At 38.1% G+C, this 144,179-nt stretch overlaps 7 protein-coding genes, 1 long non-coding RNA gene, 1 other non-coding gene and 1 pseudogene across 10 annotated transcripts; 7 read left to right on the top strand and 3 right to left on the bottom strand.

The window, feature by feature from the left end:
* The first annotated feature begins 46,456 nt into the window (after positions 1–46,456).
* Positions 46,457–60,161, top strand: LOC110913779 (annotated as a pseudogene).
* Positions 60,162–67,632: 7,471 nt separating this feature from the next.
* Positions 67,633–69,993, top strand: LOC118479342 (E3 ubiquitin-protein ligase KEG-like). The gene is made up of 3 exons (XM_035984606.1): positions 67,633–67,746; positions 67,876–68,209; positions 68,300–69,993. Exon 3 carries the CDS (start codon positions 68,978–68,980, stop codon positions 69,740–69,742), a length of 765 nt encoding a protein of 254 aa, XP_035840499.1. The 5' UTR covers positions 67,633–67,746; positions 67,876–68,209; positions 68,300–68,977; the 3' UTR covers positions 69,743–69,993.
* A 6,287-nt stretch (positions 69,994–76,280) lies between these two features.
* On the bottom strand, positions 76,281–87,476 carry LOC110911751 (stromal processing peptidase, chloroplastic). The gene is made up of 25 exons (XM_022156381.2): positions 87,208–87,476; positions 86,603–86,794; positions 85,996–86,246; positions 85,283–85,481; positions 85,113–85,160; positions 84,555–84,662; positions 84,275–84,463; positions 83,276–83,572; positions 83,086–83,187; positions 82,860–82,994; positions 82,540–82,764; positions 81,811–82,014; positions 81,547–81,717; positions 81,312–81,461; positions 81,042–81,179; positions 80,694–80,921; positions 79,966–80,118; positions 79,761–79,887; positions 79,524–79,653; positions 79,144–79,264; positions 78,971–79,051; positions 77,856–77,957; positions 77,572–77,722; positions 76,790–76,934; positions 76,281–76,694 (listed from the first exon to the last, which is right to left on the bottom strand). Exons 1-24 carry the CDS (start codon positions 87,388–87,390, stop codon positions 76,843–76,845), a joined length of 3,777 nt encoding a protein of 1,258 aa, XP_022012073.1. The 5' UTR covers positions 87,391–87,476; the 3' UTR covers positions 76,281–76,694; positions 76,790–76,842.
* A 12,456-nt stretch (positions 87,477–99,932) lies between these two features.
* On the bottom strand, positions 99,933–100,039 carry LOC118487803. The gene has a single exon (XR_004882746.1). It is a non-coding gene; the product is annotated as a small nucleolar RNA R71 (small nucleolar RNA).
* An 8,203-nt stretch (positions 100,040–108,242) lies between these two features.
* On the top strand, positions 108,243–112,625 carry LOC110911750 (dihydroceramide fatty acyl 2-hydroxylase FAH2). Its single transcript, XM_022156379.2, has 7 exons — positions 108,243–108,425; positions 109,853–109,911; positions 110,081–110,173; positions 110,854–111,050; positions 111,150–111,255; positions 111,709–111,855; positions 112,224–112,625. Exons 2-7 carry the CDS (start codon positions 109,861–109,863, stop codon positions 112,347–112,349), a joined length of 720 nt encoding a protein of 239 aa, XP_022012071.1. The 5' UTR covers positions 108,243–108,425; positions 109,853–109,860; the 3' UTR covers positions 112,350–112,625.
* A 5,331-nt stretch (positions 112,626–117,956) lies between these two features.
* Positions 117,957–123,087, top strand: LOC110911749. Its single transcript, XM_022156377.2, has 11 exons — positions 117,957–118,060; positions 118,146–118,277; positions 119,143–119,188; positions 119,263–119,311; positions 120,616–120,711; positions 120,919–120,972; positions 121,076–121,141; positions 121,291–121,369; positions 121,659–121,817; positions 122,304–122,450; positions 122,819–123,087. Exons 1-9 carry the CDS (start codon positions 117,998–118,000, stop codon positions 121,734–121,736), a joined length of 663 nt encoding a protein of 220 aa, XP_022012069.1. The 5' UTR covers positions 117,957–117,997; the 3' UTR covers positions 121,737–121,817; positions 122,304–122,450; positions 122,819–123,087.
* A 4,139-nt stretch (positions 123,088–127,226) lies between these two features.
* Positions 127,227–131,401, top strand: LOC110911748. Of its 2 annotated transcripts, XM_022156376.2 has the most exons (10): positions 127,227–127,360; positions 127,565–127,610; positions 127,696–127,827; positions 128,701–128,746; positions 128,821–128,869; positions 130,107–130,202; positions 130,410–130,463; positions 130,567–130,632; positions 130,756–130,834; positions 131,124–131,401. In XM_022156376.2, exons 1-10 carry the CDS (start codon positions 127,305–127,307, stop codon positions 131,199–131,201), a joined length of 702 nt encoding a protein of 233 aa, XP_022012068.2. In that variant the 5' UTR covers positions 127,227–127,304; the 3' UTR covers positions 131,202–131,401. The 2 variants fall into 2 exon arrangements, with proteins under 2 accessions (XP_022012068.2, XP_035840498.1); XM_035984605.1 differs by lacking the exon at positions 127,227–127,360 and having other exon boundaries at positions 127,515–127,610; positions 127,701–127,827.
* Positions 131,402–132,840: 1,439 nt separating this feature from the next.
* On the top strand, positions 132,841–138,363 carry LOC110909715 (calsequestrin-1-like). Its single transcript, XM_022154520.2, has 9 exons — positions 132,841–132,971; positions 135,058–135,172; positions 135,276–135,411; positions 135,615–135,683; positions 136,003–136,056; positions 136,763–136,809; positions 136,946–137,053; positions 137,693–137,750; positions 137,854–138,363. Exons 2-9 carry the CDS (start codon positions 135,095–135,097, stop codon positions 137,871–137,873), a joined length of 570 nt encoding a protein of 189 aa, XP_022010212.1. The 5' UTR covers positions 132,841–132,971; positions 135,058–135,094; the 3' UTR covers positions 137,874–138,363.
* Positions 138,364–138,845: 482 nt separating this feature from the next.
* LOC110913778 lies at positions 138,846–139,292 on the top strand. Its single transcript, XM_022158598.1, has one exon. The coding sequence runs from the start codon at positions 138,846–138,848 to the stop codon at positions 139,290–139,292; it is 447 nt and encodes a 148-aa protein (XP_022014290.1).
* Positions 139,293–140,414: 1,122 nt separating this feature from the next.
* LOC110909714 lies at positions 140,415–140,981 on the bottom strand. Its single transcript, XR_002575560.2, has 2 exons — positions 140,889–140,981; positions 140,415–140,672 (listed from the first exon to the last, which is right to left on the bottom strand). It is a non-coding gene; the product is annotated as an uncharacterized LOC110909714 (long non-coding RNA).
* Between the last annotated feature and the right edge of the window lie 3,198 nt (positions 140,982–144,179).

Here is a 144,179-nt window from a genome sequence, read left to right as displayed (position 1 = left end):
CTGCTGGTAACCCGGAGGGTAACTAAAAGTAGACTGCCCAGCAGTCCAAGTGTCTCCAAATGGACCACTAGGTGGGAGTGAGCTGTAGTTCACAACTTGCCAATAAGGGTCTCCTGTGTAATCATAACCCTGAGGGAAAACCTGCTCGAACGGGTTAAACTGAGCTGCGCTGGCATAAGCTGGAATCGGCTCTCCATAATTCTGCGGCGGCAGAGGCGGGATCGGTACTGAAGTGACCTCCGATACGGGATGCGGAGACTCTCCCGTCTCGGACTCCTTGGGAAGAGGCGTGTAGCGGCTGCTACCAACATGTGGAGGGGTGCCTATGCGAATCCCTCCGCGCGTAGACATGCGCGCATTCCTCCTTGGCCTCTGAGGCGGAGGAGGTAAAACTGGTGGCGGCGGTGGTGACGGAGTGATCACGTCACGCCATAGGGCCTCAGATAGGTCCTGCTGTAGAGGCGGCTGCTGCTGAAGCTGCTGCTGCTGAGAGTGGTGCTGCGAGTGCACCGGCGAACCATGGCGAGACTGGAGCATCGGAGAGTTGTGGCGGCTGGGGGTGTAATACCAATCGTGCTGCCGAAACCTCTCCTGAAAGCTGTCAACACCATTGTAGGGTGATCCCCTAAATGGTGACCCATCCGATATCTCGATAGGATGGTTGGGCGTACCTGACGGTGGCAGTGAAGGGTCCGTGTCTTCATCAACTTCCATCTCGTGATCACCAGGAAAGTGGTCCTCCGGTCCTAGTGGGTTATGACCCACTGGCTCATCCACAAAAGCATCAGGGTTATACAGACCCTGGTAAACTGGTGCTGGGTACTGGTGAGGTAACTGATGGAGCGGTATGTAAGATCCATGAGAACCATGGGGCCCATTCTCCGAGTGGGGCCCAAATGATTGGGGTAGTGATGGCGAAGTGCTCATAGACACCGAGTGTCTAGCCGGCTCGGCGAATGATCCCCAAAGATCATTGGCTGCAGTGTGGTGCGTAGCTGACAGAGCTCGTCTGTGTGAGGGTCCTGCCTCATGGTCGTGCGATGTAGCGAATCCTCCTCGACCTCTCATTCGTGGCGGCATAATGATCCTGTCAAAAATTAAACAAGTTGCACAACAAATATATAAGACAAAGCAAATAATGAGATTAAAATAAAATAAACGAAATGTTGAACATTTCCTAAGTTCTTTGTCTAGACTCGAAAATCGAGGAATGTGCAATTGTGTAACTGAGATTAAACACATTAGGATAGTGTTTAATTCACTCAGCGTTGGCTCTGATACCAACCTGTCACACCCCGATTTCCACGTGTCACCGGTGGGCCCAGTGTGGGGTACAGTGACGTAGTTGGCATCGTCATAGACAATCAACACAATATAATAATGCACAGCGGAAGCAGAATAGATACATTTCAACTTTTAAATAAATTGCAATAATAAATATCACAGTAGTTGAAACGGATCCACAGGCGGATCAAATATAAATAAGATAAAATATTGTTCAACAGATATTTGTCGTCCGAGCTTGCGAGACTATAGTGGACGCTCTTAGGAAACAGCCAGCCTATTTTCGTATAGTACCTGCACTTAACCTTTTGGGAAAAATACGTCAGTTTACACTGGTAAATACAAATCGACTGACTCATTTTGAAAATGATTGAAAATTGATTTAAATGCACAAGGCATAAATATTTTTATTAACTTGGGATAATTATATAATATAAACTTGTGAACGATTTACATGCACTCGTATCTTTGGTGGCCCGGGATCTGCTGTCCGGGCTAAGAATTAAATGACACACCACATTAAAGAGTTATACACGCCGAGTGTACGCCTACACCCCGTGCTCTGGTCGTGGCCATCTCGTAAGATAATGCCAAGGATATCCGGGACACGGTCAATAACCCCCCCAAAGCCTAAAGTAAGACAAGACTGTTTAAACGAAGTCGCACAAGCTATTCAAGACTGTACACCCATAAGGAGCAGGACTTGTGCGCCCGATCAAGCGGTATTTTAAATACCGTACCCCAAGCCCGTATAGGGAAAATAAGTCAAAATGTATTTACCTGAGCAAGTATAAGTCACAAATGATAAGTGTTGGTAGCTTTTACCGGGCCTCCTAATCTGGAACAAAGGTTTATAATTAACCTATTAGATTCCTAACGGCCTTTTATTTAAGCTTAAGCTTTGACCGGTTAGTTTAAGGATGATACGGTTTACGCACGATTAAGCGAAAGACCGGATAGAATGTGATTTAGACCCAACAAGTTTGAATACTTGTATAATATGGGTATACTAAATACATTCTGGATTTTGAAATAAAAATGATATCGTTTGACCCGTTTCGGTCAATTTACGCAAACTAGTTACGTAAACCGAACCGAACGCGAAAAGGGCGATACGGGTAGACAAATGATTCAAATGCAAGTTCCCTGATATAATATGCTTTAATTATGATATAATATCAGTAAGTTATGTTCTATATTGCCCGGAATAATTTTAAACTCAATTTATGCCTTAGAAGGGCATTTTGGTCTTTTTAAAGGATTATAAAAGAGTCAAATTAGAAATCTGAGTTTCGGGTCTGGTTCATACAGTAAATATACCTCATTTAACATATTATAATAGTAGGGTATGACCCATATATCAAATTTATCATTTAAAATCAAACTATGCACCGTAGGGGTATTTTAGTAAATTCACAAGGGCTAAAAATGCCAAAACTGGAAATCTGAGATCATATACTTATACTTACTGTTATTATATGAAAATATGCTAATTACATCAGTAGGTATAAGTCTTACATGTTTAAAACAAGTATAACGCTTACTATGCGCTTAAAACGCTAAATATGCGATTTAGAGCCGTTTCCGGGTTTATATATGAAAGCTGAGATTTTTATATTTCCAGAAGGCTCATAATAATTTATTTAACATTTGAAATCAGTAGAAAAAGGTTTCGGGTCAAAAGGATGTGTAAAACTCATTTTATGGCTTAAACGGTCAAAACCGACATAACCCGAAATAACTAGGCGATCTAGGATCCGTTCAGCCAAAAATTAATTAAAAATCATCAAAATTCCCAGAATATTATAATACATCAGTTGGTAAAAAGTTTTGCATCAAAACGTGGCCAGAAATAGGTTATACGCGAAAAGGGCCGTTTATGTAACTTAAGAACATAGTTTTACGCTAATGGCCATAACTCAAAATCTGGACCACCAACTGATCCGAAATTTTCGGTGCAAGTTTATATATTAGAAATAAAGATTTCTACTCTTTCACTTTTCCAAAAATCACGTTTTATATCAAAAAGGGCAAAATAGTCAACTTTATGCATAAATCGGAAACATGCATTCGAATCGGCTAAGCATAGACTTAATCAACAAAAATTCCAGAAAGTTTTACCAAAATAAAAATGGTCAAAAATACTCTCCAATACAGATCTCAAACATGCATGTACGAATCCGAATCGATAGTCTACGAATTAGTCGTTTTATAGGACTTTCGGCTCCGATTCGTATTTATACTATAGATTGTCGAGTTGATCGTGGTAAAATACATTCTTATATTCATAATAAAGCTATCTATGAAGATCAAACAGATTGCATGTCATTTATTTTACCATTTAAGCTATTTTTCTCAAAAATCACTTCTGTTGACTTTTTAGAATCACGTTTGACTCGACAATTAGCATGCATGTAGTGGGATTCAGATAATACCCTTTAGAGGGTTTGTTTCCCACATAAATACCAACATATATCAGGTTTCAATTCGAGAAATGACTGATTGAAACTTGTTTAATCAGAAAGTCAAAGCTTATGAACAAACAGTTTGACTTTTAGCAATAATCAAAGCAAGAACGGATTGGAGATCGAATTAGAAGCTTACCAAGGTCCTATTGATGTTAAGCTAACACTAGAAATCGGCCTTGATGTCCAGAAATGCTTCAGAGATGCTTGAGAGCTTTTGCAAGTTTGGAAGTTCTTGTTCACAACACAAGTGTTTAGTAAAATGAGCTTTGGATCAGATTTAAAGCTGAATTGTTGATGTTTGCAAGGGGTTACTGTGGCCTAGGCATGCATGCAATGTTATTGGAGCTTTTGGGAGGTGAAAACAGCTGTTACCCACTTAATTTCGGACCCAAATCGCTGCTGTTCGCGGATTCTGCACCTGGGTTTATTGGCAGCTCCAAAGTTTGCCCATTTGTTGCAGTTTTGGTCCCTGTACTTTGGTTGCGATGATTTGGCCATGAATCTTGACTCGTAAACCCCCGAATCTGGTTTTTAAGAACCCTTGGACATTTACCAACATGGTAATGTCCTCGTTTAACTTTGCGCTCGCCCGAAAAGCCATAAAATTTGACGTTGACGCTTTTAACCCCTCAAGTACGGTTTTGGCCATAACTTTCTCATATGATAACGAAACTTCATGAAATTTTTACCACATATTCTAGTGAGTATATTTTAGTTTTACAAACCTTCGGGTCTGCCAAAAGATCACTCAGAGGTATAAATTCAACATGTTGACACTTTTAGCCCCTATAGTTACGGTTTTGGCCATAACTTTCTCATATGATGACGAAACTTCATGAAATTTTTACCACATATTCTAGTGAGTATATTTTAGCTTTACGAAGCTTCGGGTCTGCCAAAAGTTCACTCAGAGGTATAAATTAAACATGTTGACACTTTTGGCCCCTATAGTTTGCAATACTTCACTTTTGTGCAATTTCCGCGTCGTATGATCCATGAACCATCCGTTTAAGGTTATAAACATTATGTAGGGTTATCATAGAGCCTATTTATCCATTGTTGACACTTTGGACCCTTATGTTCCATAGTTTTCACTGTTTGTCACTTTTAGTCCCTCTAAGGTATGTTTTCACATACCGGAACCTTATGACACGTGTCAAGACATTATTGGACGAAATTTTTCGAGGTGTTACAATATGATTGTCTTTTATGACAATTTGTCAACCATGGTACAGAGACCATATTTGGTTAACTTTTATTTCATTAAATATTAGGATTTGAATATATCCTATTTTAACTATATAAATAGTATTGGCGGCATAAAGCCTAATCATGATGATGTTTTATAATGTTAGCCGAGATTTCAGAGAATCCAAGGCATAGAGAATTGAACCGTAGTTCTTTTATCTCTTCTTGACAGAGAGTCATAGACTACCACTGCCTTTTGTCTTTATAAGACAATTATTATAGCCCATAGGCACTACACCTCTAATGGATGTTTATATATAGTTGGCCCGTAGGCACTACATCACTAAATGGATGTTTTATAGTACTGGCCCGTAGGCACTACACCACTAACGGATGTTTTAATAATATTGGCCCGTAGGCACTACATCACTAATGGATGTTTTAATAATACTGGCCCGTAGGCATTGCATCACTAATGGATGTTTTAATAGGTTGGCCCGTAGGCAATGCATCACTAATGGATGTCTTTATAATACTGGCCCGTAGGCACTGCATCACTAATGGATGTTTTAATATGTTGGCCCGTAGGCAATGCATCACTAATGGATGTCTTTATAATACTGGCCCGTAGGCACTGCATCACTAATGGATGTTTTAATATGTTGGCCCGTAGGCAATGCATCACTAATGGATGTCTTTATAATACTGGCCCGTAGGCACTGCATCACTAATGGATGTCTTTATAATTTTGGTCACCTTTATTGGTGATTTAACCCGCGATTTATAAATCATTTAGTTGGGTTTTGAAATCCTTAAAGGATTATTGTATAAGAATGACGTGCGTGATTATAACGAATCACATCTGCCATGAATGTTAACATGCGTACAGAGGTTAACAGGGAATCAGAATCTTTTCAGTTAGGTCGTACCATCTTGACCAGATCTTAAAAGACCCCAAGCTAGGTTTCACCTTTTAAGATTCTTTATTTAGGCAGATCAATATAAAAGGAATGGTTTTGATTTATTTTATATATATTAAAACAAAACTCTTAACATACATTCCAAAAATCACAAATACAGTTACATATTGCCCTAAACGGGTCTTTCAAATAGTACATACCTCCAGAGAGGTTTTAAAATAAGTGACAAGTCCACGCAGGGACTAATACAAGATAGATGTCCATGCAAGGACTAAAGATAAGTCCACGTAGGGACTGAAATATGATAAGTTGTCCACATAGGGACTTATTTTAAATTAGCAATTACTTTCGTACAACTATTAAGGGCTAATGGTCACGTTTCTTCTTTTTGCCCTTTAGTAGATTCGCCAAGCCTTTGAGAAATCCTCGGTGGCTTTTCTTTTCTTCCTCGAACTCTCTCTCCACACGATCTAGTCGATGGAGTATTTCTTCCTGTTCCGGAGGAGAGAATCGTGGTTGTGGCGCTTGATGCGGTACTGGAGGTCTGGGAGGTATTGGATACCCATGAGCTGAGTAATCCGGTGGCCCCATGTTTCCATGTGCTCCGTCAGGGTAGCGCGCATTATATCTTGCCGACACCACATATGGGTCGCGCTCATAGCCGTAGTTGTATTGTGCTTGTGACGGTTCGAACGGGTTGTAAGCCGTCGGACCCGTATAAGCAGGTATGGGTTGGTCATACCCAAATGGTGGCGAATTTCGTGCAGCTGGTGCGGAGTTCGCCTCCTGTATAGGACTTGAAGGTCCTTCTTCTTGTAGCGGCGGATAGTGGCTACTACTAGAATGTCGAGGAGTGCTGAAGTGGATACCCCCTCCTCCTCGTGTAGACATACGAGCATTTGTCCTCCTACGCCTCGGCGGATCAGGTATTACTGGTTGTGCCGGTGGCGGAGGTGGTGGCGTAACTGCCTCAAAGCGTGAATCCTCAGAGGGATCCTGCGGATGTCTCGGTTGTTGTGATGTCTGTTGAGGTGGTGTGTAGTACCACTCATGTCGGTCAAACATCGCTTGGAAACTGTCTGGTCCTTGATAGGGCGTTCCATAGAAGGATGACCCATCAGAAACTTCTATCGGATGCGTGGGCGTACCACGAGCTGGTTCAGTAGGATCCTCATCTTCCTCCATGGGATCTTCAGAAAAATGGTCTTGTGGCCCTAGTGGAACAAAGCCTGAAGGTTCCTGTATGTAGTCAGCCGGATTAAACTGACCTATGTAGTATGGAGTAGGGTCGTCATAATTCCGGTGCGAAACCGAACGTTGTAGAGGTATGAAGGAAGGTTGTGGGTTATTGGGATCATTTTCTGAATCTGGCCCAAAGGAGTGCCGGTAGGATGGCGTCGAGCTGTGCGAAGTGGAATGCCTCGCGGGTTCGTAAAGATCTCTTCGTCGTTGTGGCTCTTCGCTCCGTGTCATCGAAGGATGTCTTGTACCAGATGGTCCAGCTTCTTGATCGTGATGTGTCACGATTTCTCCTCGGCCTCTACGTCCCCTTCCTCTTCCTCGGAATATAACAGGTGGCATTTTCCTGCTCCAAAACTTATTAAAAATCAATCGAAAATAAAGACAAAAAGGAGTAATAATCCGAATTTGTCCTAAGTTATTGTCTAGACTCAAGTATGTGCAATTGTGTCACTGAGATTAAACACAATAGGATAGTGTTTAATTCACTCAATGTTGGCTCTGATACCAACCTGTCACACCCCGATTTCCACGTGTCTCACCGGTGGGCCCGGTGGGGGATTACCGTGACGATGTTGGCAACAATATAGTCAAACCACACAATTATATAATGCACAGCGGAAGCATAAGATAAATATATAAACTTCAACCTCTGATTGTAATATCAAAATGTATTACAGGGGTTGGATATATCCACAGTGGATCGTAAATAAACATAAAGTATTGTTCCATCAGATACTGCAATCAAGCTTGCGAGGCTTATCCCGACGCTAGGGAGCTAATACCAGCCAATTACGTTTAGGTACCTGCACTTAATCTTTTTGGGGAAAATACGTCAGTTTACACTGGTAAATACATTCAACTGACACATTTGAAAATGTTTATTAAAAATTGATTTGAATGCACAAGGCACAAACTCTTTTATAACTTGGGAAAATTCATAATGATCTTGTGAACGTTTTACATGTTCTTTTATGCGTTCAGTAGCCCGGGTCGTGCCGGGTTAAAGATTTATAGACACACCACGTTTGCGTAAAACCGTAGTATAAAAACCAACGGCTACGTCTTTTAATTTTAATGTCGACACTTTATACCGGGTGTACGCCTACACCGGGATGTCGATGGTCGTGGCCATTTCATAAAATGATGCCAAGGATATCCGGGACAACGGTCATTAAACCCCCCAAAGGCTTATAAGCAACAAAACTGTTTAAATGAGCCGATCATATTTAATCAATTAACCACCTAAGCGATGGAATTATATAATGCTCAATCAAGCGGTATTAATATACCGTAACCCAAGCCCATATAGGGGAAATAAGTTAAAGTATTTACCTTTGCAAGTATAAATCCTTAATTTAGATCAAGTCAACGATAGCTTTTACTGGGGCTCCTAATCTGGAACGAAGGTTTTAATTAACCTCTTAGAATCCTAACGGTCCTTGTATTAGCCGTAGCTTAAACCGGTTGATTCCGATATATAGATATGGTTAATTCGCACGAAAAGGCGAAAACCGAGAATGGAGTATGATTTGGACCCAACAAGTTCAGTGACTTGTTTTATATGGTTTTATAGTTCATACTCTGGATTTTGGGGTTCAAATAATATAATTTGATCCATATCGGCTATTGCACGAAAACTAGTTCCATGGGCCGTACCGTGTGCGCAAATAGGCGAAACGGTTAACCATAAGTGTCCTACGCTTATTTCCTAAGTCAATATGCCTTAAAAGTATTTTGGTATCCGTAGGATACCTTCCGTAATGCCCGTAACGAGTTTAAGTTAATATTATGCCCCGTAGGGGCTTTTCGGTCATTTTAAAGACTTTAAAAAGGGCTTTTCGAGTTCTACAGGAAATCTGAGTTTCCCGAACAGCTTATAAAGCTTAAAATACTTTATTTATTATTTAAAACCAGTAGCAACTGGAATCGGGTCAAAAGACCTTGTAGAACTCCCGTTTTGGCCAAAAAGGGCATATTCGGTATTTACCGAACCGTAGCCATAACCGCAGGTTATGAGCAAGGTAAAAATTATTAAAAATCTTTAAAATTCCCAAAATATTATTTTACCACAGTGGGTAAAAGTTTTGGTGACGAAAACTTGGGTTAGATGGGCGTTATGCTAATTGCGCCGTTAATTACAAAACTTTCTTAAAAGTGCGCCTTTTAGCATAACTCTCATTCTAGGCCTCGGATTGACGTGAAACTTTAAGGACATGCTTATAATTTAACAAGCAAGGTTTTGGTCCGTTCACGTGTCCGAAATACTCGTTTTAATTTTAAAAGGCCGTTACGGTCAACTTTTAGGCGAATGACGGAAATACGTAAAAGACTCGGATAACTCATGAACCGACCACAGAGGCGTATACCAACATGTGACCTGGTCCTAAGAGAGTCCTAAGGTATATTTATACCTCACTAAAACGGGTCAGAACTGAAGTCAAAGCAAAAGTCAAACTTTTGCGACTTTCGGCTCCGAACCGGTTCAATATAGCAAATGATCGATTCAAACGAGCGCAAACATGTTTATATACTTATTATCATGTTTTATGATTATCAAAACATGTTCCATAACATATACATTACAGATTATGCATAAATCGCTAAAATAGCTTTCTGTTGACTTTTTAACCGCACGTTTGACTCGACATTTGACATAGTTAGAGTGGTGATCTGGGGGAACCATTTTAGAGGTTTATTACCCACATAAATACCAACTCATAACCATTTTTTATTCGTCATAAGACTGAACCATTACTGATTTATTGTAAAGTCAAACCGTAGTTACGACGGTTTGGTTTTTAGCTAAAAACTAAGCATAAACTGAACTATGGATGATCAAGGTAACTTACAGATGTTAGTACTTGAATATGGAGCAGAGAAGAATGCTTGGAGCTTCTTAGAATGATCAGATAGTGTGTTTTTGTGTTGTGTGTATGTTATGAGCCAAGCATGCTATTTATAGTGGAACTAAGCCCTCTAGCTCACTAAATAACAACCCATACTGACCATGATGGTAAGTAGATGTCCCCTGAGTGATATGGGTCGAGTAGGGGGCTCCCATACCTCATTTATTGGGGTTGATCGTTCACTATGCTCAAAAGTCAAGAAAACATCAACTTTCTGCATCTGGGCGTCTAATGCGGCCCGCATGGGGATTCAGGCTTCCCTTTACGCGGGTCGCCTAAATCTAAATGTCAGAAACGAATTTACAGGAGGCTCGCGGCCCGCCTACACTTAACCGGTTATTCAACGCGGGTCGCGAGAGGCTTATTTTCCTGATTTTTTAATTCTTTTGAAATGATTACCAGAATCTTATAATTAATAACGAAATCTTTCGTAATGATTCGCCTGACCTTTCGGTTTTGAAGGGGTAACTTTGCGGTTTGGCCCTCGGTTATTTACCGATAGGGGCCTCGTGTTATTTACCCGCTTTATTAAGTCCCCGGTTTATTTATTAATTATATTGGAAAGCCTTAACTTTCACTGTTGACGCTTTTAACCCTTCTTCTACGAATTCGATCGTAACTTTCTCGTTTCATATCGAAACTTCGCGAAATTCATATATATTATTTTAGTGAGGGTATAATACCGTTACAAAGTCTTTGGAACGTTAAAGGGTCACTCAGAGGTATTATTAAACATGTTGACACAGTTAACCCCTGTAGTTTGTAATCTCTCACTTTCTTCCGCGTTTTGTTTTTGTACGATCTATAATTTATTCGTTTGAAGGTTTAAGCATTATTTAGGGATACTATACAGTATATTTACCCTTGTTGACATTTATAACCCTCGAATTTATATACTTTCAAGGTTTGTCAAAATTAGTCCTTTATTTATTATAGATGCCACGTGTAAACAAGTGACACGTGTTAACACATCATTGGACACAAAAATTCGAGGTGTTACAATTATTTAAATTGAATAGTAATGATAAATGTTATGGAAACTTCTGGACAATCTGTTTCGCTCAGTGCCATGCCCCGATGATTCCGTCATCGGTTGGGGTATGACAGATTGGTATCAGAGCCATAACTATAGGGAATTAGGCAAGACTCGACCTAGTCCAGGTCGATGTCTTAGAGACCTAGACTATAGTTAGGAACCAACAGACCGAGCATACATGCTATCTCCCGCTATTCTCGCTTGCACTACACTATCATCGCACTCGAATTTTCAATAATGAGAAAGCGATTTAGCCAAGATTAGGTGTGAAAACCGCAAACTCTCGACTAAATTGCTTGATCAATGTTGTTTTATCAACATATCAATGATTTCTTCATTCTTTTCAACAACGAACGTTTGTTCAACGGGAGAATTATACCAAATCAGGAGTGAAATCCATATTTTGATGAATAATCTCCTCTATTTTACTAAAATCAAGGGGAAGTTGTCAAGCCAGGGGTGAAACCCTAACCTTGACAGCTTGTCCATAGATTTTACCGAAACTCTCACCAAAGTCTCGACGGACTCCAACGACCTGAACTCACATACGACTAACGGGATGTGTGCCGAATGCCCAAGAATCGAGGCAGAGGCCCTATCCTGAAGGTCGAAGTGTGATGACAAGTCTTTGAGAATAGTCGAATTGCTTTGGGTAGTCAATGTCTAATAGCCGCAGACAATCTATTTCTCGATTTTTGCAAGTTTCGATTCTGAGCCCGCAACTGCTGACTCTGATGACTCTTTGATTTTATGATTATGTGATTAATTTTGATCTTTATTCGATTTTTGCTCTCACTTCGATCGACACACACAACCCGCATTGCTCTTCTATCTCAAAACACTAACAGGTCGCTGCAATCTGAACGACATTATGCTATACGCTATACTATACTATTCGATATACTATACGCAATCGACTCGCGAGCTTTAAATGATAGGTTTCTGTATTCTGACGGCCTCTGTGATTGAATGCGTATGTGCTTCTGTGTTTATGTGTTTCTGTGCCCTACGCGCCTACGTGCTTATGTGCTTCTGTGACTACGTGAATCTGTGATTATGTGCCTATGTGTTTATGTGATATGTGCTTCAACGTGTTCCTAAGCTTTAGTAAGTAGTAGACGTGTGAGGTGAGATTCGATTTTGATGTGTCTGAGACCTACGAAGATGTCTGTTGCAGACAATGTCGTCATCTGGACACCGAACCCCACTTACTCGTCAAGAAAAGAGAGACAAACGTCTTGCTGCTATCATCGCCAAGCAAGTAGCAAAGGCTGTGAGCGAAGTGTATGAGAACGTCAGCAAATCATCTGAGGAGTCGAGAATCGAAGCTCCCAAAGATGCTGCCAAGACTGTTTTCAGCTTCAAACAGTTCAAGGCATGCGGACCAAAGGAATTCACCGGAGAAGATGGCCCAACAGCTATGTTTCAATGGTTTGATTCCGTCGAAGTCACTCTGCGCCAAATCGGTTGTCTAGAAAATCTTCGTACCCTAAACGCAACCGGCGTCTTCCAGTCCCGAGCTCTAGACTGGTGGACGGCCGAACGAAACAAACGCGGGAATGATGCAGCTTATGAGCTGACTTGGGAAGAGCTGAAAGCCATTATGACGGATGAATTATGCCCTCCCCATGAATGCCAAAAGCTGGAGGACGAGTTTTGGAACATTGAGCAGAAGGATGGAGACAACGCTGCCCTGACTGCTCGCTTTAAGCAGCTCAGCATTATCTGTCCCGACCAAGTCAAGATGCCAGAGATAGCAATCAAGAAGTACATTCGAGCTCTACCCGATTGTGTTGCCGATTTTGTTCACGCCGCGAAGACCTCGTCAATTGAAGAGACTTACTTGCTTGCCGCCGAGATCAACAACAAGCGAGTAAAAGCTGGTTTCTGGGATAAGCCCTCCAAGTCTCTGCATCAAGGTACCACCGCACCAACCACCGACACTGCTACTGCTCAACCGTCCAAGTCATCACGCCGCAAGAAGAAACACAACAACAGCAGCTCTAGCAACAAGAACTGTACTGTCACTACCACTGCTGCTCCTCTGTAAGCCGTACCGGCTCAGCAGCAGTCTCACCATCTACCAGCACCGGTTACTCAAGCGCCGCCAGCAAAGCGTGCATACAAGAGTCCCCACCCGCTCTGCCCGACATGCTCATATCATCATCCGGTGGGTCTTGCCAGTCGTTTCTGCGCTCATTGTAATTTGTACGGTGATTTCACTGCCAACTGTCGCTATGGTCCCCGTAACACCGCAGCTCCTGCCACTGCTCATCAAGCTCTACTCCCAGCCCCGCAAGGCCAACACGCGGCTCAAGCACCCGCGATCAATGCTCGAGCCTGCTTTGCATGTGGTGATGCTAACCACTTTGCAAACATGTGCCCAAACAGGGTTGTGAAGCAAGAGCCCCAGCAGCAGCAGCAGCCTCAGCAGCAGCAACAAGCAGCACGCGCCAGAACCTCCAACTTCATTGCTCGTCAAGCCCAGGCTGACAATAACGTGGTTAATGGTACGTTCCTTGTGAATGATATTTATGCATCGTGTTTGTTTGATACTGGAGCCGATAACTGCTTTGTGTCGTTTGAATTCGAGAAGCTCCTTAGTCGTAAACGCTCTTATTTGCCCTCGTCATTCGAAGTTGAAGTCGCTACTGGAAGAATTGTCGCCGTTAATTCTGTTCTTCGTGATTGTACCCTCGAGCTCAACAATCACATCTTCCCAATCGACCTCATCCCGATGCAACTCGGAAGTTTTGACATCATAGTAGGCATGGACTTTCTTCGCGAAAACCATGCTGAAGTTGTGTGCTTCGACAAGATGATTCGATTCTCCCTTGCGAATGGTGATTTACTATGCGTCTATGGCGAAACTGCTTCAAAAGGTCTCAAGCTCATGTCGTGTGTCCAAGCTGGTAAGTATCTCCGCAAGGAATACAGAGCTTTCTTGGCCAACATTGTAGTAGCGGAGAAGGAAAAGAAAAGGAAGGCAGAAGTCAAAGATGTTCCCGTGATCCGTGAATTTCCTCAGGTGTTCCCTGATGATCTTCCTGGATTACCGCCAAGTCGTGATATCGACTTCCGTATCGACCTCATTCCTGGAGCTAACCCTGTTGCCAAAGCTCCTTACCGAGTCGCGCCGTCCGAAATGCGTGAACTCTCGAACCAACTCCAGGAATTACTTGAAAAAGGCTTTATTCGCCCGAGCACCTCTCCTTGGGGCGCGCCAGTCCTCTTCGTTAAAAAGAAGGATGGGTCGTTTAGGATGTGCATCGATTATCGGGAGTTGAATAAGTTAACCATCAAGAACCGTTATCCCCTACCTCGCATCGACGATTTGTTTGATCAACTGCAAGGTGCTACGTGTTTCTCGAAGATCGATCTACGTTCAGGCTATCACCAGCTACGCATTCAAGAAGAGGATATACCTAAAACTGCTTTTCACACTCGCTACGGCCACTACGAGTTTGTTGTTATGCCTTTTGGTTTAACCAACGCACCCGCGGTTTTCATGGACCTGATGAATCGCGTGTGTAAGCCATATCTTGACCGTTTCGTCATCGTGTTCATCGACAATGTCTTAATCTATTTCAAGTCGAAGACCGAACACGCGCAATATCTACGTTTGGTTCTTGAGTTACTCCAAGGGAATCAACTCTACGCCAAGTTCTCCAAGTGTGAATTCTGACTGGAGGAGGTTCAGTTTCTGGGTCACATCGTTAATAGTCAAGGTATTCATGTCGATCCCGCGAAGATTGAAGCAGTTAAGAGTTGGATTACGCCTAAGAACCCGTCTGAAGTCCGTTCCATTCTCAGATTAGCGGGCTATTATCGACGATTTATCGAAGGATTCTCAAAAATCGCTGTGCCGCTTACCGCTCTTACGCATAAAGACAGGTCTTTTGTTTGGGGAACTGAACAAGAGTTTGCTTTCCAAACCCTCAAGCATAAGCTTTGCAATGCTCCTACTCTCACATTGCCCGACGGAAACAACGACTTCATTGTCTACTGTGATGCTTCCAACCTCGGTCTCGGTTGTGTTCTCATGCAACGAGACAAGGTTATAGCTTACGCTTCTCGATAGCTCAAAATCTACGAGAAGAACTATACAACCCATGATCTCGAGCTAGGCGCGGTTGTTTTTGCGTTAAAGATTTGGCGACACTACCTATATGGTACCAAGTGTACGATCTTCACCGATCATAGGAGCCTGCAACATATCTTTGATCAGAAAGAACTTAATATGCGTCAACGCCGATGGGTAGAACTTCTTAACGATTACGACTGTGAGATTCGTTATCACCCAGGCAAAGCAAATGTCATTGCCGACGCGCTCAGCAGACGGAGTTATTTGCTCAGCATTCGTAATACCCAAGCCCAACACGATCTCGAAACCCTCATCCGCGAAGCCCAACATGCTTATTTCAATGAACGCACCTTGAAGAAGGAGAGAATCTATCACGATGGAGCTCAACTTGTCAGCAAATCGAATGGGATCTTCTATTTTCTGGACCGAATTTGGATCCCTAAGCGGACGAAATTGCGAAAGATTTTGATGGATGAAGCCCACAAATTCCGGTATTCTATTCATCCCGGTTGTAACACCTCGAAAATTCCTGTCCATTAGAATAAAGACACGTGTCAGAGAAACCGGATTAAATAAAAAGATGTGTGGTAGGATTTCCAATAAAAAAGGGCGTCATGTTATTTAAAATACCTCTGAACGACCCAAGGGCGACACGTTATTAAATCACCTCTGAGCGACCCAAATTTTTTTTTTATAAATCCCAAGATCCTTAAATCAATTAATGATCATCTCATATGATAACCGGTTGCACTCAAATAAATAAAGTTGCATCTTTATCAAGGACTTTGGAATTATAGGTTGTTACTACTTCTAATCTAAATGAAATTCTTGTAAATAAGAATTAATATAGTTAATTATTCCTTGGTCAACTTCTATGAGAATCCAAGACTCATTCTTGGAAATCTCCGTCAAATTTTCAAGGCCCTCATAAGTTGAATTGAATGGGGAACATGTAAGAGCAAGTTAGGCATGCAATGGCTGGTCAAGATGGCCAACAAACTGAAAAGAGAAGGCATGTTTCGGAGTTAGTTAAATGCATGGTCAAGACTTAAAAATTCACAAGTTTTTGTCCTCTGGCCATCGGTTACGGACCGCAAAGCCTTAGGCTTATGGTCCGTAAGGAGGGCACCTGAACCTGTTTCAGTAAGGTCGGTTACGAACCGTAACCCCTTTAGCTTACGGTCCGCAAGAGGTCCTTACGGACCGTAAGGCCTCAAGCTTACGGTCCGTAAGACCGTCGCTGGCAGCAGCTTTTGGACAGCTGCCTGTTTAACCTGTTTAACCGACTTAAAATGTAACATTTCGAATCTATGGGCTTGCTAGGCAGTTTTTAGGCCTTTAGGGACACCTGGGATCATCTCCTAACTACCCTAGACTATCTTGGCAAGATCCTAAGGCTCCTAGTTCACTATATAAGGGACTTGAGTGTGATCATTTGGCACTTGCTCACTTGGAACATTGGTTCAAGACTCTCTGGAGCTTCCCTGGTCAGCAACCCATTTTCTTAGGCTCCATAATCCTTCTTAGGACTCTTGTAAGTGTCCTTAACCTCCTTTAATCCATTCTAACTTAGTTAATTAAGTAAAAGTCAAACCGTCGTAATTAAGGTTTGACTTCGTGATTAATCATAATGTGCTCTGTCAAATCACGAATTAAAGGTACCTTTAGGAAGGTAATTAAGTGGGTAACAAATCCTTAAAAGGGTGTTTCCAGATTCCCAATCTAAGCATGTCAATTGTCGAGTCAAAGTTAATCATAAAAAGTCAACAGAATGCTTAATTTCAAATTAATGCATAATTAGCAATGTAGGTTGCATGTAACCTGTTTGAACATTAATATAACTTGGTAATAAGTATAAGAACATGTTCCAACATGTTCAACTCGACAATTTTCTGTTTAGACCCGGTTCGGAACCGAAAGTCGCATAGTTTGACTTTCGCTTTGACTTTCAGTTCTGACCCGTTCTAGTTAAGATTAAGATTGCCTTAGAGTTTCTTTTGGACCTAATAACATGTTAGTATATCCTCCTGTGATTATACAACGTGGTTCATTAGATATCTTGTTTGTATGCATATTTCCGTTAAATGCCCATATGTTGACCGTTATGCCCAAATGTCCAAAAATCATGATTTTTGAAAATGTATAAGGGTAGACACCTTAGTTACTGAATTATAAACTTGTCCCCAAAATTTGACATCAGTTTGAAGTCTAGAATAAGAGTTATGCTCATTAGCGTAATTAGAAGCTTTCTTAGTAAATAATTAGCGTAATTAACGCATAGCCTATTTAAACTTAGATTTTATACCAAAACCTTATACCCACTGTTATGTAATAATATTTTGGGAATTTTAAAGATTTTTAATTATTTTTAGGCTGAGCATAACTTGAGGTTTTAAGTATAATTCGGCTTATGCCGGTTTTGCACTTTTCGGCCATAGAATGAGTTTTACTAAACCTTTTGACCCCAAACTTTTTCCTACTGATTTATTATGCTAAATATAATATTTTGAGCCTTCTGGAATTATAAAAATATCAGCTTTTCTTTTAAAACCCGGAAATGGCCCCAAATCGCCTTTTTAGGCATTTTTACGACATAGTATATGTCAAAACTAGTTTTTATATAAAAGGTCTAATACCTACTGATATATTTAGAAGAATTTCATATTTTAACAGTAAACTAGAGATGAAAACTCAGATTGCCCGTTTTTATCTTTTTAGCTTATGTAAAATTACCAAAATGCCCTTATGAGGCGTAATTGGTGTTTAAAATCATTTGGGGCATAATTGGACATACCTTACTGATATTACAACATAATTGGTACATATAATCTCAGGAAACTTGCATATGACTTATATGATTACCCGTTACGCACTTTCACGTTCGGATCGGCTTATGTGACTAGTTCACGCATATTAGCCAAAACGGGTCAAATCGTATCATCTTAGTCTCTAAATTCAGAATGTGTTTGGTTTACCCATATTATACAAGTATCCAAGCTTGTAGGGTCCAAACCACATTCCTTCCCGGTTTTCGCATTCCTCGCGATTAAACCATATTTATTCTTCGAAACTAACCGGTCTAAGCTTAGGCTATGTTAAAAGACCCATTAGGATTCTAATAGGTTATTATAAACCTTCGTTCCAGAATAGGAGCCTAGTAAAAGACACTTGCATTGTTGCTTTTGTGGTTTATACTTGCTCAGGTAATTACTTTTAACTTATTTTCCCTTATATGGGCTTGGGGGTACGGTATATAAAATACCGCTTGGTCGGGCAATTGACCCCAACTCATTAGTAGTTGGGTATTATCAATGTGACCCGTTTGAAAACTTGGTTTTGTTTGTTTTTACGCCTTTGGGAGCTTATTGACCATGTCCCGGATATCCTTGGCATCATTTTTGGCCACGACCTTGACACCCGGGTGTAGGCGTACACCCGGTACTATGTCCATTATTAAGGTATAAACGTTGGCTTCCCGCCGCGGACTTATACTAAGTGGTGTGTCAATTAACCTTAAACCCGACACGACTCGGGCGACTGAACGCACAACAAACATGTAAATCTTTTACAAGTTTAACTTTGATTAATTATTTCCAAGTTATAAAATGTTTTGTGCCTTGAGCATTTAAATCAATTTTTTAAAAACCTTTTCAAAATGAGTCAGTTAAATTGTATTTACCAGTGTAAACTGACGTATTTTCCCCAAAAAGATTAAGTGCAGGTGCTATACGTAATAGGCTGGTCTCTCCTTAGCATCATAGAGTCTCGCAAGCTTTGGGATGCATTTATCTGTTGAGCAATTTTTCTCTTTTTATTCCGATCCGCCTGTGGATCTATTTCGATTACTTGTGATACTTTAATATTACATTTGATGGTTGAAATAAATCTATTTCTTTTGCTTCCGCTGTGCACTATAATTTGTGTTGTTTGACTATGATGATATCAACTACGTCATGATACTCCCCCACCGGGCCCACCGGTGACACGTGGAAATTCGGGGTGTGACACCGGTGCCGATAAAATGTAACAGGATCTTCGTTACAAGTACTGGTGGCCGGGAATGAAAAGGGACATCGCTCTCTATGTCGGAAGATGCCTGACTTGTGCAAGGGTCAAGGCTGAACATCAAAGACCCTCTGGCTTACTCGAGCAACCCCCAATCCCTATATGGAAGTGGGAGAGTATAGCTATGGACTTCATAACAAAGCTTCCGCCCACGTCATCAGGTCACTACAGCATTTGGATTGTTGTTGATCATTTAACCAAATCAGCCCACTTTTTGCCAATACGGGAAGACTACAAGGTAGAACGATTAGCCCGAATCTACACCGACGAGATCATTTGTAATAATGGTACGCCTCGTGACATCATCTCTGACCGTGATGCCCGGTTTACGTTGCGATTGTGGGAAACATTTCAAGCAGCTCTTGGTACGTCGCTTAACTTAAGTACCGCATTCCATCCTCAAACCGACGGACAGACTGAAAGAACGATCCGTACTCTTGAAGACATGCTCCGTGCGTGTGTCATAGACTTCGATGGCAATTGGAATAAATACCCGCCGCTAGTCGAATTCTCGTACAATAACAGTTATCATACCAGCATTCAAATGGCACCATTCGAGGCTTTATATGGAAGGAGATGTCGATCGCCTATTGTGTGGCACGAGATCGGTCACTCGCAATTAACCGATCCTGAGTTACTACAAGAAACGACTGACAAAGTCCTCCAAATTCGAGACAACTTGTTGAAAGCTCGAAGTAGACAGAAAAGTTACGCCAATAGAAGACGCAAGCCCCTGGAATTTGACGTTGGCGACTATGTACTCCTAAAGGTATCACCTTGGAAGGGTGTGGTCAGATTCGGCAAGAAAGGGAAACTAGCGCCTCGATATGTTGGACCTTTTAAGATTCTGGAGAGAATCAGAAAAGTCGCCTACAGACTCGAACTACCGAAGGAACTTAGTAACGTCCACCCGACTTTTCATGTGTCAAACCTCCAAAAGTGCCTGGCTGAGCATGATTTAATTGTACCTCTCGACGACCTTCAAATAAACGAAACGCTGCACTTCATGGAAAAGCCTGTTGAAGTCATGGACCGCCAAACCAAGCAACTCAGACGCTCGCGCATTCCTATTGTGAAGGTCCGATGGGAAGGCAAACGAAGCGCAGAGTTCACTTGGGAACTCGAAAGTGACATGAAGGCAAAGTACCCGCAGTTGTTTAAGTAAAAGCCTAGAGAGAGAAAGTTCTCAAAAATGATTCACGATGTTGTTTTTTACGGCTTCGGCATAATTTCGGGACGAAATTCCCTAAACAAGGGGAGGCTGTAACACCCCGTGTTTCCGAAAGTCAAAGTCGAAGTCAAGATTGAAGTCAAAGGAAGAAAAGATCGCTAATTGCGATCTGTCTTTCCTTGCTCAATCCCTGTTTGACTTCTTTGACGGTAGTTAGTCTATTTTATGTTTACGTTAGTTGTATTATGTGGAGTAATTAATTACAATCGAAGTAATCGAAGTATATTTATCGATGCGAACCGCTTTACGACTGTGAATAATAGGAAGTAACAATGCGATAAAGTCAATCAACCAGTAATCGAACTAATCTAATCATCATCGAACTCGAAACTCGAAGCACGCGAATTTTGGTTGTTATTATACGTGTGTGTGTGTGCTTTATGTGTTACCTGTGCATGTTTACTTTATGTTATGTGTGATAATCAATCGAAACTCTAATCGAAATCGAAACCCAATCGAACTCAATCGAATTGTGATAATTGGTGGAGAAGAGACAGTGCAAGATATAGATGCTTGTATGTTGATATAGTAGTTGGGATTAAAAGTAATGTGAATAGGAAACTCTATCATATTCGAAATATAAAAAATCGTCGCACCGAACACTCGAATCAGGCAGTTGATCGATCAGGCTACCAACCGATCGAACAGCCAGCCGATCGGACTGCTATCCGATCGGACAGGCTGTCCGATCGTGCTGATGACCGATCGGCCAGCCTTTACCTCTTTTGGTATCCTATAAATACCCCTTGTCACTCTCAAACTTTCTACTTTTGGAAACCTCTGTCCGACCAGCTCGTGCTCCCCTCTTTTTCTCAGATTTCTCCCGATTCCGGTAAGATTTCGTCCTAAATCTTGTACTTTCTTGATCTACACGCACTCCTACACCTTTCTATCTTTCAAATCTTAGCTTTTAACCGTGAAATCATCAAGATTCGAGTGTTCTAGGATGATGTCATCATGGGTTCATGAAGAACATGTTTTGGCCTCAATCCACCAAGAATAACTTGGATCTAGCCGATTTCCACATAAACAAACAAAGATCTTTCATAGATCTAAACATTTACACGGTGAAAAGGATTGAAAGATGGTTTTTCCAACTTTCTTTCAACTCTTTTACACTCAATGCCTTCAAAACCGATAGAAACGGAGCTTGTGCCGACTTGCTAATCATTCCGGTGGTTGCATGACTCAAGATCCGGATTCTATCAACGAGGTTCACCGATTTCGGGTTAAACGTTAAACTCCGTTCCGAACAGTTCACCGGTCGGATTTGGGTGATTGCTGTCCGAACAGGGGAAACAAGTAAGAACGAGGGTTCTATGGTTCGACTCGTTGTCAAAACACCTCGATATAATGACAAACAATCAGAACTACCAAGTGTTAGACGAACAGGCTAATCAGGTCAGGATGCTGAGCGATAGGACTGTTGTCCGAACGGACAGCCAGCCGATCAGACAGTCAACCGATCGACTGGCCAGCCGATCGGCTAACACATGGTCCCACACTTAATCAAATTATTTTGAAGACTAGTATTGAACGAATAGTTGTTCGATCGGACTATCGTCCGATCGGATTACCCAGAGGGGCCTTATGGTGGCTTATGGACTACTGGCTACCCGACTTTTGGGTACCAGCATCCGCCACCTCCTCCACCGGTGTACCAGCCGCCACAACCACAGATAATTCCTCCAGAACGCCAGCAAGAAGTCCTTGAGAGACTAGACCGTTGTGAACGGGAAATTCAGACTGAGCGCAGACACAACAGAGGATTCTTCAAAGGACTATCAGATCTGATCAAGGGAAAGTCCAAAAGGAGGGACTATTGAAGATCCTCGTTATTTTTAGTTAGTTGTAATTCACTCCCTGTGTGGACTTTTTGCTTCAGTATTCAGCTCCTGCGTGAGCTTGTTATTTTGTACTCTGCTCCTGCGTGAGCATGTTTGGTTAGTTAACCCCTGCGTAGGTTTGTTCTTGAATTCGCCCCTGCGTGGGCATTTGTTTTTGTAGAAGTCCCGTTTGGGCAAATGTTGTACTTGTTTAAGACAATTTATGGGATGGTTTAATTAAGTTCTCATTTTGATTAATTATCTGCATGAAATATGAAAAATTAATGAAAATTTAAAAAGATCTGCCATTATATTAAATTTAGTAAAATCTAAAGAGAACCAAGACCTAGCCTTTTGGTTACAAAACAAGGCCAAGATGGTAGTTCCATAATTAGGTTAAGATCCATAAATTAACATCTCAATTTAGGACTGTTCTGCGTTGATTATTAGAGAATCTTGGAGGTAAAACCTAGCCTTTGTGTTATTGCAAACCTGGCCAAGATGGTACAACCCACACAATAGATTCCAATTATTAACACCTGTTAGTATGTTAATGATTTTGGCAAACTGTGAATCAGTAAAGTCACACAGGCCATCTCTCATAAAGGGTTAATTTTAAATTCCCTTAATTATTTAACCACTTCTTTGAAGTGAAGTGCCTGTGGGCAATAATTAAATGTCCTTCGTGACTAAGGACAGTGGTAGCTTATGACTCCCTGTTATTAAATGGAAATGAACTATGATTCAACCTAACACACCTAGATACTATCAAATCTTAATTATTTATTTTAACTGTCCTTGTGACTAGGCCTTATGTGCCAATAATAAAGTATCATAGGATGATAGTAAAATCCTAATGTTTTAGCGAATTAACCTAAAATGGCAATTTAAAACCTTGGTTAATAAAACATAAAATACTATAAGAGCCTTTGAGTTAAAACCTTGACCATCATTTATATGTAGCAATTGAAGCTACATGGCTGGATCAGAGGAAGTCAATAGCCATCCGGTAGGAAACCGTGATGATGCAAAATTCTTAGTAACTGGTGCTGAGTTAAAAGCAATTGTGAATGATGCGGTTGCAAAAGCCTTAGAACGACAGTACAGTGAGTACAGTGAGACCCGTAGTAGAACCTTACCTACACCGCAGGCTAAACCAAAGAATCATTCTGAAGCTCACAACAAACCACCACCTACTCCACCCAAATCTAAGAAAGATGATGACCGACACTCCTCGAATGAAAACAGTGTTCACCCCAAGAAGATCGTGTTTGATGAAGCCCCACGTGCTAAGGTTGCACGTATAAATATTTTGTATCTTGTAAACCTCGAGAGTTTACTGGAGAAAAAGGGGCTGTAGACTGTATGACATGGCTTGACGAGATAGAGACAGTAGTAGACATCAGTGGTTGTGCTGAGAGGGATATGGTTAAGTTTGCATCCCAGTCTTTCAAGGGGGAGGCTCTAGCTTGGTGGGGAGCGTTGATCCAGGCTTCTGGAAAGGTTGCCTTGTACAATATGTCTTGGAAGCAATTTGTTGCTCTTGTCAAGGATAACTACTGCCCTCAGCATGAGGTTGAACGAATAGAATCTGAATTCCTATCTCTGGTTATGAAAAACCTAGACTGCCAGGCATACCTCACCAGTTTCAACACCTTGTCCAGAATGGTTCCTTACCTGGTAACCCCTGAACCCAAGAGAATCGCGCGTTTTATTGGGGGTTTAGCCCCAGAAATCAAGGCTAGTGTGAAGGCCTCTAGACCTATCACATTCAGATCTGTAACCGATTTATCTCTGTCCCTCACTCAAGATGCAGTGAGACTAAGAACCTTGAAGAATGCGGATTCTGACAAGAGGAAACGTGAAGATGATAATTCACGTCGATCAAGCAAGAAACATAGGGGAAACCGTGACAGTAAGAAGGGATCTGAGGCCAGGAGAAGCGAGCAACAGTCGGGCGATAGGCCCAAGTGCAAGATTTGTAGGAAGCACCATTTTGGGAGGTGCAGGTTCGAACAGAAATCCCAACCCAAGATGTGTGGGATATGTAAGTCTTCTGAGCACAGAACTCTTGAGTGCAAGAAGTTGAAAGATGCAACCTGTTACAGTTGCAATGAAAAGGGGCACATCAAGACCAACTGCCCAAAGAATGTCAAGAAGACTGAAGATGGGAAGAAGACCAATGCCAGGGTCTTCCAGATGAATGTGCAGGAGGCCATCCAAAACGATAACGTCATAACTGGTACGTTTCTCATTAATGACGTTTACGCAAGAGTATTGTTTGATTCTGGAGTAGATAAATCTTTTGTGGATAGTAAATTCTGTGAGCTATTAGGATTGCCTGTTAAAGCCTTAAGTGCAAATTATGAGGTAGAGTTGGCAGATGGAACTTTAGAGACCGTCTCAACTGTATTAGATGGATGTGCTATATCCATTAGGAACCACTCTTTTCCTCTTTCCCTGCTACCCTTTAAGTTAGCCGGTTTCGATGTAGTATTGGGCATGGATTGGTTATCACATAACCAAGCCCAGATTGTATGCAATAGGAAGCAAGTAGTAATCAAGACTCCAACCGGTGAGCCTCTCACCATTCAGGGAGATACACATCATGGATTGCCTGAGCAAGTGTCTATGCTCAAAGCATCCAAATGTTTGAAGAATGGTTGTGTTATCTATATGGCACAAGTGACCATTGATGAACAGAAGCCCAAGATTGAGGACATTCCCGTTATCTCGGAGTACCCTGAAGTTTTTCCAGAAGAACTGCCTGGTTTGCCGCCAGACAGGCAAGTGGAATTCAGGATCGATATCATTCCTGGAGCTGCACCTATCGCTAGAGCACCTTATAGACTAGCACCTACGGAGATGAAGGAATTAAGATCGCAGCTGGACGATTTGCTAGCCAAGGGTTTCATTAGACCTAGTTCGTCTCCTTGGGGGGCGCCGATCTTATTTGTCAAAAAGAAAGACAGTTCGATGCGATTATGTATCGATTACCGAGAACTTAACAAGGTTACTATCAAGAATAGGTATCCTTTGCCCAGGATCGACGATTTGTTTGATCAACTTCAAGGGGCAAGCTACTTCTCCAAGATCGACCTGAGGTCGGGATATCATCAGTTGAAGGTTAAGGATGAAGATGTGCACAAGACTGCGTTTAGGACTCGTTATGGTCACTACGAGTTCCTAGTGATGCCTTTCGGGCTCACTAACGCGCCTGCCGCATTCATGGATCTCATGAATCACGTCTGTAAGCCATATTTGGACAAATTTGTCATCGTCTTCATCGACGACATTCTCATTTATTCCAAGAATCAAGCTGACCACGAGAAGCACCTCCGTTGTATTCTGAAGCTGCTTCATCAAGAAAAGCTATATGCGAAGTTTTCCAAATGCGAGTTTTGGTTGAGAGAAGTCCAATTTCTTGGACATGTGGTCAGTGAGCGTGGTATTCAAGTGGATCCCGCTAAAGTTGAAGCTGTCATGAATTGGCAAGAGCCAAAGACACCTACGGAAATCCGCAGTTTCCTAGGTTTAGCAGGATACTACAGGAGATTCATCGAGAATTTCTCAAGAATTGCAGCACCCCTAACTTTGCTGACTCACAAGAATAGCAAGTTCAATTGGGGACCTAAGCAGCAAGAGTCATTCGACACTTTGAAGAAGAAATTGAGTAACGCTCCCGTATTGACCTTACCTGATGGGATTGATGAATTTGTAGTCTACTGTGATGCATCACACACCGGGATGGGTTGTGTGTTAATGCAGAAAGGCAAGGTCGTTGCCTACGCTTCACGACAATTAAAAGTGCACGAAAAGAATTACACCACCCATGATCTGGAGTTGGGTGCCGTTGTATTTGCACTAAAGTTGTGGAGACACTATTTATGTTGATGCATATTTTGTCTATCGCCTTCGTCAATCCGAGTCGTAGTGAAAAGCCGGAAGGAATCAAGTGCATAATGTCATATTTAGTTAGAAATGGCAAGGTGGCAAACTTGTAATTAGTGTGAACTTTCATTAAATAGCCTTGACCATATAAATAGGGGATTATGTCACTAGTTTAGTTAGATTTTGATAGAGTTCTTGATAGACTTTTGGAAGAGTTTAGTAGGAGACTTGGAGGAGAAGACTTTCTAGAGAGAGAAAGTAGAAAGAGAAAGTGATTGTAAACGAGATTCTTGTACCGTACACGTCAATTCTTGTAATGGATTCTCGTTAGTAGTACGTTATCGTGTGTTCGGTCACGTTCGTTCACGGATTCCGCACGTGAAACGTTCGTTACGCAATCGAACGGTGCCAAAACCGGTCCTACAAGTGGTATCAGAGCTAGGAGCTCGATTGCTTGATCAAACACATTGTTTTCGTACCAGATTTCAGAGCCAAATCAGATCCGAATTCATCGATTTCATCATTTTCTACTCATTTCTTACAGTTTTTACGGAAAACGTCAAATTGAACAGGTAAATACGGTCCAAAACGTCTGATTTTTGGATATGTTGTGCGTTTAGACCCGATCTACAATCCTACCAAATTTCAGCTCGAAACTCCAAGCCGTTTTGGAGAAATCTCGATTTTTCGGTCCGAATTCGCAGCTGTGGATCGCCTTTTTGAACATTTCTGAACCGCTTATTTGGTTTTCATCGTGGTTCGCTCATAATCAATGATCTTGAATCGCTCGAAATTTCATTAGGTGGATCGCTCGTAATGAAATGTGTTGAACCGCTTATTTGACACAAGGTGGATCGCTTTTAATGACACATGTTGGGTCGCTCATAATTACATATATTGAACCACGTGAACCGCTTTTGTGGACTAATATGGCTCGCTGTTAAGTCAAAGTGTGGAACCGCTCTTTTGTCATCATTGTCAGCAGGTTGTGCCGCCCACTTGCATGTGATCATAGACCCAATCCCAATCCACTACCTTTGTTAAGTCACTGCCCATTACCCATTTATTAAGTCACCGCCAAATTAGCCCTGTTCACTTTCACCGCCCAAATTACACCACTCATGCCCACAACCGATTTGAAGCCCAACCGCCCAAAGTAACCAATCCAGATGTTACTTCCACCGCCCAAACATCCATATTTGATTTTTGTTCTCGTCATTGATTGATTAAGCCCACGTGCGTTTAGATTTACTAAAGTGAAAGGCCAAATCCCTGAAGCCTCACAGTTTGGGTTGTTTGAAGAATTGGGGGTATTTGAGTTAACAGTGTACATTCATTGGAATGGGTTCACGAATCTTCGACAAACATAAGGTTGAAAAATGGCAATGGTGTTTGATGAACAGGAGAACTATTATTTCGAAAGATTTAATGATTGGCATCACGGATTTCAAGATGAGGGTTATAGAAAAGTGAGCAAAGATGGATGGGCAAAAAGGTTTAAATATTTTGTGTGTCTGAAAGACGAAACGTTGGATGATCTTAAAGACCGATATGGTGTTTTACTGAATTATCTAAAAGATCATGAGATATATCCGTCAAATGTTGAGAAATTGGAAAATTTTGCAGATGCATTACCGATTGAATGGAGTGAATGTTTGAAAAATTTAAGAGAGGACTCAAATTTTTCAAAACTTCCTTTAAATCAATTCATCAGCAAACTTAAAGCTCATGAACTTGAAATCAGAAAGAGAAAGAAAGATATAATCAAGGTTTTGGAGAGTAATGTGCTAGATTTGAGTTTAGATGTGTTTGAGGAGATGATCAAAAGGATTGGTAAATGTATCAGGGCAAAACATGTGCTGAAATACGATTTCAAACGAGGTTGTTATATTGATAATAATGGAAATCCTCTTGATTTCGTTAAAATGTTTTGTGCAGGTACATTCATAGCAAAGGAAGAAGAAAGTCCAAAAGCTGAAGAATCGGTGAAGAATGAATCAATGTGCTCAAAATGCGATGACGTCAAGACTGATAATGACAAACTCGTGAAAGACATGGCAAGTTTGACATCTGAAGTCAAAAGACTGAACGATGAGAAGCACGCTGCTGAAAACCAGATTCTTTGGTTACATGAAAACTGTGAGAAACTAAAAACAGAAAATGACAAATTGTTAAATGATTTTAACAGTTTAACTTTAAAAAATCAAGAATTTGAAGAGCAAATGAAAATTCTTGAAGATGGGAGAAATGTGTTTAGTAAAAACAACATTGAAAAACAGAAAATGATAAATTCCCATCTTCAGAAAATTATCATACTTGAAAAAGAAGGTGAATATGCTCAAATGAGAATTAAAGAGTTGGAAAAAGAGATTGAAAGTAAACAGAAATCATCAGAAGATGAAGATTTCTGGATCAAGTTGGAAAACAAGAACTTGAAAGCGAATGAATCAAAATTTCAAGAACAGATAAAAGTTCTGGAAGATAAAACATCTGTTCTTGAAAATTTGAAAATTGAGAATGAAAATTCTATCAAGTCTCATCTTGAGAGAATATCTCAGCTTGAGGAAGAAGCTAAGAATTCCAGGATCAAGATAGATGAACTTGAGAAGAAATTGATCAGTTTTGCGATGAAATCCGACAAGTTGAATATTCCTTGTCCAAAACCGATCAATTCAGTTCCAATAAGTGACAATGTCACAAACTTTGACACTGTCAAAGTTGAAGATTGTGATGAGACACCTGATGATGAAAATGTTAAAAAAGAAAAACAAAAATTGTTTTTAAATTTGAAAGAAAAATTTCAGAAAACTGTTTTGCAATCGACCGAAAAAGGTGAATGTTCTAAACAAAAGCCTTTAAAGAAGAAAGTGGAACAGAAACAAAAAGAGAATAAAAGTTCATCAGATCAATCATCCAATCAAAAGAAAAAATTACAAAAAAAAAAAAACGAAAACTCAAAAATTGTTGGTAATAAGTGGTGCAGGTTTGACCACAGTGCTCAAAAGACAAATCCAACAATCAAGAGGAGAAAGGAATATCACCAAGCCAAACAGTGCTTTGATCTGAGCGTTTGGTATGAAGATGGTGATTGGTACGATAACAGAATGTGTTACAAATGTGGTTATCAAGGACACATTGCTGTTAACTGCCAGAGACAGAGATTTGAGACAAGAAGGTGCTATAATTGCAATATCAAAGGTCACATTGCCCGAGATTGCCCAAGGAGATCGCATGAAAGATTGAGGGCCAATTCTCAGAAAATGGCAAAGAAAATACTAGTCGTTGTCAAGCCCAAAGAATTGAAAGCTTCGGGTCAAAACGTCAAAGAACAGAAAGTCAAAGAATCTAAAGTTCAAGAAACAAAAGTGAAGCTTTCTCAGGGGCAGAAAGACCGACTGAGGAAAAAGAGAAAGAAAGCGAGAGAATATCTCGAAAAGATTTTGTCCTCGGGTTCATCTGACAGATCGAAGAAGAGTGCTGATGAATCAACTCCCTCAACTGCGAAGTCAAGCAAGTTGAGTTCATCAGATGCAAATCTGAGGACAAAAGAGGAGAAAAAGAAGAAAGTGAAATTTTTACTTCCTGGCGATGAATCTGTTTCTTCGAAAACAAAGGAGCCACATGTCGGCGATGAATCTGACTTATTAAAGTCAGACAAGCCACATTCAGGCAATGATTCTGGAATGGTAAAGCCAGAGGAGCCATGTGTTGAGGTAAAGGTCGAGAATTCTAGTTTAACAATAGATGAGAAAAACTTTCCACCATTGTTGAACAAGAATTCAAAATCACCCAAGACTGGTCAGGCTTGGGTGAAACTATTCAAATAGAAAAACCTGACTTGCCGGAGCTCCCAGGTTTGTAAGAGTGGAGCATGAATCGGCATCTTTTTAAATCTGTGTTTGAAGATTTTGCTGGAATTGGCGGAGATCCCAAGATGGTATCGTGGATCATGAATCGGCATCTTTCTTTAATTTTATTCGGTAACGTCAATCATGCAAACGGTAAAGAGGTTTGGTTGTGTTTGTGAATGTTTTACAAGTGGTACAGAGGATTCTGGACTGCATATGGTAAATCAAGGACATTAACTTGTACTTGGATTTTCCTATTTTTGTGTAGAAAACAAGATGATGAAGTAACCCCGTACCTAAACTGTTTGGTAAACAAACTAAGTTTTCCGGAAAAGCCATTTTGATTAAAACAAACTTAAGTGTTTTGAATCACAATGGGAAAATAGTTTGTTGTGAGGGGGAGTTCTGATTGTTTATGCCAGGTGGATAGAGAATTGAAGTGATTCTCATCAGGTTGTCAAGTTTGTACAGTTTGTTTCAAATTTTCCCAGAAAATCAAAATTGAAACATATTTTGATTTTAGGGGGAGAAAAATTTTAAAAAAAAAAATTAGAAAATTTGAAAATGTCAAAAACATTAAAAATTTAAAAATGAGTTTTGTTGTGAAAAAGAGGAAATGATTGTAAATCAGTGGACTATCACAGCATGCTAAAGAAATGTAATGTAAAATGTGATAAACGGTCTCACTGATGATGTGACGATAGGTTTTTGTACATTTAGTAGATTTATTCGGGATATAAACCTAAAATTTCAAACTTGTGAAATTCATGGGGAACACTACTTGGATATATAGGTAACCCCTGAAATCTCGTTTGAAAGGTCTCGTATTCTGATATACTAGGTGTTAATACTCTATGATGTCTGGGGTATTATTCCGGGACTTCTGCTGAACGGTAGTTCTGACCTAGTCCTTGGCTAATACTTTCCACAAAATGCTTGAAATATAGCATAAAGCCCTCAGCTGATTAGACAATAAAATTGATAATCATCTGTTGTAGCTGAAAAGATCCTCTAAAGGGGACACACTGCTAAGTCGAAGCTGATATCTCTCTGCTGAACGGAAGTTCTGACCTGAGATCCCTCAGTTCTCGCATCTTTCCCCTAATTTATGTACAAACATCATTGTAGTGTTCATACCTGTAAGACTGAATATTGGGATTCTGGATACGGGAGTATATTCAAGAGGTGGGACACATGAATTGAACTAAGTTCATAAAATACCTAAATAGTATCCTGAATAGATTGAAAATTGTATGAAAATTTAAGAGGACAATTATATCGTCAATCTACGTGAATCGTTTAGAACTTAAAACGATTAAAAGCTTAACGGTGCTTGTGTTATGTCTCAAAAACTGATATGATCCTCTTGCACAAACTCACAAAAATATGTTTGTTTTGCATTTAAATTTCTGTCTTTGCATTTATGTTTCATATTTTCAAAAATCCAAAAAGATTTTCGACAACTGATGGTGAAGAGCTGATTTTCAAAATCTCAAAGGCCAAACTTGATGAACATACAGGTTGGTTAAGACATTTGAAATGTTTAAAATGATTCATTAATTTTTTTTTTAATTTGAATTAGAAATTGAAATGTTTCAAATTTGTAATCAGTGTTTAAATTGTAAAAATTCTCAAATGTTTAGTTGATTCATTAAATTGAATCACTATATTATTTGTTTGTGATAGAGTGTTTGAGATGTATGCAGATGATGCAGATGATGAGCTGAACAGAGAGAAGCCAGGAGATAATTTCTTTGGTGGTAACAAATCCCAGACGACTATCCTAGCTGGATGATAGGGGAAGTCTGATGAAAGTTATAGCCAAAGAAAGAAAGATCCAGGCAGAATTTCTGAAGAAGACCAAGCTATATCCGAGAATGTCATGTTGAAGACTCTCACTGAAGATTCCGTCAAGATTCAATCTGTTGATACGCAAAGCCAGGTGTCGATCCCAAAAGCACGGAAGCTTGACGAAAGGGGGAGCCTGAAGATTCTGAAGAAAGAGAGCAACGGAAGCTGAAGACAGATCCACCGGGATTCTGTTCAAGCAAGAGGAACTCAAGAGAGAGAGAAAGTCAAGTCGCTACGAGTTTCACTACGAGATTGACTACGGCAATATCCAAGGGGGAGATTGTTGATGCATATTTTGTCTATCGCCTTCGTCAATCCGAGTCGTAGTGAAAAGCCGGAAGGAATCAAGTGCATAATGTCATATTTAGTTAGAAATGGCAAGGTGGCAAACTTGTAATTAGTGTGAACTTTCATTAAATAGCCTTGACCATATAAATAGGGGATTATGTCACTAGTTTAGTTAGATTTTGATAGAGTTCTTGATAGACTTTTGGAAGAGTTTAGTAGGAGACTTGGAGGAGAAGACTTTCTAGAGAGAGAAAGTAGAAAGAGAAAGTGATTGTAAACGAGATTCTTGTACCGTACACGTCAATTCTTGTAATGGATTCTCGTTAGTAGTACGTTATCGTGTATTCGGTCACGTTCGTTCACGGATTCCGCACGTGAAACGTTCGTTACGCAATCGAACGGTGCCAAAACCGGTCCTACAATTTATATGGTACCAAATGTGTGATCTATTCCGATCACAAAAGCCTCCAACACCTGTTCAACCAGAAAGAATTGAACATGAGACAACGACGTTGGATGGAAACTCTGAACGATTATGATTGTGAAATCAGATACCATCCAGGCAAGGCTAATGTAGTCGCAGATGCCTTGAGCAGAAAAGAGAGGGTAAAACCAATCAGGATCAATGCCAAAAGCATTGAGGTCAGGAACAGTCTAAATGAAAGGTTGTTAGCCGCACAAAAAGAGGCAGTATTAGAAGCTAACTACCCCAATGAAAAGCTAGGAGTAACTGAAGAGCAGTTATCCTATGGTAAAGACGGAATCCTGAGACTAAATGGAAGAATATGGGTTCCTGTTTATGGAGGACTTCGAGACGTCATCCTTAAGGAAGCCCACAGTTCCAGATATTCCGTCCATCCTGGAGCAGATAAGATGTACCAGGATGTAAAGGCAAATTATTGGTGGATAGGCTTGAAAAAGTCTATAGCCACCCATGTGGCTAAATGTCTGATGTGCGCTCAAGTTAAGGCCGAGCATCAGAAACCGTCAGGTTTACTACAACAGCCTGAGATTCCCACTTGGAAATGGGAAATGGTAACAATGGATTTCATCACCAAGTTGCCCAAGACGCAGAAAGGAAATGACACTATTTGGGTGATAGTTGATCGACTGACCAAGTCAGCACATTTCCTACCTATTAGAGAAACTTTCAGTTCCGACATGCTAGCCCAACTATACGTGGATAAGATTGTATCCCTGCATGGCGTACCGGTATCTATTATCTCAGATAGGGATACCAGATACACATCTCATTTCTGGGAGAGTTTCCAAAAGTCCCTGGGTACGCAATTGAATTTTAGTACAGCTTATCATCCTCAGACGGATGGGCAAAGTGAGCATACTATTCAAACCTTGGAGGACATGCTTCGGGCATGCGTGATTGACCTAGGAGGAAGTTGGGATAGGCACCTACCTCTGATCGAATTTTCCTACAATAATAGCTACCACACCAGCATTAAGGTTGCGCCTTTTGAGGCATTATATGGTAGAAAGTGCAGAACACCCATTTGTTGGGCAGAGGTAGGAGACGTCCAGTTATCAGGACCAGAATTAGTCTTGGAGACAACGGACAAGATTACCCAGATTACTGAACACCTAAAAGTTGCCCGTGATAGGCAAAAGAGCTATGCTGATGGTAAGCGAAAATCCCTCAAGTTTGAGGTTGGCGATAAAGTTTTGCTCAAAGTATCACCATGGAAAGGGGTAATGAGATTTGGCAAGAAAGGTAAGTTAAGCCCGAGGTATATCGGACCATTCGAGATCATCGAATGTGTAGGATCGGTGGCTTACAAGTTGAACTTACCAGAGGAGCTTAGTGGTATTCATAACGTGTTCCACATCTGCAATCTGAAGAAATGTCTAGCTGATGAATCGCTAGTCATACCGCATATAGATGTGCATATAGACGAAAGCTTAAAGTTTATAGAAAAACCTGTGTCGATTGAGGACCGACAGGTAAAGAAGCTTCGAAGGAAGTATGTACCCATTGTCAAGGTCAAATGGGAGGACCGCAGAGGTCCTGATTATACGTGGGAGTTAGAATCCACGATGCAAGAAAAATACCCTCAATTGTTTCAGTAAATCTCAAGGTCGAGATTTCTTTTAAGGGGGTGAGGATCTAACACCTCGAAAATTCCTGTCCATTAGAATAAAGACACGTGTCATGTGTGACAGACGTGTCAGAGAAACCGGATTAAATAAAAAGATGTGTGGTAGGATTTCCAATAAAAAAGGGCGTCATGTTATTTAAAATACCTCTGAACGACCCAAGGGCGACACGTTATTAAATCACCTCTGAGCGACCCAAATTTTTTTTTTATAAATCCCAAGATCCTTAAATCAATTAATGATCATCTCATATGATAACCGGTTGCACTCAAATAAATAAAGTTGCATCTTTATCAAGGACTTTGGAATTATAGGTTGTTACTACTTCTAATCTAAATGAAATTCTTGTAAATAAGAATTAATATAGTTAATTATTCCTTGGTCAACTTCTATGAGAATCCAAGACTCATTCTTGGAAATCTCCGTCAAATTTTCAAGGCCCTCATAAGTTGAATTGAATGGGGAACATGTAAGAGCAAGTTAGGCATGCAATGGCTGGTCAAGATGGCCCACAAACTGAAAAGAGAAGGCATGTTTCGGTGTTCGTTAAATGCATGGTCAAGACTTAAAAATTCACAAGTTTTTGTCCTCTGGCCATCGGTTACGGACCGCAAAGCCTTAGGCTTACGGTCCGTAAGGAGGGCACCTGAACCTGTTTCAGTAAGGTCGGTTACGAACCGTAACCCCTTTAGCTTACGGTCCGCAAGAGGTCCCTACGGACCGTAAGGCCTCAAGCTTACGGTCCGTAAGACCGTCGCTGGCAGCAGCTTTTGGACAGCTGCCTGTTTAACCTGTTTAACCGACTTAAAATGTAACATTTCGAACTATGGGCTTGCTAGGCAGTTTTTAGGCCTTTAGGGACACCTGGGATCATCTCCTAACTACCCTAGACTATCTTGGCAAGATCCTAAGGCTCCTAGTTCACTATATAAGGGACTTGAGTGTGATCATTTGGCACTTGCTCACTTGGAACATTGGTTCAAGACTCTCTGGAGCTTCCCTGGTCATCAACCCATTTTCTTAGGCTCCATAATCCTTCTTAGGACTCTTGTAAGTGTCCTTAACCTCCTTTAATCCATTCTAACTTAGTTAATTAAGTAAAAGTCAAACCGTCGTAATTAAGGTTTGACTTCGTGATTAATCATAATGTGCTCTGTCAAATCACGAATTAAAGGTATCTTTAGGAAGGTAATTAAGTGGGTAACAAATCCTTAAAAGGGTGTTTCCAGATTCCCACTCTAAGCATGTCAATTGTCGAGTCAAAGTTAATCATAAAAAGTCAACAGAATGCTTAATTTCAAATTAATGCATAATTAGCAATGTAGGTTGCATGTAACCTGTTTGAACATTAATATAACTTGGTAATAAGTATAAGAACATGTTCCAACATGTTCAACTCGACAATTTTCTGTTTAGACCCGGTTCGGAACCGAAAGTCGCATAGTTTGACTTTCGCTTTGACTTTCAGTTCTGACCCGTTTTAGTTAAGATTAAGATTGCCTTAGAATTTCTTTTGGACCTAATAACATGTTAGTATATCCTCCTGTGATTATACAACGTGGTTCATTAGATATCTTGTTCGTATGCATATTTCCGTTAAATGCCCATATGTTGACCGTTATGCCCAAATGTCCAAAAATCATGATTTTTGAAAATGTATAAGGCTAGACACCTTAGTTACTGAATTATAAATTTGTCCCCAAAATTTGACATCAGTTTGAAGTCTAGAATAAGAGTTATGCTCATTAGCGTAATTAGAAGCTTTCTTAGTAAATAATTAGCGTAATTAACGCAGAGCCTATTTAAACATAGATTTTATACCAAAACCTTATACCCACTGTTATATAATAATATTTTGGGAATTTTAAAGATTTTTATTTATTTTTAGGCTGAGCATAACTTGAGGTTTTAAGTATAATTCGGCTTATGCCGGTTTTGCCCTTTTCGACCATAGAATGAGTTTTACTAAACCTTTTGACCCCAAACTTTTTCCTACTGATTTATTATGCTAAATATAATATTTTGAGCCTTCTGGAATTATAAAAATATCAGCGTTTTTTTAAAACCCGGAAATGGCCCCAAATCGCCTTTTTAGGCATTTTTACGACATAGTATATGTCAAAACTAGTTTTTATATAAAAGGTCTAATACCTACTGATATATTTAGAAGAATTTCATATTTTAACAGTAAACTAGAGATGAAAACTCAGATTGCCCGTTTTTATCTTTTTAGCTTATGTAAAATTACCAAAATGCCCTTATGAGGCGTAATTGGTGTTTAAAATCATTTGGGGCATAATTGGACATACCTTACTGATATTACAACATAATTGGTACATATAATCTCAGGAAACTTGCATATGACTTATATGATTACCCGTTACGCACTTTCGCGTTCGGATCGGCTTATGTGACTAGTTCACGCATATTAGCCAAAACGGGTCAAATCGTATCATCTTAGTCTCTAAATTCAGAATGTGTTTGGTTTACCCATATTATACAAGTATCCAAGCTTGTAGGGTCCAAACCACATTCCTTCCCGGTTTTCGCATTCCTCGTGATTAAACCATATTTATTCTTCGAAACTAACCGGTCTAAGCTTAGGCTATGTTAAAAGACCCGTTAGGATTCTAATAGGTCATTATAAACCTTCGTTCCAGAATAGACACTTGCATTGTTGCTTTTGTGGTTTATACTTGCTCAGGTAAATACTTTTAACTTATTTTCCCTTATACGGGCTTGGGGGTACGGTATATAAAATACCGCTTGGTCGGGCAATTGACCCCAACTCATTAGTAGTTGGGTATTATCAATGTGACCCGTTTGAAAACTTGGTTTTGTTTGTTTTTACGCCTTTGGGAGCTTATTGACCATGTCCCGGATATCATTGGCATCATTTTTGGCCACGACCTTGACACCCGGGTGTAGGCGTACACCCGGTACTATGTCCATTATTAAGGTATAAACGTTGGCTTCCCGCCGCGGACTTATACTAAGTGGTGTGTCAATTAACCTTAAACCCGACACGACTCGGTCGACTGAACGCACAACAAACATGTAAATCTTTTACAAGTTTAACTTTGATTAATTATTCCCAAGTTATAAAATGTTTTGTGCCTTGAGCATTTAAATCAATTTTTTAAAAACCTTTTCAAAATGAGTCAGTTAAATTGTATTTACCAGTGTAAACTGACGTATTTTCCCCAAAAAGATTAAGTGCAGGTGCTATACGTAATAGGCTGGTCTCTCCTTAGCATCATAGAGTCTCGCAAGCTTTGGGATGCATTTATCTGTTGAACAATTTTTCTCTTTTTATTCCGATCCGCCTGTGGATCTATTTCGACTACTTGTGATACTTTAATATTACATTTGATGGTTGAAATAAATCTATTTCTTTTGCTTCCGCTGTGCACTATAATTTGTGTTGTTTGACTATGATGATATCAACTACGTCACGATACTCCCCCACCGGGCCCACCGGTGACACGTGGAAATTCGGGGTGTGACACCGGTGCCGATAAATGTAACAGGATCTTCGTTACAAGTACTGGTGGCCGGGAATGAAAAGGGACATCGCTCTCTATGTCGGAAGATGCCTGACTTGTGCAAGGGTCAAGGCTGAACATCAAAGACCCTCTGGCTTACTCGAGCAACCCCCAATCCCTATATGGAAGTGGGAGAGTATATCTATGAACTTCATAACAAAGCTTCCGCCCACGTCATCAGGTCACGACAACATTTGGGTTGTTGTTGATCATTTAACCAAATCAGCCCACTTTTTGCCAATATGGGAAGACTACAAGGTAGAACGATTAGCCCGAATCTACACGGACGAGATCATTTGTAATCATGGTACGCCTCGTGACATCATCTCTGACCGTGATGCCCAGTTTACGTCGCGATTGTGGGAAACATTTCAAGCAGCTCTTGGTACGTCGTTTAACTTAAGTACCGCATTCCATCCTCAAACCGACGGACAGGCTGAAAGAACGATCCGTACTCTTGAAGACATGCTCCGTGCGTGTGTCATAGACTTCGGTGGCAATTGGAATAAATACCCGCCGCTAGTCGAATTCTCGTACAATAACAGTTATCATACCAGCATTCAAATGGCACCATTCGAGGCTTTATATGGAAGGAGATGTCGATCGCCTATTGTGTGGCACGAGATCGGTCACTCGCAATTAACCGATCCTGAGTTACTACAAGAAACGACTGACAAAGTCCTCCAAATTCGAGACAACTTGTTGAAAGCTCGAAGTAGACAGAAAAGTTACGCCAATAGAAGACGCAAGCCCCTGGAATTTGACGTTGGCGACTATGTACTCCTAAAGGTATCACCTTGGAAGGGTGTGGTCAGATTCGGCAAGAAAGGGAAACTAGCGCCTCGATATGTTGGACCTTTTAAGATTCTGGAGAGAATTAGAAAAGTCGCCTACAGACTCGAACTACCGGAGGAACTTAGTAACGTCCACCCGACTTTTCATGTGTCAAACCTCCGAAAGTGCCTGGCTGAGCATGATTTAATTGTACCTCTCGACGACCTTCAAATAAACGAAACGCTGCACTTCATGGAAAAGCCTGTTGAAGTCATGGACCGCCAAACCAAGCAACTCAGACGCTCGCGCATTCCTATTGTGAAGGTCCGATGGGAAGGCAAACGAAGCGCAGAGTTCACTTGGGAACTCGAAAGTGACATGAAGGCAAAGTACTCGCAGTTGTTTAAGTAAAAGCCTAGAGAGAGAAAGTTCTCAAAAATGATTCACGGTGTTGTTTTTTACGGCTTCGGCCTAATTTCGGGACGAAATTCCCTAAACAAGGGGAGGCTGTAACACCCCGTGTTTCCGAAAGTCAAAGTCGAAGTCAAGATTGAAGTCAAAGGAAGAAAAGATCGCTAATTGCGATCTGTCTTTCCTTGCTCAATCCCTGTTTGACTTCTTTGACGGTAGTTAGTCTATTTTATGTTTACGTTAGTTGTATTATGTGGAGTAATTAATTACAATCGAAGTAATCGAAGTATATTTATCGATGCGAACCGCTTTACGACTGTGAATAATAGGAAGTAACAATGCGATAAAGTCAATCAACCAGTAATCGAACTAATCTAATCATCATCGAACTCGAAACTCGAATCACGCGAATTTTGGTTGTTATTATACGTGTGTGTGTGTGCTTTATGTGTTACTTGTGCATGTTTACTTTATGTTATGTGTGGTAATCAATCGAAACTCTAATCGAAATCGAAACCCAATCGAACTCAATCGAATTATGATAATTGGTGGAGAAGAGACAGTGCAAGATATAGATGCTTGTATGTTGATATAGTAGTTGGGATTAAAAGTAATGTGAATAGGAAACTCTATCATATTCGAAATATAAAAAATCGTCGCACCGAACACTCGAATCAGGCAGTTGATCGATCAGGCTACCAACCGATCGAACAGCCAGCCGATCGGACTGCTATCCGATCGGACAGGCTGTCCGATCGTGCTGATGACCGATCGGCCAGCCTTTACCTCTTTTGGTATCCTATAAATACCCCTTGTCACTCTCAAACTTTCTACTTTTGGAAACCTCTGTCCGACCAGCTCGTGCTCCCCTCTTTTTCTCAGATTTCTCCCGATTCCGGTAAGATTTCGTCCTAAATCTTGTACTTTCTTGATCTACACGCACTCCTACACCTTTCTATCTTTCAAATCTTAGCTTTTAACCGTGAAATCATCAAGATTCGAGTGTTCTAGGATGATGTCATCATGGGTTCATGAAGAACATGTTTTGGCCTCAATCCACCAAGAATAACTTGGATCTAGCCGATTTCCACATAAACAAACAAAGATCTTTCATAGATCTAAACATTTACACGGTGAAAAGGATTGAAAGATGGTTTTTCCAACTTTCTTTCAACTCTTTTACACTCAATGCCTTCAAAACCGATAGAAACGGAGCTTGTGCCGACTTGCTAATCATTCCGGTGGTTGCATGACTCAAGATCCGGATTCTATCAACGAGGTTCACCGATTTCGGGTTAAACGTTAAACTCCGTTCCGAACAGTTCACCGGTCGGATTTGGGTGATTGCTGTCCGAACAGGGGAAACAAGTAAGAACGAGGGTTCTATGGTTCGACTCGTTGTCAAAACACCTCGATATAATGACAAACAATCAGAACTACCAAGTGTTAGACGAACAGGCTAATCAGGTCAGGATGCTGAGCGATCGGACTGTTGTCCGAACGGACAGCCAGCCGATCAGACAGTCAACCGATCGACTGGCCAGCCGATCGGCTAACACATGGTCCCACACTTAATCAAATTATTTTGAAGACTAGTATTGAACGAATAGTTGTTCGATCGGACTATCGTCCGATCGGATTACTCTTCGGATCATGAGATACTATACTTCAACACTTAGTCGATTTTCAACATGTTCAATGCCTTAGGAGTGCCACCCGATCGAACAGCCGTCCGATCAGGTGACACCCTGCTAAGAACTTGTCTTGCTAAAAGTACCTAACCGAACGGGTTGCCGGCCAATCGAACAACCGTCCGATCGACCGACCTGAAGGGTAAAGATACTTCAATGTTTTCAAATGCTACAACGAAAACTTCAAAAGTCAAGCCATCATACACAACCACATCCTAGGAAGAAATAATCCACTCGAACAGCCATCCGATCGGCCTACCGACCGACCAGATAACTTTCCGAACGGACTGTCAACCGAACGGTCAGCCGTCTGATCGGACTACCGTCCGATCGACCAGCTGTCCGACCCTCCAACACTTGATTTCTGTTTTACACATTGCTTATCGTTATGTAATCAAACTATTCAGGCTAACCCTACTCTCAAGCGCTCCCTTCAATCCATCAACCGCTGTGAGTATACTCGATCCCTTTTTGCTTTCAGCACTTTTGGGTGTTACATACGTTACTTATACGAAATCACATCGAACACACTACGCAACATTTTAAACGCTAACCGTTACCGCATGTATTACGTGACTAAATGAATGCTTGTTGTTATGTTTACTCGTGGAATGATGTCTACCTGCCTTAACGACGATAGTACTATAGTTTGGACTCAGCACCCGTTCACACGGGGGTTGTTAAGGACAATTACTTGCATGGATTACGGTGGTAATCATGTATTGTGAACTGCCTCGGGCAGTCAACCCGCAGTCATTGGTATCAATAGATCCATGTCGATAATTAACATGCTTCGTTTTCCTCTGTGTATGTGCTGGTTATACGTAAACTATTTCGAACCTTATTATGCTATTATCAAACTTGTATGCTCACCTTTACATTTTATGTATTGACTTTTATTTTAACGTATGTGACATGTGTTTAAGATGCTTATCTGCTTGGAAAGCGAGGCTAGAATAAAGCTCTAGAGCCCAACAAATAGTTGTCTGTAGTGGTCAAATTATGGGTCTCTAGAAGCAGATAAACAATTGCTGTCTATTTAAATCTGAGTTGTCGGAACAGAATATTTGCCTGGATTTATGTCTGTAATAATTTATTTTACTGTTTGAGATACGGTATGGGACGTATTATTTAAATTTAATAGTAATGATAATGTTATGGAAACTTCTGGACAATCTGTTTCGCTCTGTGCCATGCCCCGATGATTCCGCCATCGGTTGGGGTGTGACATTGATGCCATTGTAAAGCCTTCCCCTCCATATGAATTACTTCAATCCTCATCTTCGCATCCTCTGGTGTTTCATCCACCATAAAGAAGTGCTCAGCCCTATATATCCACCCATCCACATCCGACCCATCAAGTTTGGGAAATTCCAGCTTACAGAATCGAGTATTCATATGTGGTCGATCAGATTTCACATTTATAATGACCATGTCATCATCCAATCCTTCCTTGTTTAACAACTTATTTGTTAAAGTTGTCAATGTTGACTGGATTGCTGAATTCGATACCCTAAGATCATCAATTGTTGTGGTGAACTGTTGAATCATCTTTTCGTGTTCTTTAACAAGTTCTTCGAGTTCTTGATTTTGTGTTTTTGTTGCCATTTTGTTTGAATCGAACGAATTGACCGAACAATGATCTAATTTGATTGAATTGAAATGAACGAATGAAATTGATCGAACAAATGATCAACCTCGTGGAACTGAAACGAATTTGTGTTGAATTGATACAAGAACACCAAGATCGATGCTCTGATACCAATGTTGGAGCTCAATTTTAGAGAGAGAAACACAAGAGAGAGAGAAGACCCAAAAACCAAGCTAACTTCCATTAACAGACTTCAACCTTCCACTAACACTAAGGTCCCTGAACTATTGTGACACCCCAGGAAAACCAGGAAACCAACGCAACATAACTAGCTTCCTCAGTAACCACGTGCTAAATTTCGGGATGAAATTTTCTTAACATGGGGAAAATGTGACAACCCTCAAAAATTTCATGTAACCGTACAATTTATTTATGTTAATTAAAGTGCTTGATGACTGTGCTGAATCACTTAATTGCTTTCTAGTTACTGTGTTATACTTACATGTGTTTGTTAACATACTAGTAGTGTACAGAAAAGTTACTAAATAGTCCGGTATGCTTTCCTGAGTGTTGAAAATTAAAAATGTTACAAATATATATATATATATAGGACACTTTACGGATTAATTAAGCACTTTAACAGGACATTATCAAACCGAACAACCGGACATTACCCGGAACACCAAAATAATGCTGAAAGCATTGTCGTTATTTTTCTAAGCTAGTTAGGGTCCCCGAACACCCTAACACACTATATATTTCATAACATACCATAATACACTAACTAATCACTTGATTTCCAACTAAATCACTAACTAATAGTTGAAACCCAACCAAGCACCCCCCCCCCTCTTCTTACGGTTTCAAGGGTGTACCCCACCCTTGATTTTCCTTCATTTGTTTATTATATATGCTAAGTACTTGGGAAGCATGTTAACCAATGTGTAAAGAAGTGTTGGAGGATTTCTTATTTAAACCACTAGTCCACCATCATTCTCACCATTCACTAACTCAACAACACAACACTCTCCTCCTCTCTTCTTGGTCTCGACCGAGAGCTCCACCACCACCATCATCACCTTCAAGTTTCATTCAACGAATCTCTAGTGATCCAAAGGTGTTAAAGTGCATACAACTAAGCTCGGTGTGTTCGGAAGTTGAAGGACCACTCTCATCTTCTTTTATCCACCACATTTCATCAATTGAACTCCCCTAGCCTTGAGCTAGTGGTAAGAACTTAGATCCTTGCATTTTTCATCTTGTTTAAGTGGTTAATGATGTATCTTGATCAAAATGTTAAGAACCCTAATGAATCTTATGAAGAAGACATGAACATAAACTTGTTAGATGAAGAAATCATGATAAATACAAGTTGTTATGCATGTTTATCATTGTTTGCTAGTAGAAATGATGTGAATCATCATGTAGTCTTGCTAGAACATGATTAAAAACATGATCTAGCAAGATGAGAAAAGTAAGAATGTTAAAGGATGATGGATTATCCACACATAAACTATGAACTTGAATGAATGAATGTTTTTCTTGAAAAATAAGGATCAAAGTGGGTGATAGTCATATAGATCTAAACATCCATGAGTGGTTTTTCAAAAGACCAAGTGAAAAATATAAGTTTCATTAAATATTGGACCTTACAAAAACTAATCACATTTTTGGTGGATAAACAAGTGTAGAAACACTTGTATAAAAAGAAAAGTTTACAAAGAAATATTTTTAGAAAATATGGTTGGAAGTTGTAAACACTTAAAACTCTTTAAAAAAAAAGTTTTTAAAGAACTAATCACATTTTAAAAGGTAACAAGACTTACTAAGTATGCTAGTAAGTTACTACATGATTTTATAAATCTTCAAGTTCATGAGTTTATAGTTTATGCTTGTTTTTGGCAAGATCGGTAAGTAGAGGTTGTATATTGTTGATTGAGAATTGTTTGAATGAATTTTTTTAAAAGAAAATGATATGCTAGTAAGCATGGACACCTCCATTTACAAAGGAAACTCTGGCGAAATTTTCTAAAAATTCCAACACTTAGAAAATATTTTTCTAAACAAGCGTTACAAGTATATTTTATAACTTGTGTTTCGAATATAAACTTCGCCATAATTTTTAGTAACAAACTACAAAGTGTCGGAAGTTGGTTTTTGTAAATAAAAATGGGTAAATATATATTTAGAATATATACCTTATATTAGAACACTTGTGTGGATACTTGTTTATTTTGTGAGATGGTTATATTATTTTAGGGTAAAATAATGTAACTTAACAATATAACTTGACATTTGAATAGTGTGGTATGTGGTAGAAAGCAATGAGTAAATAAACCGTACGTAGGATACGTGTTGTGCATGAGAAACTGATTGTTATCTGTACCTTATTAGGGTGTGCTTGATTTCCTGATTAATAGAGTAATTAATCTAACCGAGCAAACCAAGGTGAGTTCACACACTTTCTAAGGCATGGGATTCCCGGTGGTTGGGAATGGGTTAAAGAATTAAGACGGAACCTACATATCCTCCTTGGGTAGGATATGTACGGCCATCCTCCATAGGTAGGATGCCAATATTAATCCTGCGTATTCTCCTTGGGTAGAATACGTACGTTCGTCCTCCTTGGGTAGGACAACAACCTTAAAACTTACTAAACAAAGCTTTATCATTAAGTCCCTCATTTCATATCGACTTAGTCGCCGAGGCCGATGGCGAGCGGGTCATTAGTTAATAGCGCTATTAGGTTTAACAAACCTCACACCGCGCCGTTCGGACGGGCGTGTACTAATGGACTATGGCAAACTGTCAGTGATGATAGACACTGATGTAGGGCACAACTATTGTTCGTCAGTTGTCGATATCTTAACGGTCTAGTAGTTCACATGGGGAAGCCCCCACTGATTATGGATATGGTTTGGGTAATAAAGAAGGAACTGATTAATCATACTTTCAACTATGGGGTAACCCCCACGGCAAATAAGCCAACGAAAGACAAACCACGTTTTCGGAAACAACTTAAAACTAAACAACCAAACGTGAACTCACTCAACTTTGTTGTTGACTCGTTGTTACATGCCTTACAGGTCGCTAGATGCTTTTGGAGCTTGCACGAGGAGGAGGTTGTTGTGGAATAAGGGTTGTTATGTCCCGTGTTAAACATTTAATCCTTATGAACTTATTGAACCTACGTTTTGTACTTTAAACTTATGAACTATGAACTTATGTTTTGGACTTACGTTTTATGCTTCCGCTGTTTAAGTTGAACTTGGTTACTTTCTTTTGGTCACCAATTGTATTGCGGTTGGTCTTAATTACTTAATTACGTTGTTCAATATGATTGGTGGTTCGATACTGTTCATGTCACGCCTCCAAGCGGTGATACTCCGCATGGTGGATTTTGGGGGGTGTGACAACTATTACAGAATTGACATATTAGTCCCTGAACTTATTACAAAACAACTCAAAGTATTTTCTAATCTAACAGCTATGTTTTATGGGCATGCTTTATCCGGGCTCTATTGGGAAGAAAAGTGGAGCCATGTAGATGCTACCAAAGCAACCATCAATCACATTCTTCCAACAATAATGACCTTTCTGTGGTTTCACGCCCCTAGCCCCTTTTCGTCAACGACGCCCCCATTTTCTCGTTTCTCATGTCTGTGATTTGCCCCAAGCACCAACGATGCCCTACTTGTAATGGTGTTCGTGCCATAATCAGTGGTCATGTGAGTCACGGCAAAAAATGGAGTCAAGGCGAAAATAATAATACATATTGTATGACTTCTTCATCAGGTTCTGACCTTCATACAGCCGTATGATTCTATCGTATGACTTTTTCGTCAGGTAGGTTCTGACCTTTATACAACCCGTATAACCTTTTTTTTCCTATTTATCTGGTGTTTGAATATCATGTTAATTAAGACTTTGACGCTGACTTTTCTATGGTAAAACACTCTGAAAGACACCTTCGTCTTCCCAAATCCAAATAACGATCACCTGCTGCGTCAATAGATGTTCTATTTCTGATTCTATCACTTTAACATCTTCAATCAACTAGTGAATTCAATTCAATCATCTGATTTCAAGTAATCAAAGTATGAAAATACCTTGTTGCACAGTATGTGAAACAAAATACAACGAAGGCGACAGGTGTCCATTATTACTCGACTGCGGCCATGGCATCTGCAAACACTGTTTATCTCGCATGCTCTCATCATCTTCTTCCGATCATTCTCTTTCATGTCGACGCTGCAGCCATGTATCCCTTGTAGGTAACTCCCTTCACTCCTTACGTAAGAATTACACTGTTTTAGCCCTCATTTCTTCGTCCGTTAATCGATATTCCACCGATAACGATACCGATGATGATGATGATCAATTCACGGATAGAGAAAGCCGGAGCTGTAATGGATTGGTTGAGTTAGGGTTAGGGTTTCATAGTTTGAAATTGGTGAAGCGGTTGCTGTTTTCGGAGGAATTAGGGCGGAACAGGGGGGTTGGGATGTGGTTGGGGATGGTTAGTGGGAAGACCGGGAGGTGTCGGCACCGTGTGGCGGTGAAGAAGGTTGGTGGAATTGGGGAAGGGGAGAATGTGGTGCGAGTGGAGAGTGGGCTTGAGGAGTTGAGGCGGAAAGCGATGTGGTGTAGGAATGTGTGTAGGTTTCATGGAGTTGTGAAGGTGGATGGGTGTCTTGGTTTGGTTATGGATAAGTGTAGTGGTTCGGTTGAGACGGAAATGCGAAGCAATGAAGGGAGGCTTACGCTTGAGCAAATCTTGAGGTGTGTTTTTGTTGCGCTTTTAATCATGTGCTTGTTAGAATTCTTGATTTTGAGCTTTATGTTTAAGAAATGTACTTTTTCCCTTAGGATTGATATTAGGGTTTATAAAAGTTATCCAATATAGTTGAATGATCATAAGTTCGTACCCCACTGAGAATCGGTTTTAGTTGGAGTTAACGAATCATGGTTAAGTGTACTAGATAGGATATATAGGGTAGGGTTTATCTGAATTATCTTTAGCATGGTTAGGAGATATGATTTGATTAAGTTTCCTTTGTAACCATCCCGATTGTATTCGGGTATATAGTTAACTAATAATACAAAATACATGAAGAAGTATTCATCATTCTAATGTTCTATGAAGTGGTGGATGTTCGATTATTGTATAAAGTGTGTCAAATGTGTACAAAAATTGTATTATTTCGATATAGTCTAATTTCTTAAATACAATGATTTAGAAGGTTTTATGCATTAAAATACACTAAGCAATTTTGGCCTGTTTGCTGTTATGCTAATTTTTTTGTTATTATTTTGACATGTTAAAGATAAAACATGACAATATGTTTTGGATCGACCCATTCATAAGTAAATGAGTTGAAATTGGCACTTTTGCTTCCTACTAATCACTATGCACTAATAAAGGAGAACATAGAAGAAATGCGGAAATAAAAACGTTTTAACAATTTTACAAGGCCATATGTGGCAAATTAAGAACACATAACGCTACACACCTATAAAAAATAATTTATGTTGGAATAGTTCTTTTTATTAACGTATGAAGCATGCTAGGCAACTTACTCTTATCAATAATTTTAACATCTTTGAAACCCTCCTCCGTCTTTTTAGATGAAAATGGTCATGCAGTGGTTTCGGATTATGGGCTTCCAGCAATTCTAAAGAATCCTGCTTGTGAAAGAGCCCGTTTAGAGTCTGATTCTTCAATAACTCATTTATGCATGGATTGCACGATGCTGAGCCAGCTCCAGAAGTATGGGAGCCAGTAAAGAAACCGTTAAATATATTTTGGGATGATGCGCTCGGTATATCTCCAGAGTCAGATGCTTGGAGCTTTGGCTGTACTTTGGTGGAAATGTGCACTGGTTCTGTTCCGTATGGATGCTCTCTTATTGTAACATACTTTTTAGCAATGTTTTGAAAACCGGACCGGACCGGTTGGACCGGGAACCGGAGGTCTGACCGGTCCGGTTCGGTTTAGGATATTGGACCGGATTTACATTGAACCGGGGTTGGACCGGGAAACCGGCCGGTTGAACCGGGTTATGAAGGGAATAAACCAGATTTTGGCATATTTTTTTCGAAATTCACCATATTAATTTTACGACACCTACCGTTTCTTACATCCGGTCGGACCGATTGTTGGTGCATGCATCTGTCGACTTCGTCTTGTATCGAGTCTTAGTCTTAGATTGTTAGATCAGGGCACGTTTTACAAGAAAACAGGAGATTGTATGTGTCTTAGCTAATAGTTTCGCTTATAGTGACATAGGTAGTTCCGCTTGTATGTCATTGTAGTTCCGCTTGAATGACAGCAGAAGGTTTCGCTTATGTGAGCATGTACATTCAAGCGAAACCTCAGCATATATAAATAGTCTTATAAGCGAAACAGTTGGGATAGTCTTGTAACTCGTACCAAAGTGCTGCCGGATCGAGATTTGGATGTAATCTGTCGACTTCGTCTTGTATCGAGTCTTACTCTTAGATTGTTAGATCAGGGCACGTTTTACGAGAAAAAAGGAGATTGTATGTGTCTTAGCTAATAGTTTCGCTTATAGTGACATAGGATAGGTTCGCTTGAATGTCATTGTAGTTCCGCTTGTATGTCACTTTGAAGGTTTCGCTTATTCGGACTTGACCTTTGAAGCGAAACCCCAAACCCTATATAAGGGTGTCATTCAAGCGAAACATGTAATAGTCTTCAAAACTGTACCGAAGTGCTGCCGGTCCAGGATTTGAATGTACACTGTCAGAAATCAATGCAAATAGAAGTTTAAAGTGATTTGCTAGCTGTTCCTAAGTCAAATACTTATTTTTCGCATCTGTATTTGATAGAATATCCTCTGAACGACTTGTTCGGGTCGAGACACGATCCTACAATTGGTATCAGAGCTTCAGGAGGAGGAGTTCTGCAGATAATAGCTGGAATTCATCAAGATTTCTCATTTCTACACCTTCTTTCTTCAGTTCAAAAGGTTTCACTGGTCAAAATAAGCTCAAAATTTCAAGGATTGTACGTAACAGTATATAGACAAACCCTAGAAAGTTTGGTGTTAAAATTCACATTAAAAATGGGTCAAATTAGCTTCCGAGTTGGTTTCGCTTATACAGATACTTGATAGTTTCGCTTGAAAGGTTCCGCTTCAGGTGACAGTTTGAAGTTTCGCTTGAGTAGTTCCGCTCCAAACTGCTTCATAGTTCCGCTTGAGTGTACGTGGTAGTTCCGCTTATTGATACACTTAGCAGAGGTTCCGCTCAAAAGTTCAGGAGGTTTCGCTTCAAATACAAAGTTACTTTCGCTTCAGTGAACAGCATCAGTCTCGTTCATAAGGTTCCGCTTCAAAGATCAAGTAGTTCCGCTCGTGTGTACTCAGTGGTTTCGCTTCAAAGAACAATCTAGGAGTTTTCGCTTGAGTGAATAGTTTCGCTTTTGTGAACAGTCTGGTCCGCTTATAAGGGCTGTTGTGAAAATTGTTAAAAATTTGAAAATGGACGAGGAATTTTTCAATGCATTTGCTACACCAGTTACCCCAATGAGTATTGTTCAAAACACGATGTTGGAAAACGAAACGGGAACAATGCAAAAACCTCCCAAACTATTGAATATCGAGGAATATAAAGGATGGCAAGAACGGTTTGAAAATTGGGTACAAGCAAACTACTTGGATGCTTGGGAATGTGTGGAAACGAAGTATGTTAGACCAAAGAACGACGATGATGAAGAGGTTGCGATTAAAGATTTGATTGGAGATGATAGGAAGAAATACAAAAACGAGAAAATGATACTAAGTTTGCTACACCAAGCCATAAAGGAAGATATTTTAGTGTTATTGCAGCATAATGGGAGTTCATATTCGATCTGGAAAGCATTAAAATCAAAATTTAAAGGAAGTGAATAGATGGTTAAAAACAAGAAATCACTTCTAAAGAAAGAGTTTGATTTATTTCGTGGATTGAAGAATGAAACTACAAAAGAACTCATTGAACGATATTGTAATTTGGTAATGTGCATGAAAAGATTGAGCATCACAAAAACAAATGATGAACTGATTGAAAAATTGGTTGATGCATTACCCTATGAAACTTGGGGAATGTTTTTGATGATGTTGAGAAACAAAAAGGGGTTTAAAGACTTGACATTGAGCAAATTCATTGAAAAGTTAGAAGCTCGGGAAATGGAGCAGAGAAAGATTGTTAGAATGAAAGATTTTGATGGTGAACAAGACATTGGATTGTATTACAAAGCAGGGGTAAACGCGAAATCTACCAATCCATCTCCAAAAATAGAGACTGTTTTCAATGCCAAGAATTCTCCTGGAGGTTCATCATCAGGATCAAACAGCAAAACAAGTTTCACATCATTTCCGTCTTTTGATCCAAATATTTCAGCAACGAAAAATGGGAAGAAACTTTAGTGCAATATTGTATTAAATCTTGAAAATGATCAAGATTATTCTGAGGAAGTTGCTAAAAACCAAATGTCTTTATTAGGAATGGTTTTGGAATCTTACAGTTGTTTTGTTGCAGGTCGTATCGGGAATCCAATGTTAACCAAGGAAGATTACGACCAGATAGATGCTGAAGAGATGGAGCTGATGGACATAAAATGGTGTTTGGCTAGTGTGTTACGGAGAGTTGAGAAATTCAAGCAGATCACGGGGAGAGATGATCTTCGTGAGGCTAATGTTTCTACTTTAGGTTTTGACAAATCTAAAGTCACTTGTTTTCGGTGCAGGGAGAAAGGTCACTTCAAGAGGGAGTGCACTAACCGTGAAGCAAGTGGAGCTCAGAATCCTTTCAACAACAACAATGATTACTATCGGAAAGCCATCTATCACCAAGTTGGTCAACAATCATCTCAACAACATAAACATCAAGCTCAAACTGCACACGGAAGAGATGTGATTGAAGATACTGGAAAAAGAGCATGTGTGGTTAATCAAGATGAAAAGAAGTCATTCAACTGGGATAAATATATTCCAGATAATGCAAAAGCTTGTTTGATTGATCAAGAAGATGAAAAGCTACCCGAGGGATTTAGCTGGGAGAATTTCTCCTGGGATATTTATATTCCTGATCAAGCTACAGTTCATACAGCTTTTGTTGCCAGAATCGAAGAAGACAGTGATAGCGATGATGGCACTAAGTATTATGCAAAAAGAATGGCTGAACATTTGAAGCAAATGGCAGAAACTGATAGTGAAGATGAGAAAGTCAAGAAGAAAAAGAAGAAGGTGAAAACACCGGTGAGTAGTGATGATGAAACAACTCCGGTGATTCGAAAGAAAGTGAAAGTTCCAGAGTTCAAGATTGATGAAGACGCTGTTGCTAAGAAGAGTCCAATAATTTGTGAAAATTGTGAAGTTGTAAAGAAACAAAATAGTTCTTTGATTCACAATATGAACAGATTAAAGGAATCTTATGATGTGCTCAACAAAGCGATGAACATGTACAATAACACAAGTGAAGAGCAAGCAACTGCGATGAAGACACTTCAAGGAGCATTCATGGTTAAGCAAAAAGTTGTAAACAACTATATTGAGAAGTGTGCTGAACTCGAACAGAAACTTGAACTTCAAAGAATTGAAACTGAGCGAGTTAATCGTTTATTGAAAAGTTACTCATGTTCATCTTATGTCATTGACAGGATTTATCCGATGGCTGAGAGTTTGAAGGCATTTGAAGACGATGAAGTAACTGAAGAAAAGAAAGTTTCAGAAGTAAAGGTTGAAGAAAAGACTCCGGTGAAGAAGATTAAAAAGAAGAAAGACACTGAAAAGATGCCATCTGGTAAGAAACAAGGTGTCAGTTACAACAAATGTCCACCCCCGCTGGAAAACGGATATTTGGCTAGAAACCCAAATGATGAAAGAGTCAAAAAGGCAACGAATTTACAGTGGGAGTCGGAGTCGTCAGTAAACTTACCAGATAGTATTGATGCCGTGTTTACATCGTCCGACACTGATCAACAGTCTCAATTGATGAAGAAAGTTGTGGATCATGTGTTAGAAAACGATGAGATAGAGGAGTCAAAGTCGGAATTCGCGTCAGAGTCAAAGTCTGAGTCAAGCACTTCATGTCTAACAGAAAAACAGGACAAAATAGTTTATGATAGAAAATTTTTGTTATCAAAATCTAATTTGGATGATGGATTGTTCAAAGTTGCATACACTTTGAATGATTCTGACAAATTATATTCTGATGAGGAATTTCCAATAAGAGGTGTCAAAACTGAATTGATAAACAAGGTTTTCAAACTCACAGAAATTAATATTTCTGAAATAAAAGACTTATGTCTTAATGAAAAACCTAAAATATACACCTCAAGAGTACAACAAAGATTAAACAAGAAAAAGAATTACAGTTCTGGTTTAGGTTTTCAAAAGAAATCAAACCATAACGGTAATTTCAAAAAGAAAGGTCTTGGTTTTATTCCTACAGAAAAATGAAAAATATGTTCGTGATTGCCTGAGATTGTTCTAAGGCAATACAATCAAAACAGGGAGTATTTTGTAAACTCAAAGAGAGAGTAGTTGAGTTCGAACCACCAATTGATAGAACAAAATTGTTTCAAGATTCTACATTTGAAATTGATGAGAGTTCGAACAAGTTTTACAAGAAGAGAGCTAAATCTGACAACCAGAAATGGGTTGTTAAGAAGGTTGATGAAAGCTCTAGCGATGATTCTGATAGGTCAAAATCAGAGGAGCTATCTTCAGGCGATGAAACTGATTCTATAAAATCAGTTGAGCCACAAGTTGTTTCAAAATGTGAAGCTGATGTAAAAGATGAAAAATCAGTTCCGATTGTGAATGATGAGGAGTTTCCATCACTCCGGGCTGAGAATTATAAAAAGAAAATTGGTAAAACTGAAATTTCTAATCAATTTTATAATGATCATCAGGAATTTGATGCTGAGAAGGTTTTTAACCCCAAAGTTCAACATATCTTTGGTAAGATGATTGATCGAAAAGTCAAAGGGGTTAAAGAATTTTATGAGAAGAAAACAAAGATAGAAAAGGTTGAACCATCCCTAGTTTGTGACTGGGATGGTACATATTATGAACAATGAGTCTCAGGACTTGCCGGAGCTCCCAGGTTGGTAAATGTGGAGCATGAATCGGCATCTTTCTTGAGATTTATTCGGTAATGTCAATCATTCGAATGGTAAAGAGGTTTGTTTATGTTTGTTGTACAAGTAATTAGATGATTTGATTGCACATGGTAAATCAAGGACATTAAGTTGTACTTGTATTTTCCTACAATTTGTTGAGAGACAAGATGATGATGAACCACCTCCCCGTTCCTACAAGTGGTAAAATCAATCAAACTTATTTTCCGGAAAAACCATTTTGATTAAAACAAACTTAAGTGTTTTGAAATCTAAATGGGAAAATAGTTTGTTGATAGAGGGAGTTCTGATTGTTTATGCCAAGTGAATGGCGATCTGAAGTGATTTGATATCAGTTGTCATATTTCTATACAGTTTGTTTTGAATTTACTTCAAGTGGGTCAAGAGCTTAGTTTGTTTTCATATTTTCTTTAATGTGTTTGCATTTTAGGGGGAGTAGAAAATTTTAGAAAATCCAAAAACATTAGAAAATTTGAAAAAGCCAAAAACATGATAAAACTGAAAAATGAGTTTTGTTGCATAAAAGAGGAAATGATAGTACATCAGTGGACTATCACAACACGCTAAAGAAATGCAATGTTTAAAAGTTATAAACAATCTTACTGCGGATGTGTCAGTAGGTTTTCGCACACTTAGTAAATTGAAACGAGATATAAACCTAAATTCAAACTTGCTTGATTCGTGGGTAACTATTCTTGGATATATGGGTAACCCCCGAAATCTTGTTTGAAAGGTCCCTTATTCTGAGATACTAGGTCTTTATACTCAGTGATATCTGGGGTATTATTCCGGGACTTCTGCTGTATGGAAGTACTGACCTAGTCCCCGAATAATACTTAAAGCTTTGAAATATAAGCTCGCCCTCAGCAAGCTGATGAAACAATAAAATTGATAGTCGCTGCTGTTGTAACAAAAGATCCTCTAAAGGGGACCCACCAAAAGTCGAAGCCGTCATCTCTCTGCGTATACGGAAGTATCGACCTGAGCTCTCACGGCCCTCGCACATAGCTCCTTTACAGATATCATTTGTGGTATATTCACCTGTAAGACTGAATATTGGGATCTGGATACAGGAGTATATTCAAGTGGAGTGATACACAATTAAGTTTAAGTTCCTAAAACATTAATATCGTATCTCGAATCGATTGAAATTTGTGTGAAAATTTAAAGTGGATCAATATATTGACAATCTAGGTAAATTGTTTAGAACTGAGAATGCTTAAAACTTAACGGTGTTGATGATATGTCTCAAAAACTGATATGATCCTCTTGCACGAACTCACAAAATATTTTTGTCATAAAACTTATGTATGTGGTAGAGTTTTGTTCAGGAAAAGTCATTATTTGAGGGGGAGTGAATGTTGGAGCTGAGAAATTCAAAAGATGTCAACATCAAAGTGAGAGAGTCTGTTGGTGATAAAAGAGAGAAAAATGAAGATAGAGAGAGAGAAGCTCAGAGACTGATCAAGACTGAAGACGTGAAGACACAGCATTGTCATGACTCGATAGTCGACTCGTCAACATCTGAGGGGGAGTCTGTTGGTGCATGCATCTGTCGACTTCGTCTTGTATCGAGTCTTAGTCTTAGATTGTTAGATCAGGGCACGTTTTACGAGAAAACAGGAGATTGTATGTGTCTTAGCTAATAGTTTCGCTTATAGTGACATAGGATAGGTTCTCTTGAATGTCATTGTAGTTCCGCTTGTATGTCACTTTGAAGGTTTCGCTTATTCGGACTTGACCTTTGAAGTGAAACCCCAAACCCTATATAAGGGTGTCATTCAAGCGAAACATGTAATAGTCTTGAAAACTGTACCGAAGTGCTGCCGGTCCAGGATTTGAATGTACACTGTCAGAAATCAATGCAAATAGAAGTTTAAAGTGATTTGCTAGCTGTTCCTAAGTCAAATACTTATTTTTCGCATCTGTATTTGATAGAATATCCTCTGAACGACTCGTTCGGGTCGAGACACGATCCTACACCGGTACCGGTCGAACCAATGGACCAGTGACCAGACCGGTTCGACGTCCGGTCCGGTTTTGAAAACACTACTTTTCAGATTTTGTTTTTTTGCTATGAAGGTGTGATTACCTGAAATTAAAAGTTGGCGTTCCTTTGGTAGGTGGGCTGGTTTAAATACCGATGAAATATATCGGGCAGTTGTCAAGGCCAAGCGGCAGCCTCCGCAATATGCAAGTGTTGTAGGTGTTGGAATACCGAGGGACCTGTGGAAAATGATTGGCGATTGCTTGCAGTTCAAGGCAATCTAAAAGACCGTCTTTTAGTTCTATGCTAGCAATATTTCTCCAGCAACTGCAAGAGATACCTCGTGAGCCTCTTGCAAGCCCAGATATGTAAGGCATAATTATTAGAAGTCACAAATTACAATAAATAAAGTTATTAATGTTTTCATAAACAGTAAGGGTAAAGTAAACTTGCCTATTTACGCCTTCCTTTAACCTAAGTGATTTTTACTTCCAAACTCTACTCTTTATTTTTGCAAAAATGTTTTTATAATATTAAAATTCATCAATGTTCCAATGTCCGGACTGATTATCGGATTGTTACCGCTTCAAACAACAAAAGCACATCCAACTATTATTCTTCATGATCTGTATTTATTACAGATAATTGCAACTTACACACACATGCATGTTGCATATGATTCATTAGACACATTTATATTTTTCTCTCAAAATGTACTGATGTAACTATACTCCCAAAAGCAAATGGGATGTCATCTTCTCCTTCAACTAACTTAGAAGCCATGCACAATTACCAAAGTATTCTACATAAAATGATTTGGGAAGGCAATGTTAATGGTGTGAGGTCAGTACTTAGTAGTCCCTTTGTATGTGCTTTATAATGCTTACTTTTGATGTTTTTTTCCGTTTAATGATATGTAATACGGTTCCTCTTATGTCTTAAAGTGAGTTGTTAGCAAGGGCCTCATCAAAAAACAATGGCAACTCATTTCGTTCTCTGCTTGAAGCACAAAATGCTGATGGTCAAACTGCTCTTCATCTGGCATGCAGACGGGGCAGTGCTGAACTTGTTGAGGCTATTTTGAGTTATCCAGAGGTCAACGTTGATGTTCTTGATAAAGATGGGGACCCACCACTTGTCTTCGCGCTTGCAACTGGATCCCCAGAATGCGTTCGGGCCCTTCTTAGTAGATATGCTAATGTCAGATCTGGGCTGAGGGACGGGTTTGGCCCGTCTGTTGCTCATGTCTGTGCATATCATGGCCACCCCGATTGCATGCGCGTAAGTGTTTTAACAAACTTTACTTATCAATATATTGGTTTTGATTGTGTTTTGACTCAAACGGGTCAAATTGGTCGAACGTATTGAAAGCCACCCTAAATCTATATATATTGTATACAACCCTCTTAATCTATTGATCATAATAATATTGTTAATAAATAATAACAGGAATTGCTATTGGCTGGTGCCGATCCAAATGCAATTGATGATGAAGGTGAATCTGTACTGCATAGAGCCGTGACAAAAAAGTATACAGAATGTGCTCTTGTTATATTAGAACATGGGGGCTGTAAATCTATGGGTATTTTAAACTCGAAGAATCTAACGTAAGTACACAATCAAATTTCCTTTTTTCTTATAGATGTATGTGTCCTAATAAATTGGTTTTACAACGGCATAGGCCTCTACACTTATGTGTCACAACATGGAATGTAGCCGTTGTGAAAAGATGGATTGAAGCTGCATCTTCTGAAGAAATTGCTGAAACGATAGATGTACCTAGTCCTGTAGGCACTGCATTGAGTATGGCAGCTGCTTTAAAGAAAGGCCATGAAGCCAGTACGTTTAATCTTATTACTTGTTTAATTTTCTTTGAAAAGATTATTCTTGATGTATTCAATTTTGTTGCACAGATGGTAGAGAACTGGTGCAGATACTGCTTGCTGCTGGAGCTGATGCTACAGCACAAGACACGTAGCATGGGCGGACAGCTTTGCATGCTGCCGCTATGATTAATGATATCAAGTTGGTTAAGGTAGGCCAGGTGGCAATTCTGAACCATTTGTTTATGAATGGGTTGATTTGGGTATTATCTATCTAAACGGATCAAAAATGCCAGATTTAAATAATTAGCTGAAAAGGAAACGGGTCAAGTACGTCAAACGTGTTGAAAGTCCTCTGAAGTGTAAATTGTTTTATTCAAAATTTACTAGTTCCATTGTTATTGTGATTGCATGGTTTTTGCCATCATTTTCTATATACAACATATCCAAACACCAAATCACTGTAGCGAAGGTCACATCAGCTACAGTGATTTGGATTTTTTTTTCTTTTTTGGTTTTGTTTTTTTCTTTTCTTTTTTGGTTTTCCCCTTTTTCTCCGAGTGAATTGCAAGAACTGTCATTTATCTTTATGGCTCTTTGCAGGCGGTGTCCTTTATGTTTAAAATTGACGAGTTTTGTCCTTTATGTTTAAAAATCAAGCACGTTTTACCCTTTGGGCCTAACCCAGTTAGTTTTTTTCGTTAAATCTTGTCATGTGCCTTGCACATGAGGGCAGTTTTGTCATTTTAACGAAGCAGGGACTAACTGTGTAAATAACTTAAAAAAAGGTTTAGAAAAAAAAATTATATACACACACAAAAAAAACTTTACTCTCTCAATCTCCAAACTCCCCTCTCTCTAAACTCTTCAGAACTGTGAGTGTTGAAAACCGACTATCACAATCATCTTCATCATCTCATCATTTCACCATCCAAATATTGAAGAAACACGACAGAGGAACGAATAAAGAGCCGGACGGCGATTGTTTGAGTGGCGCCGGAGGTGAGCCCGGTGGCGATTGTCTGAGTGGAGGTTCGAATCAGGTGGTTTTGTCGAAGACAGAGAGGGTTTTGGGTGTTAAATCTAGAGGGAAAATTCATAAATGATGTTTTGAATTTCTGTGATTGAATTTTACATCTAAAATGTTGTAAAGTTGATGTGTTAGGGTTGCATCGGTGGTGAGTGGGGTTGCAGCAGTTGTGGGAGATGATGGTGGGGTTGCAACGGTGGTGGTGACGGCAGGTGGTGGGGCGGTAGCGGGTGGAGATGTGTGTGTGGTGGCTGGGATAGAAAGAGGGGAGAGGAGTGATGGTGGTGGCGCTGCGACGGTAGAGGAGTGGCGGGTTGTGGCGCTACTCCGGTAACCGGAGTAGCGATCTGTTGTTTGTTGTAGGTGATGAAAAGGGGATGAAATTAAAAAGAAGCCATTGAAATGAGGATTGAAGAAAATTTCTTCTTATTTGTAGATCTTGTTGTTGCTACTGCTTGCAATATTCAGAGAGATGTTATTATATGTGGTTGAAGGCTAAGTTTCGAGAATGAGAATGAAGGGGTGGGTGGTAGTGGAGTGGTGCGTCGGATGGTGGTGGTTTGGCAGGTGGTAGAGTGGATGGTGGTAGTGTGGGGTTGAGAGAGATAGAGCTGTGAGAAATAGAGAGAGTAGAACCTGCAAATGGTTTAATATTTCTTGAAAACCTTTTTTAAGTATTTTTTTAATAAATGGTTAGATATTTATGTTATTTACATAACCAGTCCCTGCATTGGTGAATTGACAAAAAAGCCCTCATGTGCAAGGCACATGACTAGATTTAACAGAAAAAATTAGCTGGGTTAGGCCCAAAGGACAAAACGTGCAAGATTTTTAAACATAAAGGACAAAACTCGTCAATTTTAAACATAAAGGACACCGCCTGCAAAGAGGCATAAAGATAAAGGACAATTCTTGTAATTCACTCCTTTTTCTCCTCTTAACTTTCAGCATTGTCACTTACACCCCTTGCCTTTATAAAAACTTTGTAAAATGTCATTTTGACCCCCTCGAGCTTTATGTGTTTATTTTTATGTACGTGGGTCAAATATAAAATGTTTTTGTTCTTATTTTTATATATGTTTTCGGTTGGTCTACGTTTTAGCAATACGTTTTCGTGCTTATTATTATGTATGTTTTCGGTTGGTCTACGTTTTGTCATATATAATACGTTTTCACTACACGGTATAAATTCGATTTACTTTACGTTTCAACGTTGTCGCAATGTGTGATACCATTTTTTAACTTAAAAAATACTATTTTCTTACGCGCTTTATTTAAGTACATTTCAGTATAAATCCAAGTTGGTTCACGTTTTGATGTAATTTTTTCTTGGTAATGAGTGAGGTGAAATATAATATGTTTTCGTGCTTATTTTATGCATGTTTTCAGTTGGTCTACGTTTTGACGTACGTTTTGCTCGGAAACGAGTTGGGTCAGATATTTGACAGTACAAATTTGAGTTACTTTAAGTTTCAGTGCCGCCGCAAAGCGCAGCGGGTCAAAATACTAGTTTAACAATTAACACATTATTTATTTATAAAAAAAAAAACTTTAATTTTTGTTGGAACAGATTATTCTTGATGCTGGTGTTGATGTAAATATAAGGGACATGCAAAACACTATTCCTTTACATGTGGCATTGGCAAGAGGAGCAAAATCATGTGTCGGGTTGCTTCTTTCTGCAGGAGCAAATTGTAACTTACAGGTAGGTACTCATCCCCCACTAAACCTACAAAAACTAGCAATTCAGAACTAAATTAAGTTACAGAATAATGTTATGCTTAACATCTTTTTCAGGATGATGAAAGTAACAATGCTTTTCATATAGCCGCCGATACGACGATGATACGTGAAAATCTTGAGTGGATAATTGTTATGCTTAAATATCCAGGGGCTGTGGTAGAAGTTAGGAATCACAGGTAGTATCCAGCTTACATAATTTCCATTCCAATTGATTAATTTTAACTTTAAACAATATGTTTTATTGTCTAAGAAATACTACATTCGTGATAAAAACCAAAGAGGAAAAGAGATAAAAACTGAATTCTTCACATTCATTCTATTCAACATTACAATATATAGGTAAACACAAGTGTAAACCCTAAAACCCATAAGTATTGGGTTGGGCCTAAAATGTCTGGTTTATAACACTCCCCCTCAGACATTTAGAATTATACACAGTTTAACAACATACTTCAGGATGATGTTAAATAGGTACTTCAGGACCGGAATAAATAAACTGATGCTACTGGATCAGCTATGCTGCCTCATTAAAAACCTTACTAAGAAAACCCAGTGGGACAAAACTTAGTTAAGGGAAAAAGAGTAAAGCGTGTATAATTCTCCCCCTGAATTCAACAAACATCTTTCAATCTACGACGACCGATCTTGTGTGTAGCTGCTCAAAACTGCTTCTAGGTAAAGATTTCGTGAACAGCTCAGCTAGATTTTCACTTGACTTAATCTGGCGAACATCAATTTCCCCTTCCTTTTGCAAGTCATATGTTGAGAAAAATTTTGGTGAGATGTGCTTTGTTCGATCACCCTTGATATAACCTTCTCTGATCTGAGCTATGCAAGCAGTGTTGTCTTCATAAATAATTGTCGGCTCCTTCTTGATCTGTTCTAATCCGCATGCTTCTTGTATGTGATTAATCATTGATCTCAACCACACGCATTCTCGACCAGCATCATATAGTTCTATCAATTCGGCATGATTTGATGATGTTGTTGTAAGTGTTTGCTTAGTTGACTTCCAAGAAATTGATGTGCCGCCATATGTGAATACATAACCTGTCTGAGATTTTGCTTTGTGAGGATCTGATAGATATCCGGCATCCGCATACCTAACAAGCTAGGACTTTTGATCTTTCTGATAGAAAAGACCTAAATCTTGTGTCCCGCAAATATACCGGAATATATGTTTTACGCCATTCCAGTGTCTACGTGTTGGATTCGAACTGTATCTCGCTAGTACATGTACCGCAAATGCAATGTCAGGTCTTGTGTTATTTGCGAGATACATAAGTGCACCGATCGCGCTTAAGTACGGTACTTCTGGACCAAGTACTTCTTCGCCTTCTTCTTGAGGGCGATAAGGATCCTTGTGTGGATCTAGTGGTCGGGCAACCATAGGTACGCTAAACGGATGTGCTTTATCCATATTGAGACGTACTAACATCTTCTAGATGTAGTTTGATTGATGGACAAATGTGCCATTGCACAAATACTCAAATTGTAGTCCGATGCATACTTTTGTCATACCAAGATCTTTCATCTCAAATTCCTTCTTTAATAACTGAGCAGCTTTCTCTATCTCTTCAGGAGATCCGATGATGTTGATATCGTCAACATAGACTGCTATTATAGTGAAATTTGAGAGTGATCGTTTTATAAAGACACATGGACTGATTACATCAGACTTGTATCCTTCCTTTTCGAGATATTCACTAAGTCGATTGTACCACATACGACCAGATTGTTTGAGACCATATAAAGATCTCTGGAGCTTTATAGAACACATATCTCGAGGTGTTGATTTTAATGCTTCAGGCAATTTTAATCCTTTAGGGATTTTCATGTAGATGTCATTTTCAAGTGTCCCGTATAAGTATGCGGTGACGACATCCATTAGTCTCATATGAAGTCCTTCAGAGATTGTGAGGCCGAGTAGGAACCTAAGGGTTATCGCATCCACTACAGGGGAATACGTTTCCTCATAATCAACTCCTGGGATTTGGGAAAACCCTTGTGCTACAAGTCGAGCCTTATATCGTACAATCTCATTCTTTTCATTTCTCTTTATTGCAAACACCCATTTATAACCTACTGGTTTGACGTCTATGGGCGTTCGGACTACAGGTCCGAAAACATGTCGCTTTTCGAGCGAATTTAGTTCGGCATTTATGGCTTCTTGCCATCTTGGCCAATCATTTCTGTGCATGCACTCTTCTAAAGTTTTAGATACGTAATCATTTTCATTGATTACATCCGTTGCTATAGCATATGCGAATATATCATCAACACGTGTTTTATTCCGGTTCCACATTGTACTATCTTGTACATAATTAATAGAGATCTCAATTTCGTTCGGTACCGGTTTTTCTTCTGAAACTTCATTTTCCTCTGGATTCATAGTTGTCTCTTCTGGGACATTTACCTCTACCGAGGTTTCACTTATAATCTTTTGTGAGTTTTCACCAACTGCGTTACTTTGCTCTTTTCGTTTTCGTGGGTTTTTTTTTCTTTGGAACCGATTGGTCTCCCACGCTTTCGTTGTATAGCAATCGCTTCTGGGATTACTTCGTTTATTTTTTATGGATAATAGTGGCATGACACTGCGTGACTTGTTGGAGGGCCTTCCCCGCGAGTGGATTTCAGAAGATCTGATGGAAGCACTTGCAAACAAAGGGGTCCATTTGTTTCCTACAGTGTTAGTTCATTTGTTTACTTTAATTTTCTTGCATCTTTTTGTATGTCGACTTAATTTTTTGTTATAAAATGTCATCTTTAGATATCAAGTAGGTGACTGGGTGAAATTCAAAAGCACAGTCGCCACCCCGATATACGGATGGCAAGGTGCAACACAGACGAGTGTTGGTTTCGTTCAGAGTGTCCCAGATACGGATAATCTGTTTGTATCGTTCTATTCTGTTCTGGTGAAGAACGTGAAGCTCGTGTTCTTGTATTAGAATATATCGATAGAATAATTGTTTAATATGTTTAATATTTTCCCTTCCTTTTTTATCTCCTATTTTATCTAGGTTACCTTGGCCTATATATTGTATTGCTTTCTCTTCTTTTTATCATTCAATAAAATCAATCATCTTATTCACGTTGATTTGGTATCAGAGCCAAATCAGCTCCAATTTTTTTTTCCTCTCAACCCTAAAACTGCCCAAATCAGCTCTAATTTTTTTTCCTCTCAACCCTAAAACTGCTGTAACCTACTGCCGCTGCTTCTTTTCTGCCGACGTAACCTCCGGCCACAACCAAACTCAATTCCTTTTCAATGGCGGCGATTATCATGTTCTCCAGTCAAGAAAAGACGACCCACAACTCTCACAAATTCCCCTTCACCCTCAAACCTACGAACTACGGCTATTGGCGCTCCATGATCGAGTCCTTTTTAACATCACATAACCTTTTCGGTTATGTTGACGGAACTATTCCCTGCCCAGAAAAGACTGTAACTGTTGCCACGACAACCACTGATAACCCTAGTTATCTTCCTTGGATCTCCAATGACGCTCATATTCGAACGCTTCTTATTTCTACTGTTTCTGAAGAGTCTTATCAGCACGTTCAGGGCAAAACTTCCCGTGAAGTTTGGTTATCTTTGGAACAGGCTTATGCTCCTGTCACGGCATCTCATGAATTCACGTTAAAAAGTCAACTTCTTTGGATTACCATGAAGGGCGATGAGAAGCCCATTGATTACCTATGTCGCGCAAAAGAATATGCTAACGCGCTTGCCAATATTGGAGAACCGGTCACCGACAAAGACCTTGTTATGTTAACTCTTGCATGATTACGAGACGAGTACAATGGTCTCAAAGGAAGTCTTCTGGGTCGCAAACCGCCTGTTACGTTTCATGAAATTTATGGCTTACTATGTGATCATGACTTTTTGGTCACCAAACTGATGAATCCTAACCCACAGGCCATGCTCGCTGCTGCTGCCTCTTCATCCGCTCCACAATTTGCAGCTCCACAGCCCTACATGGCTGCTGCCCCCTCTTTTTCACTACAACCGAATGTGGAATAGCTCCAGCAACAACTCCAAAGCCTTCAATTGATGGTTGCTCAATTGGGACAGCAGCTAAATCCATCTTTTTCCAACCGTCCCCAAGCTTATTTTGGCTCTCGCGCCTCCAACAACAGCCGTGGTGGAGACAACAATCGTGGTTATTCTCGAGGCAACTCCCGTGGCTCCTACACTCCCCGGTCTGCAACTAATGGTGGCACTCGACAATTTTCATGGGCTTCAACTCAGAATACCGTCTACGGTCACTACAACCGTTGCGAGATCGGTCATCTGCCGTCTCAGTGTCCAACTCAGCAAAATCAGCAATCTCGGCCCTCACCTCAGGCCAATTTTTCAGCCTTTTCGGATGCCGCATCATCCTCTGGGAGTGCTTGGAAGCCTGACACTAGAGCCACTCATCACGCCACTCCGGATTTATCAAGCTTGGACAACTCCGAGGCATATTATGGTAACGATTCCTTACTTGTTGGCAATGGTAATTCTATACCTATTTTTCACATTGGCTCATCCAAAATTTATTCCCCAAACAAAACCTTTAAACTTTCAGATATTCTTCATGTTCCTGAACTCAAACAAAACCTGTTATCTGTTCAAAAATTTTGTCTTGACAATGATGTTTTCTTTGAATTTCACTCTGCTTATTTTGTTGTGAAGGACGAGTCTACACGCACTTCCCTCCTAACGGGCCCCAGTGACCAGGGATTATACTCTATCCGCCTTCCACAACTCAAGTCTCTACCCAAGGTTGCCTTCACTGCTGTCAAAGCTCCTTCGGACATTTGGCATCAACGTCTAGGACATCCTCATGCTCAAGTCTTTAATTTCATTGTTTCTCATTCTTCTTTACCTATTTCGAATAAACTTTCTAGTAATTTATGTTCCTCTTGTCAAATGGGAAAGTCCTCTAAATTGCATTTACCTGGTTCTACTTTTAAAAGTCATAATATTTTGGATCTTGTGTATTGTGATGTTTGGGGTCTTTCTCCTTCACCGTTTCTTGACGGTCACCGTTATTTTTTGTTATGTGTTGATCACCACACTCGTTATATGTGGATTTATCCGCTAACCCAAAAATCTGATGTTTGCACTATCTTAACCAATTTCATCACTATGACTGAACGTCAATTCAACACAAAATTAAAATGCATTCAATCCGATTGGGGGGTGAATTTCGAACTCTCACCAATCTGTGTCGCAACCTTGGCATCATCCATCGTCGTTCTTGCCCTCACACCAGTGAGCAAAATGGATTCGTTGAACGACGCCATCGGCACGTTGTTGAAACGGGCCTCTCCTTAATGGCTTAATCGAGCCTTCCTCAACGCTTCTGGAACTTCGCTTTCGAAACAGCCGTTTATCTTATAAATCGGCTTCCGTCACGTGTCTCTTCTCATAAGTCCCCTTTTGAACATATTTTTCATCGAAAACCCGACTACTCCTTCCTCCGAGTCTTTGGCTCTCAATGCTTTCCTTACCTTCGTTCTTACAATCGACATAAAATCGATTTCCGTTCAACCCCTTGTGTCTTTCTTGGCTATAGCCTCTCCCACCATGGCTATCAGTGCTTTGACCCTCTCACCGAACGCATTTATATTGCACGCCATGTTCGCTTTAATGAACATGTGTTTCCTTACCAACCCTCACCAACACCCAATCCCTCTCCACCATCTACTTCACCATATACTTCCATCTTCCCTAACCCGCCACCCGACTTTGCCACCGAGCCCCCTATCCCTCCTACCCAACCGGCTCCACCTACTCCACCTCCACCAACCTCACCCACTCCACCTACGGCCCCGCCTACCTCCGCCCCAATTCAAACCGAGCCCCACCATCAATCCACTGCCCCACAAAACACATCCCAAAACACGACTCAAAACCCATCCACTACTCGATCTCGCCCCTCAAATCTTCGGCCACACCCCAAACAACCTGACCGGTATAACCCAGCCGCCTACACGGCTACCACCTCATCCACCCTACCTGTTGAACCCACCAGTTTTACCATTGCTAATAAGTATGCTGAATGGCGTCATGCTATGTCCGAGGAATTGGACGCGCTTCATAAGAATGGAACGTGGACACTTGTGCCCGTTGTGCCCAATTCTAACATTGTTGATTGTAAATGGGTCCACAGATTAAAAACTGATGAAAACGGTAAGATTAGCAGGTATAAAGCTCGCCTTGTTGCAAAAGGCTTCCATCAACAGCATGGTGTGGACTATCATGAGACGTTTAGTCCTGTTATCAAACCTGCTACCATCCGAACCATCTTGTCCTTGGCTGTAACTAACCAGTGGCCCTTGCGACAGTTGGATATTCAGACCGCTTTTCTGCACGGTGATCTTGAGGAAACTGTCTATATGCGCCAACCGCCGGGTTTTGTTGATCCCACCAGACCTGATCATGTTTGTCTTCTCAACAAATCCTTATATGGTCTTAAGCAAGCTCCTCGTGCTTGGTTCAACAAGTTGTCTAGTGCTCTTCATCAACTGGGGTTTTATGGGTCCAAAACAGATCCATCACTGTTTATTCTCAACTCATCGGGCTCCTTGGTCTATCTTCTTGTGTATGTTGATGATATTATCATCACGGGTAATAATCCGGCCACGATAACTCAGCTTATTACTCGTCTTGATTCTCTTTTTGCACTAAAAGATTTGGGGCAATTACACTATTTTCTCGGGGTAGAAGTTGTTCATAAGAACTCAGATTTAATTTTATCCCAACGGAAGTATATTGGTGATATCCTACATCGGGCAGGTCTAGCTGATTGCAAACCTATTTCCACTCCCATGAGCCCTTCCACTGTTTTACTTCCTGATGACAGTCTACCTTTGGATGATCCGTCTCGATACAGGCAAACTGTTGGAGCACTCCAGTATGCTACCCTTTCTCGTCCTGATATTGCTTTTGCAGTAAATTGGGTTTGCCAATTCATGCACGCCCCTACTGAAAATCACCGGGCTGTCGTTCCGTCATGATACAGGTTATCAACTCCAAGCTTTTGCCGACTCTCACTGGACTCATGATTTGCAGGCCTTCTCCGATTCTGACTGGGTTGGTTGTCCAGTTGACCGTCGCTCCACAGGGGGATTTGCCATCTACTTAGGCTCAAACCTCATCTCTTGGTCTGCTCGCAAACAGCGAACCGTCTCTCGCTCTTCAACAGAATCAGAATATAAGGCTATTGCAGACACAGTTGCAGAATTACTTTGGCTGAAGTCTCTCCTTCGTGAGCTCGGGTTGAACAGTGAAGCACCAACACTTTGGTGTGACAATCTTGGTGCAACATATCTTACAGCCAACCCTGTGTTTCATGCTCGTACTAAACATGTCGAGGTTGATTATCATTTTGTTCGTGAACAGGTCACACAGGGTCATCTCAAAGTCAACTTCATTTCAACAGAGGACCAAATTGCTGATATCTTTACAAAGCCCTTGGCGTCACAAAAGTTTGAGTTTCTCAGATCCAAGTTGCAGATTGCTAACCGCCCTGAACTTGCGGGGGAATATTAGAATATATCGATAGAATAATTGTTTAATATGTTTAATATTTTTCCTTCCTTTTTTATCTCCTATATTATCTAGGTTACCTTGGCCTATATATTGTATTGCTTTCTCTTCTTTTTATCATTCAATAAAATCAATCATCTTATTCACGTTGATTTCTTGCAAATGAAGTTATGAAAGTCATACCGGTCAACACGTGCAACTCAAACCAGATGTCAGAGAGCCAAGGTATGATTAAATTCTTACTTAGTGGTGATTTTGACCCATTTACTTGTGGATGGGTCAATAATAAGTTGACCGAATCAAGCAGGTTGAAAGCGTTCCAAAATCTTAATATTAATGCAATCACAATAACAGGTTTGGTTGGCGGGGTCAGTCACGAGAGAGTATCAGAACCGTACTCTGTTTTGATGATGATGGGATTTTGCGGGTCGGGTTTCCTGGAGCATCCAGAGGATGGAAGGCGGATCCTGCAGAAATGGAACGTGTTGAAGAATTCAAAGTTGGCGACTGGGTTCGGGTCCGGCCCACTCTTACTACAGCTGTACATGGATTAGGATCAGTTACACCAGGAAGCATTGATATTGTTTATTGTATTAGACCCGATAACGGTTTATTATTGGAACTCAGCTATCTTCCAAATCCATGGCATTGTGAACCAGAGGAAGTTGAACACGTTGAGCCGTTTAGGGTAAAGAAAACATATGCTCATTGCTATTGCTATATTACGTTTCGTTTCTATTGAATCTTGATTTTAAACATATATTAATAATGTCTACAGATTGGTGATCGGGTTTGTGTGAAGCGGTCGGTCGCAGAGCCCAGGTATGCTTGGGGTGGTGAGACACATCACAGTGTTGGAAGAATTATTGAAATAGAAAGTGACGGTCTTTTAATAATTGAAATTCCAAATCGGCCCGTACCATGGCAAGCCGATCCTTCTGACATTGAAAAGGTGGAAGACTTTAAGGTATGTTACAGATCTTGTATTAAGTCCGATACTGAGCATTAGAGGTGGAAAGTATCTCCTGGAGATGCGGAAGTGCTTTCCGGGTTCGAAGTAGGCGATTGGGCTCGTTCAAAACCGAGTGTCGGCACTAGACCTAGTTACGATTGGTTAAGTATCGGAAAAGAAAGTTTAGCAGTTGTCCATAGTGTTCAAGATTCAGGTTATTTAGAATTAGCTTGTTGTTTCCGTAAAGGTAAGTTGAAGACTCACCACACAGATATCGAGAAAGTTTCACGCCTTAAAATCGGTCAGCACGTGAGATTCCGGGCAGGTCTACAAGAGCCCAGATGGGGTTGGAGAGGTGCACAACGTGATTCCCAAGGTGTAATAATCAGTGTGGACTCTGATGGTGAATTACGGGTCACGTTTTTTGGAGTATCAGGCTTATGGAGAGGGGACCCTTCGGATTTTGAGATAGAACCGACATTTGAAGTGGGAGAATGGGTCCGGATGACAGATAATTCAAGTGTTTGGAAATCTATCGGGCCCGGTAGCATTGGAGTTGTACAAGGTATAGTGTATGAAGAAGATATATGGGCCGGAAATATTTCTGTTTGTTTCTGTGGAGAACAAGAGCGATGGGTCGGGCCAAGCGCCCATCTTGAAAAGGTCAACAAGCTAACAAATGGTCAACGTGTGCGTGTCAAGGCTTCAGTGACTCACCCTAGATTTGGGTGGTCAGGACACATTCATTCAAGTATCGGTGTAATTTCCGCCATTGATGCTGACGGGAAGCTTAGAATATTCACACCATCGGGTTCAAAATCATGGATGCTTGACCCGTTTGAAGTTGAAGTCGTGGAACAAGAAGAACTTCGTATTGGAGATTGGGTCCGGGTCAAACCATCCGTTTCAAACCCGACCCACCATTGGGGAGACGTGACGAATTCAAGCATGGGGGTAGTGCACCGTATTGTAGATGATGGTCTTTGGGTAGCTTTTTGTTTCTTGGAAAGATTATGGCTTTGCAAGAACTGGGAAATGGAACGGGTCAGACCATTTGTAGTAGGCGATAAAGTGAAAATAAAAACGGGTTTGGTAAGCCCGAGATGGGGTTGGGGCATGGAAACACACACGAGCAAAGGTCAAGTAGTCGGGGTGGATGCAAACGGGAAATTGAGGATCAAGTTTCAATGGAGGGAAGGAAAGCCGTGGATTGGTGATCCTGCTGATATTGTTCATGACGAAACAGAAAACCCGAAGCCCGAATCATGAAAAGCAAGCATCTGGGCCGGATTTTGTAGGCGTCGGGTGTTTGGATACAGCTAATGTGGATAGAAAGCATGAATAGTGAAAAGATTGCAGGCAGATAACAAAGCTATTTATGTAAATAGTCTATACATTATTTGGTGTATAGTTTTGTATTATACAGTGGAATAACACCATCTGATTATCTGTGGTGTTGTGTTGATGGACTTTTAGTTGTGATCTCATTTTTCTGTAAATTATAACTCGTGTCTTGTTCATATTTATTGCTATTTTAGTTGTGATCTTTAGTTTTTCTGTTTCTTCTAACAGATGCTTATATAATCACAAAGCGGGCTACATGTCTATTTAGATTTTAGCCACAAGGAGCATTTAATAAAAAACTAAATATATTTAAAGAACTGGGTAGAATTCTAAAATATAGATAAGTTAGATTTTAATAATCTAAACTATTAGTCTTGTCAAACAATAATTCATTCTTACATTTTAAATCTCACTTATATAATGATCAAAGATTTCTACTCACAACGTAAGACCACGGGTATGGTGGGGTTTGGGTTGGGGCATTTGTTGCCACGTGGAATGGGAGCCCCCCACCCCCTGGTTACGTGTCTGCGGGTATGGCGGGGCGTGGGTTGGGCTTGGGTTGGGTGCACCGATGGCAGAATATTAAAACCTATATAAAGAATCAACTTATACATGCATCATAAGTTGTAACTTGTGCATAGGGAGTGTTTCAAAAAAAAATCTTGATTTTTCACTTCTAACCCAAACATTTCATATTTTACATTTTAACCACTTTTCATTTTTTTACTTTTAACCCAAAGTTTTCCATCTTTTATACTTTAACACAACACTTTATAATCTACAACTTTTGTACCCCATACTTTTTATCGTTCGCAAGTTTTTCATTTTACATTTCGTTCTAAATTTTGCAAGTTAACATGTCGTAGCGTGCATGCCAGGTTCAACGTTTTTGCTCTATTTTTTCATATTTGACAGACCCGTCGCAACGCGTCCATTTTTCCCCTTTTAAAAAGTTCGCCGCAACGGGCAGGTCGTAGATCGACTAAGTTATCATTTTCTATGTTTTACGTTTCTGGTTAATTTCTTCGTATTAAGACACTGTAACGGGTGTGTGTGGTTCAACGATTTTAGTCTGCTTTTCGTTCAGTGTAATTTTTACCATTTTATCTATTTTATTTTTACGATGTTGAGAGTCGATGTGGTTGTGGCATTGGTGCTACTTGGCACGGTTTTACGAACGTTTTTAACCTATTAAAATTTTTACTAATTTTTTTGTTTCGGATTACCCCTATACTTCCTTTACTTAAAAACTAATTTTTACGTGCATATTTTATGTACGGGTATGTGTAAATATGATTTCTTTTACATTCCGACGTAAACTTTTTTTTATAGATGAGTCAGGTCAAATATAATACGTTTTCGTTTAAAGAAACCATTTTTACGTGCATATTTCTATGTACGTTTTCGTATAAATTCAAGTTGTTCTACGTTTCGACGTAAACTGTTTTGAGAAACAATTCAGGTCAAATATAATATGTTTTCGTGTTTATTTTATGTACGTTTCGTAAAGTTTGTTTCGAACCGAGTGGAGTCAAATTATGGTTTCTTTTTCTCCCCTTTTTTCGAAAGCTCTAATTAATCCCTTTCAATTACATATGCATATTTTCCTTCATACCCGTTACATTTTCTATGTATAAGTTGGGTCACATATAATATGTTATGATTGTTCGATATGAATTCTATTTACTTTACGTTTAATCCAATCACAATGATTATACATGTTACACTGAGTTCAACTGAATACGTAGAAATGTGTGTTTTCATATGGTTAATGCATCATATAACGTTTGGACTAATCCATTCAATGTTTACGATGTACCCGCGCCGCAACGCGGGCGGGTCTTAACCCTAGTTAAAAAAAAAATTACAAAAAATTTATAAAAAATCACACAACATTTATAAAAAAAACCTACAACTTCATTAAAATTTAAAATTACATAATTTCTAAAAATTACAAAATAACAAACCTAGAGCGTTAAATAAATTTCAAAAAGGTCGATCTTGTCGAACGTCTTTCGCTCCTTGCCTCGAAACTCTATGTTCGTCACCGCCACCCGGTCCTCGCGGCTCAACTCGCCGCTCGGAACGGCTTCGTAGTAAGCCTTGAAACGCTCGAGCTTGGGCCGTAGCTCGCGCCATTTATGTTGGGATGGGGGGACCAGTGGTGGGTAGCCGGTGGGGTTGGGTTCGTGGGATGGGGGGACCAGTGGGTTGGGGGGTTACAATATATAGGGGTTGTTGGGTGACCGGGTGGCGGTTTGCTTTTCCCCCAACCGTTTGAATTTTAAATTCAAAATTTGAAACCCCGCTATGACGTGGCGGGTGAGCGAATGGGAGGCAGCCACCTAGCATGGCCATACCGCCCCACGCCCGGCTTCAAAGCCAAGCCCCAACCCAAGCCCACCCGAGGTGATGACTTAGGCGTTTTTCCTCAACCCAAGCCCTATACCCCATGACCTAAGTGAGAATTTAAGATGTCATTGGTTATATCGACACAAAAATCATACCTTAGATTATTAAATTCAATTTACCTAAATACATTGATAAATTTAAAGTCACTAGAGGTTTACATGAAAAATATTATCAACTACTACAATCACAAGTGTCGGCGCTGATATGGTAATAATTCTGGCCCTTTATTGGGCTAAATGGGCGGCAAAAGAATAGTGCCAGGCAACAATCACAAGTGTCGGCGCCGATACGGGAATAGTTCTGGCCCTTTATTGGGCTAAATGAGCGGTAAAAGAATAGTGTCAGGCAGCTGCCTGACACTCTCCTATTGGCTCAACAAAATTACGATTTTACCCCCGTTTTAAAATTATGATTTCGCCATCAGTGTAAAATTATTTTTTCCCCACTTAAAAATAAAATTACGCTTTTGCTCCCAACTAAAAATTTCAATTCTGCCCTACGTTCAAAATTAGGACCTCGCCCCGTTTAAATTTACAGTTTTGCCATTAATTTTTCCCCCTTATAATTACGACTATGTCATCAGTTCAAAGTTATGTTTCTACCCCGACTTAAAAATAAATTTACGCTTTTGCTCCCACCAAAAAATTTCACTTTTGCCCTCGGTTCAAAAATACGATTTTGCCCCGTTTAAATTTACAGTTTTCCCATTTGTTTTTTTTTTCTCTCATAGCCACGTTACGATTTTGCCCTCAAATTAAATTTACATGGTTAGATTACAATTTTTCCTCCGGTGTCAAATTACAGTCATGCCGGCAGCTGCCTTACACTCCTCCATTGGTCCATTTAATTTACGATTTTATCCCTGAAAAAAATTATGATTTCGCCCTCAGTTCAAAATTACGTTTTCCCATCGTTTTAGTTTTTTTCGCAAAAGTAGAAAACTTTTTTTTTAATTGGTTGACTCGATTTAATTTATTTTCCGTGTCAAGGAGCTGCCTAACGCTCGTTCATTAGTCCTGAAAAATTGCAGTTTTGCACTGAGCCGAACAAACAATTTTATCATCGTTTTAGTTTATTTACTGACAAAAGTATAGTAGTGTCTTTTTAATTGATTGAGAATTATTCGGCCATCGTCCCGCAACGCGGGCGGAGCATCACCTAGTGTATATACAAAATACATGTGAATATGAACAGTACATGTCTTTGATTGGTTGAGGGGGACAGTGAACCAATCAGTGGATGCCACATGGCATGCACTAACTTCTTTTTATCGTGTTTATTTTTATCATATATATTATATACATGTACCAAACGGTTATTAAACCAAAGAGGTAAGTGGTCTTGTGGAAAAAAGTGGAGTGTGAGTAGAAGGCTACGGTCTACGGATCAATCAATCTGGTGGTCACTCTTCCCCTATTTGTGAATTGTGAGTATTGTGTATTTAAACATCCGTTTTCTTCTTTACGTTTTTTTTAATATAAAACTTAATTCTCTTTTTTTCGGTTTTAACTGACCAAGTGTTCGTCCGCCACAACATGCGAGTTTGCTACCACTAATTGGAAGACAAAATAGAGAAAGTATCAAGTACAAATTTACCACAAGAGTTAAATGTCTGGTTGGTCCCTATGATTTGCAGATATTATAGACTTTGTCCCAATACTTCAATAATTACAGAGTTGGTCCCAATTGTTGTAACTAATGCACTCGTGTGATCCTTATCAGTAACCTATGTTATATTTCTTAGTTAAGTTTATGTGAAATGACTAGATTACCCTTAAACTATTAAAAAAATAAAGAGTAAACTGCCATTTTGGTCTCTGTGGTTTGGTCAGTTTTGTCATTTTAGTCTAAATCTCAAACTTTTTAAATCTGGGTCCCTGTGGTTTGCATTTTGTTGCCATTTAGTCCAAAATTTAAAAACCCTATTTTTTTACTGTTGCAACCTTCTATTTTGTCTTTTAGTGCAGGGGCATTTTGATCATTTTGCTTTTTATTTAACATTTTCTTAATTCAAAAATTAATATATATATATATATATATACACACACACATACATCAGATCAACCGCCACCACTTTCTCTCCATTTGCACTCTCTCTCTCTCTCTCTCTCTAAACACGCATCTGTCTCTTTCTTCTCTCTCTCCTCTCTCTCTCTATCACACACACCTGTAACTCCACCATTATTATCACCATCATCTCCATTTTTATGTTTATGTTCACAGTTTATGATCTTTTTATGTCTTTAAGCTTTTTTCCCAAATAAATGAACTGGAAAGAGGTCTAGTCATGGAGGCATATAGTTAACTCTAGGCGGTGATAAAGTGAGGGTTAAATTTTTACATTTGTTTTTTCCTCAAAAAAAGTTGAAAAATCAAGAAACTAAACCCCATCAAACCTGATTAAATGGTTTGTGCGAACAAGAAAATTTAGGAACTGATCTTTACCGGTGGTTCATTGGAAATGCAAACCCACAAAGTGCCATGGTGGAAATGTTGGATTTGAAAATTTGGGAATGTGGGTGGTGATCAGAGGTGGGGTTGTTGTGGATTTGAGCGGTGGTTTACAGTGGTGGTGAATTTGGTGAAAGTTGTAGGGGAGAAGATGAAGAAGATGAATTAGGGATTAGGGTTTGGTTGTTTTGGATCTGAATACGGTTCCTGATGAGGGGGAGTAGGTGGTTATACGGCGGCGCGTGATGTTTGTTTTGGATCTGAATACGGATCTGAATTGTTCTAACAGGTCTGTAGATACAGTGAGAGAGAAGAGAGAGAGGTCAGGTCGCCGGAGCCGAAGGAGCTCAGGTCGCCGGAGCCGAAGGAGCTCAGGTCGTCGGAGCCGGAGGAGAGACAGGTGAGGGTGAGTTTTTGTCGTCAAGAATCACAACGGTAACAACAATCCTCTGTTTTTTTAGCAATTCATCATCTAGGTATTTGTTTTTAATCATAAAGTTTGTATCTTTAGAGTTAAAGAATGAAGAATCCAACAATGGTGTTTGTAATGGTTGTGTGTAGATGCTTGATGAGGTAATTGTTGCACCGAATCAAGAAGACAAGGGTGAAAATGTTGAAAAGAATGTGTGAACGAGGTCGTTGTGTGTAGATGCTGCGGTGCGGATGGTGGTCGTGCAGTGGGGGTTGAAGTAGATGATGGTGTACCAGAGGTGGGTGAGTGAAGAAGATGATGGTCTGCATCTTTTGTTTAATTTAATTTAGTTAATATGTTATACTAAAATTAAATGACCAAAATACCCCTGAATAAAAAGACAAAATAGGCATTTTGCAACAGTAAAAAAAGAGGGTTTTTGAGTTTTGGACCAAAATGGCAAAAAAAACGAAACCACAGGGACCCAGATTTAAAAAGTTTGAGATTTGGACTAAAATGACAAAACTGACCAAACCACAGGGACCAAAATGGTAGTTTACTCAAAAATAAATAAACAAAAAGAGATGGGCCACCTCCTAATCTTCTTCCTCCCCTCTCTCTCTCACACACACACACCACCACCACCACCATCACCTCCACCTTCAACCATCACCACCTCCATCTTGACAAAGCATCACCACACCACTACAAACCACCACATTCACAAATCATAACCACCACCGTCAACCCTACCATCACCACCTCTGAAGTTGTGAAGGGTGGTGGGTCTTGACCGGGTTGGGTGGTGGTGGTTTGGGGGTAGAAGAAGAAGAAGAAATGGGGTGGACCTTCAAGTAATGTTTTAATTAAACTATTTTTTATTTTTTTATTTTTTGTATTTTTTTATAATTAAGGGTATTTTAGTCATTTCACATAAACTTAGCTAAGAAACATAACATAGGTTACTGATAAGGAGTGCAAAAATTACAACTACCAGAATCAACTCTGTAATTATTAAAAGCATTGGGACCAAGTCTGCAAATTACAGACATTTAACTCTTACCACAATTTAGCAGGATATGTAAAGGAAGTTACTTCTTGAACACAATCGACGCTTACCACCAATTGCGCGTACTACAATCATTAGAGTTTTGATTTCTTTAACCTTCAAAAATAAACTCGTGATTCACCAAATGAACGTTAAGACAACATTTTGGGAATTCAATATGTAAACTTGTGAAGTTGGTGTACATCCTTCGATCAATTAGACTTTCGGATCCAGGTTGATGATAGTCGCTAAAGTACGCAAAAATTTGTAAGATCAACTAAATATCTACACATTATCAGGAATTCAAATACCTAAACAAAAAAAAAAAAAAAAAAAAAAACTCGAATGAATTGGCCGGGTGTGTTAACTTGTACATCGCTCATTTATGGCTCGACTAGAAGACAAATGCATTGCATACACAAGAGCCAGTGGTTTCCTGCAATTAGACTGTTTGGGATTTATTGTTCATGAATTCCCTTATACTTCTTCAATGTTTTACCTGGTGTTTTAGCTGCTGATAAAATAGGTCGTTTTAAACATCGCTGAGGTACCTGCATAACATATGTTTAATTAAAAAACATTAACATGTTGACATATATAGACTATTATTAGCCTATATTGTGAAAACCGAGCTCTAAAGAAATACCGTGAGGTTAGTCTTCATCTGGGCACTAGATAAATATCACGAATCTAGAATGATTAAGTTGTCGGCATGGTCACGGCGTGGGACCCACGACCCACAGGAAGAACACCATGCAGACCTCCAACGTATTCTTCCTCTTGTAAAGAGCCTGCATGACACAAGATTATAAATAAAGTCACGTGTTTGAAACATCATAGCTTTGTGAAAAAAAAAACAAGCAATAAATCTTTGGATGTCAAGCAGTTAGGGGTGTTAAATAGACTGTGTACTCGTGTTTGCAGGTCGAACCCGACACGGACCCAAATTTTGACACCAACACGACACAAACCTCAACATGATACAAATTCTTGCGAGTTTACACCAACACGACGTGTTTAACCCAAAATTTTATTTATCTTTTTTGCATACCGATGCTCTAAAACTACAAACTTACAACAAAAAAAATACAAATGTACATAAAATAATTGTTTAAACTATAAAAGCTGAATCTCGTTTTTTTTTTTTTTTTTTTTGTTAAAAAAGCTCTTTTCTCTTATATATCTGGCGTAAAATACCCAATCTATATAATGACCTAAAGCACATTTTTTAAATAAATTTAAGATCAAATGGGTTAACTTGTGAACCCGCCAAGCCAGCCCGAAATTGATCCTTTTAGCTAAACGTGTTCGTGGGTTCGACCCGAACCTGTTTAGACTAAGCTCAAACGTGTGAATTGTGTGCCATGTCACAAATTCACACCGCTAATTAAGCTGCACTATTTTCTGATATTATTTTTTGGCTTTCACCTGAAACTTCATCATCAGCCTTAGCACCAGCAATGCCGATGCAACAGTATAGCGATTGATCATCGATTTTCAACTGTTCATATGCCAGGTATACATCCTCAATAGTGGCAGCTTCATATAGCATTGTCATATCTTTGATGCATGAAATATCCTGAAAATAAATGCCAAAAACAGTAAGAAAACAAAAAACAGAATTATTTCACATGTTTCGACTCTAAAGGGGTAAAATGGTCTATTCACTTATTCAGCAACTTTATAAAATTGTCTATTTAGTCTAATATTACCTTCCTATGGACAGAAGCAGCCTGCAAATGGGATATCAACCCAAGCCAGTAAGCATTTGATTTGGTTTCCGTTTCGTGTTTCATCAGCAGGGTCCGTTTGGCCTGTCAACATACAAAATAATACCTAAATAATCAGATCAATAATTTATTTTTAATATATAACTAGAATTGCGACTCGTCGCAATGCGGCAGGGATTCTTTAGTTATAACTAAGTCGATCTAGGACCCGCACGTTATGTTAAACCTGTCAAACGGGAAAAAATAGACGATGTAAAAACGTTCACCCACACACGCACGTTGCGTCGTGTTAACTCGCAAAATTTAGAACGAAACATAAAAACGTTAAACCAAAGACGCACGTTGCGATGTGTTAAGTCACAAAATTTAGGACCAAACATAAAGCGAAAAATTTGTGGAAAATGAAAACTATAAATGACCAAAGTTGAAAGTAAAAAAAGTTGTGAGGATAGATTGCAAAAGCTAAAAAGTTTTGGGTTAAAAGTAAAAAAACAAATAATTTTGGGTTAAAAGTAATTTATGAAATACTTTTGGGTGAAATGTAAAAAAAATCAAATTTTTTTTTTGGAAAACCCCCAAAGCCAAGGTTACAACAACCATATGCATAACCATTTTTTCTTTGAGAAACCCCCAAAGCACACCCGCGTTGCGGCGGGACGTAAAACGGTATCAAATAGTACTAATGCCACACAACCGTCGTCGACCACCAACACTGACTCGACATAGGATCTGCGTGTTGCGACGAAGCTGTCAAACATGGAAGGTAAAAACGTTGAACCACACATGCACGTTGCGCCGTGTTAACTTGCATAATTTGAAACAAAACATAAAAAAGTTGAACCACAGTCGTACAATGCGTCATATTAACTCGAAAAATTTAGAAATATACGTAAAATTAAAATTTGCGAAAGATGAAAAGTATAAGTGACAAAAGTTGTGAAGTTAAATTGCAAATAATGAAAACTTTGGATTAAAAGAAAAAAATCAAGTTTTTTTTTTTTTTGAAAAAGTCCCAAAGCACAAGGTACAAGTTGTATTGCATATTTTTGTTGCTTATTTATAGTAATAAAATAAAATTAGTGTGTAAAATAACGAACCCGGTCGAGTTCATGGTCGGCTATCTTTTTACTATGCAAGCCTCTTAAGACGTTCTTGCAAGCATCAACAGCCCTATGTATCTGGATTAGAATCCAACTGGTTAGAAAACAATAATAATAATGATAATGGTCTTCAATATGAGATATTACTTTTAAAAACCGAATTAACGCACCTTGCTCGGTGTAGATGTTACAGAAATAACATACCACCCAAGATTTAACCTGTCGAATAGGTTTAACTCACAAGATACATCGTATGTTAATCCTTGGGCGTCTCTGACTTCAGTGAAAAGCCTGTGAAATAATACATTAGTTTAACCTTTTCAACCGATGAGAAAACTGTTAGTTTGACATAGGACCTTTCTGTAACATGCAGACATTCGATTTATATTATGTGATCGAAAGATTAATACTCATTATTAGAGACAGGATTTCAAGGCCATTATGCTAAGTGTGTGTATACACACACACATATATGTGTGTGTATGAATGTGTGTGTGTGTGTGTTATATAAAAATTATTTCAAATATTATGTGCAAACATATAAAAGTACCTCGAATTAATTATCTCTGCCAACAATCCCGCTGCAATTGCAAAGAAAAGTGGGTGATTCCTAGATCTTTGCATGTGAAAGTTGATGTTATCGGACTTCACAAGCTGTCCTTCAGTTTCCGGTTGTACACCTGCCCAATAGAATTATATTATTATTACTATAATAATATATAGACACACACACTTGGTAGATAATATACAAATTCTACAAGCTAAATTATATATTAGGATTGTTTACCATTACTAACTGAAACTTTACTTATGGACTCAAGAAAGTCTGTTCCATCAACTGCATATCCCCAGCGGTTCGGTGCAGGGCCCGCAATGTAAGCACATGCTCTCTCATCAGTGTCCTTCAAGAACACCTGCAAATAGGAAACAAATCATGAGACAAGATTTAATTTATACGAAACATTAAATGTAATCACATTATATTCGCTCACTTGCTGAAAATGCAAATCATGAGGTGACGGTCTAAAGATGATTGGATCGTAACTCAGTGCCATGTCAGCACCTCTCGATGCTCTAACCGTGCCTAGGTAATCCATTACACAAGACTCGATATCCTCTTCTGAAAAATCCCCAACGATGCTCACCTATTAAATGGTTAACATTTTATATATATGAATAGTAGCATCAGTTTTTTATATTATTATATTTATTTTCTTAAGTTTCAATTTCATCCCTTATACATTAAATAATATACGCTTTTACCCCATTTAATTTTTTATTTAATTTGATTTTCCTTCGATAACTCGCATTCATTATCTTTTTTTATAAAGTTGAATATGCATTTGTGTTTAATAATTTTTTTTCTTGACGTTGATGTATGAACTTTGTTGAAAAAAGAGTTTATTCAAAATGGTAACGTGACGAACCGAAACCGATACTACTAACATCGGTACGGTACCGGTAACAGTAACGGTCCTTTTTATTGTTTTCTATCGGCATTGGTACCGGTATTGTTATTATCGGACCGGTACCGGTATTCATTTATATGGTTTTCGGTGTAAAACACATTCTTTTGTGCATATCATGACTTTAAACAGAGTGACGATACCATACTGACACCGTCACGAACCGAATTGATACCAATCGAACCGCCGCATCGTGTAGGGAAATCCCGCTAGTTTGGAATCAATACAAAAAAAAAATCATAAAAAATACATACCTCCATGTTATCACTGGCAAACTGATTCATCACTGCATCTTTTACCGTTTGCAAAGTCAAATTTTGTAATGAATATGGTGTGGGCTCCACAAACCGTTCGTCTTCATCCAACATAGCTATCATGAGTTTGTGAGCAGTTGATCGTTCCAAGCTTTTTGGAATAGAGCGATAATACGATAAATACAGTTGTCTCGCTCTATCAAATGCATCTTCTAGCCACACACTACGCTGTATAACGGCAACAAAAGTGAAACTTTACTTGACCATGGAATAAAAAAAAATAAATAACAATAAAATGTAAAATTGGCATTTGGCTGAGACATGAATAATATATTATTTAACATTTACCTCAAGTACCATATGAAGCAATTGGAAAGCAGCACGCATTCCATTGTCGCGTGTAGTAAAACGAAACTCCATACAAATAAATTCTTCTGTGGACTCCAGTGAACAATTAACTAAATTATTCACGCAGAAAAGCTCAACCTGAAAAAAGAATTAAGAACATTGAACATAAATACGTGTATGACTGACTGTATGTACACACGTAATGCATGTATATCTATAATAAATCAAATTATTAAGTACCAAAATGTTGGTAGATAAGTGATATATTACCTGTTCCCTTGTAAAGTTACCAACACGTCCCCCTTCACTCAATGTTCTAACACCCAAAACAACCGCTCCTTTTGTTTCCGGTGTTTCTGCCACCCGTCCACCGCCTACTATTAGCCGCATCACCCCGCCGCATTTTTCGGTTTTGGATATCTTACGATATAAAAAACAAATTACTCATGTCACGTAGACAAAATAAATGTACAAATTAAAAAACATAACGAAAAACAATATATACCTTGTAGTTAATAGAAATTCCATTTGAGAGACGACATTGGGTGATGCCGGTTTCGTTGTCATGAACTTTAGCAGCGTTTGAATCTAAACCGGTAGATATGAAAGACGGTTTAAGTTGTAACTTCAAATCATCCAGCTCTGTTGAGGTTATCAATTCCTTTGGTACCTCAAACTGCGTATAAAAGATGATAAAAAGTTCGGTAAAAATCTAGAGTTATAATCGTCCCAAAGGGAATCTTTAAAAGAGAAGAATGTATATATATACCTCTGCCTCGGGCTCTATGGGTTCCTTTAAACCTTCTTCGATTGCAGCAGTTATCTCACTCGGGGATATCTTGAAATCGATTTCACCTACTCCATCAACGTGTACTTTTTTTGGAACACATACGACAATGGCTGCGGGTACAGGCGCCGATGGTTTTCCAAAATCCGATATGTACTCCAATACTTGTGCGCCAATGAAATTCACCTGCATACAATAAATGTTAAAAATAATACCGATAAAGTTTCTAGATTTATTTGATACAGGTAACGATATGATAGTTCGTATAATCTTGTTTAATGGATGCATGAGGTAAGTGCATTAATAAAATTTATAGTAAAATGCGATTTTCGTCCTTGAGGTTTGGCCAGTTTTGCGACTTCCGTCCAAAGGTTTGTTTTCCCGCATCTGGATCCAAAAGGTTTGAAATCTTGCCATTTTCATCCAGCTCGTTAACTCCGTCTATTTTTCTCCATTAAGTCAGAGGTATTTCCGTCTTTTTTGTTAACTTAAAGGGCAATTGGGTCAACTAACAAAAAGGACGGAAATACCCCTGACTTAATGGAGAAAAATGGATGAAGTTAACGAGCCAGATGAAAATGGCAAGATTTCAAATCTTTTGGATCCAGATGTGGAAAAAACAAACCTTTGGATGAAAGTCACAAAACTGGCCAAACCTCAGGGACGAAAATGGCATTTCACTCTAAAATTTATTTATAAAATGAGCTTTACTTCTTCGAGGGTGATTGTTCCAGCAACATTGATCAAGCTTTCATAACTCTGTTTATGATCCATAACCATATGCCCAAGAGCATCACTCTCCATAACGAAATCCAAATTATCGACTGACGAAATATTATCACACATAGCAGCCATCTGTTCACTATCTTTAAGTAATGCATCAAGATAACGAGCCAATTCTCCTTTTGTAACACCAAATTCCTTAAGCCTGCGAACCTGAACCCAATCCAAGTCGTAACATAAGAACCACGTCATATGAAGAAGAAAAAAAACGTGGGCCCGGCCCGCTGCCATAATTGCACGTATGTTACCTCTTGTGTAGCCACTTTAATTGCACCTTGCCAGCTCTGAGGTTCGGCAGTTACAGTAAGAGTAGTGACTGTGCATCCCTCTCGTCCAGAATCACTGTGATCTAACTCAATGGATGTAAATGGAGGACTAGAACTCTGCAAATTTACATATAGTTAGCAAAATATTTGCCAATAAAAAAAAATAAAAAAAAAAAACAAAAACGCTTGAGATACGCATGTACACCACCTTATATCTCGAGTTAATGCGAAAATGCAAAGCCGAAAGGAATATTCTTTTCATAAGAACATTACGCAAATCACCATACGTCTGGACCTTGTTCACAGGAATCTACAAATAGATAATCATGTTTAAACACTTAGTTACGTGAATACGTGTGTATATAAACATGATTATAAGTTTCTACAATACTTCCCACCTTGCAGAACATGTTGATTGAAAAATTTTGAAGCAGTTCATGCTGAAATATTTGAGGCGACTTTAGATCCTCGTGTCTCCCGGGAAGGGACCAATTATGTTCAACAGGAGGGCGAACCGCATGTCTTTCTTTTTTAGGAAGTTTTGATTGGTTCGCAGGAAGAGATGTTTTGTCGCTTGATGAGTCAACAGATATCCCGCCTGTGAATTTAGGAACAAGGAAATTGGCCATTGCACCAAATGCACTAGTTTTAGGTGCTACGGGGGTCTCGGCCACGTGTTTCGGTCCAAAAACAGCCTGCACAAAAATTCTTTGAATTAATGCAACTAGTAAGCTTCTCCCACGCATCGTGGCGGCGTCGAAACGTAAAGTAACGTGAACTTATACTGTCTAATGAAAACGTATTATATTTGACCGACTCGTTTCCGAACAAAATTTACGTCAAAACGTAAACCAACTGAAAACGTACATTACAATAAGCACGAAAATGTTTTATATTTGACCCGACTTATTTCCTAAAAATTTACATCCAAACGTAAGAAAATAGTGTATTTTTAAGTGGATGGTACCGCGTTGCAGCGGCGTCGAAACGTAAAGTAATTCGAATTTATACCGTCGAATGATAATGTATTATATTTGGCCTGGCTCGTTTCCAAACAGCATTTACGCCAAAACGTAGACCAACTGAAAACGTACATAAATATATGCACGAAAACGTAGTATAATTGACCCACGAAAACGTACATATATAAAAATAAGCACTTAAAACTTAGATTTGAGGGGTCAAAATGACATCTTAGAAAGTTAAGGGAATGGTAGTGTAAAAACTAGAAGTTAAGCGGTTAAAGTTAAAAAAAAGACAAAAAGGAAAAAGAAAAAGTTACCGTAGCGCCGATGTGACGGACGCTACAGTAACCCAACCTGTGCTTTAATAATATATGTATAATTCTTTAAAATTTATGTCAAATACTATTCATAAGCTTTAATAAAGTAGCATACTTTGATGTGGTTGACTGTCTTTGCAATGTTATCTATATCTCCCACAATATACAAAGTTGCGTTTGCTGGGAAGTACCACCGTTCATGGAACTTTCTGATCTTTTCTGCATCCCACTTCTTAATTTGGTCTTCGAGACCTATCGGGAATCTTTTGCTCAACTTATTCTCAGAATGTAAATGTTGCAACAGCTGTAAGTAGAAAAGATTACAAAGACTAACAGCCGTAAAATGATATGTACCTTATAGGGAAAATAAATAACATTATTTATAATTAAAATACCTGGCAGTCAACACGGTACTCAATAGTGTTCATCATTTGTAGCTCTGATAGTATGGCACGCCTTTCTTTTTCAACCCGAGAAGTAACGAACTTTGGGTAAAAAGCAATCTACGAAATTAAAAAATATAAAAATAAAAAAAAATAGGCATTCTATATATTAAATTAACCAAGTGAAGAAAATTGCACTGTTAGGATACAAGAGACAAAAGGACTACGTAGTACGATAGATACGAAAATGGTGAAATATATAATATATATGAGTTAATTACTGTTTTCGTCCCTGTGGTTTGTCAAAAATCACTATTTCAGTCCATTAGTTTAAAAATTGTGATTTCAGTCCCTGTGGTTTCACTTTCGTAACCATTTCAGTCCCTATGGTTTCACTTTCGTAACCATTTCAATCCATTATTCTGTTAAGTACAGGGACTAAAATGGTTACAAAAGTAAAACCACGGGGACTGAAATCGCAATTTTTAAACTAATGGACTGAAATAGTGATTTTTGACAAACCACAGGGACGAAAACAGTAATTAACTCAATTTTTAAAATGGCTCTTACCTCATCCAAAGCATCCAAAACAGACGGAAGTAGATCCTCGTCGGAATCCTATTAAAAAGAAGCAAAACTGATAACGATAAAGCTCTGAAGTTCATTAACTACAATAATAACTAGCTATTAACATTTGAATATAGTAATTAGAGAGTATAAATGAATCTGTAGTTACAAACCTGCATAGAAGTTAGTGAATGGATATGAAAAACCGTATGATGAAAATCGGTGTAAGCATTTGAGCGTGCACCAGTTCTTAGAAGTTTTTCACGCTTCTTACTTCCGAGAAATGCAACATGCTCGATCATATGTGCAATACCTTGCTCATCATCTTCCTCGTCAATTGATCCCGCATGTATCTCCATGTGGGCTTCAAACCTTCACAAGAAAAAAAATGTCAAGAAATTTTATATACAAGAAACAGTTAAAATAACTATAGAGTAAAATGTTGTTTTTGTCCCTGAGGTTTGGCCAGTTTCGCAACTTACATCCAAAGGTTTGTCTTTCCGCATCTGGATCCAAAAGGTTTGAAATCTGGCCATTTTCATCCGGCTCGTTAACTCCCTCCATTTTTCTCCGCTAAGTCAGAGGTATTTCCATCTTTTTTGTTAACTTAAAGGGCAATTTGGTCTTTTTCACTTTATGTACAAGTATGTAAAATACCCTTACTAAATAAAAAAGACGAAAATACCATCGACTTAAACGGAAAAAAATGGATGGAGTTAACCAGCCGGATGAAATGGCAAGATTTCAAACTTTTTGGATCCAGATGCGGAAAAACAAATCTTTGGACGAAAGTCGGAAAAATGGCCAAACCTCACGGACAAAAATGACATTTTACTCGTAACTAAATAAGTACGCAAACGAAAATAACTAAAATAAAAAGTTAAACCTGTTTTGTGGAACTTTGTTGGGCAAGATGAGGTAACGGAGACCGTTTTCTAGTTGTCCCCTAACTAACTTCGGGTGGGATGGAAGTTGAGCACCTAAAAACCGTTCTAGTTCCCGCCATTCACTGCTTTCTGAGTTAACCGTAAAACTATCAGAAGATTGCTGCTCCAAAACACCCTCTGGCCAGGCTGTACTTGCTGCATGTGGCTCGTCGGGACCCACAGCTGCACAGGGAACCCTAACCCGCTTTCCCTAACAGTTGACAAGTACAAGTCAAATACTTACATTACTAGGTGCAATGGAAATTTACGGTTAATCTTATTAACATTATGCCATCAAAGTTTGATCTAAGGTTATTCGAAATAAATATACACACACACACTATATTCCTTATAAAGGCATTTCGAGAAAAATGGTCATAAAATCTCAAACCAAGGTGTTCATTATTATGCATAGTTGCATACAAACAATTCTATAGCATAATCAAAGGTTTGGTAAGAAGATAAGAAGTGATATAAAATAAAGAAAAAAATGCACGCATTGGATGGAAACGAATATACCAAAAGGTTTCATGAACCCATGTAAATGACCAAAATTAATGAACTTACAAAAACATTGTCTACTCCATGCTTTGACAGATGAAACACAGATTTGTCAGAAAATGCTCCTGGGCTTGATTTGCATATAGGAAACCGTTTTCTCCGCCCATGATGAAAGCAAGAAAATCGCGTACATTGATCTAGCAATGGCCTTTGACCCGACGATTTGTCCAAAGGAAAAACACATCTATCCCCAGCAATCTGTAATGTAGAACATAGGAGTATAGGATATAGTCAGATAAAGAAAGTAGACAAACCTCTCCAAACAATCAATTCCCAAAGAAAAAACAACTATTTAATTCAAATAAAAACAGAAATACATATAGACCCCCCCCCCCCGGCTCAACCTTCGTTGACATGTAGTGTATAATATCCAGAAATCATAAAATGTGAGTGACACAAGTAATCAAATTTTGACCCACCCATATTTGGTCAAAAAAGATTCTATATATATAAGCAAATGAACTGTGTGTGCTAGTGCTACAATCACCTAACTTGTAATCATGATCTTGTTCCAGTAGACAGACAATTTGAACAAAATAACAAGCACCAAACAAGATTCCAATAATTTGTTAATTTAGAAAAATACCCAGTTGAAAAGGATGAATACCCACCTTACTGGTGAAGTAACTGGGCGGAGCAACGGCGGTCCGGCGGGTGTGTGGATGAAAACGGCGAAAAGTAACAGTCTTGTTGACACCCGGTAAGAATCGAAGAGTTTTGGGTTTGTTAAAGGAAGATGAGGGCTTGTGGTTGAGGTTTAATGGGTGTGTGATGATTGATGAAGAAGCTTCCATTGATTTGTAGAATGAAGGGGAAATCCAGAGGGAGTCTGTGAATATCTTCACCGCCACCAAACAAAGTATGGAATGCAAAGTTTGATTTTTTGTGTGGTAATAAAGCCCAATATAATGTTTCTGGCCTTACTTTGATTTTAAATATAAAATTTCTTAGAGTTAATTACTATTTTCATGCCTATGGTTTGTCAATAATCACTATTTCAGTTCATTAGTTTAAAAATTATGATTTCAGTCCCTGTGATTTCACTTTCCTAACCATTTCAGTCCACCTCCGTTAACCCCATCCATTTATTCTATTAAGTACACGTGAATTGACCATAATGCTCTTATCAATAAAAAACAAAAAGATATCTAAATGAGTTAATTACTGTTTTCGTCCCTGTGGTTTGTCAAAAATCACTATTTCAGTCCATTAGTTTAAAAATTGCGATTTCAGTCCTTGTGGTTTCATTTTCGTAACCATTTCAGTCCACCTCCGTTAACCCTATCCATTTATTCTGTTAAGTACACGTGAATTGTATTCTAGGACCCACTTGTTAAAACACAACCCCACGCTACCCCACCCCACTCCATCCCTACTCTCATTTCCGACAAAAGTTTCCGGTCATCTTCTTCGGCATCACAACCTCACCCTCTTAATGTCCGGCGACCCAGTACCCCACCCCAATTCATATCTTCCTAACAGCATCAATTAACATAATAACTTTGAAAAATAATGCTTACCTGCACATTTTCTCATTCTAAAATTCAAAATTAAAATTTTGGAACCATATATGTAAAAATAGTGCCAGACTTCTACTTCTACTGAAGCCATGGTGGGTCGAACCCTACAATCCAATTTAAGTCCATATGTCATACAACAATAAAATCATATAAATCCAATAATAAAATCATATAAGTCCAGATTTAACACAAGGGTAATTTAGGTATTTCATTAAAAACATAACGGTAAAATAGACGGTGTTAGGAGACTGGACTGAAATGGTTACGAAAGTGAAACCACAGGGACCGAAATCGCAGTTTTGAAACTAGTGGACTGAAATAGTGATTTTTGACAAACCACAAGGACGAAAACAATAATTAACTCATTTAGATATCTTTTTGTTTTTTATTAATAATGGCATTATGGTCAATTCACATGTACTTAACATAATAAATGGATGGGGTTAACGGAGGTGGACTGAAATGGTTACGAAAGTGAAACCACAAGGACTGAAATCGCAATTTTTAAACTAATGGACTGAAATAGTGATTTTTGACAAACCATAGGGACGAAAACAGTAATTAACTCAATTTCTTATTTTAATATAGTAATGTTTAGGGTAATTACTTTTTGAGTCCTTGTGTTTTATTAATTTTAACCAGTTGAGTCCAAAAGCAAAATTTTTAACGACCTGAGTCCCTATAAGCATTTTCTTTAACCATTTGAGTCCTTTTGAGTCCAAATTTTAACATTTTGAGTCCAAAATTTTGGACTCAAATTGTTATAAAATGAACAAAATTGGACTCAAAACGTTATAAAATAAATGGCTAGGGACTCAGGGCGTTAAACTTTTGATTTTGGACTCAAGTGGTTAAAACCACTAAAACACAGGGACTCAAAAAGTAATTTACTCTATTGTTTATTTATAAGTAAACTAGAATTACGACCCGCCGCAATGCAGCGGGGATTCTTTAGTTATAACTAAGTCGACTTAGGACTCGCACGTTATGCTGAACCTGTCAAACGGGAAAAAATAGACGATGTAAAAACGTTCACCCACACACGCACGTTGCGTCGTGTTAACTCGGAAAAATTAGAACGAAACATAAAAACGTTAAACTAAAGACGCACGTTGCGATGTGTTAAGTCACAAAATTTAGAACGAAGCATAAAGCGTAAAATTTGCGGAAAATGAAAACAATAAAGGAACAAAGTTGAAAGTAAAAAAAGTTGTGAGGATAAATCACAAAAGATAAAAAGTTTTGGGTTAAAAGTAAAAAACAAATAGTTTTAGGTTAAAAGTAAGAGTTAAATGCTTGGTTGGTCCATGTGGTTTACAAAAATTGCAGACTTGGTCCTAATGGTTCACTAATTACAGAGTTGATCCTAATAGTTGTAGTTTTTGCACTCGGGTGGTCCTTATCACTAACCTCTGTTAAATTTCTCAGTTAAATTAATGTTAAATGACCAAATTACCCTCAACAATTAAAAAAAAGTTAAAATGAAAAATAAAGTGAGATGGCCCACCATCTTCTTCAACACCCCCCCCCCCTTCTCACAGAAACACCTGTAACCATCGTCAGCCATCATTCCACCACAGCCCCCACATCCGAACACCACTGTGAAGCACCGCGAACACGTACCTCCACCGGCTCCCCTCCACTGCCACTGAACACCCACCTCCGCCACCTCCACCGGAGCTCTGTCTCTCTAATCTCCGACCCGTCACCATCTCCCTTATCTCCCATGTTTTGGTTCTCTGCCAATTATTATTATACACAAATCTATCTAATCACACCCGTCAATCAGATCCCTCAACATCTGAGGTTTCTAAATCACCGATGTTTTGGGGGGAAACGAATACTGGGGAGATGTAGTGGTGTGCCGTCAGGGGTAAAAACTCTTGGAAGTTTAACGCGTTTCAAGAGAAAGGAAGAAGAGTGGTTGGTAGTGCAGAATAGTGACATGTGGAAATTGGATGTATGCAACCAAAATGGAATAAGGGCAGCACTGATGTTCAGTTATTTACACCTGCCATCACATCTTTAGTACTGCTTCACATTTACATTTTGTTCTGTATTCCCAAAGCATTATATAATCGAAAGAAAGGAACCGATTCTCATATGGATGGAACAAGGGTTAATTCAATCACAAGAAGGAGAGATGGTGAGGGTGGGTGGCTCATAAAGGGTGTGGTGGGGAAGAAGAAGGGTGGGATGGGGTGAGCCCACTTATTTTTTAATTGTTTTTTTTTTTAATTTTTAGTCTTATGGGTATTATAGTCATTTAACATCAATTTAACCGAGAAATTTAACAGAGGTTAGTGATAAGGACCACCCGAGTGTAAAAATTACAACTATTAGGACCAACTCTGTAATTAGTGAACCATTGGGACTAAGTCTGCAATTTTCGTAAACCACAGGGACCAACCAAGCATTTAACTCTAAAAGTAATTTATGAAATACTTTTGAGTGAAAAGTAAAAAAAGTCATTTTTTTTTTGAAAAACCGCCAAAGCTAAGGTTAAAACAACCATATGCATAACCATTTTTTCTTTGAAAACCCCCAAAGCCAAGATTACAACACTTCGCGAAAGATGAAAAGTATAAGAGACCAAAGTTGCAAAAGATGAAAAGCTTTGGGTTAAAAGTAAAAAAAAAAAATTAAAGTGGTTAAATCGCAAATGATGAAAACTTTTGAATTAGAAGTGAAAAATCAAATGAATCAAAGGGGTTAAATTGTATAAGATGAAAACTTATGAATTATAAATGAAAAATCAAACTAATCAAAGGGGTTAAATTACCAAAGATTAAAACTTTAAACTTAAATTATCAAAAATTAAAACTTTAGGGTTAAAAATGAAAATTCTAATTTTTTTTGAAAAACTCCCAAAGCTAAAAGTACAACAACCTTAAGCATAGTTATGCTTTTAATTTATAGGTTTTTAATTAATAAGTGAGTATTTAACAGAGTATTGTTTTTTATAAGTAAATAAGTGGGTACATAAAATTTCATGTTAAATTTAAATATATGTATCTATAATTAATTATATGATGAAAAAGGGTTTTTTTCTAATGATAATGATAAGTTATTTAGTTTTTAATAAAATATTTCTGAGTTATTAATTAAGGCGAATAATTTATGTCATGAACACAATATGAAAAACAATAAGCTTCGGTTAGGATGCACAAAACTGATACCGCTCAATATGTGGGTACCGGAGTGTATAGAATGTTTATTCTTCGGGTCTCATCCAACTCGGTAAAATATTGTTGATGTTTCATCTTTTGCCGGTACCATACCGCATGGGGTGGTGTTCCTGCCAAGGCACCACACCATCTTCCATTCTTCCCTTCTCGCTTCTTGTCGTGTTCGTATCGTACACCATTATAGTCTAACATATTTAACTAGGAGCGGAAATTCTTGACACGGTCCGCCAACTCGACCCAAACCCAACACGAAAAAACAGGTTTGGGTTGACCAACATGTCCTGTTTAAAAAAACGTGTTGGGTTAGGGTTGACCTACAACAGGTTGGGTTCGAGTTGACCCATTAACCTGTTTAACTATTTAGAAAAAAAAAAAAAAAAAAAAACCTTTTATATTTTTGTTTTTCCCATTCCTATTTTACACGGTTACTCATAATAATATTAATTTTGACATGTTGTATTATTTATGTGTCGCACTCATACTCACAACATTAAACATGTTATCAATAACTCGCTTAAAACCGAACAACTCGCTTATAAATTGTTAACTTGTATGACTCATTTAAAAATACGGGTTAAACGAATCGGGTTCGTGTTGACCCGCATTTATATGTGTGCGGGTTAGGGTTGAAATCTTTGACCCGGATAATAAAATGGTTCGGGTTGAACATTTCAACCCACCAACCAGTCAACTCGCTAACCCGTTGACACCCCTATGTTTAACATGGGAGGTGGTCACCGGAGAAAGGTGGGTTAGGTTATTTTTATTCATGGTTGTAAGAATCGCTAGGCGCTGGTTGGCCGATGGGGAACCGACTAGCTATTAACCGGGATTAGTCGTGATTAATTGGATTGTGATTTTTATATGTGATTTTTAGTTTTCTACATATATAAATACACACACATTTTTATATGTATTTTTTAAGTACAAAGGTTTTAACCTATCCTCTACTCATTTTTAAAGTATACATATTAATCGCCGGAATTTACAGGTTACGGTTAAAATTTAGTCGGAATATGATAGAAATCTCGCCAGAATTGCCTATTTTCGGCCTACTACAGCTGATTTTTGACCGACTAGAGCCGATTTCTGGCTGACTAAGGCCGTTTTCCCGCTGACTAGAGCCGATTAGGACCGACTAACGATTAATTCACCGATCACCTAAAAATAAATCAATGGTCTCCCGACTAACGATTAATCGCCGACTAGTCGCCAATTAATCCCGATTTTTCCAACACGGTTTTTATTAAATAAAAAAGGCAGGGCCCACATAAGCAGTCGACGCCATTAAAAAATTAACGGGGTTACCTTACAGATAACATGGGACCTGTCACACCCCCAAAATACCACATACGGAAACACCGCGGGACGTGTGAAGTACCAGGATCCAAGCCACCAATCACATTGAACTATAATAAATATTTAAGCAAAACATTCCATTTATTTCATACATTAATCCCAAGTCATAAGTTAAAACCAAAGTAATCGTTCAGCTGAAGCATAATGTAAAATGTGAATCAACTGTTTCAAAACAAGTGTTCAAAACCACGAAACATGTATCCAAGAGTCTCGACCCATGACCACTCCAGCACTCCCAGATAGCAAGTCCATATTCAAGAATCTAACGACCTGCAAGCATGCAGACAAGTGTGTCAGACGACGCTGGTGAGTTGAAAGTTTGTTAACACGTTTTAGTTACCAGATATAAGTATAAAACATTTCAATGATTTGATGTTGTTATTAACTCGATTACCGCAGATGGTTCCAGATTATTTGCCCAAACCCCAATGCTCTATCACACATTGGTCAAGTGGTTAAGGTAATTAGTTCACGACCGTCCTCCCTGGTACGGTGTGAGGGTGCCAAACCTAATAGCGCTATCAACTAATAACCTCGTTGCCTCCCCGCCAACCAATCGGTACATGGTGGGACTTAATGATAGAAATGAGTGTAATAACCAACATCCCAATAACCCGACGTTCCTCCCCGGAACGATTACCAGATGTCCCTCCCCGAGACGCATGTTTGGAGAAAGAGCAGTGAACTCACCTTGGTTTGCTCGGATTGTTAAGTTACCCGTTTCCAAGTAAATCAACGAACCCTACCGTGGTTACCAATGAATATCAGTTTCATAATTAAACAAGTCATTATTTTCACACATATTGCATCTCTCACAAGATCACAGTATATCAGGTAGCCAATACACCTTTCTAGTACAAGTTCACATCTCATGTGATTGTCATAAGTAACACATAACATAACAGGTGGATTTGTTATACCAACTAATCAAAGTTTCTTATTACCATTGACATGTGACATGGATAGTGTACAAACACAAGTATCTATCATCATTAATCATTCACAGACACCTATTGTTCAATTCAGTGACTTACACGGCGAAACACCCCTTGTGGCGAAAGATCATCTTTCGTCGGGATGCTTGTCAACGAAGGACCCTATGTTTCGTCGGAATGCTTGTCGACGAACAACCCATGTTTCGTCGATAAGTGATGTGACGAAAAACTATATGTTTCGTCGAGCAACAGTTACAGATCCAATGGTTACAATTCGACATGTTCTAGAACCCTAGTCATCATCAACAGTTACATCATGATCATCGATCAATCATCCAGTTCCCAATTATCATCAACATTCAACAAGGGCATTAACAATTCAAATATACATATCATCATTTTAACATTCTAATTTCTTATGCAGCATCAACACCTTGACAACTCGTTTAAATCCAAAAGTTATTAAAGATTCTCATATAAACAACACTAAATCATCACAAAACCTATCAGAACACATACACATACATGTTTATGTCCAATCTAGTTTGTACATAAAATCATGAACCAACTATCAAACCTTTATCATGCAAGTATCAGATTTACACTATTGTTAATAACCCTAATCCATACGACATCACAGCAACAGAACCATACTCATCAACAATTCATCCAGTAACAAAGTTTATCCACTAACCTTGACGTGGTATAGATCGGTGGTGCCTAGGGTTTGAGAGTCTCGAATGGGAGATAAGGGAACTGTTGTCGCTAAGTTTAGGGGAAGTCTAAGGTTGCAACTGATCAGTTGTGCGACATATATACACACACGTTCTAAAAGGGAGTGGGTTGGGCCCCTACTGGGATTCGATGACAACTGGGCCGACGAAAAACCCAGCGGCGACGAACTATATTTTTCGTCGAACAATCCTATGACGAAATTCATCTTTCGTCGAGCAGTTATTCGTCGAGCAATGTTGTGAAAGGGGTTTTTGTCATTAAAGGTTTTTATTGAATAATCAACCATTAAACCACCAACTTATACTAAAATAATTCCACAATAATACACATGATCCAATGTACAAGGTATAAAACATGAATATGAAATAGGTAACGCTTAAAGGAAAGATCTTGAAATTTCGGGTTGTCACATCATCCCCAACTTGAAAGAAATTTCGTCTCGAAATTTGATAAGCAAACCAAAACCAGGATGACTGTGGATTTTCTCCAGGTGCCACATCATCCCCAACTTGAATGGGAATTTCGTCCCGAAAGTCACTAGTTGCATCAGATTTGGATTTGTCAGTTGGGAATAAGTGAGGGTACTTGAGCTTCATCTGATCCTCGCGTTCCCATGTGAACTCCGGTCCACGTCTTGAGTTCCAACGAACTCTTACAATCGGAATTCGGCTATGCTTGCGGACTTTGACTTCCCGGTCCATGATTTTGATAGGTTCCTCGACAAACTGCAAATTGTCGTCGATTTTCAGCTCTTGAAACGGTACCACAAGTGTCTCATCAGACAAACACTTCTTTAGCTGCGACACGTGGAAAACATCATGAACGTTACCCAACTCCGTAGGTAACTCTAGCTTGTAGGCAACTTTACCGATTCGTTCCAGAATTTTGAATGGCCCTACATAACGAGGGTTAAGCTTGCCAAGTTTTCCAAAACGCACCACACCCTTCCAGGGTGAGACCTTCAACATAACACGATCACCAACTACGAACTCCAAAGGTTTTCTACGCTTATCGGCGTATCTTTTCTGACGATCACGCGCTGCTGCCATACGATTCCTGATCTGAACAATTTTCTTGGAGGTTTCAAGTACAAGTTCCGGGCCTGTAATCTGACTGTCACCCACCTCAGCCCAACAAAGAGGTGAACGACATTTCCGTCCATACAATGCTTCAAATAGAGCTGCTTGGATACTGGTGTGGTAGCTATGCAAAAGTCGCTAGGCGCTCCCTAGTCGGTCGACCGGGGAGTTGAGAGTACTCGGTCTACGTGAAGAGTACTCGGGGAGTACTCGGACATGTTAAATTATAAAGAAATTACTTTTTGGAGATTAAATATATGTCAAATAACACAAATTTACTAATATTTATAGCAAAATACGTGAAAATGATATGCATTCTTTGATATAATAGGCATAGAAATTATGTTATAGTATTATTTAAGTCAAACTAGGCCCGAGTTGACCTAATAGATACAACTCTGGCCGAGATTGACCGCGTTTGACCGACTCCGAGTAATTAGGCGGAGTCAAAGAAAGTCGCCTCGGCAGCCTGCCTTGTAGCGACTTGTCACACCCTGACTTTTGCAGAAGCGTGATTATGGTGTGACTTTCTTAATATCATTGCATTCAATCATATCAACAACTATATGATAAAACCACAGATTCGTCATCCACTAAATAAGTTTGAAACATAACAACATTGTTTTGAAACGTAGATTTCAAATTCAAGTTTTACAAACCGTATAAATTGTTTATGAGTTCATTAAGGACTTATCAAAAGATTTTGAATAACACCAAGGTTTGGAAGACGTGTCTCGTCCAGGAATAAGACACACTGACCAAACGCAAAAACCATGGATGACATCTTTATTCTTAACGCAGCATAAAATCTCCCAACGCCTGCCAGATCCACTTACTAATTCCCTGAAATACATGTAGTTTGAAAACATCAACAAAAGTTGAGCGAGTTCAGGTGTTTGTTTGTGTGTATGAGTAAACCTTTGAAATCATTGTAAGTATGTCTGTAAGTTTATAAGTCCCGGTATGAAAGCAACAATGAAAAAAATCACCAATGGTTTGCAAGGCCACTGATATGTGTGAAGTGATGCAGGGAGACTCAAACCTAGCAAATTTTGTCAGTAAGACATAGTCACCACATGGTCCACTCAATGGACTCAGGGGTGGGGCTCGCTACACCCAAATAGATCTATCACTCATGTCCCTCGGTCCTACGACGAGGATTAATGGCCTTAAGTATCCGCCTACCCACTCACATGATCTATGGTTCTTTCCTAGACTAACCATACCAATTGTATTTGTATGTAATCCTTTTGTAACATGTATTTCACCCCCGAAGTAAATAAACAAAACAGTTTAAAGAAAAGGGGGACATGAACTCACCGTTTTGCGTTCCTTGTATCCGATGTAACTCAAAGCTTCCTCTAGAACGCACGACTACCTACATGCGTACTACGGTCCGTTAGACGAGCGGTCGTGCCTTGACTTGGTATTAATTAGTGCCTTTGAGTTACGTTTCTGATATTATTCCAAGTTATAAATAGTTGTTAAAATAGTAATGACACCATGATTAGCACAAGCTACAAATTTGTAATGAAACCACAAGGTGTCGTAATGACATAATTCAATAATAGTGGTGATTGAACAAGTTCACCGTGTTTGAAATCAAATGAAAGCGTACTGAGACAATCTAAAGATTTGATTTACACAATGTCATAGAGTTTTCAGTTGAATATGGAATATCAAAGGGCCACTGTTTTTGATTGAAGATGAAGAAGTGTTAAGTGCCGCAAGGCATTCGATCGACAATGAAAGAATCGTTAGGAGGTACATTGGGATATGAAATGAATCTATGTACCATTGCCTTAACGCACAACTGAATGAGACCGCTTTAATCGTGATAAACAAGACGGATTTTGAGCAAGTTAATAAATAAACAATTAAATCCATGAACGAAGTGATTAACCAAATTGGCGCAAGCTTCAATTTTGTGAAAGTATCACCGTAAGGTATCGAAATCAACAAACGATTTAGTGGGGTCGTAGACCAATCAAGTCTACTACGACTCGAAACAAAGAACCTTTGCAAAGATGTTTGAATATGATGCTCCCAACACATCATATGGCGTCTTAAATTGAATATGTGAAATGGATAAGTTCAAGCAATTGAACTTGGTTTCAGCGTAATCTGACAATAAACATATGTACCAACAAAGGAATCTCAGCATGGTTACGAAGACAAGCCATGAATACAACTTGAAATAAAAGGCGTTTCAAGAAAGTGTGTTGATTTGATAACAAAGGATCCAACAATTACAATAATGTAAACCAGTCGAATCACAAATCAATAATTAGATTTAGCAACATAATGTTTGAACTTCAATGAAGCGTTTATTCGAAATGAAACCGCATGCGTAGCAAATGGTGCATGCGTAACATATAAGTTTTCAAGTAATGAAATAATGAGTAACTGTTAAAATGGAGAAATGACCACGAATTCGAAGCAAATGTGTGTTCGCTCTCAGCGAAGAAAATCAACGCGATGCAACTACCATTAAGGGGAGTAGAGATGCAAACATTTACTTGCTAGAAGCAGAAATGAAGATTTCAACAAAAGAAATTTAGGTACCTTCCGTTTGGTTAACTAAAATAGCATATATGTCAGGATAATGGTGTTTGCTTGAGTTAACCGATATGGTTCCTAAGTAACAACCTTTACGAGTTTGGACCTGGGTTCCCAAAGATCCTAAGTACATGTTTTCTAGATTCTCAAAGTTTCGTATTTTGTGTAAAACTATTTTGTGCATCGTGTAGGAAACACTATTTTTTTATGTAAGTTTAAAACAAGTTATTGTCCCACAATTTCCCGGTATACATTCTTCTTGAATTCATAGCTAATGACATTCGATCATCGATCAGTCGTGAAATAGTAGTTAGATCCTCACAGTTAGTTAAATAAGTAATTCGTTAATCCTTAGCAAGAGTCACCGACTCTTGTTGGTTAGCTCGTTCGGCTCCTGGTAGTTGATGTTCGTACGAAAGCTATCATCCTTTCTCTTGACGAGCGGAACCGGGGTTACTCAATACGGGAAACTGATAATCCTTGCATCTCCAAAGGTGTAAATCGCTAAGGTGTATTGACTACAGGGGCGGCGCATGGAATCAAATCGATGCGAGATTCGACTTGTCGTTGAGGAGATAATCCGACCCTTTAGGATTGTATCCTTGCCGACTCAAACTACTGGGTTGAGGGTAACATCACCTTCAAAAGAGGGGCCTACTACAATAACTAAGATAATCTCTTAAACAAGTCCAAAAGTGCGAAAATAATTAAAGGTTACACTACACACGAGTCGGATCCAAGTGATTCATCTTGTCTATCTGTTTTTAGTATTATTTTATTTTTCAGCATTTTAGTTAGTTTTATTTTCTTAGTTTAAAAACTTGTTTCTAACATTTTGATTTGATTAGACGTTCAGGATAAACCGGTACTAAAAGCCCTTGTGTCCTTGGACGACCTCGGTATCTTACAACACTATACTACGTCCACGATGGGTGCACTTGCCCATATGTGTGTTTAGTGTTAGTAAATATCGTGTTTTATAAATTTAAAACTTGGCTAAAAAAGTGTAAAAAGGGCTTAAAATATATACCTAAAACATATATACACTTACGCACATCAAGTTTTTGGCGCCGTTGTCAGGGACACAAGGATTTTAAGAAAGTTAAGAATCAACGGCCTAATCAATTTTTCTATTTTCTTTTTTATTTTTTTAGATTTTTCTTAATTTTTCAGCTTCTGCAGATCTTAGCACGGGCCGTGCCTGGTCAGACACAGGCCGTGCGCAGCAATATCACTGGCAGTTTTTATTTTCTGAGTTACAGAAGGCTGAGCACGGGGCCATGTAGGTGCAACACGGGGCCGTGTCCAACTTTCCAGTAACAGGGATCCGGAAAACAATCGCTGTATCTCCGACCACGGGCCGTGTTCACTGAGCACGGGGCCGTGGTGAACTTTCTGACCAACATTCTTTTCTGTTTTTATTTCAGGACTTGGAACCAAACGCCACATCTGAACCTTCTGCATAGTGCATGAGCTCCAGTTCTAATAGAGACATAAAAGAACCTCTAGAAGAACCCGAACGCTTTCTCAGAAAAAGACTTAAAGCTAAAAACCAAGAGAAGGTTTCGGGGGACCCACTTCCAATGGCGGACCAACGTACCCTTATGGATTACCTGCGACCCACCGTGGGTAATCTCGGCGCCGCTATCAATGCACCGAATGTTGAAGCCAACAACTTCGAACTTCGGCCACATTTGATACAAATGCTTCAAAACTCCGCAACCTTCCATGGGCTTGCGGACGAGGATCCCCATCTACATATTACTAATTTCTTAGAAATATGTGATACCTTTCGGATCAATGGAGCATCAAATGACGCCATACGCCTTAGAATGTTTCCATTTTCACTAAAAGACCGAGCAAAAGCTTGGCTCAACGCCCTCCCAGTTGGTTCGGTAAACACCTGGGATGAACTAGCCCAAAAATTTCTATATAAGTATTTCCCTCCCACTAAAACGGCTAAATTAATGACTGAAATTAATACATATTCACAAGAGGACGGGGAATCCTTATATGAAACTTGGGAAAGGTTCAAGGAGCTATTGCGAAAGTGTCCCCATCACGGTCTTGCGGTATGGCAACAAGTATCCACTTTCTATAATGGGTTGTTGCCACACACGAGACAAACACTTGACTCTAGCTCCGGAGGACTTTTAGGTAATCGCCGCCCACATGAAATATGCAATCAAATCGAGGAAATTGCTCAAACCAATTTTCAGTGGCACACTCCCCGAGGCAATAAATCTATTGCCTCGGGCGCCCATAAGGTCGATGAAAGCACTTCTTTACAAGCCCAAATCGAGGCCCTTTCTTCAAAAATTAAAAAGTTAGAAATGACAAAAACGGTCTCGGTTATGGCTTGCGAAGGGTGTGGTGGGCCACATGAAAATTGGAGTTGTATGAAAGAAACAGATGATCAATCAGAGTCGGTAAACTACATTGATAATAGACCTAGGCCGTCGGGTCCTCCAACGGGTACCTACAACCAAGGATGGCGTAACCACCCTAACCTTGGTTGGAGAGAACCCGGCAATAGTAGTAACCAACAAAGTCTAAACCAACGAACAAACTTTCAACAACCAAGAAATGAGTCACAAACATTCCCTCAACAACAAGGTGGACGAGAAAGGCTTGAAGATACTATATCTCGCCTCATCTCCGACACTGAAAAGAAAAACTCGGATTGATTTCAACAATTGGAATCGAATTTTAGAAATCAACAAGCTAGTATACAAAACATTGAAAAACAAATAAATCAATTAGCTCAAAATTTCTCCGAGAGACCACAAGGCGCGTTACCAAGTAATACCGAAACAAACCCAAAAGCACAAGTTCATCTCATAACATTAAGAAACCGTACCGTGGGTCCCGCGGAAGCTCCGCCACCACCAAATGAGGAAAGCACAACACCGCCCCAACAAGATAAGGTTTCTCCTCTACTTCAAGAGCCCACCAAGGCTCCTCCGGTTCCGTACCCCGGTAGGTTAATTCGTCAAAAGACTAATGAGCAATTCTCAAAATTCGAAAGTCTACTAAAACAATTGCATGTTAATATTCCTTTCATCGAAGTCCTAACTCAAATGCCTAAATACTCAAAATTAATGAGGGATTTCCTCACTCATAAAAGGAAAATTGAATCATTGCAATTAGTTAAGCTAGGCGAATAATGCTCCGCCCTCGTACTCAACAAACTCCCCTAAAAGAAGATTGATCCCGGAAGCTTCACAATTCCTTGCTCGATCGGGGAATCCCCCATTCGTAATGCACTAGCCGACCTTGGGGCTAGCATTTACCTCATGCCCACATCAATGTTCAAATGACTCGGCCTAGGAAAAACGAGCCCTACCAAGATGAGTATACAACTTGCCGATAGGTCCGTCAAATACCCGCAAGGTGTCGCTAAAAATCTATTGGTCTAAGTCGACAATTTCGTCTACCCGACCGACTTTGTCATACTAGATATGGAAGAAGACACCGAAGTCCCCCTCATACTAGGGAGGCCATTTCTAGCCACCGCACAAGCAGTGGTAGACATGAATGACGGAACACTCACTTTGAAGTATGGGGATAAGGAAGTGAAGTTTGGGGTTGGAAAGATAGTAGAGGACGATGACCCGGTAAATTACATGAAGGTTATTGATTCGAGTTTGGATGAGGCTCTCCGACGGTGCAACATGGGATGCAAAACATCCCGCTCGGAAAACATATAACCTCACTTTGGGTCTAGCCAAGGACCCTTATAAACGTGGCGCACCACGGAGGCATTCCGCGGAACTATCCTTAGTTTAGTTTAGTCTTTTAGTTTAATTTTAATTCGCAGGAATAAAACACACTCGTGATGGTGAAGGATAACAAGGGAAATGAGAAACATCGCCCCATGCACGAAAACAGGGCCATCCGACAACAATTTCTTCATTACAGCAAGCTCATCACGGGCCGTGTCCGACCAACACGGCCCCGTGCTGCACACTCTGCAGAAAATTGCCCAGTTCAGGTAATTGGACACGGACCGTAGGCTTCTGTTTCTTTTCTTTAAATTTTGTCACTAGCACCTAAACATGGGGCCGTGCCCGGTCACCACGAGGCCGTGTCCAGGATGCCAGTAACATAAAATTTTGCTTTTAACACCGTTTTACACATTTAATCAACCTAAAAACTTATGTTTGGGATACATTGAGGACAATGTGTAATTTAAGTGTGGGGGGAATGCTAAAACCTTGAATCTTGCAAGTCCTAATAACAAGCCTTACACAAAACTCTATTGGAACCGCTAATCACCCCAAATTTTTTTTTCAAAAATTTTCATTTTTCTTTTTACTTGTCTAAGTTTAAGTTGGGAATTCAAGTTCTAACAAGGTTATATTTTTACAAATTTACAACCGATAGCGTCGTGATAAAAAGAACCAACATAAGAAAATTATGAAACGGCATGACAAACTTAGTTAAAATTTGATTATCTATACTTGATCACATAAAAACCCTTTCCCACAAAAGTGAGTTTTGAGCCTTTATCGAGCATACAAATACATATCTTTACACTAAATGCTCATTTTTCGTTTCTTGTGTGAATAGCCGCTTGGTTCATACGACCTAGAACTTGCCACGACGATACATTCCCGGTCCTTACCAACTTAAACCTGAGTAAATAAATGATGGAGGCATTAGGACTAACCCTTTTTCTTTCTACACCATTATTTTTCATTTTTTTACCACCTACCCAAAATGCCCCTAGTTAACCCCTTTTGAGCCTAAACCTTTTCATTTCTTAACCCAAAACAATCACCCTTTTTACCCACCTAAACCTTTTTATTTTACCCTTTTCTTTTAGTAACAACGTTCGGTTTTCTTATGACTTGATATATATATATATATATATATATATATATATAAATATTTTGATGAAACCAAACAAACAAACAAGTTCATCAAAAATAACTTTGTTTGAAACAAATGGTTCATCAAAATAAAATAAAAATGTGAAAAATAAAAAGTCTTTCAAAAACCGACGTTTGTTACGCTTTTCGCCCTTTTACTAACCACTAACCCAACCACCCACCTTTAGCCCAAGTCTAACCCTTCACCCAAAAAGTCCTCTTGATATTTACAAAGGCATATAGTTAAAAATGAGGAGGATTGATTGCTTGGCAAGTTTATGGTAGGAATAAGATCCATGCCGCTCTCGAGTGATTCACTAAAAATACACATTCGGCCGAGTGTTGAGTGATTCCCCGTGAGGTATGTGAACTTGTATATAAATGGAATTTTAAAAAGGTATGTTATGCCCTAATAAGTAATTTATCTTATGAAACGTTTTTAATAAATCATGACGAATAGGATTGTAAATAAATAAAAATAAAACCTAAATAAAGAATCTTGGAAATCCCGACACTCTATGACAAGCCCAAAAACCTTCTCTTCTACCCATTCCATTTGGGAGTGAAAAAAGCCACATTATAAAGAGTTTTGCTTGAGGACAAGCAAAGATTCAAGTGTGGGGGTATTTGATGTGCACAAAATGCAACATATAAATTACATCAACTGTGGCATAAAACTAACCCTTTTTTAGTACTAATGTTGGAAAAAGTGTGCTTTTGTCTTCCTTTTGTATTTTCAGGATTAAATGAGCTCAAATGAACAAAAGAAGCAAAAGGACAGCAAAATCTAACATAAATACAAGAAAAGGAACAAAAATGGCATGCCCGACCTCCCGACAGCATCTTCCCAAGCAAAACAAAGAAGACAGAAGCCTGAACACGCCCCGTGCTCAGGGAGGACGGGGCCGTGCCCAAGAGTCAGCAGAAAAGACAAACTCATAGAAGCTTTTGTTGCCCACCACGGGGTCGTGCCCAGCGGACACGGGGGTGTGGTCAGCTTCCTGCAGACGCATTTATTGGAATTGCGAATTGCAATTAATGAAGAGAGAGTCAGATGGACACGGGGCCATGCCCAGCGGACACGGGGCCGTGCCCGAGCTTCTGTTCAGCCTATAAATAGGAGTGTTTGGAGCTCTTGCAACTCATCCCTTTGCACACCACCTCTCTCACACTTCACCCACCACCCACCACCACCATAACACCATCATCCACCACCATCATCCATTGTCCATCATAGAGTGTGTGAGTCGTCTCGGGATCCAAGATTGATCGTAAGAGTTCTTGACAATCAAAGGCCATGTTTGCCTAAGTCTCTTACATCACTTGGTGAAGACAAGTGTTTAGTGTAATACTTTTTATTTTTAATACTTTGCACTTTTTAATTGGTTTTGTATTAATGACTTTAATTACTAGTTTCTTATGTTGAAGGTGATTCTTCCTTATCGTTTGTCCGTGGTGTCTTGGCATTATTTTACTGTCTATATAAAATAAAAGATTTTCACCATTCATATCTCTACGGTCTATATGGAGGTATGTTGGCTACCTGGTCGGGGGTTAAGGGAACGGTTTGGTAAGAGTCTTGTCATTGTTCAGTGTATAGATCCTGCAAAGGACCTGGGTCAAATTTAGTAGGATCTCCTTCAATACCCAAAGGTATTGGATGGCGGGGTCCAAACTCTTTGACCCCCTCATAAGTTAAACTACTATTAAAACTTTAACCCGGCTACTTAGGACTGTATCCCTGCTGACTCAGACTACTTAGCCAAGGGTAACGTCGCCTTCAAAAAAGGGGCCTACCACATTATGCATTAATAACTTAATTAATTATCTTTCAATAATTCGACCCTTTAGGATTGTATCCTTGCTGACTCAAACTACTGGGTTGAGGGTAATGTCACATTCAAAAGAAGGGCCTACTACAATAGCTAAGATAATCTCTTAAACAAGTGCAAAAGTGCGAAAATAATCAAAGGTTACACTACACACGAGTCAGATCCAAGTGATTCATCTTGACTATCTGTTTTTATTTTTATTTTATTTTTCAGCATTTTAGTTAGTTTTATTTTCTTAGTTTAAAAACCTTTTTCTAACATTTTGATTTGATTAGACGTTGAGGATAAACCGGTACTAAAAGCTCTTGTGTCCTTGGACGACCTCGGTATCTTACCAACACTATACTACGTCCACGATGGGTGCACTTGCCCATATGTGTGTTTAGTGTTAGTAAATATCGTGTTTTATAAATTTAAAACTTGGCTAAAAAGTGTAAAAAGGGCTTATAATATATACCTAAAACATATATACACTTACGCACATCAATGCTTGTCGACGAAGGACCCTATGTTTCGTCGGAATGCTTGTCGACGAACAACCCATGTTTCGTCGATAAGTGATGTGACGAAAAACTATATGTTTCGTCGAGCAACAGTTACAGATCCAATGGTTACAATTCGACATGTTCTAGAACCCTAGTCATCATCAACAATTACATCATGATCATAGATCAATCATCCAGTTCCCAATTATCATCAACATGCAACAAGGGCATTAACAATTCAAATATACATATCATCCTTTTAACATTCTATTTCTTATGCAACATCAACACCATGACAACTCGTTTAAATCCAAAAGTTATTAAAGATTCTCATATAAACAACACTAGATCATCACAAAACATAGCAGAACACATACACATACATGTTCATGTCCAATCTAGTTTGTACATAAAATCATGAATCAACTATCAAACCTTTATCATGCAAGTATCAGATTTACACTATTGTTAATAACCCTAATCCATACGACATCACAACAACAAAACCATACGCATCAACAATTCATCCAGTAACAATGTTTATACAGTAACCTCGATGTGGTATAGATCGGTGGTGCCTAGGGTTTGAGAGTCTCAAATGGGAGATGAGGGAACTGGCGTCGCTAAGTTTAGGGGAAGTCTAGGGTTGCAACTGATCAGTTGTGCAACATATATACACACACGTTCTAAAAGGGAGTGGGTTGGGCCCTACTGGGCTTCGATGACAACTGGGCCGACGAAAAACCCATCGGCGACGAACTATATTTTTCGTCGAACAATCCTATGACGAAATTCATCTTTCGTCGAGCAATGTTGTGAAAAGGGTTTTTCTCATTAAAGGTTTTTATTGAATAATCAATCATTAAACCACCAACTTATACTAAAATCATTCCACAATAATACACATGATCCAATGTACAAGGTATAAAACATGAATATGAAATAGGTAACGCTTAAATGAAAGGTCTTGAAATCTCGGGTTGTCACAGGACCGCTGTAGGAAAATATATTTAAAGTTGAGACTGTCTGTAAATAAGGATAAGCAATTGTCTCAAACCGTACCGAATCGGGAGTTACCCGACCCGACTCGAGACCGGACAACCATTAAAAACTATACCCGAGAACCTGACTTATACATTAAATTGATGTAGCACTTTGTTTCGGGTTTGAAAACATCGGGTATGAGTATAAGACCGAAAGCAAAAAATACATCCAAAATCCACTTCAGGGCCGGCTTTGGGCCCGGCAAACCCGTGCCGACGCCCAAGGCCCAAAATTTCAAAGGGCCCGAAAAGTCTATATAAGCTTGTATATATTTATTAAATTATATATTTAGTATATCCATCCATTTATTATGCAAAAAAATATTGGTGATGCAGTGGCAAAAACCTTCTCGAAATAATGTAAAGGTCTTAAGTTCGAGTCTTTGGTCCATCGCTAAATTTTTATTTTTGTAATTCAGTTACCCTTAACCATAATTTTGGGCCCAATTCTTTTCGTCGCCCGAGGCCTAAATTTTTTTAAGAGTTTTCGGGGACGGCTCTGATCCACTTATGTTGAGTTGGCTAAGCTTTCATGCCCATAATAACAATAGTGATTTGACATGCAATTTATTGTCTTAGGAAACTTGGTCAAGAGTACGGTGCTCTTTTTCTTTTCCAAACATTCTAACCAAATCTAGAAATCAATCATACTTTTAACTAAGGGTGATTTTCCAAACATTCAAACCAAATCTAGAAATCAATCATACTTTTCACTAACGGTGAGATTAAACGTTTCTTTCTGATATACTGATACATTAACGTACTCTCAGTAAGATAAAGTAAAGAGGTGTGTCATTACTAAGTTAACATGTGAAAAGATAAGTGTACTCAATAAAAACATTAAGAAAGGTGATACATTTAACACACAATTTTTTCATTAAGGGTGAAAGGGGTGCAACCCTCATGAGATTAGGGGGAATTTTCACTCACCTAATTATGATGTGTCATGTCAATTCCCCTCTCATACATCACTCTTGTCCAAAAACACAAGGGGTGAGTGGTTTCACCCAAACCATTTTCTAAAATAAAATAAAAAATAAAATACATGATTGGTTGAATACTAGTGGACCTCACCTTTACCCCCTCTCCCTCACATTTACCGCATGCGGCAACAATACCCCGCAAATCACATCCCTACGCAGCAATATTGGTGATGGCGATGGTTCTCCTATACGGCAAACGGATTCCCCGCATGCACCCCGCTCCCCCTAAAACCAATAAAAAACCAATAACACAACCGATTAATTAATCCACTCATCCAACAACATAGATACCTTTTCAATTTTGCATGTTGGCACCTACAACTCCACATGACATGTGAGGATCTCACAATTATCATGATTTTTTTAATCATTATTCTATTCGATTCTATTATTATTATTATTATTATTATCATTATTATTATTATTATTATTATTATTATTATAACAACAAAAAAAAACATGGTAGGGAATCGTGTTTCCTTGCCATTGGTTAAAATGGGTGACGGCCAATAGTGTCTGATAAGTCCAGCAAAAATACAATTTTAACCCGTTTAAATTTACAGTTTTGTTATTAGTTTTGTTTTTTTTCCTCCCAGCTAAATTACAATTCTGCCCTCAGTTTAAATTTACAGTTTTGTCATGCGATCGTTTTAGTTTTTCTTTTTTTACAAAACTATGGTAGTGTTTTGTTTTTTTAATTGGTTGACTTAATGCAATTTTTATTCGTGCCAGACGGCTGCCTGATACACGCTCATTTGTCCTGAAAAAATATAATTTTTCCCTCAGTAAAATTATAGTATTTCCATCATTTTAGTTTTTTTTATAACAAAAGTATGATAGTGTTTTGTTTTAATTGTTTTACTCAATGTAATTCTATAAGATCATATTATAAGTAGTATGTACAAGTAATCAAAACATAAACGTACATATTACGAGAGAGAAATATTCGATGGAGATTTCTAAAAGTCTTATTTTTAAAATCAAACTCAAAATAAAAATAAAAAAGTAGAGTGATCGAGTAGTATTCTTTGTGCCAGGCTGGCTACCGTTATGCAACGGAGCATCTACTGCCTACATATAATCCACACCTTTGATTCATCGCCTCCACCTTCATTTTCATTTTTTTTCAAATAATAATAATTATATCATCAGCACTCTCAACTCACACACATACACACACACATATCTTATCAACACCAAAATTCACAGATCTGTTACTGAAATCGTCATCTTCAAGGTGCGTACGTGTTTCCTCGTTAGATCCGCTCTAATTTTCGCTTCAGTTAGGGCTTTTTTTAGGTCTACATTGCGCCGATTCGAGTTTATCGGTTCGCGTGTTCAATTGCTCATCTGTAGATGTATAATTGTGGTTTATCTATGTTGAATTGTTGACGGATCTCAGTTTTTTTACTGTCTAATTGTGTGAAATATCGGCGTTGTTAATGTATTGATTTGTGTATTTTGATGTGTTAGGTTTTTTTTTTTTGAATTCCAACTGTCGGATGCTGTATGTTGATCTGTATGTTTGTTTGTTTCTGTGTGTTCTAGTTTCATGAGTGTTAAATTGATATAATTATATATATGTTCTTACAATTTTGAGATCAGATTTTGAATCTGTAAAGCTTGTTTGAGGTCATATTTTATTTAGTACTGTGATTATATAACCAGAAAGTATTAATGTATTGATTAAAAGTGTGTTTTTCTTTAACAAAAGGAGCTATAAAGGACACTTATGGGTATGATGTGTATTATAATTTGAGAAAGTAGCCATTATTATATTTTCATGGTGTTAGCGAGTAATAATATATACACGAATCTATATGTGAATAATAATACAGGGTAAGGATAGTGTAAAAAAGGCCTAAAGTGTGAGAAGTGTATTATAACACTATATATAATACTATATAACACCATATAAACACCGTATAACAATATGTAACACCATATAATACCATATAACACTATGTAACACTATATATCATTATATAACAAATATAACACTATACATCTATCATAGATATGCTATCAGACAACCTATAGTGTTATATTTGTTATATAATGATATATAGTGTTACATAGTGTTATATGGTATTATATGGTGTTACATATTGTTATACGGTGTTTATATGGTGTTATATAGTATTATATATAGTGTTATAATACACTTCTCACACTTTGAGCACTTTTTACAGGATCCTCTACCTAATAATACATAAGTGAATCTATATGCGGCATGGTGTCGTGTATCACATTAGTTTAAGTCATTATTGGTTAGAAAAAGTTAAAATACACGAGTAAGAGTGTTTGGTAAACACACGACTCTCAGTTAATTTTTGTGACATGCCTAAGAAAATGATTAATTTTGTTATTTTTCATATAGTTTTACCATCCTAAACAACAGATACTGAGAGATAAACATGATACAAGTATATAAAGCATGAACTTGTGTATGAACTAATTTTGTCGTGCACAAATCATCTTCCTTATCAATTCTGTCAAACTAGTTTACTAGACCTGATTTATACCCTTTTTTTTTCTTTGGTTAAATGCATGACTACTTTCTGTGTTGTTTTTTTGCTTCCCTTTAAATTAATTAGCTTTTGGACCTTGTTTGGCTTGTGAACGAGTCGTCTAATAAGTTTCGTTGTTGATTGAAATCTGTAGGTTTCGAGATGGTTGCACAAGAATTTACAGTGGATTTAGATAAGCCTCTTGTCTTCCAGGTGAGTTTTGCTAGTTGTGCATGTATTCCATTGTTGTAATTGCCATAAAAACTGTAGTTGGGTCTTGGGTGTCTTAAATATTTGACAAACAGTCAAACCTAACATTTTAGTTTCCTTTTTTTCTTTTACTTCTGTTGTTTCTTGATTGTGGAAATTTTTGAATCTACAGGTTGGCCATCTTGGAGAAGCTTATCAAGAATGGGTTCACCAACCTATCGTTAGCAAGGAAGGCCCTCGGTTTTTTAAAAGTGACTTCTGGGAGGTACTTGTTCCTTTTTTTCTGTGTTAAGCTTGTCAATTTTACCCTATCACGTTTGTATCTATAAACGTCATTGCTATATACTTGTTGCATTCCAAATAAATGCAATAAAAGTTTACCCCATTAGGTCAACCCGGTAAGATTAGCCCCCACATAGAGTTTTTAAGGTTCCAGTTTGAATTTGCCCCCACATAGAGTTTTTTCTGGCTCTGCCCCTTGTATATGCTAAATATCTTCCAAACTCAGTGGTATCTATATTTTGTAATTATTACCCATGTGTAAACAGCAGATGTGACATGATGGACCGAAGTGCACCTCAAGCCCGGTTGGGCCGTTCTACACCTTTTGTTCTTTTGTTGATATCCATTAGAAATAATTGATTTTTCAAATATGATTACAAAACTACTTTATTGCAATAGCGATCTAACTATTGAATAAATTAATATGAGAGCTGGTATGCAGTATGCACTAAAAATACACTTTTGGTGACGTCTAAGTTCCAACCCATTTGACCCATTCATCTCTTTGTTTTTTATTATACCTGTTTGACTTGCTATAAATTTAACATTCAAAACGTCCACAAAAAAATTGTTGCATTTATTTTGTAGTAGGGGATTAATTTTACTTTAGGAAGACTGCTAAAAGCATGGTGGGTGATACTGATTTATTGTTATATGTTACAGTTTCTTACCCTCAACCGTTGGTATTCAATTCCAATCATTTGGCTGCCCGTGGTATGTTGGTACACCTCCAAGGCATTCAAGATGGGCCGGTCACCTCCTCAGATAGCAGTTATACTTGTTTTCGGTATTTTTATTTGGTCACTAATGGAGTACACTCTGCATCGCTTCCTTTTCCACATTAAAACCAAGAGCTACTGGTGTGTTATTTTTTTTTTAATTTCTCTCGTACACAGAATCAGCATCGCTACAATTTATACGGTTTTTATTTATGTAATATAATTATTAATATATTTCAGGGGCAACACCGCTCATTATCTTCTTCATGGCTGTCATCACAAACATCCTCAGGATGGATTACGCCTTGTTTTCCCACCTACTGCAACAGCAATTCTCTTGGTTCCGGTACGTCATAACTCTGGAATGTCATTATTTTTTTATCTTTATATATATGTATTTCGGGCGTTGTCCTTAATCCAAAAAAAATGTCATATGTGTTCGTTTGAATAATCGTAATTCGTCTCTTGGTGCTGGTATGTTATAATTCAAGAATGTCATATTTTTATCTTCATTTATAAAAAAAATTCGGGCACTGTCCTTTATCAAGAAAAAAAAAGTATCTTTTTTGGTCGTAGTTAATTAAGTCTTGAAATAGTTGGAATTTGTCATCTAATTGTTACAACTTGAAATAGCAAAAACACATCTAAACACGATCTTTTATAGTCCAGTTTATTACAATTGATTATCTGAATTTGCTTATTTAAAATCACATAATCATTTTTTAAATGTGAATATTATCATTTATCACATGCACTTGATCATGATGTTTATTTTAATGATACATGTCATGATTGGCAGTTATGGAAGATTTTAAACCTGATATCGACCCCTACTGTCGCTCCTGCTTTATTTGCTGGTATTTTGCTGGGTTATGTGATGTATGATTGCACCCATTACTACCTGCATAATGGTCAGCCAAGAAATGAAATCTCCAAAAGTCTCAAGGTTAATCTAATTACTAACTCTTGTTAAAAAATTGCAATAATTTCTATTTGAAATGTTTGTCGTTTATTTTTTCTTTTCTGAAAATGCCAAGCTATAGTGACCACTTCATCCACTGTCACTATTACAAAGTATCAAGTTTCCACTGGTGTTTTAGCAAGGTATTTTGTGGGGCCCGTTAATTTTCTAGTGACGGGTTCTCACAAGTATCACAAAAAAATACGAACAGTCTTTTTAATCATAGCATAAAATAGTAGCCTAGTTTTTAACCGAGAACGACCCGTTAGTGTTTCTTCGGTTTTAGGCTTTTGTTTTTTGAACTTTCATGGTCTAGCATATAAACTTACAACGATGAATTGGTTTTTACGCAGAAATACCACTTAAATCATCATTTCCGAATTCAAACAAAAGGATTTGGGATAACATCATCTCTTTGGGACAGTGTGTTTGGTACATTGCCTCAAACCAAATCACATGAGAAAGAAAGGAAGCAGTGATCAATCAAATCAAGAGTTGATTATGTGTTAGGTTTTATCATTTATTAGCAGCATGTTAGCAATTGTTTCATATTTATATTTCATCTCTCACCAGGCTTGTTTGGCTTCAAATTTAAATTTAATTATCATCTTATTATTGTACATTTGTACTGCCATGTTTTTGTATTGTTGGGCTCTCTAGAAGAGTATGCCATCAACAATAAAAGCCCTGTCCATTTTGTCCCAAACTGAAGCATGTAGTAAGTACATTAGTAGTGTATATTCTCAAGTTTGTTATTACTTGTATGATGATGTTATCACCATGAAGAAGTTATGTTAACGACTTCGTATAGAATTAGGTAGTGTTCGATTCATTGAATTCTAAGGGATTTAGGGGTGAGCTGTGAAATTTTAGTTGTAATCCTAAGTTGAAGGATTAAGTTTTAAAACATTCAATAAATTTACTTATGTCACTTGAACACTTTTTAGCAGTCCTCTAGATACTCTTACATGGGTATCATTACTTTATTTTTTGTTTGGTTCGAGGGAATTTGATAAAAAGAATATTGTGTTGCTAGCAAGAGTTTGATCTTAAATTAAACAATGGATGTATGATTTCTCGAGTGACCTATTAAGACCATCTGTAGTCGTCAAATTTTGGGCGTTTTTGTTGAATTCCACGCCCCCAAGCGGCCAAGCCCGTCCCCTGGGCGTTTTTTTTCAAAAAAGATCGTTTTGGCGTTTTTTTTTTCCACGCCGTGTTCAAAAGATTTGACCAATCAATGCTGTTCTACTTTTTTTTTGTCCAATAAAGGTTTTTGATGTTTTTTTTAATTTATTTACACCCCTTTTTTTAAGATAATACCCACATCCCTACTACACCCATTTTAGAAAAACGCCCCATAATGCCCCATTGCTGACTGGACTGCCACATGGCGCACAACGCCCATGGGTAGGGGCATTATTCATGTGCACCACTACACATGGTCTAACGGGGAAAATAGGCGCCGACAACGCCCATGTTTACGGGCTAGTAACCGGCATTCTCTCTCCTCTCCACACCCCGTTATCTCTTCTCTCTACTTCCTCTTTCACAAATTGGTCCTCTGATCCCATGGGCACATGCATGCCTATGGGCTCCCATCTCTCCTCGCCACAATTGCATACAACTCTTCTCTCACTTCCACCTCGGGTGCCTTATGGGTGTCACATTGGAGACGGTCTTGATTATAGTGAAATCTCTTTCATGAAATCAAATCATTTGTTGGATGGAGGGTGTGTATGCATCTTTCGGAGAGAAATTGCGATTTGTGTCCACATAGGGTTACAAATGCTACCATACACATAACACGTTCATATAGTGAACACTACATTAATATCATATCTACCAACTTAAAAACCAAAATATTAACTATATTTTTTTACAACGCTTAAAATCTCATATTTACTTGTATTCATTCTACCACTTCCCTTCCTGTATGAATCATTAGAAACATATAATAATACATTTAAAACTCAAAACCAATAAAAGTCAGAATTAGAAGAATATAGAACCTAGAGGGAAAAAAGGGATAAAATAATCACTAAACTTAATTAATATGAGTGAAAATAAAAAATATATGCTATTATATATTTGGCAAATTAGACAATGTGACCAACGAAACTTCTAAATTTCATTTATATTGTTAAGGGTATGTTAAGGGTAATTTAAGTAAAATAACTCTATGACTTTAACTTTCATTTATGTCGTTTCAAAACAATTTATACCAATGTCTCAAACGAAAGTGAAAGTCGTGAGCGGAATTATTTTCATCTGATTAATTGAGTGGTTACAAATTTTATTTCTTGTCGAGACAGAGGAGTTTTCTAGTTGTGGGTTTCCTCCGTAAAAGGTGAGTCGAGTCATCATATTCTATTCTTCAAACGCTTGGGTGATTCCGAGCATTTGCTATTTATTATAATATTTATACTATATAATAAAAGAAACCTAATTTTGGACACGTGTCATTCATTGAAAATGTCTACATTTGTAATTTCATATCTTTTCATACTTAATATTATTATTTACCAAATGGACACGTTTTTATTTAGTTTACCCTTATCTCATATTTTATGAAAAAAAAAATTATCGATTGATTATTCTATCTCTTATTTTCATATTGCATTTTTTTTTAAATTTAGTTTGTACTTATCTTTTCCGTTCAAATGGGACAGAAGTAAAATTATTGGGTTTCACATTTGTAATTAGTTATTTTTTTATTAAGATGCTATCGTTCTATTTGCTCATGTTCAAAATGATCAGAAAAAAAAAACTCAATTATTTTTGTTTCTCGGAAATCATAATCCTTTTATTTGATTCAATCATTCTAGAAGTTTTAAAACTAAAATATAATCTATCATAATCAAATTCACATTTCAAAACCCTCAAAATTCAACCATTCAATAATCACAATTACTCACACGTATAAGCCTATATATAATCTAACCTACTTTTAATAAATGATTCCAATTAATTCTACGTGAAATTTATAAAGACTTTTTGTTATACACTTAATTTCATATATAATCTAATCTAACTTTTAATAATGTATATATGTGTGGACGCTCGGAGGACAAAAGTGAAATTGCACTAATTTTAACGTTATTTCACTAAATTTGTGAAAATAACGTTAAAAGCGGCGGACGGTTAATCATGCATCATCATCATGTGGTGGCGTTGATAGCAGAAAGACAAAAGGGAACATGCACTAATCGGTCTTTGTCCCGATTGCTAAGTGTTATGTGCCTTCTGTCTAAAACTTGATGCAAAACTACTATCGAGTCGGGGGTCTTACTGAAAGCAGCCTCTACATCTTACTCTCCTCAGCCCTACCTTAGCTTTGCTATTTGTGGGATTTACTGAGTATGATGATGATGATGATGATGATAATGATGATTTAGTATATATAATTAGATTTATTCAACACGAATAATACACAGTGTTTATAAAGATATATTTTTTTATTATTTAGTTTATGAAATTACATTTATCCAACCCATGTAATATACAAGGTTACAAAATTACATTTATTTAACCCGTGTAATACACAATGTTTTTAAAGATATAACTTTTTTATTATTTAGTATATATAATTAGATTTATTCAACCCGTACAATACACGGATTTTTATTATTTTGTATATAAAATTACATTTTTCAGTACAATACATGAGGTTCTTAGAGATATAATTTTTTTATTATTTAATATATAAAATTACATTTGTTCAACCCGTGTAATAAACGAGATTTTTAAAGAATAATTGTTTTAATTTAGTATATAAAATTACATTTATTCATCCCGTGTAATACACTGGGTTCTAACCTAGTATAATATAATACTAGAATTACCACCCGCCGCAATGCGGCGGAGATTTATTAGTTATACATCATGTTAGATGAAAGACAAATGTTTCTCACATGACCATGAGCCTGTGTGTAAAACCAAGAAAAAAATAACTAAATCGATCTCTGACTCGCACGTTGCGACAGACCTATCAAACGGGGAAAAATAGACGCCCTGCGACGGACATGCCAAACAGGAAAAAATAGATGAAAAAATGTTGAAGCCCACACGCACGTTGCGGCGTGTTAACTCGGAAATTTAGAATGACACGTTAATCGGATAACTTATGAAAGATGAAAAGTATATAAGAGACTAAAGTTGAAAGAAAAAAGTATTAGAGATTAAATTGCAAAAGATTTAAAGCTTTGGGTTGAAAGTAAAAAAAATTAAAGGGGTTAAATTGTAAAAGATGAAAACTTTTGAATTAGAAGTGAAAAATTAAATTAATCAAAGGGGTTAAAATACCAAAGATTAAAACTTTATATTTAAATTGCCAAAGATTGAAACTTTAGAGTTAAAAAAGAAATCAATTTCAGATTATGAAAACAAAAGAGATAAATAGATTTAGTTAAATTGATTTTTAATATTATTATTATTATTATTATTATTATTATTATTATTATTATTTTATTTAATAAAAGAGACAAATAAAAAAATAAGGGTGAGAAATTACCAGAAAATGACACGTGTCCAAAAAGGATTTTTGTTTATTAGTATAGAAAGATAATATAAAATAAAATTGATTTGCTTGTAAATTTTTCTTTCAAGTGAAAATGAAATATACAAAAGAGTTAATTACTGTTTTCGTCCCTGAGGTTTGTCAAAAATAACGGTTTCAGTCCATTAGTTTAAAAATTGCGATTTCAGTCCATTAGTTTCATTTTCGTAACCATTTCAGTCCACTAACTTAACTCCATCCATTTATTTTGTTAACTTTGAGTTAACTAACTAATTCAGGGATGGTTTGCGTCAGTTTTAGAAACACAGGGACTTAAGTGTAAACTCTAAAACATTAAAACAAAAAAAATAGTAAATTCCAAAAAATCAAAAAAATTCCAAAAAAACCAAACAAATTCCAAAAAATTCTAAAAAACAATAAAAATTCTAAAAAATCATAATAATTCAAAAAAATTCTAAAAAATCCAAAAAATCCGTTTCGGCGCGAACTGTTTCGAACCCAAACCGTTTCGAGCTTAACCGTTTCGACGCGAACCGTTTCGACCCGTACCGTTTCAACCCGAACCGTTTCGAGCTGAACCGTCCGTACCGTTTCGACCGGAACCGTTTCGACGCGAACCGTTTCGACCCGTACCGTTTCGAGCCGAACCGTTTCGACCCGTACCGTTTCGAAGCCGAACCGTTTCGAGCTGAACCGTTTCGAACCGAACCGTTTCGACCCGTACCGTTTCGAAGCCGAACCGTTCCAAGCCGTACCGTTTCGAACCGAACCGTTTCGAGCTGAACCGTTTCGAACCGAACCGTGCCGTATCGAACCGAACCGTTTCAAGCTGTACCGTTTCGACGCGAACCGTGCCGTATCGAACCGTGCCGTATCGAACCGAAACGGTTCGGCTTCGAAACGGTACGGCTTCGAAACAGTTCGGGTCGAAACGGTACGGTTCGATACGGTTCAACTCGAAACGGTTCGGTTCGATACGGCACGGTTCGGTTCGAAACGGTTCGGTTCGATACGGCACGGTTCGGTTCGAAACGGTACGGCTTGAAACGGTTCGGCTTCGAAACGGTACGGGTCGAGACGGTTCGGTTCGAAACGGTTCAGCTCGAAACGGTTCGACTTCGAAACGGTACGGGTCGAAACGGTTCGGGTCGAAACGGTACGGACGGTTCAGCTCGAAACGGTTCGGGTTCGAAACAGTTTGCGCCGAAACGGATTTTTTGGATTTTTTAGAATTTTTATGATTTTTTAGAATTTTTATTACTTTTTAGAATTTTTTGGAATTTGTTTGGTTTTTTGGAATTTTTTTGATTTTTTGGAATTTACTATTTTTTTTTATGTTTTAGAGTTTACACTTAAGTCCCTGTGTTTCTAAAACTGACGCAAACAGTCCCTGAATTAGTTAGTTAACTCAAAGTTAACAAAATAAATGGATGGAGTTAAGTTAGTGGACTGAAATGGTTACGAAAATGAAACTAATGGACTGAAACCGTTATTTTTGACAAACCTCAGGGACGAAAACAGTAATTAACTCTATACAAAATTAAATTAAACCCACATTTATAAAACTCATACAACCCAATCGTAATTCTCCACTCATCGTCTGTCTCCATGTCTTCTTCCAGCAGCACATGTATCGGATTCAACAACACTCAATTGCAGCTGCTGCATCATGTACGTAATGCTACCTGTAACCCTAATTTCGTCATTAGTGTTGTATCGTCTGCTAATTCGGTGTTTTCTGTGTGAAATGCTTTAGGTTAGGTCTAGATTTCACACATTGAAAGTTCCTGATTGTTCTTCCACTCCTTTGCACTTTCAATTTCAATCTCAGTTGAAGCATGATCAAATCACACAGTGTCTGCAACTCCGGTGTGTGCGTAGTGACGATGTGAGTTTAATTCCTTTAACCTGCAGCAAGCTGTAACAATTTTCCATGTGTCAGATTGATTGAACCAACATTTGTAAGGGTGTAAACGAGCCAATCCGCTAGTGAGCTGCTCGAGATTGGCTCGCTATCAGCTAGAATATCTAATCGAGTTTAAACGAGCAGGCTCGAGCTAAAAGATAAACTTGTTCAATAAGTGAGCCCGAGCCTACATGTTATTTATATAAACGTGTTCGATGAAATGCCTAAACTAAATAAATAGTGGACATTTTGGGATTTTATAATGTTTACATGATTTAAAATGATTTGCTAATAATCAATTGATGTTTAGTAAACATAAAGCTTCAATGAATCGAATGGTGAATGGGATTAACATAAAATACATATGTTAATGTTATTTTTATTTAATGTATTAAAAAATATATATTTATATATTAAATATTAAGTTATATAAAATTACGAAAAAAATATAACTAAATTATCTTTAAAAATAATCAAAAGTGTATATAAATTAATTAACAAATAATAAACGAGCCGAGTCTGCGACAAGCGCGAGCATGAAAAACTCTCAGGAGCCTATGAAAATAGAGCTCAAGCTCTCATACATTAAATTAAATGAGACGGCTCGGCTAGGTTACAACCCCTAATTTACATTGGAACTTGTGTGGGATATTATTCTAATACTGTAAACTTGTAATTGTTACAAAGTGTTGGAAATGTAGAACCATTTCCATGTTTGAATGTGCCACATTCATTGAATTGAATGCTTTTTTAGTGAAGTTTTTAGATGAAGCTACTTGCTTGAAGATCTTAATGTCCTAACATGTTTGACTATATTGCTAATGCTAACTCTTGGCTTCAAGGTTAGCCTCATGGGTTATCAGATCCTCCTAGCAGCTCTATAGAGCAAGAAGGTACTACTGATTAATAAACATAATGTTGATGTAATAACCCAAGGCTTCTGAAATTTCTCATTTCTATGTTTTAGGTTCAGGGGAATACAATGAAAGTCAAGGGAAGTCATCCTCATCATCAGAGTACTAATTACCTTTCTTTATTATTGCTCACTACTGCAGGCTATTGTATGATTTTTCAATTTTTATATTTCTGTTAGATATTATCAATTGTTAAGTGTTAATTCATCTATACCTAATAAATAAGTAACTGGTTGCGCGATACGTGTCACATTTCTGTGAGCATGAGATTCTTTTTCCCACTTCTCTTTTTTCACCCATTCGCATTCTATTTCCTAGTTTAAAAAAGGTTAACTGATAGAAACAATAATAGTAAAACATAATATATTACATATTATTTGTTTATTACTTAAAGTACCTATTTATACGTAATTTCAATCATATATTTATCTCAAAATATCGTTTTGTAATTCCTAAATCTTTATTACTAACTATTTAAAATTTTCTTTATCCAACCCATATAATACACTGGTTTCTATCCTAGTTTCATATATATGATAAACCGATAAAAGAGGTTTACTGGGTATCTTTAAGTTGAGATACTAAGTAGCTGGATCCTGGGAAACCACTGTAGGCCTTATAACATGTATAACCCATTCATCTAAATGGGTCATGCGGGCTGACCCGTATAATCTGGTCATAGTATTATGGATCTCAAATGTGAGGAGTATCTTTATATTGGTATTTAATCAAATCATTTGTCTGTTTCTTTCATATAAAAATTCGCCTTTTGTACCAGGTTCCTTTTGCTAATTTTCCTTTAAATCTGTTTTTTGTTACTGAGAAAAATGTTTTTTGGTTCTACTTTTAAAAAATGAAACATTATTGTATATTGAAATTAAAGGCTACTGATTTGAAGTCTTTGTACAGTGCACAGAAGAAGACAAATCAATAATGCAGCCACCTTAAAATATTAAACTAACCATCTAAAATTTCCAGATAAAAATATTAAACTAATCAATTAAATATTCTAGACTACACTTCTAAATATGAACAATTTTAAATTCCACTAAACTTAAACAGGTTATCTAGCTGACCCGTCTAATTTTAATACAACCCAAGCATGACCCGTTCATTAAACAGGTTAAAAAGGTCAACCCAAACAAGACCTATTTATTAAACAGGCTAGAGTGTTCAACCCAAAACCTGATTATTTTTGTGTCCGTGCCTTGCTTAGGGTCGTGTCATGAATTGCCACCCATAGTGATGATGCATAGTGATTTACGATTAAGATATTCCCTGTTTACGTTTTGAGCAAAAGGGTTATATTATAATGAGATGCAGCCAATGTGAAAATAGTAAATCATATTGCTACTTGTATTTTGAGATTTGTGTATTAATGCGATTATTGTCCATTCAAATTTCAGGATATTGGAAAAGCTTAGAAGATATGGTATTTCAGGGATACTGTCGTATGGGTTACTGAACACTGCTTATTATCTAACTGCCTTTCTAGTAGCATGGTAAGTAATATTCTTATCCGAACCCGAGGGCCAATATTTTTAAGTAATTATGTCAATCAATAATTGATGGAAGTGTAGTTTGAAGAACCGTTAAGATTCATCATCCTATTTCCCTATCTGAATTATATGAAACAACAAACCTAGTGAATCGTTTCATAGTTAACAAATAGCACTACTTAAGGGGAATTATGTTTATTTACGGTCCAGGTTCTACATAGCACCAGCACCTGCGAAAATGGGTTATTGGGCAGCTGTTAAAAGGTTATTCTTCTTCTTCTTCATCATCATCGTCGCGATCACCATTATCATCATCATCATCGCTTTATTGTTGGATGAGCATTTGGTGTGAACAATTGATGTGCAGATTTGTGAAATTGATGGCTATGGTCTGGGCTGGAAGCCAAGTAACTAAACTTGTGAGACTTGGAGGGTGAGCTGTTTCTGTTTTTAATATTTATATTTGTCACCATCTTATTATATGATAACTAGCAAAAAGGAGAAATATATATATATATATGCCTATATAGTTGATATCACCAAGTTTACTAGCTCATTATGTTAGGGTTGCTTATCATGCAGGGCTTTGGCACTTGCACCTGTAGTTGATAAAGGTTTGACCTGGTTCATGGCCAAATTCAAATTCAAATCACAAGCAACGGTTTGTCACACGTTAAACATTTAACTTTTGTTTCGCCTCATATTGTTTAGCTAATCCTTCCATTATACTCCTCAATTACTCAATTAGAGATGGCAAAATGGGTTCGTGGGCGGGTTGGGTGACTAGTCAAAACGGGCTGGATCGGTGGGAAACTTTGTTTTGTTTCTTAATCAAGGATTCACTTTGGGTGGCTTTGAGCACGTTTAGCCCATCTAATATACAATACAAACAAGTTGAACCCGTATGTGGGTGAACGTGTCTCATATATGTTATATATAACAATCTGCAGGCCTTCACAGTGATCGCCGGGTGCTGTTTTGGGCTTGCTGCTGTGATGTTTCTTGTTGTAACATTGCTTTCTGCGTAAACCTTAATCGTTCTTACTTACCTTCAAGGACCACCTTCATTGCTCTAGCGTTTTCGTCTGGGATTTTGAATCTTTACAAGGGTATTAATGTCTTTTCCTTTTTCATAATGAGTAAGTATGTATGTATGTTTATGTCTTTCCACTTAAACAAATAAAACAGAAGGGATTTAACGTAACTTTAGCTTTAGGAAAGTCTTTGGAAATCATTTAATCTACCTGCTGAGCCGAGCCGACTGATGAAGAACTTGCAATGTTGTATCAACTACAACAGAGTTTGGCTCTTTTACCTCTTATATTCCTTACCAACTTAATACGCAAAGAGAACGGATACTACACTAGTCTACAGTGGCGAAGCTTGAAATAGTTGGAATTTGTCATCTAATTGTTACAACTTGAAATAGCAAAAACACATCTAAACACGATCTTTTATAGTCCAGTTTATTACAATTGATTATCTGAATTTGCTTATTTAAAATCACATAATCATTTTTTAAATGTGAATATTATCATTTATCACATGCACTTGATCATGATGTTTATTTTAATGATACATGTCATGATTGGCAGTTATGGAAGATTTTAAACCTGATATCGACCCCTACTGTCGCTCCTGCTTTATTTGCTGGTATTTTGCTGGGTTATGTGATGTATGATTGCACCCATTACTACCTGCATAATGGTCAGCCAAGAAATGAAATCTCCAAAAGTCTCAAGGTTAATCTAATTACTAACTCTTGTTAAAAAATTGCAATAATTTCTATTTGAAATGTTTGTCGTTTATTTTTTCTTTTCTGAAAATGCCAAGCTATAGTGACCACTTCATCCACTGTCACTATTACAAAGTATCAAGTTTCCACTGGTGTTTTAGCAAGGTATTTTGTGGGGCCCGTTAATTTTCTAGTGACGGGTTCTCACAAGTATCACAAAAAAATACGAACAGTCTTTTTAATCATAGCATAAAATAGTAGCCTAGTTTTTAACCGAGAACGACCCGTTAGTGTTTCTTCGGTTTTAGGCTTTTGTTTTTTGAACTTTCATGGTCTAGCATATAAACTTACAACGATGAATTGGTTTTTACGCAGAAATACCACTTAAATCATCATTTCCGAATTCAAACAAAAGGATTTGGGATAACATCATCTCTTTGGGACAGTGTGTTTGGTACATTGCCTCAAACCAAATCACATGAGAAAGAAAGGAAGCAGTGATCAATCAAATCAAGAGTTGATTATGTGTTAGGTTTTATCATTTATTAGCAGCATGTTAGCAATTGTTTCATATTTATATTTCATCTCTCACCAGGCTTGTTTGGCTTCAAATTTAAATTTAATTATCATCTTATTATTGTACATTTGTACTGCCAGTGCCATGTTTTTGTATTGTTGGGCTCTCTAGAAGAAGAGTATGCCATCAACAATAAAAGCCCTGTCCATTTTGTCCCAAACTGAAGCATGTATGTAGTAAGTACATTAGTAGTGTATATTCTCAAGTTTGTTATTACTTGTATGATGATGATGTTATCACCATGAAGAAGTTATTTTAACGACTTCGTATAGGGGTGAGCTGTGAAATTTTAGTTGTAATCCTAAGTTGAAGGATTAAGTTTTAAAACATTCAATAAATTTACTTGTCACTTGAACACTTTTTAGCAGTCCTCTAGATACTCTTACATGGCTATCATTACTTTATTTTTTGTTTGGTTCGAGGGAATTTGATAAAAAGAATATTGTGTTGCTAGCAAGAGTTTGATCTTAAATTAAACAATGGATGTATGATTTCTCGAGTGACCTATTAAGACCGTAGTCGTCAAATTTTGGGCGTTTTTGTTGAATTCCACGCCCCCAAGCCCGCCCCTGGGCGGTTTTTTTTTTCAAAAATGCTCATTTTGGCGTTGTTTTTTCCACGCCGTGTTCAAAAGATTTGACCAATCAATGTTGTTCTACTTTTTTTGTCCAATAAAGGTTTTTGATTTTTTTTATTTAATTTTATTTACATCCCTTTTTTAACATAATACCCGCCTCCCTACTACACACATTTTAGAAAAACACCCCATAATGCCCCATTGCTGACTGGATTGCCACATGGTGCACAACACCCATGGGTAGAGGCATTATTCATGTGCACCGCTACACATGGTCTAACGGGGAAAATAGGCGCTGACAATGCCCATGTTTACAGGCTAGTAACCGGCATTCTCTCTCCTCTCCACACCCCGTTATCTCTTCTCTCTACTTCCTCTTTCACAAATTGGTCCTCCGATCCCATGGGCACATGCATGCCTATGGGCTCCCATCTCTCCTCGCCACAATTGCATACAACTCTTCTCTCACTTCCACCTCGGGCGCCTTATGGGTGTTACATTGGAGAGGGTCTTGATTGTAGTGAAATCTCTTTCATGAAATCAAATCATTTCTTGGATGGAGGGTGTGTATGCATCTATCGGAGAGAAATTGCGATTTGTGTCCACATAAGGTTACAAATGCTACCATACACACAACACGTTCATATAGTGAACACTACATTAATATCATATCTACCGACTTAAAAACCAAAATATTAACTGTATTTTTTTACAACGCTTAAAATTTCATATTTACTTGCATCACTTCCCTTCCTGTATGAATCATTAGAAACATATAATAATACATTTAAAACTCAAAACCAATTAAAATCAGAATTAGAAGAATATAGAACCTAGAGGGAAAAAAGGGATAAAATAATCACTAAACTTAATTAATACGAGTGAAAATAAAAAATATATGCTATTATATATTTGGCAAATTAGACAATGTGACCAACGAAACTTCTAAATTTCATTTATATTGTTAAGGGTATGTTAAGGGTAATTTAAGTAAAATGACTCTATGACCCTAACTTTCATTTATGTCGTTTCAAAACAATTTATACCAATGTCTCAAACGAAAGTGAAAGTCGTGAGCGGAGTTATTTTCATCTGATTAATTGAGTGGTTACAAATTTTATTTCTTGTTGAGACAGAGGAGTTTTCTAGTTGTGGGTTTCCTCCATAAAAGGTGAGTCGAGTCATCACAATCTATTCTTCAAACGCTTGGGTGATTCCGAGCATTTGCTATTTATTATAGAGTAAATTACAAGTTTTGTCCTTTATTTTTGTCCCAAATTTCAGGCGTTGTCATTTACCTTTAAAATTGATGTATTTTGTCCTTAACGTTTCAAAATCTTGCACGTTATGTCCTTTAGAGCAAACCCAGTTAATTTTTCTTTTTGTTAAATCTGATCATATGCAAGGCACATGAGGACATTTTTGACATTTTACCCTATTATTTAAAAAAATATCTTAAAAGAAAAAATAAAAATAATATATATTAACTCAACTCTCTCTAAACAAAACATTCTCTCTCTACAACATCTAACTCTCTCTCTTCCTCTCTCTCTCTCTACCACTTCCACCACCTCCTTCCACCACCACCACCACCTTCTTCCACCGCCACCTCCAGGTCCTCCACCGCCACTCTACATCGCCCCCACAACCAGTCACTCTCCCTCACCTCTCTCTCTATATCATTCTCTCTCTAAAAACACCACCTGCCTTCTTACATCTGATTCAACAAAAAAATCCCCAAATCTCTGAACAACCAAAAAATCCCCAAATCATCTGAACAAACAACCCCCCTAGCTTTTAATAAATCATTAAGAACCCTAATTCCCAAATTTTAAAATCATCAAATTTCTAATGCCCCATTTGCGTACAAATTCAAAATTCCCATATTCTAAAATCACCAAATTCCAAATAATAGTTATTAGCAATGAAAGTTTCAAAAGTGTTTTATCGGTTGCCCAGTGACTTTCTTGCACCACAATTTTTTTTTGCCAATATGTGCATCAGAAGAGATTTACTTTTTTAGTAACTAAGGTAGTAAAAAGACGAGCTAAAAAAGCCTTTGATACAATGTTATTTCCCAAATTCAACGAATGGATGAGAGATTATCTGCGTACAACTTCAAACCTCGTTGACTCCAAAGTCATCAGATCCCCAAAATTCAACGAAGGGATGAGAGATTATCTGCATACAGCTTCAAACCTAGTTGACTCCAAAGTCATCAGATCCAGATCAGGTTCCTGAAGACCCGGTTGCTAAGAGATTTGGGTATCATGGTGGAGGCGGTGGTGGCTGGTGGGGACTGTGGTGGTGGCGCTGATGGATAGCAGGTGGGGCGATGATGGTTGGTGGTGGCTGTGGGGACGGTGTAGTGTAGAGAGAGAGAGAGAGAGAAAGAGGTGGAGAGAGGAAGAATGGTGGTGATGGTGGAAGGAGTTTGTGGTGGTGGTAAAGTGACGGAGTAGAGAGAGAATCAGAGAAAGGTTTGAGAGAAAGAGGTGGATTGAATATTAATATTTACATTTCTTTTTTCTTTAAAAATGTGTTTTTAAATGATAGGTAAAAAGACAGTTTTACCCTCATGTGCCTTGCACATGATCAGATTTAACAAAAAAAAAAAAAAAAAAAATTAACTGGGTTTGCTCTAAAGGACATAACATGCAGGATTTTGAAACGTTAAGGGCAAAACACATCAATTTTAAAGGTAAAGGATAGCGTCTGAAATTTGAGACAAACATAAAAGACAAAACTGTTAATTTACTCTTTATTATAATATAAAATAAAATTGATTTGCTTGTAAATTTTTTTTTCAAGTGAAAATGAAGTGAATTGCAAGAATTGTCCTTTATCTTTATGCCTCTTTACAGGCGGTGTCCTTTATGTTTAAAATTGAGGAGTTTTGTCCTTTATGTTTAAAAATTAAGCACGTTTTACCCTTTGGGTCCAACCCAGTTTGTTTTCCCAATTAAATTTGACCATGTGCAGGTCACATGAGGGTAATTGTGTCATATAATGTTTACCCTGAGCATTTCCCCCCAATTTAAAAACCCCAAACCCTAATTCTTTCCATTTCCCCCAAATCGTTCATCATCAAGAACTCACAGGGACATCGCAAGTTGAAATCGTTCATCATCAAGAACTCACAGGGACATCCACTTGTTTGAACCTTAGTTTCTTTGAACCTAAACTCAACAGAAGGTAATCCATGCAGCAAATTCTTGACAAGAAAATCACACTTTACAGTTCTTGAAGAAGTAATGCTTCAAAAGTTTTGCGGCAGTGGGCCGCCTACAAGGATCGTTTTCTGGTACTCGGAAAATCGCATCCGTCTTGTGATCTTCATCCAGTAAGGCGTACCCGTGATTTCGTTGAGGTCAAGACAACAAGAACTTGATTCGTAAATGAAAGCTGAAACACCGAAATCTGCCAGCTTGATCGAGCCGTTGGAGTCAATTAAAATGTTCCCAGCCTTGATGTCTCTATGCAAATGGCCTTGATCATGAAGATAACACAAACCCATAAGTGTTTCTTTGAGAATTATGGAAATACAATTCTCAGAAATGCCCTTAGGGAAAGAAGAGGCCATGATGGATTGGAGAGAGCATGCAGACAAGAACGATTTTGGGAAAATGGGAAGAATTAGGTTTTGGGGTTCTTTAAATTAAGGGGAAATGTTCAGGGTAAACATTAAATGACACAACTACCCTCACATGACCTGCACGTGGTTAAATTTAACTGGGAAAACAAACTGGGTTAGGCTCAAAAGGTAAAACATGCTTGATTTTTAAACATAAAGAACAAAACTCATCAATTTTAAACATAAAGGACACCGTCTTGTAAAAGAGCCATAAAGATAAAGGACAAAAGTTGCAACTCACTCTATACAAAATTAAATTAAACCCAGATTATAAAACTGATACAACCCAATCGTAATTCTCCACTCATCGTCTGTCTCCATGTCTTCTTCCAGCAGCACATGTATCGGATTCAACAACACTCAATTGCACCTACATCATGTACGTAATGCTACCTGTAACCCTAATTTCGTCATTAGTGTTGTATCGTCTGCTAATTCGGTGTTTTGTGTGTGAAATGCTTTAGGTTAGGTCTAGATTTCACACATTGAAAGTTCCTGATTGTTCTTCCACTCCTTTGCACTTTCAATTTCAATCTCAGCTGAAACATGATCAAATCACACAGTGTCTGCAACTCCGGTGTGTGCGTAGCGACGATGTGAGTTTAATTCCTTTAACCTGCAGCAAGCTGCAACAATTTTCCATGTTTGCATGTGTCAGATTGATTGAACCAACATTTGTAAGGGTGTAAACGAGCCAATCCGCTAGTGAGCTGCTCGAGATTGGCTCGCTATCAGCTAGAATATCTAATCGAGTTTAAACGAGCAGGCTCGAGCTAAAAGATAAACTTGTTCAATAAGTGAGCCCGAGCCTACATGTTATTTATATAAACGTGTTCGATGAAATGCCTAAACTAAATAAATAGTCGACATTTTGGGATTTTATTATGTTTACGTGATTTAAAATGATTTGCTAATAATCAATTGATGTTTAGTAAACATAAAGCTTCAATGAATCGAATGGTGAATGGGATTAACATAAAATACATATGTTAATGTTATTTTTATTTAATGTATTAAAAAATATATATTTATATATTAAATATTAAGTTATATAAAATTACGAAAAAAATATAACTCAATTATCTTTAAAAATAATCAAAAGTGTATATAAATTAATTAACAAATAATAAACGAGCCGAGTCTGCGACAAGCGCGAGCATGAAAAACTCGCAGGAGCCTATGAAAATAGAGCTCAAGCTCTCATACATTAAATTAAATGAGACGGCTCGGCTAGGTTACAACCCCTAATTTATATTGGAACTTGTGTGGTATATTATTCTAATACCGTAAATTTGTAATTGTTACAAAGTGTTGGAAATGTAGAACCATTTCCATGTCTGAATGTGCCACATTCATTGAATTGAATGCTATGTTAGTGAAGTTTTTAGATGAAGCTACTTGCTTGAAGATCTTAATGTGCTAACATGTTTGACTATATTGCTAATGCTAACTCTTGGCTTCAAGGTTAGCCTCATGGGTTATCAGATCCTCCTAGCAGCTCTATAGAGCAAGAAGGTACTACTGATTAATAAACATAATGTTGATGTAATAACCCAAGGCTTCTGAAATTTCTCATTTCTATGTTTTAGGTTCAGGGGAATACAATGAAAGTCAAGGGAAGTCATCCTCATCATCAGAGTACTAATTACCTTTCTTTATTATTGCTCACTACTGCAGGCTATTGTATGATTTTTCAATTTTTATATTTCTGTTAGATATCATCAATTGTTAAGTGTTAATTCATCTATACCTAATAAATAAGTAACTAGTTGCGACACATATCAAAATTCTATGAGCCTAAGATTCTTTTTCCCGCTTCTCTTATTTCACCCATTCGCATTCTATTTCCTAGTTTAGAAAAGGTTAATTAATAGAAACAATAATAGTAAAACATAATATACGACATATTATTGGTTTATTACTTTAAGTACCTATTTATACGTAATTTCAATCATCTATTTATCTCAAAATATCGTTTTGTAATTCCTAAATCTTTATTACTAACTATTTAATATTTTCTTTATCCAACCCATATAATACACTGGTTTCTATCCTAGTTTCATATATATGATAAACCGATAAAAGAGGTTTACTGGGTATCTTTAAGTTGAGATACTAAGTAGCTGGATCCTGGGAAACCACTGTAGGCCTTATAACATGTATAACCCGTTTATCTAAAGGGGTCATGCGGGCTGACCCATATAATCTGGTCATAGTATTACGGATCTCAAATTTGAGGAGTATCTTTATATTGGTATTTAATCAAATCACTTGTCTGTTTCTTTCATATAAAAGTTTGCCTTTTGTACCAGGTTCCTTTTGCTAATTTTCCTTTAATCTGTTTTTTGTTACTGAGAAAAATGTTTTTGATTTGAAGTCTTTGTACAGTGCACAGAATAATACAAATCAATAATGCAGCCACCTTAAAATATTAAACTAACCATCTAAAATTTCCAGATAAAAATATTAAACTAATCAGTTAAATATTCTAGACTACACATCTAAATATGAACAATTTTAAATTCCACTAAACTTAAACAGGTTATCTAGTTAACCCGTCTAATTTTAATACAACCGAAGCATGACCCGTTCATTAAACAGGTTAAAAAGGTCAACCCAAACAAGACCTATTTTTTAAACAGGCTAGAGTGTTCAACCCAAAACCTGATTATTTTTCTGTCCGTGCCTTGCTTAGGGTCGTGTCATGAATTGCCACCCATAGTGCTGATACATGGTGATTTGCGATTAAGATATTCCCTGTTTACGTTTTGAGCAAAAGGGTCATAATGCAGTCAATGTGAAAATAGTAAATCATATTGCTACTTGTGTTTTGAGATTTGTGTATTAATGCGATTATTGTCCATTCAAATTTCAGGATATTGCAAAAGCTTAGAAGATATGGTATTTCAGGGATACTGTCGTATGGGTTACTGAACACTGCTTATTATCTAACTGCCTTTCTAGTAGCATGGTAAGCAATATTCTTATCCGAACTCGAGGGCCAATATTTTTAAGTAATTATGTCAATCAATAAATGATGGAAGTGTAGTTTGAAGAACCATTAAGATTCATCATCCTATTTCCCTATCTGAATTATATGAAACAACAAACCTAGTGAATCATTTCATAGTTAACAAATAGCACTACTTAACGGGAATTATGTTAATTTATGGTCCAGGTTCTACATAGCACCAGCACCTGCGAAAATGGGTTATTGGGCAGCTGTTAAAAGGTTATTCTTCTTCTTCTTCATCATCATCGTCGCGATCACCATTATCATCATCATCATCGCTTTATTGTTGGATGAGCATTTGGTGTGAACAATTGATGTGCAGATTTGTGAAATTGATGGCTATGGTCTGGGCTGGAAGCCAAGTAACTAAACTTGTGAGACTTGGAGGGTGAGCTGTTCCTGTTTTTAATATTTATATGATAACTAGCAAAAAGGAGAAATATATATATGCCTACATAGTTGATATCGCCAAGTTTACTAGCTCATTATGTTAGGTTTGCTTATCATGCAGGGCTTTGGCACTTGCACCTGTAGTTGATAAAGGTTTGACCTGGTTCATGGCCAAATTCAAATTCAAATCACAAGCAACGGTTTGTCACACGTTAAACATTTAGCTTTTGTTTCGCCTCATATTGTTTAGCTAATCCTTCCATTATGCTCCTCAATTACTCAATTAGAGGTGGCTAAATGGGTTTGTGGGCGGGTTGGGTAACTAGTCAAAATGGGCTGGATCGGTGGGTAACTTTGTTTTGTTTCTTAATCAAGGATTCACTTTGGGTGGCTTTGAGCACGTTTAGCCCATCTAAGATACAATACAAACAAGTTGGACCCGTATGTGGGTGAACGTGTCTCATATATGTTATATATAACAATCTGCAGGCCTTCACAGTGATCGTCGGGTGCTGTTTTGGGCTTGCTGCTGTGATGTTTCTTGTTGTAACATTGCTTTCCGCGTAAACCTTAATCGTTCCTACTTACCTTCAAGGACCACCTTCATTGCTCTAGCGTTTTCGTCTGGGATTTTGAATCTTTACAAGGGTATTTATGTCTTTTCCTTTTTCATAATGAGTAAGTATGTATGTTTGTCTTTCCACTTAAACAAATAAAACAGAAGGGATTTAACTTAACTTTAGCTTTATGAAAGTCTTTGGAAATCATTTAATCTGCCTGCTGAGCCGAGCCGACTGATGAAGAACTTGCAATGTTGTATCAACTACAACAGAGTTTGGCTCTTTTACCTCTTATATTCCGTACCAACTTAATACGCAAAGAGAACGGATACTACACTAGTCTACAGTGGCGAAGCTTGAGATTACTGACCGGGGGGTCGAAAACGTATATACCAATAATTTCTATAAAACCGGGGGTCAAAAACGTATATACCCAAAAATATCTATACGAAAACTAAATACTCTCCACTAACAAGCGAAAAGTTCGGGGGGTCAGCCGCCTCCTTCCGCCCCCACAAAGCTACGCCCTCGGGTTTGTATGAGTTTTGGTAGCTAAATATACTTTTCTCTACAACTATAGTGATATTTATGCTAGAATGAATGGAACTTCTATGAAAATTGGCTGTTATTAACATCATGTCTTTTTATATCAAAATAACAAATGCTTCATGATCTTTCAAACTTGTTTGAGAAGACGTTTTTCAACATAACAAAGTCCATAAACAAAAGATACTATATTTTTTACTAAGACATGCCAAAAAAAAAATAGCTATACCTCGTGATAGTGTCATCAATGCTAAATTAAATTAAACACGTTTTTAAATTAACCAGAACTAGTAAATTTCTCCCGCGCGTTGCGGTGTCATCAAAACGTAAAGTAACATGTCTAATGAAAACGTACTATATCTGACCTGACTCGTTTCCGAAAATAATTTACGTCAAAACGTATACCAGTTGAAAATATATGTTATGTTCGGTGTTTTTCTTGCCAATTGAAAACATAACATACTAAAACACTTAAAACGCACCATTTAACAAAATTTACGTCAAAATGTACACCAACTAAAAACATAACATATTAAAATATCATATCTAAGTCCAAAACGTGATGCCTAGATGACAATTCCTATCCCTTCTCATACTTATTACGAAAAATGTCCTTTTTATAGGAACCTGAACCGTAATTATTAAAAGTTCGACCAAAACTTTCAAAAATATACTATACCTTCTCTCGAGTAAACTGTAGTTTGTTAGCACATCCATCGTCTTGTTTAAAAAACAACTTCAAGCAACTTTCTTTTTAAAGAGTTCTTGCAAACGATCATCCATGTATGGTATTAATCGGTAATATTTTTTCAAACGGTCAACGAATGAAAGGCCGGCTACCCGGGGTAACCAATGACAAAAGGCGACCCTATACGCCTGCGATCGCAGATAGCGCAGAACAGCCCAAGCCCACTATCTCCATTTCCGAAAAAAACCAACCGTCCGTTTGCCCACTACGATAAAACCCGGTTAATCGGTTCATACACTTTCGAACGAGGCCTTGTATAATATTTATAACCACCGACTCAAAACTATAATCTATAAATTAAAACTATGATGATATAAATATAAACTACTTTAATAGAAACGATAAGCCGAAATTACCATTTACCCTGTGTTACTACTCTTTACCCAATTACCATTAACCCTACCTCCCCCTATCCACCGCTGCCGGAGCTACGATTTTCAGGTTTCCGGCTGGCAGCAGCCACTGTTGACCGGCAGTCCACAGGTTTTAAACTTTTTGTTTTCATTTATATTGTTATTATTTAGATGTTTAAACTTAGATACTTGATTGATTTTTTATGTTAGAATTTAGAGGGAAAGGTTAACGTGCAATAATACTAAATCAACGCATGTTATAAAATTCAAACCCTGGTCACGAACAACACCACGTGTATGAACAAATTATATAATCACGCATACGTAATCATGCATGAATAAATAAGAAAATTACGCATGCCCTAATCATGCATGAATAAATCATAAAATCACGCATGGGTAAACCCTAATCATGCATGTTATATTTTGTTCACACGTGATTAGGGTTTGAATTTTATAACATGTGTGATTTAATATCGTACGCATAGCACGTTAAGGACGATTGTATTTAGGGGGGTGGGGGTGGTCACTACTCACTAGTGATATAATTCCATCACTCACAAGCACCCAATCAAGATCCGCCATGTCATCAACCATTTTTCCATCACTCACAACCTTTTTAGTGGCATTGGTCATCACTCACAACACCCACAATAAACCCTCACACCCCCTCACATGTTCCATCACTGAATGTCCATAACGCGTTGATTTTATCACGCTCTTGAAATGATCACTCGTGAAAAAGTAGGTGGCGGTGGTTAAAACAATTGTCTCACGCGTTATTTTATGCTATCACGCGTTGATTTTGTTCCGCCCCCAGTGGCCTTAAACCTTTTTAGCAAGCGTGAGGCCGTCTGATGTGTTTTGATCCCAAACTCCGATGCGTGAGGCGTTTGTTATTAATAAAATACTAAATTAACCATACATAACTTTTATCTTGTTAATACTTCAGCATGAAAACATACTTATTAACACACTTATAAAACATACTTAGTCTTGAACATTAAAAAAAAAAGTAAAAAAAAAGAAGCCAGATGAAGTAGAAGAATAAGGGTATAGGGAGTGGTTAGACACTTGAAAGTAGTAAACTTCAAAATCAACCAATGAGAGTGTGCCATGTCAAAGTGGTAAATTATGCTCAAAAGTGTTGGCAATGGTTAGACACTTTATGAATTGGTAAACTATTTAAAAAAAAAGGAAAAATGTGTGATTGGTTGAGATAGCATGGACCCCACCACACGCACCCCCTCTCTCCTTCCCTCCCTTCTCACCGATCGGCAATGAAACACCGATCATCAAAGTCACCGCGCGGCAAAGGGGGGTAGGCGGCGGTGTTCCCGAGCGGCAAACCCCTTTGCCGATCTCCTTTGCCGCCCCACTCCGTATCCCCTAAAGAAGAAACCTGCTTTCTTTTTTTAAATACCTGATGGGATTATTGGGATCTTTGAAGTAGAAAGTAGGAGAGATTGAGAGAATATTTTATTATTAAATTAAATAAGGGAGATGAGAAGAAAAAGATAAAAATGTGAAAAGATTTGCATACCTTAAAAAATCAAAATTCAAGTTCCAATGTAGTTTTTTAGTAAAATATACTTTTGGTCTACAGGTGTATAGAAAATATACTTTTGGTTTACACAGCTGTATTTTGGGTAAAAAACATGACCAACTTCATATTGCGCGCGTCGGCATCGCATTATGCGATTTGCGGCGCATCAGTCTCGCATCACGTAATCCCAGCGCAGCATCGCTCCACTTGATGTGTTTCGCATCATGTGCATCACACATGATGCACACATTTTAAAACCAAGGTTAGAACTTAGATACCAGGTGCTTAAAAAGTGCATCACGCATGAACGCATCACGGACAGGTCGAGCCTCGAGCCCGGATCCTAGGTGCTTAAAAAGTGAGAGCTTTTAAGCTAAGCGCATAGTCTAAAATACCACATAGTCTAAAATACTATTTTTAGGGGTTTTAGACATGTTTTAGACTTGTTTAGGGCTAGTTTAGGTCATTTTAGGTTGATTCCATGCTTATTTAGGTAGATTTTAAATTTAAATAGTTCAAATTCAAAGTGTTATATTGAACAATGTATTATTAAGTTAGGAAATTTAAATGACATATTGGTTAGTAGTACTTGTTGATTTCATTTCATACTTTGGTTATTAATTACTTAGATTATGAATGTTATTGACATTGTGTATTTTTCATACCGCAGGAGATTGAAGTTGCATTTGGTGCCACGGTTTGTTCAGATGGCGTATGGACAAAAGGGACGTGGTAAGAAATTCGATCGCCCTCGTGCAAAAGAAGAGACGTATGAAATATATCCTGTAAGTCAAGTTTTGACTCTGTTTGTTTCTAAAAACCATGACAGCATTAGAAAAAAAAATGCTCTTTTGATCGGTTATTGAAGCGATATATTTCTGATTGCAGGAAATCAAAGAATTCCCTGATGTTAATCTCAAACAAAAAGAAGATTTCAGTAAATTAATATCATGGGGTGACGCTTTGCGAAGGTTTTGGGTTTCATCTCCTTATTATTTGGAGGCTGCGGGTCAAGATTCTGAAAGTAAGCATTCTTTTAACTTAACTGTTTCCATTTTAAAAGACTGCTATGTAAGTTTTGGTATATAGTTAGATAATCTTGTCTTGTTTATAATAAAGCCGATCCTGTTTCTCTTTTAGTACGTTGAAACAACCTGTACCACATCTTACTTTGAAAATGTATCATTCAACATTTATAACTTGTTTATGTGGAAATTGCGGTGGCAGGAAATATAAGAAAGCCTCCACTTTCAGACTTTATGAAGGTTACTGATGGCTATGTTCCTGCAGAGCTAGGTAAAACACTGACTGACTGACATAGAAGTTTCTTTCATTTTTTTATCATCAATTATATATTAAGCAGTGGCGAAGCTTGAGATTTCCGACGGGGGGTCGAAAACGTATATATCAAAAAATTTCTCTAGAACCGGGGGTTGAAAACGTATATACCCAAAAATTTCTATACGGAAGCTACATATATAACACTACTGAGCGAAAAGTTCAGGGGGTCGGGCGCGCGCGGCCCCTTTTAACCTGCGCCACTGATATTAAGATTATTTTATCACATTTTATACCTTTGTCGCCACCGAGATGCCTGTTTTTTTTTCTCTCACAGTTACAAGGAATGCGAGGCGCAGCAATAAGAAGGTCCGATGGGATCCACAATCAGGTTTGATAAATACTTATAAAGGGTTGTGCTACGCACCCCCTCCTGTTTAGGGCTGGCATATCGTGTCAGACCTGACCTGTTAAGACACACGATAAGACACGAACCTGAAATAGGTAAACACGAACACGACTTTTCTAAACATGAACACGGACCTAATAATAAATAGGGTTACACAAAAACGACCTGTTAAGATACGAAAAAATTACCGGCGTATCATACGACCTGTTATTACATTTTGTTATTTAGCCATTAACGGACCTGCTTAGTGAAACAAAACTCACCGAAGGTTCACAAAAGTCTTAAATAGCGCATAAAAACATGATCCTTAACAAACTTAAAACAAGAATCCATAAAATTCAAATCATAACATCCAAATTATGAACGTGCCATTAACGGGTTTTAACAGGTGTTTAACCTGTTTAGACACGAAATCAAACAGGTCTTAGCGTGTCGGCCTGTTATAGAAACCTGTTAACTTCATGTCATGTTATCGTGTTCGTGTAGAAATTGCCAGCCCTACTCCTGTTGTTTTTACTGAATGTACCCCCCCCCCCCTCTCCACTAAACCAGTCACATCATCTCTTTACTTTTACTCATATAGGGGAGATGTTTAACCTCACCCATTATGAGTTAAACAGAAAAGTGAAAAGTCAAAATTACCATTATGAGTGAAAATCATCTCTAACACTAATATTCTTTTGTGTAGACCTACAGAGATTGGATCTCTTTGAGAGGCTAGATCAAGGGCCTCAGGTAATTTCCTTTCGTTTTAAACTTATTTTCGACAATGCATTTGAACTTGGGCTGCAACGTGTTTGTATCTTTTGTTTATATGTATTTTTTTTTACTTTATAAACAATGTGGATATCTGGTTCTATGTATATCCTAGGGTCAAGATGACGTTAAAAAGGAAAAGAAAGAAGATGAAGATGATGATGATGAGGAGGATATTGAAAATATTGAAGATGAAGAAGAGGACAGTGATGATTATAATCAGGTATATCTAATCTCTTACCAATAATGAATAAATTGCAAATATTTTTTCTTGTTCGTGAAAATACAATAAAATAAAAAAGGAACCTATATTTTGGTATACACATATGTGCATATAACATGGGTTCAGTGCAACATTGGTAACTTTTACATGCGGGTCAAAAAAGGTCTGGTTGGGTCGACCCACCAACACCTTTGCGTCTATTTATTTTAATTTCTAAATATATAAATGCATTAAAGATGTTTATGAAAACTGTAATAAATTATTATGTATCTTGTTATTAGTAAGACAAAAGCATCTGTATGCATTTTAGGTGATTTTTACACGATTAACTTGATTGACCCATTTCAATTTGTTTCGCTTTTAGCTAAAAAAATTTAGTAAATCTCTTTGACCCGTTAAGAATGATATATTGACTTGTTTATATACAGATGAATTAAAATGACCATTTTATTTGCTATCATCCTGAATTTGTGCAGTCTAAGAGCCATTAATTAAATAAAAAACCATATATATGTGTGTGTGGGTGGGTGTGTGTATTTATTTTAAGTTCGTCCCACCCTACCCATACTATGCTAGTAGCTTTTGCTAGGAGTGGGATTTTACCGGGTACATTTGTTTATTTACTTGTGAACTTTGCAGAACATTGACTTTGATGACGATGAAGATGTCTTCAACATGGATGATGATCTCGATGGTGGTATGCAATCTTTCCATTAATTTACATCCGGGCTCTCTGGTTATTCATTAACTTACATCCGCGCTCTCTGATACTTGATTAACTTATTTATTTTTTATTGCAGATGAGGGGGGTTATTACTAGAAGCTGCTTTGCTTGCTCATCAGATTCAATAACCAGCCACATATCGGTACATATTTTGATCTGCATATGAGGTTACTAGTTCCATAAGATTGAGAACAATACGAAAACACCCTGGGCATATAATCGTTCTACTGAGTAGTATTCCAGTCATTTTACTTCAGTATAAGACCTTTTTTATATATAAATTTTGTTTTGATTTTATATGTTTATTTAAATTTGATGATTATTAGGATTAGATAGAAAATTCAACTTACAGCTATACTTTGTTAAGCATTAGATGGAAATGCACAGATTATTATTTAGAAACAATCAAAGGGAGATCAGGAGGCAATCGGCGGGCTTAAACAAACATTCAAGGGGGGAGATCGGAATTTTTGCATACAAAATACACTAATTCTTTTTCAAGGGTACGCCAGTGACTCCAACCCGCCGCCGCCGCCACCACCTTCGACGTTACTTCAGTCCGTCATCATTAGGCACCATAAAAATAATAGCTGGTAATTTTTTTTTTATTTCAACAAGGGTCCATTTTGGTTAATACCCGTTTTGACCCGACCAAAATTGATGTTTCAAAATAACGGCCCGTTTTGACCCAAACTCATTTTGACTTGAGCCCATTTTGACCAGCGGTCCAGCCCATTTTGCTAGGCTTAGTCGTTATTTGTACCGTTAAAAGTTAAAACTATGTTGGTTGTAATGAAGTTCGATTTATTTCTTTTTTATAGTTTAAAACGTAATGTTTAAGATAAACAATTTTATACTCATCAATATGTGTCATTTTAACAACTAGTTTACCTATGGAACTTTTTTTTTATTATTTAAGAAAATTGAACTCTCATTCCTGCCTTTGTTTAGTGTGTAAACAAGCTTAGTCTGAATCTGGATCATGAATAATTTTTTTGAAGTTCGAGTTCGACTCATTTATTAAAGAAAATTCTGTTTACACCCCAGCAGCCCACGTACCTTTGGATCATGAAAGCGGTTCAAGATCATCTTCCTACTCTTGTCGGGTTAGCTCGAAGGAACATTGTTTCTGAATCGGTTGAGTGCAAGCTGTGTGGGGAAGGGGAGGAGACCAACGATCATCTCTTCTCTGGTTGTTATATAGCTATGGGCATCTTGGATTTCATTAGTCATTGGTGCGGGATACCAAACATCTACGCTTTTTCGGGCAAAGACCTCATCATGGCTCATACGGAAGCGTACATGGATAACAAGAAAAATAAAGCGGTTCAAGCAATCATCTTCACGGTAGTTTGGTGCTTATGGAAATCCAGAAACGAAGCCATGTTTGATAATAAAGATGTCAACGCCGCAAAAATTAAACAAGAGATTAAGGCGTTAGGATACTTGTGGATCAAAAATAGATCTTGTTGTAAGACCATTACGTGGATCGATTGGTGTAACTTTACTTTGTAAGTATGGCGTTTGTGTTGTTGGCCTAGCAATTTGCTAATGGCCGGTTTTTAATGAAAGTTGTTGTTCAAAAAAAGGTAATAATTAGGTGCGGGTCCAACACCTTGACTTTCATGTTTTTTTTTTTTTTTTAATTATATCTTTCACGTGTTTTTTTAGTGATTATATAATTGTATCAAAGATGAAAAACATCTCGTTATTATATAATTGTATCTTTCACGATAAATAAAAAATAATAAATAATAATACATCTCGTTATTAGTAAGACAAACATCTTTCAAATGACTTGTAGTCTAGCAGAATTGTGATGACCATGGGTTAAGTGTATAAGTCCCACTCATTAAGCAACCCTTATTTAAAGGGTATACCCTCTAAATAAGTTTAAAGGGTAAGGGGCTGTTTGGAAACTTTTGAATGGTTAAGTGTTAAACCAGTAAAGTAAGAGGTCTGAACCATTAAGTACTGAACCGGTAAGAGATCTGAACCATTAAAAGCCAGTATAATGCTTAATCCTTCCGAGGCAAATGTCTGACCAATTCAAATTAGAGGTCTTAACCATTCAGACTCTTTATAATACTTAACCATTCAAGACAAATGTCTGAACCATTCAAACATCTGCTCACGAAACAAACAGTCTGAATCATTAAGTACTGAATTAGTAAGAGATCTGAACCATTAAAGTCTCATTAAAAGGTAAACAAACAGACCCTAAATCTTTACCTTTCAAGTTCAAGAGTGAAGAGTGGAAAAGTTTTATTTGATTTGTATACATCGATAAGCAGTTTATATTGACACTCAACTTCACGCTTGGAAAAGTTTATTTGATTTGAACTAAATGATTTGATGTTTTTAGATTACTTTATAAATATGTCAATTATAAATCAATTCAAGATAGAGAAGTGTGAAAATATTATAAACAGACTTGAGAGATTATGTAACGCTATATATATACATAGGGTTAGCCAGTTAGGATCATATGTGAGAAGTAGTAAGCTAATTGAGAAACTTAAGAAGCATTATGTATATAGTCAACTAGGTTAATGCCCGCGTAATACGTGGGCTTCAACCAAAACCATATTATTTACTTTGAAATGAAATGTTGTGTACAAATACATACATTGGAAGAAAAAAAACAGAAAACTATTCAAATGCTGGAAAATTTTTACATGCCGCTAAAGCCATGAAAACAATAAAAAGTGATAAAAAAGAAAAAAATAATCTACACACAAGTACAATAACATATGTTTGATGGTTGTAGGAATTAATACGGCTTTTAGCACAAGCGCCTTAGGCGCCTCATTGATGAACCTCTCTCCATTGATGATCTTAAGAAATACTTCCACTTTATCAACGATTTGGCTTTGCAGATGTTTGATGAGTGGCCTACACAAAAAGTACTGGTTCTTAGAAAGGTATCGACAGTAAGTCGCCAACAACCATATACACAGCTATTGCATGACTGATACTTGAATACACCATACATTACAAACAACATGTATTATTTCTATAGCATGTAATATAAATAATCTACGCTAGCAAAAAAAAAAAAAAAAAACAGAAAAAAGATTCAATTGGTAAAAAAACTAATAAGGTAATTACCGAATAATAAAAATTATGAAAACCTATAATGGAACAAACAACCCAAGTCGTCAAATTATTCTCCAGCTCCTGTTTTGAACTCCCATTATTATCCTTCAAAATGCCTTGACGATCACAATTCCAGCCAACAACCTAAGATTACATGGCTACAATAAAAATCACAATTAAAAGTTGAAATTATGGAAGGCTAATAGCACGTATGACGACGATATTATTCATTGCAATTTGAATATGAAATTGATCAAACACATTCTTGCAACTTGTCTTCATTTAAAAGTAACACATTTTCACCAAATACATAAGGCTAAAGGGTGTGGTCATGACCCTCATGACCACCATGATCCTCCACATAGGCGTCATGTCACTCACCTCTAATCCACCATCTAAAATCACTACCATAAGGGTGTGGTCATGACTCAAACCACAATGCTCTTTATTTTTTAAGTATATTAAAGAAATTTTATAAATATGATTAAAGGTGTTCTTTTTTCTTGAAATTTTGTCAAATTTTATAAAATTTTACAAATTTTATAAATATGATCAAATTTCTAATTGACTTTTTTTTTGTTTGCTTTAACAATACAGAGTACCTCATTTTCTAAGTTTCTTCTATTCAGACAGTCCGGGCATTAAACTCAGACAAATTTGCATTTACTGTGCTCCATAATCGCTCTTCTTCAAGAGATCATGTAGCTATGACTGCCATGAAAAGTAAAGGGATTAAAAAAGCACATATTTTACTCACAAACGGTATAAAGTTAAATACAACCTGTTTTGACCCATTACTAAACCAACCGTTTTGCCCGAAACAAACTCGACCCATTACTAAAAATCTTTTTTTTTTTTGGCCAGAACTTGATTCGACCCGTTACTTAAAACAAACTTTCTAGCCCGAACCTGATTCTACGCATTACTAAAGACCACCTTTTTGGCATGAATCTGATTCGACACATTACTAAGAGCAACCGGTTTTGCCCGAACTTGATTCAACCCAATATTAAAAACAACTTTTTTAGCCGAAGCTAATTCGAACGTTACTAAAAGCAACCATTTTGCCTGAACTTGACTCGACCCAATAATAAAAACAACTATGTTGGCCGAAGCTGATTCGAACATTACTAAAAAAACCATGCCACCCACAGCAACCAGTATAATGCATATTCTGAAAAGTACAACTGCTACCCTTAACATTTTTTGCCATGAAAAGTAAAGTAAGTTAAAAGAAAGCACATATTTTTCTCACCAACAGTATAAAGTTAAATACAACTGTTTTGACCCATTACTAAACCAACCGTTTTGCCCGAAACAGACTCGAACCCATTACTAAAAATCTTTTTTGCCAGAACTTGATTCGACCCGTTACTAAAAACAAACTTTCTAGCCCAAACCTGATTCTACACATTACTAAAGACCACCTTTTTGGCCTGAATCTGATTCGACACACTAAAAGCAACCGTTTTTGCCCGCACTTGATTCAACCCAATATTAAAAACAACTTTTTTAGCCGAAGCTGATTCGAACGTTACTAAAAGCAACCCTTTTTGCCCGAACTTGACTCGACCCAATAATAAAAACAACTATGTTGGTCGAAGCTGATTTGAACATTGCTAAAAAAATCATGCCACCCATAGCAACCAGTATGATGCATATTCTGAAAAGTACAATTGCTACCCTTAACATTTTTTGCCATGAAAGGTAAAGGAAGTTTAAAAAACACATATTTTTCTCACAAACCATATAAAGTTAAATACAACCTGTTTTGACCCATTACTAAACCAACCGTTTTGCCCGAAACAGACTCGAACCCATTACTAAAAAACTTTTTTGCCAGAACTTGATTCGACCCGTTACTAAAAACAAACTTTCTAGCCCAAACCTGATTCTACGCATTACTGGGGCCACCTTTTTGGCCTGAATATGATTCGACACATTACTAAAAGCAACTGTCACACCCCGATATTTACACGTTTCACCGGTGGGCCCGGTGGGGGATTATCATGACGTAGTTGGTAACATTACAGTCAAGCAACACAATATTTAAATGCACAGCGGAATCAAAAGATAGATATATTTCAACCGAATATAATTGTAATATCAAGTATCACAAACAGTTGAAAATAATCCACAGGGGGATCAAAAATAAATAGGAAACATTGTTCAACAGTTTTGACATCCAAGCTTGCGAGACTTATTGTGGACGCTAGGAGAAAGCCAGCCTAGTTCGCGTAGTACCTGCACTTAACCTTTTTGGGAAAATACGTCAGTTTACACTGGTAAATACATTCAACCGACTCATTTTGAAAAGTTTAATAAAATTGATTTAAATGCACGTGGCACAAACTTTTATAACTTGGGATAATTATTTGAATATAATACTTGTAAACGATTTACATGTTTCTTATGCGTTCAGTAGCCCGATCCGTAGTCCGGGTTAAAGATCAATAGAGACACCACATTATTTATTCATTTATGCACTGACGGGTGTACACCTATACCCCGTGCTCAGATCGTGGCCATCTCGTAAGATGATGCCAAGGATATCCGGGACATGGTCATTAACCTCCCAAAGGCTTTAAGCAAACAAAACATTTCGAAACGAAGCATATCTGATTTAATCTCTATTCGATTAAAGATTCAATGCTGGACCAAGCGGTACTTTATATACCGTACCCCAAGCCCGTATAAGGGAAATTAAGTTAAAAGTATTTACCTTTGCAAAGTATAATTCACAAACAGCAATTGCAAGTAGCTTTTACCGGGCCTCCTATTCTGGAACGAAGGTTTATAATAACCTATTAGAATCCTAACGGGTCTTTAATTTAGCCTAAGCTTAGACCGGTTAGTTTTAACGAAAGATACGGTTCGAACGCACGATTAGGCGAAGACCGGAACAGAATGTGTTTTAGTCCCGACAAGTTTAAAGACTTGTATAATATGGGTAAACTAAACACCTTCTGGATTTTGAGATAAAAACGACAAGGGTTGACCCGTTTCGGCTAATTTATGCAAACTAGTTACATAAACCGGACCGAACGCGCAAAAAGCGTAACGGGTAACCATGAGAGTCACTTACAGATTTCCTAAGTTAATATGCCCTAAATATGTTGTGATATCAGTAGGATACCTTCCATTATGCCCAAAACGAGTTTAACCTTAATACAAGCCCCGTAGGGGTATTTTGGTCATTTTAAAGATTATAAAAGCGATTAATTAAACTCCTGTGATTCAGGTCTGAATAAATCAGTAAAATAACTTATTTTAATAGGGTAAATCAGTTGGTGTTAAATCTTT

Source organism: Helianthus annuus, chromosome 15 (genome assembly GCF_002127325.2).
Source record: "Helianthus annuus cultivar XRQ/B chromosome 15, HanXRQr2.0-SUNRISE, whole genome shotgun sequence".
In the NCBI taxonomy this organism is placed as follows: Eukaryota; Viridiplantae; Streptophyta; class Magnoliopsida; order Asterales; family Asteraceae; genus Helianthus; species Helianthus annuus.
Note: the sequence above shows the minus strand (reverse complement) of the source record. Positions and strands in the feature narration are given on the sequence as shown.

Excerpts from the sequence above, each read along its gene's own strand:
- LOC110913778 (XM_022158598.1), top strand. The coding sequence starts at position 138,846 with ATGAAAGCGGTTCAAGATCATCTTCCTACTCTTGTCGGGTTAGCTCGA.
- LOC110911749 (XM_022156377.2), top strand. The coding sequence starts at position 117,998 with ATGTCTTCTTCCAGCAGCACATGTATCGGATTCAACAACACTCAATTG. Across the intron at positions 121,142-121,290 it reads AAACTTGTGAGACTTGGAGG|GGCTTTGGCACTTGCACCTG; the intron begins GTGAGCTGTTTC and ends CTTATCATGCAG. Across the intron at positions 121,370-121,658 it reads AATTCAAATCACAAGCAACG|GCCTTCACAGTGATCGCCGG; the intron begins GTTTGTCACACG and ends AACAATCTGCAG.
- LOC110911748 (XM_022156376.2), top strand. The coding sequence starts at position 127,305 with ATGACCTGCACGTGGTTAAATTTAACTGGGAAAACAAACTGGGTTAGG. Across the intron at positions 127,361-127,564 it reads AACTGGGTTAGGCTCAAAAG|CAGCACATGTATCGGATTCA; the intron begins GTAAAACATGCT and ends GTCTTCTTCCAG. Across the intron at positions 127,828-128,700 it reads GGTGTGTGCGTAGCGACGAT|CCTCATGGGTTATCAGATCC; the intron begins GTGAGTTTAATT and ends CTTCAAGGTTAG.
- LOC110911750 (XM_022156379.2), top strand. The coding sequence starts at position 109,861 with ATGGTTGCACAAGAATTTACAGTGGATTTAGATAAGCCTCTTGTCTTC. Across the intron at positions 110,174-110,853 it reads TTAAAAGTGACTTCTGGGAG|TTTCTTACCCTCAACCGTTG; the intron begins GTACTTGTTCCT and ends TATATGTTACAG. Across the intron at positions 111,856-112,223 it reads AAATCTCCAAAAGTCTCAAG|AAATACCACTTAAATCATCA; the intron begins GTTAATCTAATT and ends GTTTTTACGCAG.
- LOC110911751 (XM_022156381.2), bottom strand. The coding sequence starts at position 87,390 with ATGGAAGCTTCTTCATCAATCATCACACACCCATTAAACCTCAACCAC. Across the intron at positions 81,718-81,810 it reads CCATAGAGCCCGAGGCAGAG|TTTGAGGTACCAAAGGAATT; the intron begins GTATATATATAC and ends TTTTATACGCAG. Across the intron at positions 79,888-79,965 it reads ATGATTTGCATTTTCAGCAA|GTGTTCTTGAAGGACACTGA; the intron begins GTGAGCGAATAT and ends TCCTATTTGCAG.
- LOC118479342 (XM_035984606.1), top strand. The coding sequence starts at position 68,978 with ATGACAGATAATTCAAGTGTTTGGAAATCTATCGGGCCCGGTAGCATT.
- LOC110909715 (XM_022154520.2), top strand. The coding sequence starts at position 135,095 with ATGGCGTATGGACAAAAGGGACGTGGTAAGAAATTCGATCGCCCTCGT. Across the intron at positions 137,054-137,692 it reads ACAGTGATGATTATAATCAG|AACATTGACTTTGATGACGA; the intron begins GTATATCTAATC and ends TGAACTTTGCAG. Across the intron at positions 137,751-137,853 it reads GGATGATGATCTCGATGGTG|ATGAGGGGGGTTATTACTAG; the intron begins GTATGCAATCTT and ends TTTTTATTGCAG.